At 43.6% G+C, this 139,312-nt stretch overlaps 4 protein-coding genes and 1 long non-coding RNA gene across 15 annotated transcripts in view; 3 read left to right on the forward strand and 2 right to left on the reverse strand.

Annotated features, from left to right (window-relative positions):
• The window catches only part of DLG2 (discs large MAGUK scaffold protein 2), an 818,767-nt gene extending 811,300 nt beyond the window's left edge, over positions 1-7,467 (forward strand). For 3 of the 11 annotated variants that reach the window (XM_069969707.1, XM_069969709.1, XM_069969711.1), the window contains 6 exons: positions 2,570-2,620; positions 3,398-3,499; positions 4,409-4,581; positions 5,101-5,210; positions 5,522-5,613; positions 6,880-7,435. In XM_069969707.1, the coding sequence (XP_069825808.1) occupies positions 2,570-2,620; positions 3,398-3,499; positions 4,409-4,581; positions 5,101-5,210; positions 5,522-5,613; positions 6,880-6,986 (635 nt within the window). In that variant the 3' untranslated portion in view covers positions 6,987-7,435. Of the gene's footprint in view, positions 1-2,569; positions 2,621-3,397; positions 3,500-4,408; positions 4,582-5,100; positions 5,211-5,521; positions 5,614-6,879 lie in introns of all 11 variants that reach the window. The other 8 variants (XM_069969702.1, XM_069969703.1, XM_069969713.1 and 5 more) reach the window with 6 other exon arrangements.
• Positions 7,468-52,581: 45,114 nt separating this feature from the next.
• CCDC90B (coiled-coil domain containing 90B) lies at positions 52,582-68,288 on the forward strand. The gene is made up of 9 exons (XM_069972009.1): positions 52,582-52,699; positions 53,380-53,502; positions 58,504-58,607; positions 62,569-62,670; positions 63,713-63,754; positions 64,021-64,092; positions 64,381-64,434; positions 66,829-66,943; positions 67,918-68,288. Exons 1-9 carry the CDS (start codon positions 52,633-52,635, stop codon positions 67,971-67,973), a joined length of 735 nt encoding a protein of 244 aa, XP_069828110.1. The 5' UTR covers positions 52,582-52,632; the 3' UTR covers positions 67,974-68,288.
• A 1,077-nt stretch (positions 68,289-69,365) lies between these two features.
• Positions 69,366-80,955, reverse strand: ANKRD42 (ankyrin repeat domain 42). The gene is made up of 12 exons (XM_069972902.1): positions 80,934-80,955; positions 79,191-79,375; positions 78,225-78,332; positions 77,817-77,936; positions 77,584-77,719; positions 77,106-77,306; positions 75,606-75,731; positions 75,327-75,432; positions 73,364-73,533; positions 73,123-73,249; positions 71,852-71,993; positions 69,366-69,570 (listed from the first exon to the last, which is right to left on the reverse strand). The coding sequence occupies exons 1-12, from the start codon at positions 80,953-80,955 to the stop codon at positions 69,463-69,465; spliced, it is 1,551 nt and encodes a 516-aa protein (XP_069829003.1). The 3' UTR covers positions 69,366-69,462.
• A 7,181-nt stretch (positions 80,956-88,136) lies between these two features.
• PCF11 (PCF11 cleavage and polyadenylation factor subunit) lies at positions 88,137-107,284 on the reverse strand. The gene is made up of 16 exons (XM_069969714.1): positions 106,819-107,284; positions 100,651-100,776; positions 98,608-98,793; positions 98,229-98,480; positions 96,397-97,460; positions 96,128-96,311; positions 95,268-95,670; positions 93,581-95,157; positions 92,554-92,656; positions 92,080-92,196; positions 90,954-91,062; positions 90,684-90,867; positions 90,364-90,519; positions 90,172-90,264; positions 89,326-89,361; positions 88,137-89,046 (listed from the first exon to the last, which is right to left on the reverse strand). The coding sequence occupies exons 1-16, from the start codon at positions 106,984-106,986 to the stop codon at positions 88,831-88,833; spliced, it is 4,974 nt and encodes a 1,657-aa protein (XP_069825815.1). The 5' UTR covers positions 106,987-107,284; the 3' UTR covers positions 88,137-88,830.
• An 86-nt stretch (positions 107,285-107,370) lies between these two features.
• Positions 107,371-121,013, forward strand: LOC138792365 (uncharacterized). Its single transcript, XR_011363134.1, has 3 exons — positions 107,371-107,450; positions 118,581-118,704; positions 120,726-121,013. It is a non-coding gene; the product is annotated as an uncharacterized lncRNA (long non-coding RNA).
• The last annotated feature ends 18,299 nt before the right edge of the window (positions 121,014-139,312 follow it).

Consider the following 139,312-nt stretch of genomic DNA (forward strand, 5'->3'; position numbering starts at 1 on the left):
GATTAGAAAAACATGGCCGTTCTCTTCCACACCTGTCCTTAGATTGTATGATGTATTCCATCCTAGACCCTTTAACTTCAATGGAGTTGAGCACAAATAACCTGTGCACATGTATGCCGCTATTTTCGTAATCCTGGACAACCCCATTAAGAGTTGACCCCACCGGTGAAATATTAAGTGGCGCTGTTTTTAGGTCCACATCTGGACATGGAGCCTTGTATACAATCTGGTATATGAAACGCTGACAATTCATAGATGGATGACATGCTGACACCTACACGTGTCCCCAATTGTTTATGGCCACATAAATGCTACGGAACATTGTTCTTTTCTTGGATTGTCCTTGTAAATAGACGTAAGGTCAAAACAAGATGGAATGATCTGGAGTAAAAGGTTGATGGGCTGGAGGAAATATTTCACATACTGTTATAAAACGTCAGGACAAGGACATTTGATTGTTCCAGAAATATCTGCCTCCCGCAGCTACGGCTTCAGCTGAACTCATAGGAGAGATGGTTATAGACTTGAGGCAATTGTAATGGAGGGTCAGATTTGAATGGTGTAGACTTAGAAGTGAAAAATCATAGAGGAGATGGGAGGGGGCTGAGCACTCAGCTGCTTCTCTTTTATACCGATGCCGTTGAGTTTAGTACTAGCTGCAGACATCCCTATGCAAAGAGGCCCCCTAGTGGTGGCTGCAGGCAGCCTAATTTATATCATTTATCAAGTCAGAAAAAAAGAGCCCCATATCCCTTGATCTCACAACCATAGCTGGGGTTGTGTAATAATTGGAATAGAGACACATAGTGATTTTTTTTAAAGGAGCAGTCCTGCAAAATTTCAAAAAAGGAGGCAGAAAGGCAGGTGGGTGCAGGAAAATAATAAACCTACCCGCACTCATGTCCTGTGCTCCTGGGTCCTTCTGACAACCACCGATGTCCTGCAGCTCTTCCAGCTGCAACGCCACATACCCAGGTGAGTGATTAACCTCTCAGCTTATCATTGACTGGGGCTGGACACCTCCCCATTCACTGACTGGCTGAGCGGGTAATCAGAGCTGGAAGAATCAGGTATGTGTTTTCCAGCCAAGAATTCAATCTGCAAGCTGTCAGCGGGACCCGGGAAAGGCGCTGCGGCGGCACAGGGACGGGTAAGTTAATGGAGTAGTCCAAGATAAAACTAACTTCCCCACAGGATAGGGGACGCGTAAGCGATCTGTAGAAAATCCTAAACACAACTGATGAGTATCTCTGCAGCTCCCCCACAGGAGAAATGAGGTATTACAAGGTGCAGACACCCCAGATGGAGAGACTTAGAGACATGCTTTTTGCAGCTGCTCTCCCCTTTGAGTAATAGAAATCAAGGTCCTTAATGGGGGAATTCAGGGTTCCCCAATATAAAGCAAACAGCCCTATTTGTTTGAAGATTAAAAGTCATCCCCTATCTACAGGGTTAACCAGCTGGTGTTGGCAATAACGGAGGTAAGTTTTTCCTAGCCCACATGCTTGACTACCATTCAATCAATCTTCTAGGGAGCTTCCAAACATTGAACTTGATGTTAGAAAGCCCTATAGACAGCAGTGAGTAGTGTCATAGAGTCAACATATCCAACCAGGAGACCGGGCTAGTTATCTCTTACCCTGTGGATACAGAGGAGAACTTTTAATTTTGGGATAGTCCCTTTAACAGACAGTCCCTTTAACAGACCCAAAATATTTGAGTAGCTGCTTAATAAAAACTTTTTACAAATATTTTATGCGGCTTAAAGGGAATCTGTCCCTAGGTTTCTGCTGCCTTGAATGAGGGCAGTATAAACTAGTGACAGAAATCGGTGTAGGAATAGGATTCTTGCCACACCCCTCTCCCCGCCCTCCAGCTGCTGATTGACAGTTGACTGCCTATACACAGCATGGATAGATAACTGCCAATCATCAGCTGGTGGGCGGGGTTTTCTGCTTCTCATAAATATCCAGGATTACTGAGCACATGCACATAATGTTATTCAGGAGGATATCTCTGGATCAGCTGCACAAAACAATGTAAGTGATACATCAATCTGTTCAGCTTCTCTGTCACTTGATTAAGCTACCCTTAGATAGGACACCATAAACCTACTGACAGAGTCTCTATAAAGAACTTCAGATTTTTATTTTTTTTTTTGTTATCTTTATATTTATGAATCTGAAGTTTATATTTATGAATATGAAGTTTTCCCGCCCCTTACCATATGAAGAATGGCTTTAAATTTTCATCAGCTTCTTCCTTTTTTTGGTCTTATGTTTCTTATCTCACAATACTAAGAACAAAAAGAGGATGTTTCCCGGGAAGGCTTCACGCTGTTCCGTTATTGATTCATCGGTCAGAGAGATATCTCGCACACAAACCTTCTTATTATATATTAACAAAGATTCCGGCTCCATTGTGTAACAGGATCAATAATTCATCCCTTCATTAATCCGCCCCGCAGGACCCGTCACGTCTCCCCCTCTGTGTTCATGTTTTTGTTTCTTATCCTCTGTGTTTTATGGTTAATGACATTTGCTGTTTTTTTTTTATCTGTCTCTTACAGGAGGACAGGAGGACTGTATTCTGTCATATGAGCCAGTTACCAGGCAGGAGAGTAAGTTTCTTATAGACTTTCTAGATTCATCTACAGAAAGATATGTCTAGTAAACTTCTTAAAGGGGTAAATCTTTTTTTTTTTCTTCAAATCAACTAGTTTCAGAAAGGATTTGTAATTTACTTTATTTAAAGATCGCAAGTCTTCCCATACTTATCAGCTGCTGTATGTCCTGCAGGAAATGTTGTTTTTTCAGTCTGCCACAGTGCTCTCTGCTGGAACTGTCCAGAGCAGGAGAGGTTTGTCACTGTGTCAGACTGGAAAGAATACACCACTTCTTGCAGGATATACAGCAGCTGATAAGTACTGGAAGACTTTAGATTTTAAAACCGAAGTAAATTACAAATCCATATTACTTTCACAAACCAGTTGATTTGAAAGAAAAAGATTTTCGCTTGATATCCCCTATTAACATACATGCGTTCTATTGGCTGTCCAGAATGGAGGCATCAGATCGGCATTGAGGATCATTATATATATATATTTATTATTATTATTATTATTATTATTATTCATAAGACAGAATCAACACTTGGAGCAGGACAGAAGGTATTTATTGTTATTTTTGATATAATAATGTGCCCAGAGTCCATCAGAGACCTACAATCTCATGTGAAGTAGCCCCAGAGATGGCAGCTGCTTCCCTTCCAAGCATTGACCTTGCCTTCTAAATTAGGGACTTTGGTAGACAAACCTCCAGAGATATCGTATAACGTGATATACAGAACAGGGTGGAATTAAAGGAGTCTAATAAAGTGATGTCATATCTCTCTGCAGTTAATTACACCAGGCCGGTCATTATTCTTGGTCCCATGAAAGACAGGATCAATGACGACTTGATATCAGAGTTCCCCGATAAGTTTGGTTCCTGCGTCCCTCGTAAGTATACTGTGTTATTAAAATACACAGTGATGTAATGTTATAATATATGAATGAATTGGGTTCAGTGTTGTGAAACTACAACTCCCAGGATGCTCATACAGCTGTTACCCTAAAGCAGTGCTCTCCAACCTGTGGCTGTCTGGGTATGCTGGGAGTTGTAGCAGCCGCAGAGAACCTGTCAGTGCACACAATGGGGCGTGTGGCTCCAGCCGCACGCTCCATTGCGGGCAGTGACGAATTCAGCAGCAGTGAAGATCATCCGGAAGGTACTTAAGTACTGGCCGGGATGATCTTCTTTGACACCGGCCGTTCTGTGACCCATGTCTTATGCCATGTGAACATGGCCTTAGATTCTTAAAGGGGTACTCCGGAGACTAAGCAATGTGTTTTGTGAATACATTGCTTTAATAAAGTTATATTACTTTGTAATATAACTTTATTTTTTTAATATATTTTTTTATGTGTATACTCAATTCCATTGGCAGCAGTAAGGGGTGACACAGTGCCTTCTGCCTTCTCTACCGCCTGGCTGAACTGGTGACTCATTGTAAGATGTCAGAAATCACTACCCCTAAATCCTTCTCTTTTGAAGTCTTTACTAACACAGAACTGCCGATATTAAACTGAGATAGACTTCAAAGCCCGCAGCCCGATAAGCAGAATGCGGATAGGAACGAAGCCTTGTAGAAATGTGGCAGAGAAATGAGCCACAGTGTTCTTCATATTGGCTAAAGATTGAGGGGTGGGACGTGGCTTAAAGGGTGGTCTCTGATTGCAGATGGGAAAGATGAAAGAAATCCAGAGAAGTAAGGAGACTTCCAAGGACACATGTCAAATAATTTTCTTTAAGATTTCTTTATGTTTTTTTTTTTTTTTAACCATTCCTTGATTCCCTCCCCCACATAGATACAACAAGACCAAAGAGAGACTACGAGGTGGACGGGAGAGATTACCACTTTGTCATATCTCGGGAGCAGATGGAAAAGGATATTCAAGAGCACAAATTCATAGAGGCCGGGCAATACAATGACAATTTATATGGAACTAGTGTACAGTCTGTCAAGTTTGTGGCAGAAAGAGTGAGTTATAGAATTTTTTCTTTCCTTTTTTTTGCCCTATGTATGTATTTTAATGTACATAGTGATATTATAAAATTACAGTCTGAAGATTATAACATAAGGTCTATACTGGTTCAAATTTTTTTTGTAATATACACAGATATATCTTAAAGGGGTTATCCAGCACTACAAAAACATGGCCACTTTCCCCCTCTCTTGTCTCCAGATTGGGTGGGGTTTGGAACTCAGTTCCATTGAAGTAAATGGAGCTTAATTGCAAACCACACCTGAACTGGAGAGGGGGAAAATTAGCCATGTTTTTGTAGCGCTGGATAACCCCTTTAACATTTCCCAGCCCGCCCTCATCTCCACCATGTTGTCACATCCACATTGATGTCATATTTCTACCATTTTTACACTCCAAAAATTGGCAAAAGGAACTGTATGAACCTAGCCTAGAATCCCATTAGTTGTTTTATATTTTTAGGATTTGTGCTGTTTTTTATTTTTGGTCCTATAGTTTTATCTTTTCCCCTACAGGGAAAGCACTGTATTTTAGACGTATCGGGAAACGCTATCAAGCGACTACAAGTAGCACAACTTTATCCTATAGCGATCTTCATAAAACCCAGATCTGCGGAGTCTTTAATGTAAGTACATTGTTGTAGTCGGAGAAAACATCTCAGACACAGTTTTCTTAAGGCAGTAGACAAAAGGAGACTGACAAGATAATAAGTACGGAACGGATTGTTAGTCAGGAGGGGGGGGATTATTGAACATGTATCTTACCTATTTGGATGAGCCCTTTAATTGAAAACTAATTTACTTCGGCATTATTTTTTAAAAACAGTTGCCTGCAATGTGATATTGGGGGGGGCAAAAACTTTCATTTACACAATTGGCAATTTCCCCTTTAATTCACATGTGTACCAAATTAATTCTTTATCTTTATTTTAAACAGGGAAATCAGTAAGCGCCTGACAGAAGAACAAGCGAGGAAAACCTATGATCGAGCACTGAAATTAGAACAGGAATTTGGAGAATTTTTTACAGGTGCCTCTTATTTTATTATTATTTTTTTTTTGTTCCTTTGTTTGTTTGTGGCTAACTATTGCCAGCCCCAAGTTAAAAAAGGCCCCTAGTGAGGAAAACAGGCAGCTGAGATTTTACTTATTTTATTTATTTGCACAGGTGGGAGGATTTGAAGGATTATATTTGTACAAAGAAATGAGCACTGTAGTGTAATCACATGTAATATAGACTTTGGGGGAAATCTACCAAGGGCTTTGCGCCTATTTTTAGGTGAATAATTGGATTTTTCCCCCATTTTTGGTCTAAGTTCTATTTCTGAACCAGTATTCGATGGGTGAATATTTTTCAGATGCAACTTTTTTTTTATCTGCCTGTTTTAAGTATTCACCCAAAAATTCCCATAATCCGGGATTAGCGACCAATTTATCATTTGCGACTTTTAAAAAAGTCGCACAAACAGGTGCAGGCCTACGTCTGGTCAGTACCAAGTGAAAATTTTTGCGACTTTTTCTGAGACTTTCTTTGCGACTTTAGATACATTCACTATGGCAGTGCTGCATTTTAATAAATCAGTCACAAGATATAGGAACAAAATATACTCCAATCCTCATTAGAAGAGTCACACGAATTAGACTTCTTAGTAAATGTCCCCCAATGTGTTATTTTGTTGAATTTAGGTAATATATGAGGTGAATGAAAGTGCAACTCTGCCCACGTTCAAATCCTCAATCCATCATGTTCCTCTTTTCTTCACAGTTGGGAGGGGGAGGCTGAGCTGTGAGCTTCATCTCTTGTTTATTTATCTATTGGTGTCACCTTTCACTGTAATGATATACATCATTACATCCCTTTGTAGCAGACTCTTCCTTATCGTCACAGACAGAAGAGGAAGTATCAAACTATATATTGCCGTTTCTCTCTTATTTTTACTGAAAAATATAGCCAACTGGGTGCCTCTAATTTTGGGCGTGTCCCTACACTGTTTGTGAGTATCCAATCAAAGCTGACAGTGCAGGGACACGCCCACAACTGGCAACAGCCAGCTATTTTATACATACCTCTAGTAACTCCGTTGATGGTCGATGTACTAAAGACCGGAATTCGGAACTTTCGGCTTTAAGCTCTAAAACTGGTAAAATCTTTGCTGTGCCAGGAAAGGAACGTGAACATTTAAAGAGTTTCGGAGTTTCTGGCGTTATCATGAATGATGAAGTCAGGACTTTTGAAATTATAGTCTTGAAATAACTTTGTCCCCAAATTTTTTGTAATTTTTTCTTTTTTTCGCAGCAATCGTTCAAGGCGACACTTTGGATGATATATATAACTCCTGCAAACTGGTAATTGAGGAACAATCTGGGCCCTTCATCTGGGTTCCTTCAAAGGAGAAGTTATAACTTAGTAACTAATATAAAACCTTGACAAAAAAAAACTTGAGGAATTCCCTTCTTTTTGTCGATCTTATTTTTTTTTTCTTAAGATGTTTTGATGTAAATGAGGTCTGTGACTTTTCGATGAATGTAGAACAAAAGGAGTTGGACAGAATTTTAGAACTTCAAAAATTAGGACTGTTACATTGTTGATGGGACCACCGATGCATGGACAGTAAGTAGATGTCGATCCATCGATCACTTATGGAATTACTTATACAGAAGAAGCTTAATGCCCAAGATCATTCACATCTCCTCCTCCAGACCTCCATCGTATGCTCCTGGCATGGAACACAAGCGGACAATACATTTGACCCTCTAGGCTTGAAGTGTTGATCGCTCTAGTAAAACAAAAAAAAAAAAAAAATCTCCATTCAGCTTCTTATCAATCATAAATATTATTTCTAGGCAAAAAAAAAATGGGGGGATTTTTCCGCTTCATTTTAATCAAATGCACCCAAAAACATTTATACAAAGAAAGGATAGCATGTTTGATATAACATATATCAAAAAAATTGTTGTCATTGTTGTGTTCTATGTTAAACCTTGTTTACTGATTTTTTTTTAATTCTATGTTTATGTTAAATGTTTCTGTCTTTTTTTTACCCTAGTTAATCATGAGATCACTTTCTATAGTGATCTAAGGAAAAATGTGAAACATTTTAAAAAGTTTGGTTTTGTTTATTTTATTTTTTTTGCCGATTTTTTTTTATTATTATTTTGACAAAAACTTGTTTACAGATGACTCTTCGATGTGTGTCATAGGTGAATGCTGAATAAAATAGTGTAGAACAGATAAAGTTTTATGAAACAACATAAAATCTGAATGATTGTGACGGTAGATTTGCTTGCTATACATTTTCATAAGACAATAAAATATTTACTATATGTTTTATAGTCAAGGGGGCTAACGGGGACATAGCTATAGGGGGTGCAGGGGTAGCAGATATGCACCACCCCTCTTCCACATAATACCCCATAAGTGACACATAGTAGATTGGTGTACTGTGACAAATTTGGGCTCATTAGCCCCACCTCTTTTAAATAGTAGCAAAAACTAGATGCGATCAAGAGTGGCATTAATTTATTATGTTTGTTTTTTTTTTACAAAATTATAAAAATTGTAAATTTTTTGCAAAGAAAACCATACAATATATTTTCTGGGAGTCTCCTAAAGTAATTTACGGGCCCTTCACTGCAATGACATATTTTGAATTTCTTTTTTTTATTGCTGTGTAATATCAAAGGGATTGAAGAGAATTAGAAAACATGGCTCTTTCTTCCAAAACGCTGCCATGTCTGTTCACAGGTCACGCATGGTATTGCAGCATTGAGACCCATTGATTTAAAGAGGATGTACCATCAGGTACATCCTCTTTAATATCACCCACGGATAGAATGGCGCCGTCAAGGGGAAGTCGGTGCCGCGGTCCTTTTTTCGAACTGCGGTTCGGTTACCGTGTACGGCGCCGTTCTATCCAAGGATACCGGGCCGGGGCTGAAGCACTGGAGCAGGCCGGCTTACCCCCCAGTGGGAGGGAATTCCCTCCCCTCTATGACGTGGCTTCATTAGAATCAATGGAGCCGCATCATAGAGGGGCGGGGGTTTCCTCCACAGGAGGCGGGCCCGGCCCACCTCCTGTGCTTCAGACCTGGCCCGGTACCGGTTGCTAGAACGGTGCCATACACGGGAACCGGACTGCAGTTCGAAGAACGGGCTGCGGCACCGGCTTCCCCGTGACGGTGCCGTTCTATACGTGGGTCATATTAAAGAGGATCCTCTTTAAAGATTAGCTGTATAGGAGCTGTACACAGAGATTTTTATTGCAATGGACTACTTGCAAAGAGTAATAAGTCATGTGTATAAAACCTTTAAGATGTATGGGATTTTTATGACCAAACCAGTTTTTATAAGATTAATTTTTGAACTCCTCCCATAATATTTTTTTTTAGAATTTATGAGTTCAGAATACATTTGACAGTGAATTTTTCCCTGAGCTATCTCCTGTTCATTTTCTGTTTTGCAGTGAAGGTTTTAAATCTAACAGCTTATTTTCAAATGACAACATTTATGTCTTATTGAAAACATAATATGTAATTCTAGCTATTTATTTATTTATTGATATATTTAATTATATTTATAATGTTTTATATTGTTTTTAGGACATTGGAAGTAAAAAAAAAAACCTCTTCCCCAAAGAAAAATCCTCATCCTTGAAGGGGAGATTTTAGAATCTAAAGTTAAATTTGCTTAAATAAACCCAATTACAAAGTTTCTTAAAATTGCCTGTAACACTTTAAACGACAGTGACACTTTAAAAAGTTTAGGGCTTTAAGCCTTTATTTATCTTGAAATAGTAAATTGTCAACTATTTTTGTTACATGCAGTACCAATTTGATGAAGGAAATAATGTAAAGAGAACCTGTTATTTGTTTCATGCTGCCTGAAAAGTTTGCATGGTTCCAACTGACTTCAAGTGATTTATAGGCAGCCAGTCCCACAATGAGGTGGAATAATGGCCGTTGTTTTAAAATGGCTGCCGTAAATAATGATCATTATTAACGGTTGTCATTAACTAAAAACAGCCCTTTTTCCTATTAAAAAAAAAAGGGTGTGGGCTCTTCGTTAAGGCGGCGTAAAACCGATGAAAAATTCCCTTAAAAAAAATTCAAACCCTCGCCCCAAAAATCCTGATTTTCTTGAAATAATATTGAAATTTACAGTTATTTTTCTTGCCTATAATGCTGTCTCTCACCACATATCCAATTAAAAATATATATTTTTAAAAAGATGATAAATTTTAATTCAAATTTAAATCAATAAATCAAAAGGAAATAACAGTCTAAAGTAAACATTTTATTTGTTAAAAAAAAAATTCTGAACGGTAAGTGGATTCTTAAAAATGAACAATAATTTATTTATCCAGGCAACAAAATAAGTGTTATTCCAATAAGACATATTAAGAAAACACATCATTATAATTTGGAAGTGTGAAAAACAAGAATTAAAGAAGTCCCACAAAAGTTGTAGACAGGCTGGGGGGTGTGGGAAAATAATAAATAAAGTAAACTTACTTATCCTTGTGCTCCATAGCGGCGATTCAGGATCCTGTTGACAGCTGATGGTGTCCTGCAGCTCTCCTAGCTACAACCGGCTGAGTAAATGCCCGATCAGCCAATCAGTGACAGGAGCGGGACACTACCTCAGTCAATGACTGGCTGAACGGGCAATCGCTTAGCTGGGCCATGACGTTGCAGTTGGAAGAGCCAGGTATGTGATGTATCCAGTTTCCAGCTAAAGATGACAGACGGTCATCAGCGGGACTCAGAGGCGGCACACCAGAGGCACAAGGAGGAGTGAGTTTACTTGTTTATTTTTTTCTCGCACCCTCCTTGCCAGTCTGATGTTTTTCACTTCCTTGGAACTTCCGGTTTAAACTTTTTTGTGTTTATTTTTGATCATAGTTTTATATCAAGGATGGGGAACCTTCGGCCCTCCAGCTTCGGAGGACTGAAGGTGCCACATCCCTGTTTTATATCAATGACCTGTCCAATGCAATTTATTTGAATTCACAGTAGAGTTGATCGGTACGCTCCTTTTATTATGTTATTGTTTCGGTTTCTCATGTCTTTGTGTTTCGCTGTTTTGTGACTGACTGACTGCACTTTTTCTGTATATATGTAGATAATACATATATAAATATATATAATGTGGAGAAAAACAAAGAAAAAAAACAAGCGGGACAAATGTAAAGTTGTCTTTGACCCACCCTCTTTATGTTCAGCCCTATTTGTTAATATGTCTCCATGTTTTGGATTTGTTTATTGCTCCATTAAAAACTGGTGATTGCAGCACTGATGTATTTTTATTTATAGTCAATATGAAAAAATAATAAAATATAAATACAATAAAAAAAAAAAAATTTATTGTAAGCATTTTAAGGCCACGTTGGTGCTAAAATGCGATGGCATTGGGTGCAGTATGTTTAATAAAAAGGGCAATTCCATCTGGATCATATTCATGTATTTATTTTTTCTATTGTATTTGTGGATGTTTTTGATGTCACATTCAAACATGTAGCTTTATTAACTTCCCCTGAGCCCTTTTTACCCCTGTGATGGATGGAAGCAACAACTGGGCACCATCTGGGTGTCCTAAAATTGTGTACATAGTGGTTTTTTTGTTTTTTTTTTGGGGTAAATCATCCTGGACATTACATTTACCCTCGATTATTAAGGTGGAATTGCTCTTTAAGGTAGTAGGTTGCATATATAGAACCGGTAACTATTATTACAGAGAGTATTTGCGTGCACACCGCAATGGTGCTACACATTTTGATGCACAGAGATATTGATCTGAGGGCGACCAAAAATATCACAAATGGCTTCTCACGGTAATATCTATGTAATATTATGTTTAATACTATTTTATTATTTTTGTTCTCTGTTTTAAGAGGATCTGTCATTAGAGATTTGGAAATGGAGGCAATGGCAGGGTAACATGCTGGAGATACACCCTCTTGGCACCGTATGTAAAAAAAAAAAACATGTAAAAGGTGCTATATCTGTAGAGAAATTGAGCCACACTCCAAATGGTACAACAAATATACAAAGCTATCACAATCAGCATATTACCATTATCATGCTTCAGCATACTCTGGCAGTTGTCTCCTGTACCCTAACCAATATGTTAACCCTAATGGAGAAGAACGGGCTAATGTAAAAAAACAAAAAAACAAACACATATTAATTTAGTTATACTTACCTGTCCAGGTGCCCCCAGCTCACTGTCACCTTCCAGTCTCCTGATTCTCCCGGGTTCCTGTTACCCGCTCAGGTCACGCTTCAGTTAACGATTGTCCCTCCTCATACACCGATTGGCTGATTAAGCTTTTCTGAGCCGGCGTCCGTCTTTTGTAGGAGCGGGAGATCCAGGAAACTGGCAGGTGATGCTGCTCTGCGGGGGCACCAGGACAGGTAACTATAACTTAATTTTTAGGTTTCCACCATCCCCTGCCCTCCCTGTTTTTTTTACATTTGCCCAGAATTCTCCTTTATGGCTAGATTCGGTGAAATAAAAGCAAAAAGACTACTGTAGTCTACAAAAAACAGAAGACGGACGTTTTTCCAACTTCTTTTACGGCTGTTTTTGGCTTTTATTTTACTGTGTGTGAATCTAGCCTAAAGGGGTTATAGGAGATATTTATCCTGAACCAACACCACTTTCCTTTACAGGTTGTTGTAGGTATTGCAGCTAAATATGAGAAAACCTCAAGCACACTCAGGTTCGTCCGAACCCGAATGCTCTTCTTTTGATGGCTGAAGAAGTTAGATGCAGCCCTAGGAAACATAGATACAGCTATAGGACATAGACTGTATCCATGTTTTCCACAAGTCTAAGTACTGCGTCCAACATCTTCATCCTCCGCCAATCAAATGCCAAGCGTTTGGGTTGGGAGACTGTGGGAGACCTGCAATTCCAGAAACAGTATTCTCCAACCTTATACTACCCATTTTTATGCACTGATGTACAGAATTTTATGAGGTGCTCTTAGTTATTTTATGAATACATTGAAAAGTGGTTGAAAAATTGCTTAGTTTTTTTTTGTTCTATGGAGATATTTGTGGGGGGGGGGGAATTTAAGGGCACTGTAAAATCTCACATTGTCTGTGGTTCTGTCCTAATGTGAAGCCTTGTGTAAACAAATTTAACTCAAAAAATTTTGGGTGAATCTCAAAAAACTGCAGTTTTCATTTAAAATATGTACATTGTCTGCATCACGTAATACAAGCACAAACATATGTTGGATATAAAGGATATCGTACCTACTGGAATTATTGGAATTCTGTTGCTCTATAGACTCTCAATGCTACACTATCAAAGAGAATCCTTTCGGATTCCCCCAATTGGCAATCTAATCGATTCTCAGTCTCACCTACAAATAGTAACCATAGCTTATAAATATGAAAAAAAATGATTCTATTTTTATTTCAATACTTAAAAAGTAAGGAATTGTACAGCTCATCTACTCTAACTGTAAAGAATACCTTCCCCAGTGCTAAAAATGAAACACAATTCATAATTTTACTGTAAAGTATTACTGTTGTTTGTAAAAACTTTTTACATGTCAAAAGTTTTAATCGGTCAGACGCATACCGATCCGGAGAACGAGCTGGAGAGGACGTGCTGCTGTGTGGTCCACTCCCTCTTTATATTAGAAAAAAGACTGGAGCACAACTCTTTTCTTACACAGAGCAGGAGAGGATGCGCTGCTGTGCATCTTCTCCCTTCTCCCGCTCTGTACGAGTATGAACATTTAGACCCGGACAAATCAAAACTTTTGACATGTCAAAAGTTTTTACAAGCGACAGTGACACTTTGAGGCTGGGTTCACACTACGTATATTTCAGTCAGTATTGTGGTCCTCATATTGCAACCAAAACCAGGAGTGGATTAAAAACAGAAAGGATCTGTTCACACAATGTTGAAATGGATGGGAGCCATATAATGGCAAATACTTGCTGTTATTTTAAAACAACGGCTGTTATATCGAAATAATGGCCGTTATTTACCGGTATATGGCGGCCATCCACTCAATTTCACCATTGTGTGAACAGAGCCTTTCTGTGTTTTCAATCCACTCCTGGTTGAGGTTGCAATATGAGGACCACAATACTGACTGAAATATACTGTGTGTGGACCTCCAATTCACAGAACATCAAATAACATTGATCAGATGCTATTGCAAAGAAATAGTAAACATAGAAATGCATTATCAATATAAAAACATTAAAAAAAAAAATATTTATCATTTTTTAATTTTAATTTAATTTGTCAGTCTGCAAATATTTCTAGAGCTCCTGAAACAACACATCCTTTGGGGGGGAAAAAACATATGGGGGGATCAGATTTACATCAGACATGATGTAAAGTGAAACTGGCTCAGTTGCCCCTAGCAACCAATCAGATTCCACCTTTCATTCCTCACAGACTCTTTGGAAAATGAAAGGTGGAATCTGATTGGTTGCTAGGGGCAACTGAGCCAGTTTTACTTTACACCATGTTTGTAAAATCTCCCCCATGGTGGTTAAATTTATCCTGATTCATTCCATTTTTAGTTGACAAACATCTAGAAAGGGGGTGGAACATAGTATTCCCTGTCTCTTTTTGGAGAGGGTGGGACTTAGTGGTCCTTGTCCTCTTTTTGTCACATTATTGAGGGCGGGATTCTTCAGTAGACAGTTTTTAGAGATGGCGGTTTCTGGTGTCTTTTTTTAGTTTAGTCCTCTCCTAAGCTATAACCATGTGTTACAGACCCAAGGGCCACGTTTCTGCATTTCTGCTATGCAAGTGGATACTAGATTTTTTTGGTTGTTGGTATTTTCATATATTTATTTATATGTTATTGTTGGGCAGCCGTAGCACTGCTTGGGCCATGTTTATCCATGTGACCTATGGGTCTTCTGGGAGTTTTGGTACTTTTACATGGAGCGATAATTCGCCCGATCGCGCGATTAACGTTTTTGAATGAACAATGTTTTTGTTATAACGATCAGCGTTTAGACGGAACGATACATCGTACAGAAAAATCGTTTTGCGATCCTTAAGCCTATCTCACACAGGTAAAATCGTTGAAAGACTGTTTACACGGAGCGATCTGCGAATTTTTTGCGAACAATCAACGGCGATTTGAGAACATGTTGAAAGATCAGAATGAACAAATTCTCGCTTGTCGCTTGATCGTTCGCAGCGTTTACACGGAACGATTATCGCTCAAATGCGATCGTTATCGTGCAAAAACGAACGATAATCGTTTGATACTAATGTCTTCTTCCTTGGATAGACCATCAATATCGCATTAGTGGGGGGATGATTCTGCTCCTCTCTATCTAGGGGGGGATCAGTAGCGGATTATAATAGGTCCTTTTCGGGCGGTAGCCGGGGCTCATGGCCACCCAAAAAGACTTATACTTTCAGTGGTCTATTGTCTCCTGGCTACAGTTCTGTCATGATTTGCAAAAAAATCACTGCTTTTTTACCGCAATTTTGCACAAATCAGATCATCATGACATCTATGCTGTGCTATGAGCACCACGCTAGTGCTGCCATAGTTAGAGTAGGGGGGCCCAAGCTTGGTCAACCGCCCGGGTCCTATGGTAAAGTTAATCGGCCCCTGTACGGGATGATTATCGGACGAATTATCGTTATATTCAAATATGAACAATGATAAACAACAACGACCAATGAGAAACCGTCTATCGTTCGTTTGGTGCTAACACCAAAAATCTTTATTAATCGTTTGCTGAAATTTCAGATTGTTCCTTCCTTTGCTGGGATCAGATGGAGTAACGATGAAACGATCGTAACTATCATTCTGTGTAATATGGTGAATGATTTCAGGTTAAGGATTAATGATCTATTTTGTGATCGTTTACCGTTAAAAATTGATTTGTCTACTAGGACCTTAAAACGACTCTGTACCCACAATCTGTCCCCCCCAAACCACTTGTACCTTCAGATAGCTGCTTTTAATCCAAGATCTGTCCTGGGGTCCGTTCGGCAGGGGATGCAGTTATTGTCATAAAAACAACTTTTAATCCTGCAGCGCTGTGTCTAACGGCCGGGGCTTACATTTGTATATGCATTAGGCTGGCACCACCTCTCTGTCCCTCCTCCCCGCCCTCCTCATCATTAGGAATGCTCCAGGCAGATTGCTTCCTGTTCCCCACCTGTGTGTATAATGAACATGGGCTGGATCGTCAATACACCTGTGCAAAGCAGAAACAGCAGTAAATGTTCCTGGATCATTCCTAATGATGAGGAGGGTGGGGAGGAAGGACGGAGAGGGTGTGCCAGCCTAATGCATATACAAATGTAAGCCCCGGCCGTTAAGACACAGCGCTGTAGGATTAAAAGAGGTTTTTATGACAATAACTGCATCACCCGCTGAACGGACCCCAGGACAGATCTTGGATTAAAAGCAGCTATCCGAAGGTACAAGTCGTTTGGGGGGGACAGATTGTGGGTACAAAGTCACTTTAAGCCATTGGCTTATGCTATGGATAGGGGATTACAAGCTGTGATAGGAAGACCCCTTTAACAATTAGTAGTTTAAAGTGGAAAACCTGAAAGACTCCATGATCTGTATGGTATATTTACGCCCCATGATGATACCTCTAGTAATAATAATAATATAACTTTGGATATCAGAACAATTTTAACAAAATGTAGACAAGCATGGTGTCTTCCATACAATCATTAGAAACATATGTTTACAATGATAAAAAAAAAATCTATAACTTAACCCCTAGACGACCCTGGACGTAGGGTTACGTCATGGAAGTCTGTCCCCAGACGACCCATGACGTAACCTTACGTCCTGGGTGTTTCTCCCGCTATGAAGCGTGCTCCGGAGCGGAGCGCGCTTCATAGCAGGTGGGGGCCGGCTGCAAACAGCAGCCGGGACCTCACCGGTAATGACACGCTGCAGCGATCGCGCTGCCGTGTGTCATTAACCCCTTAAACGCCGCACGTCCGCGGCGCGACCGCGGCGTTTAAGTGTAAGTGACAGGGGGAGTCCCCTGTCACTTACCGATCGGGACCCCCGCAGTGTGACTGCGGGGGTCCCGATCGTTGAAACGGACTGCCGGAGGTCTCTCACCTACCTCCGTGCGGTCCGATCGGCGATCTGCTACACTGAGCCTGCACAGGCAGGCTCAATGAGCAGATCGCCGATAACACTGATCAATGCTATGCCTATGGCATAGCAATGATCAGTGTATAAATCAAAGTAGTGAATGTAGAAGTCCCCCAAAGGGACTTCAAAAGTGTAAAAAAAAAAAAGTTCAAATCACTATTACACTACCCCAAAGCCCCTCCCCCAATAAAAGTCTAAATCACCCCCCTTTCCCATTATATAAATAAAACATATAAAAATAAATAAATAGATAAACATATAATATACCGTAGCGTGCGTAATTGTCCGATCTATTAAAATATAACAAGCGTCATTGTGATCGGTTAGCGGCGTACACGAAAAGAGGGGAAAAAGTGCGCAGATTACCGGTTTTATGTTACATTATATATTAAAAAAATCAATAAAAAGTGATCAAAACGTCCGATCTTCACAAATATGGCATTAATAAAAACTAGAGATCATGGCGGAAAAAATGCCACCCCATACAGCCCCATAGGTGAAAAAATAAAACTGTTATAAGCGTCACAATAGGCCCATTTTATTAATATTTAATTGCCAAAAAAAAAGGATTTCATTAAAAAATACATATATAACATTAGAGAATCTGTGTAACCTGCATATGGTTGTGTTCGGACTGACCTGTAGAATAATAGTGTCATGTCGCTGTTACCATATAGTGCATTACGTAGACACAGGAACCCCCCAAACGTTACCATATTGCATTCTTTTTTACGATTTAACCTATTTATATCTTCATAAATAATATATTTGGGATTCCATCATACATGTAATGGTAAAATGAATGACGCCATTACACAGTACAACTATTCCTGTAAAAAACAAGCACTTACATGGCCTTGTAGATAGAAAACTGAGAGTGCTAGAGCTCTTAGAAGGGGAGGAGGGGAAAACGAAAACACTAAGATCAAAATTTGCGCGGTCCACTGGGTCATTTTGGGCCTGGTCCTCAAAGGGTTAAAGGATTAAAGGGGTTATCCAGCGAAAATCTCAAGTCTTCCCATACTTATAAGCTGCTGTATGTCCTATAGGAAGTGGTGTATTCTCTCCAGTCTGACACAGTGCTCTCTGCTTCCACCTCTGTCCGTGTCAGGAACTGTCCAGAGCAGGGGAGGTTTTCTATGGGAATTTGCTGCTGCTCTGGGCAGTTTCTGGCATGGACAGAGGTGGCAGCAGAGAACATTGTGTCAGACTGAAGATAAAACATTTTCAGCAGAACATACAGCAACTGAGGTATGGGAGGACTTTTAAATAGAAATAAATTACAAATCTTTCTGAAGATTGATTTGAAAGAAAAAGATTTCCGCTGGACAACCCCTTTAAGGAACCCCTTTATTCACTACCTCTAAATATGGGGTATTATATTTTATAACTATGTACAGGATGAATCTAAGCACCTATGTCAGAAATAATAAATCTATAGATAGATATAGACTGCTGTACATACCATAACTCTGTTGTCAAACTTGTGCTGAAAATACAAAAAAAAAAATCTATCATCATTTATTATTTAGCATTATTTAATTTAATTTTCTTTTTCTCTTTTTTAAATCACATAAATAATATCACAGTTATATAACTTGATATTGGAAAATAACTTTACAAGGTTAACATGAAGACAAAAATAGGACGGTTCCTATGAGATTCATCTACAAAGAAATAATAAAAAGTTTTCAAACTGCATAATTTATTATTCCAGTATTTAAATTCCACCATGAAATCTAATAATTGGGGAGAAGAATAATTTAATTTATTTATTTTAAGTATTTATTTATATTTTTTATTTTCCAGTTAGAAACATTCTTTATTCTTATAAATTCCTAATACACCTATACATAAGGAAATGATAGGTTCCTTTTTCTTTTTATATTGTGTTTAATTCCATTAATCATATTCACTTAAACAGCTGTAAAAGATGTAAATAGGAATTCCAGTGTTTCCAGTACACATATAGTAACTCACATCCAGTCACATGATGCATGACGCCCCCTATGTTGATCGAATGGTTATCTTCCTGGTCCACCTCCATAGAGTTCAGGACATTACAAATTTTATGCCTAATATTCTTGCTCATTGGTATTCCCACTTTCCTCGGTTAATTGATGGATTGTGTTTCACATGCTGGGCAGCGAAACTGTGTTGTGTGTTAAGACAGGGAGTAATTACAGCATTACCTTATACCTTGTACTAGAGGGGCATGCAGGCTGCTGCAAACACAGATAATGTCTCTGAGAGCGGGGAGGAAAAATGGGAATTGCAGTCCTTTACATTATGATCTAATCCACAGCAAACCCTGGCAGCATCAAAACAAAGGTACTGTACAGAGTTGCAGAAGCACAGTAACTATTTCTGTCATCACCTTGTAAGCATTCAGACATGTTACATATTTTTCATATGCCAAGAAAACCCCTTCAGGCTATGTTCACACATACCCTTGAAATGACGGCCAGCATGTAACCTCAAATAACGTCCGTTGGCCGCTCTTTCTATAATAATGGCTGTTGGTCTAAAATAACAGCAGTTATTTGTTATTAAATGACGGCTGTCCAATAAGAACAGCGGTCATTTTCATGATGTGTGAACATAGCCTTAAAGGCGTATTCCATTCAAACATAACTTTGCATATGTTGCTGCACAAGGTGAAACTAACAATTCCTTCCATACTTGTTATTATGTATTCAGTCTTCTTCCCCCAGTTCTGAGCTGCTGATTTCTACTAAAGACACAGAAGAAAATCTGTGCGGGAGCTTTCCTCCCACTTATAAGATGGCTGACGTAAACAAGTCCCTGTCAGGCTTTATCTGCAACTTTTTAGCTTTGAAATGCTGGGAGTCTTAATCTGAGGTCGAGTTGCTGAATAATTCACTGTCCTAACAGGGAGGGGGAGACGGAGAGAAAACCTTACATGCATTCTTTTATGTCTTCAGAAGAAAGCAGCAGCTCAGAACTGGGGAAAGGAAACTGAATACATAATTACAAGTATAGAAGGAATTCTTAGTCTAACCATGGGCAGCAACATATGAAAGGTTGTTTGAGTGGAATACCGCTTTAAAGCGTACTTATAATTTTGCAACAGCGGCAGGATATACTGCAAAAAAAAAAAAAAAAAAAAGAATAGTTCCTATAAGATGCATTAGAAAGTTTTATATGGAATGTTGAAGAAATTGCTCAAATGATATATTTGTTGTTTTTTTTAAATAGGATTTTATTTTATTGTGGGTTAGAATTGAATTGTATCATTTATTTCTGCTTTGTTATTGGTTTTCTGTATGTTATCTCTCTGTTATCGCTGAATATTAGTTTTTAATGATTTATTCAGTCATTTCTTGATGATGTCACATTACTTTTTTAATCAGCATAAAATATGTACAGTATGTCTGGTTACAATTTATATTATTGTTGCAATGAATACTTAATTGTATGACCATGTTTTTTTTTCTTTTTTTAATATGACATCTGGCAGACATGTTTTTGAGGTGGGATCAATACCGGTATATCAAATATTCTAAAATATATATATATATTTATCCATTTTTTTAAGATTTTATCTTTACCATATTGACTACTCCTGTGCTGCTGATCATCACTGCTGCTTCTTCCTCAAGCTTATTAACTGTACACAATGATATTTATATTCATGGGAGGTCAGGTCATGTGATCGTAGCAAGAAATTGAGGTCCTTCTGTATCCATGTAAATTTTGAATCACTGTGTACAAGGGGAGAGACATGCTGAGGGTCAGTAGTGATTATCAGCATGGGAATAGGTCAATGACTTAATTTAACAATTCATCTGTGAAACAAACAGGTCTTAAAAGGGTTGTAACATAAAGGAAAATTTGTAAAATCAGATGTGTACCATATATGAACAAATGTGCTGTTTTTAGTACAGTAACTTAAATCACTGTACTCTTTTTCTCCCCCATGGATCGTATGATTAGATCCATGGGGGAGAAAAACTGTAGCTCAGAAAGTAAACCAGGAAGTGATTAGAATCATAGATCACTATACTGTTTTTCTCCCCCATGGATCTAATCATAAGATCCATGGGGGAGAAAAACAGTATAGTGATCTATGATTCTAATCACTTCCTGGTTTACTTTCTGAGCTGCAACCCTGCTCTTGCCATGCAACAGTGCACATACATTCCCGCAACCCCCCTTGCTTTCAGGCTAAGTGGGACCAACTGGGAGTAATTTTATGGAACTGCAGTTAAACTGAGCATGCCTGACCCACCTTAGTAGGTCCTAACCATGGACAACAGGTTATCAAAACAAAACAGGCACATGGGGGATTAAAGACTCTTTACATCTCGAACAGAAATTCTAATACTTTTGGAATATGTGTAGTTTTACATAATGCATCTGTTTAGCCATAGTTTTCCTATAGACACTGCCCCTTTAAGGGCTAAATACATTTTCCTGGGTGAGCTCTTCTTGGTGTGATGTAAGAGCTGCTGTGTGTGCTCTGAGCCAATCAGATGTCTCCATCCTGCAGCTACCTCCTCCAGTCACACCCAATGAGGGAAAGACACTGCAGCTGCATCTCCCCCTCTTCCCCTTCTTGTCTTACTGTAGGTTTTTAGATGTACAGAGGCTGCAGACAGGGAAAGGTGAATAGGATATATTATGAAGTTTTATATATTTATGCAAAAAATTACAGAACGATAGGTGCGCTTTAATAATTTATTTTACTCATTTAAAACATTACATTTGGGTGGACTTTGAGCCAATTAAAATAAATAAATAAATCTGCCTGTTCTGCCTCCATTGATTTCTTTATGTCCCCGGTTCCTTCTGTACAGATATATATGAAATGTTGCATTCTGGGAATATCCTGATGGTGTTAATCATTAATGCATTTAGTTTGTGCGTACACTGAAGTACAGGAAAAAAAAATAAAACCAATCTAAATATTTAATGCAAACCTGGTTCTTGTTAAGTTATCCCATGCATGTAAGTCATTAGAGTTACATTGTGTTTTTTTCATTAAATGATTTTTACAGTACGCCTTTCTGCCGTCTTTCTTTGTTGTAGACTCTGGCTCAGACTTGTCTATTGGGTACAGGGCCATAGTTATATTTGTTAGGACAGGACAAGCTCTTAAGGTGGCCATACATTTTAGACTTTAGTCGACCCAACCTGCTGCCTGTGGCAGATTTCTCCATCAATCTAAGGCAGGGATAGGGAACCTTGGCCCCTCACTGTTGCAAAACTACAATTATCATCATGCCTGGACAGCTGAAGCTTTAGGACAGCTGAAGGGCCCAAGGTTTCCCATTCCTGATCTAAAGGGTATGGGGCTCTCCTGACCGTCCACCAACAGATGATGTCAGTGGAGATAGGGGTCAGGCGTGATGGAAAATCACCACCCAGCCCCTTTGTCTTGTGAGAATTAAGAGACAGCAAGAGCTCCCTTTATGTTTAATATAGCTGTTGGATGGACAGTTATTAATTTCACTACCTCATTGTCAGGACAGGGAGTTAGGGATAAGACACGACAATGAGCCCTATTGCTGAGTCCACCCACTGTCCCTACCTACTTGCCTCAAACGGCCCTAGGCAGCCACGGACAACCACGAAGGCGATCCCTGCTCTGGTAAAGGTGAAACACAGAACGAGACAGACGAACAAACACAAAGGGATAGTCAACAAGCCAAGGTCCAAACCAAACGGGCAACGCGGTACAAAGTCAGGTAACAATCGGATAGTCAGAGGTCAAGTGGAGGGTCAGATAACAGGTAAATCGAGCAGAGGGATTAGGTACGGGGATCGCAGGAATAGACGGGGAGCTGGGATCAGGGTACTGGTGCTCTGATCCTCCAGGTTCCGGACAGGCAGAGGAAAAAGTCAATCAAAGGACTTGCTCAACTGCAGAAATCAAGTCTAGCAGAGCTCTGAGTAAGTCCTGCATTGCCAGATGCTGAGAAGCAAACACAGGCTCAGTTCACACCAGGCTACTGCACATTCCTGACACTAATGTTACCCCTCATCCATCTCCACCGATCCCTAGCGTTCCTCATTACAGCACCTACTACATTTCTATACGCCCCTATCTCTTGCATAAATTTAGTTTTCAATGTGGGTCTGACTGGAAACCCTATTTATTTGTAGTAGAGTCTCCTTCACAGGTGTTGTTGTCAGGACTCAGGAGTCCGGACCAATCACGTTATGGTCTGGGCTCCTGGTTCTGTATTTAAAGAGCCAGCGGTCATTCACTGATCGCTGGCTATTAGATTAATTTCTTGGTCCCAGCTCCCCTGTGTCTATTCCTGCGATCCCCCTCATAACTTCCTTTACTTGTTATCTGACCTCCCGCCTGACCTTTCACTATCCGATTGTTTGCTAACTTTGTACTGCGTTGCCCGTTTGGTTCTGACTTGGCTTGTTTACTATGCGATATTGTGTTTGTTTGTCTTTCTGTCTCGTTTTGTGTTTCACATACTCAGCATAGGGAACGTCTTTGTGGTTGTCCGCGGCCGCCTAGGGCCGACTGAAGCAAGTAGGTAGGGACAGTGGGTGGGTTCAGACCTAGGGTCCACTGTCTTGTCCTGCAGTACCTTCCTGACAGTAAGTGATACATCATTCTGTTCAGCTTCTCTGTCACTAGTTTATGCTACCCTTACATAGGGCTGCCTTAACCTGCTGAAAGAGTCTCTTTAAGTTGCCGATAATACCCCTTTTATGTAAGGGCCTTATTGCAGTCGGATGATTTGTGACGGGATTAGATATTCCATTGTAGTTTTCCATTGCAAAAACCTACCAACTCATAACAGCTTAGACCTCATGCACACAAGCATCTCTGCAACCTCCATGTTATATTAGACTTCCATCAGACTGTAGCTAAATATGCCAACAAAGGTTTGGTATACTCCATTGGATATAGTATGTTGTTTTATAACACACTGCCGTGCAGAGCCACCATACAGCAGCACACATAGGGGGAGATTTATCAAACATGGTGTAAAGTGAAACTGGCTCAGTTGCCCCTAGCAACCAATCTGATTCCACCTTTCATTTTCCAAAGAGTCTGTGAGGAATGAAAGGTGGAATCTGATTGGTTGCTAGGGGCAACTGAGCCAGTTTCACTTTACACCAGTTTGATAAATCTCCCCCTATATAGTGTGTTCCCCTCCACAGTACAGAGCCATGAGTGTCTGCACGGCCTTCCATATGAATAAAGCCTAACACTGATATATGGTATATACTGCAGCTCACAAAATAAATTCTGCTCTGCGTCTTTGCACGCCGCTTATAACCTCCCTCAGCATTTATATCCTTCAGAAAATAAGCCGTAGTCACCTGCTGCTGCTGCGGATAAGTGTTCTATTAAGACATCTCAATGCTGCTTTGTTTATCCAGAAAGTCAATTACCTTTATGGCTTCAGGCGTTCATTTACTAAAAGGATCGAATCAGCGATGTTATGACTTTCTACTTACATAGTAATGAATTACTGAAAATAAGAATTCGGCTAAATCTGTGAAATGCCGGATCTGAAGAGCAGAACGAAGAAATGTGGAGCAAGTCGAAGGTACTTTATATGAATCAAATTATAAATACAATTTAAGAAGTTGGCGAAATAGAAAGAACAATAATAGGATGTGATACTGTGCAAAGCTGCTGCAACAACACAACTGTTAGGTAGTGCAGAGCGGAGAGGCCGAACTATGTAGGGACTGTAAGTCCTGGGATCTGCCGAGTACTTCAGTCTTAATGTACCACCTACCTTAGTAAAAAAAAAAATAATAATTGTTTGCCATCGGCACATAGGTCCTGTGCCGATGCTGTGCTGGTCTCTCTATATGCAAACAAGGTTGCCTGGTGCACCCAGCACCCCCCGTGTACGGTACGATATCTTCTTCCCTGGGTGACGCGTGGCCTTCTGAACCTAGTCTGGCTATGCCTCAGTGCGTCAAACAGGGGAGGAGATATTGGTACATGGGTGTTGGGCACACCTCCAGTGCACTGGGAGATCCTGTTTGCTTATAGAGGAACCAATGCAGATTGCAGGAACCAGGCAAATGTTTGAAAAATGGATAACAGGTCATACAAAAATATTTTTTTTTTTACTAAAGGAAGTGGTACATTTCCTTTAACCAAAACTATCAGACAGAGGTGGAGCTATAGGTGAAATTGTACCTTTTGGTTGGTTCTTTCTCTGGCAATCTCAAACATAATGTATCCATTGAGTAATGAATGTAACTAGTCACATCAGCCAACAGACTATGCTTTCTAGCCATCACAGACAACAGATGCCCGACCTAACCCTGAGCATAATCCGTACCCACCATCACAATGGCCTTCATCACCTAAAATACTGTGCCATACCCAGCATCACCCAAACTAGTAGGCTGAACTCTTTGGGTTTGGTAAAATGCAGAGTGCTCGGATTTGGAGAATGTTGCCGAACAAACTAAGCCTATGACAATTTAAACACAAGGCATGAACCATAGTGATAAATTGGCACATCCTTAGGCTGTCGGGTTTGATTATTTCTAGCTGCAAAGTAGTCTAAAAGGTCTCCATACCATACTGTGAAAGCACCAACGGAAATGGTGTCTACAATGAACCTATAGAAGTGGCTTCTGTGTGTAGACAGGGGTAGACTAGATGGACTAGGTGGTCTTTTTCCAACGGCAATCTCCTACTCTTACTAGGCCACATCTTCCCAAATTCTAAAACATGTTAAAACATTAGAGATATTCGAACAGCCGAAAATCTTAGGTTCCATCGAACTCAAACCTTGCCCGATCTTCCGCCTTTGATTCCTGATGCCTTCCCGGTCCGTGGGGAAGGAGGAGACAGCCCGGGTACTGCCTGGAATTCCGGGATACAGCCTAGGCAATAAAAGGTCCTAAGATTTTCAGCTGTTAGATCATCTCTAAAAAAACACCACCCATACTAAAGGACCTAAGCCGAGATGTCTACATGAAATCTGTCTTTTATTCGGCTTACTATGGGCAATGTAGTAATCCCCTAGAAGGAGGGAAAACAGTATCTCGAGCATCAAATATAAGTAACTGCTCTATAAGTCAATGCCCCACTCGTGAAAGAGGTTTGAAAAATCCCAGGTTATCAGTCAAACCAGAGACATCTATCAGAGTTGGGGCTGATCATCAGTGTGGAGCTGGCTTCTGCTTGGCCTTTCCAGATACTGTAAACTGTTTGTATGTGTCTATTGGACTAAAGGCTGCAGTATTATCTTCAATCTAGCCAAGCCTGAAACAATCTAAGATGAATAGAGATTTTTTGGTATGGCTGAAGTTATTAAGATCAGAGGGGAGGTAAGGATCCCATCCATGATGACTCCGAGCTTATGGATGAACAAGTCTGTTGATGAGTCTACAATTGCATAAATTCTCAGAAATATTCCGTAGCATTGTTCATTCTTCTTTGGTTTGTAAATAGTGTGGTCTGTGGAATTGTTGACAACTATAATTGGCTCTGTCAGAAGTTGCCAACAGTATCGATTTTTTTTGCGGAACTTTCCCATGAACTAGGCAGTGAAAGATCTTCTGGGCGTCGTGGAAAAATGGCCATTTACCAGTCCCGTTCTGATGTCTTCTGGGTTTCACTAATCTTTGTACCTTCTTGTCCCTTTCACTTAAACATGTGACAACTTCAACCAATCAGTGGTCATAACTTTGACCAACTACTGCCAATGACTGGAACCAGAAAGAAGATACCAGCAAGATCTGGGCAGCTTTGGCACAGGAATGGTAGGAGATTGTTAAGATAAGATTTTATTTATTTTATACAATTCTGAAGTTTTTTTTAACTGGCTAGACAAACTGTTTGAAGGAGTTGTCTGGAGATTTTTTTTTTTACATTTACAAGTGCAAGAGTCCTCAAGACGTAAAACAGTGTATCAATTTTGTTCATTTTTGCCTGAAGCATTTCTTTAAGACTTCACACACAAAAAAAAGGACGACTCTTGGTCATTTTTTTTCCAGTAAAGATTTTTATTTTTATCGTTTACATCCTGAAGCTTCAAAAGTTTAATTATAACAAAAAAATAATAAATTGCCGGATTTATCCTGTGCGGCTCTTCACTTCCATTAGGTTATTTTTGATCTAAAGAGAACAGTGTGTTTCTACAGGAAACGCAAAATAAAAGTTCCCCGTAGTGCGCACTGTGTGTGATTGTATAAAGCTGCAGTATGTCAGAACATCAGTGTCGCAGATTAATGTTTCATCAAGACGGCGTCTAATGGATTTTAAAAAAGCAAATGTCCTCGGTATTTGTGTCCCTGGGAAGAAGTAGCAAAATAATGAGAACCAAACATATAGAACCGCAGGGAAAACTTCTATGAGAAGTTACGAACACATGAAAGCCCCACATAATGTGACACCTTTTGTTTTTTTTTTCTGTCCTGTTGTTAACTCTTTGGCACATTTGGCTATACCGAAAATGGCAATTGTGCTGGAGAGATAACAACCAGCATTGGAGAAAGCTAATCCTGGACACTAAACCCTATAAGTGTCTATATTACACACATATGAATTCTGACTAAGGCTGGGTTCGCACACTATAAAATCAATATACAAAATTATTATAGTGCACCACTGGGCACAATAATCATTTTTCTGTATTATTATCATTTTCTATTCAGCTTGTAAATGGTGCATAAAGGGTCTTTGGCCCACATATTCATGGGCCATAGGCTGTATCCATGTTTTCCAGGTAGGCCTAAGGCTGGCATCCAACTTCTACATCCATGGGGAATTGCCGAACCTGAAAAGGTACGCTCAACACTACCAACAAAACTTTTAGGACAAGTTGGAACGTTGACTGGGAACTAGACCAACCCATTCAGCATTAGTGTCTGAACTACCAAATGTTCTTCTGAATAAATAGGCAAAACCTCCAAAACATATGGAAACTCTTCCCAGAAGAAAGAAGGCTGCTGATATTGAAAGTCCATGTTAACATAAGACAATAATATTTAGATTCTGTTAGGATAGCTTGTATAACCAAGGGATCTCTTGTACCAATAGGGTCATAAAAGTTATATTTTTAATGGGGGGGGGGGGATTTTAATGCTTGTTAAATATTATTCACAGTGCAGGGTGAAGCTGTGGTTAATGTTTATGATGCCGCTGTGCAGCATTATGTGCGATATAATAAATTGTTAGTGTGTGGGACTCGTGAAATCCCAGCATTGATTTAACTACAGTCGCTCTGAGCAGCAGCCCATAAAGCTCCTTTGGAGACCATTCCCCTCCTTGCCTTGTCAGGGATATTGCTGGATGTGAACCTGGGTCATTAGAATGGTTCCCGTAGGATGAAGAAAAAAAAAAAAGCAAAGTGCAGATATAGAGGTAGAAGAGAGCAAGGAATCATAGAACTTCTATTGAGATTATATTGACTTTCCTAAACCAAAGTCCTTTTATTTTCTAAGGATAAGTACCTGCCACAAACTTAAGACAAATTGTTCTCTCTCTAACAAGGTGTCAATGACAGATAGTGAGATGAATTAAAGGAACACTATATGTTATGCCTAGAGAAGAGTCTGAGGGAGCAAAGTATGATCCCAGGATTCAAAGAACATCAAATACAGAAGTAATCATCCGCTCCCTCAAGGCTTATAAAGCTACTATTTGCTTCAATGCTCCTGCGGAGGCGCTAAAGGGGACTTCACTACTTGCTGTCAGATTCCCACAAATCGCCAGAGATCTTGCACTGTGATTCTATGACTTCAGATTTTTAAATTGTAACTGTCATGAAGTACGCTGACCCAATTGGCGTGAAATCTATTCTGCTGCCGGAAATAAGGGTATCCAAGGACATGACCACACCAAGTTGGCTCCGTGTACAAGCCCAATTGGATCATAATGGGGGGTCACGCACATTACCATGATCGCATGTGGTCATATCTACAGATAAACTCGAACCTTGTCGAACCTTCCGCGTTTGATTCCTGATGCCTCCCGGTCCGTGGGGAAGGAGGAGACATCCCGGGTACCGCTTGGAATTTTGGAATTCAGCCTAGGTAATAGGCTGTATCACAGAATTTCAGGCGGTACCAGGGCTGTCTCCTCCTTCCCCACAGACCGGGAGGCATCAGGAATCTAATGCGGAAGGTCCGACGAGGTTCGAGTTCTATAAAACCTAAGATTTTCCGCTGTTCGATCATCTCTAGTCATATCCATGGACACCCAAACTTCCGGTGGCAGAAAGGATTTTGTGTAGATCGGCTCAGCATACTTTATGACAGACACTCTTCAAGTTTTTTTTTTACCATAACTGCCATTTATCGCCAAGAATGATAAGTCTCTGATCGCTGGACCCCCACAATCATTAGAGTACCTAGATTATAGTAAGCGGTGGAGTTTCCAATAGATAGGTGAAAAGTGATAAATGTCATTGGTGAAAAAATTTCCATCTTTATATTAGAGGTTCCACAGCTTTTTGTTTGCCTCCTGTCCGGTTATATAACAGACAGTAAAGTCAGACGCGTCTGGCGGACTGTGTTATTTTTATAGCCACTGGGTACACAATGACAAGGTTCTAATTAGGGAACATGTACAAGGAAATGTTTTTCTTATTATTAGCACTGAACCCAATCAGACAAGTACACGGAGATACAAGGCTATTGTCTGCCTGATTACAGAGGACCATGGAGGACTGGAATAATTACCCGCAAAATCAGTATAAATATCTCTCAGAAGTTCTGAGAGAAGCAAATCAAGGAGGGGAGATCAGCCCGGATCCATAACAATTAGTTTGATTAAAAGTATTAAAATTTTCTTAAAGGGATAAGAAATAAAATAATTAAGTGCAACACGGTTTTCAGCCCAAAACATCAGTAAATCACTTACATGTCCTCTTAAAACTTCCTAGTTGAGAAGTTGCTCAGTACAATTCCCAGAAAGCTTCGCTTTACCTCAGCTCTCAGCACTACCCAGAACTGCTGCAGAACAATGCTCTATACAGCAGATTCATATGACAGAGAGATGATGATATAAGATGTATAAGCTGGTCAGAGATGGGACTAAAGCTCAGAGACATAATCCAGCCAAGCCTCCTGAGGCAGCAAAAGATGATAAGATGATGTCTTACTAAAATAACCCCCTGCCCATTTGTTTTTTAAAAAGATTCCTAGGGGCTTGGGCAACTTTATATTACATTACATTGATTGACTCCATATATAAGTTGTTGTCTGCAGTCATAAAACTTTAAAAAGTGTTCAATTTGTGGTAATACAAATTTAGCTAAGCTCTTAAAGGGGATGTCTTAATTTATTAGACGAGTCTCTTGACTAGAGCTGATCGAACATCGGAAAAACCTAGGTTCGAACTCGAACATACCCGAACCTTCCGCATTAGATTTCTGATGTTTTCACGGTCCGTGCGGAAGGAGGAGCGTGCCCAGGGACCCCCTGGAATTCTGGGATTCAGCCTAGGTAATAGGCTGAATCCCGGAGTTCCAGGCGGTCTCTGGACACTCTACTCCTTCCTCACGGACCGGGAAGAAATCAGCAATCTAATGCGGAAGGTTCGGGTATGTTCCAGTTCAATCGAACCTAGGATTTTCCAATGTTCAATGATCTCTAATCTTGACAATAAGCTGATTACAAAGAGCCCCCTCTGATTGAACACTTTCTGATAGGTTTTTCTATTTCCCTGCAGTGCCACCACAGGCGAAAACAAGTATTACACTGTAACCATTCAAATCAATGTGTAACACAGAACTGGGCAGGTCCTCTCCAAAATGGAGTCCAATCTCTACTCTGGTCATGAGATGAGGGACCTCAAAAGTGGACCCCACCATCCCCTTTAGAAACTCAAAATTTCCAAAGAGGGTTTACAAAAATGGTCTTTCTTAAATGGACACCCCCTTTAAGGGATTACGACAAGAACAAAAGGGACATCAAAGAGATTTAATGACTACAATGACAACTGAGGATCCTGTTTTTATTTCTTTCTCTGCAAACATGTGATTTTCAGTAATGTTCTGACTGTAGGATGCCATTAGACTGATCTAAACAGACGTGGGAGGACATCACACATTTGCTTAATTTTAGCGTATGGGAAAATATGCTGCATGTATGTGCTGCCTAGAGCTGCCAAAAACGTGCTCGTGCCAGGGTCGGGAGGCTGACGGCTGCAGCATAAGCAATTACGGCTGACATCTCTGTTCTTCTTATTAGTCACATCTAGTAAGAAACGCAAATCTCACAAAGATGACAATGGTATTATACTAAAGGAGAACAGCAGGTTTGTACATATAAACATGCCGACAGGTATCTGCAGCTAAGTAGTTGCTGATCCCGCCGCAGGTTTTCTTATGTTGCTGCTTGGCGCTGTTTTTCAGTAATTTATTTAAAAAGAAATGCTAATGTATCCGTTCCCCAGCCCATCAGTGCACCGTCCTGCCCACCCGCCAGCTCCTACGTCCTCCTTCTTATGCAAAAAGTATATATGCCAAAGTAGTGACGTCTCTATGCATCTCGCATACTGGGGCTGTTACTGCGCATGCGGGAATACATGCAGAGGGATCAGCGACTACTCAGCTACAGATATCTACCAGCAGGTTCATATGTACGAACCTGATGAAGAGTTTTCTCTAGCGTATAGACTTGTACCTTACTAGCCAATAACCACTTTTTCTAGATATATGTAACAGATTGAGATTTTAAACAATTGCTGCAGCTTTAGGTCTTGTTTGAAAATAAAACAATTTTAGGCAAAAAAAACTGGATGAAGGCGTCCTTCAATATGAAGTAGCAGTTAATTGTTGCAAAGATCTGGCAGCTAAATGGTAAATAAAAAATGGAAAGCAGTATTATAGTAGTTATATTCTTGTACATAGGAGCAGTATTATAGTAGTTATATTCTTGTATATAGGAGCAGTGTTATAGTAGTTATATTCTTGTATATAGGAGCAGTGTTATAGTAGTTATATTCTTGTATATAGGAGCAGTGTTATAGTAGTTGTATTCTTGTATATAGGAGTAGTATTATAGTAGTTATATTCCTGTATATAGGGGCAGTATTATAGTAGTTATATTCTTGTATATAGGAGCAGTGTTATAGTAGTTATATTCTTGTATATAGGAGCAGTATTATAGTAGTTATATTCTTGTACATAGGGGGCAGTATTATAGTTATATTCTTGTATATAGGGGACAGTATTATAGTAGTTATATTCTTGTATATAGGAGCAGTACTATAGTAGTTATATTCTTGTATATAGGAGCAGTATTATAGTAGTTATATTCTTGTATATAGAGGCAGTATTATAGTAGTTATATTCTTGTACATGGGGAGCAATAATATAGTAGTTATATTCTTTTTTATAGAAACAATATTATCCCCTTGCCTCTAAAGCCTGTTTTGGCCTTACTGACCAGGCTCATTTTTCAAAATCTGACCTGTCTCACTTTATGCTCTTATAGCTCAGTGATGCTTTAACGTATGCTAGCGATTCTGAGATTGTTTTTTCGTCACATATGACACATTATATTAGTAGCAAAATTTGGTCACTACTTTGTGTATTTTTTGTGAAAAACATCAAAATATCAAGAAAAATTTGAAAATTTTGCATTTTATGAACTTCTGAAATTCTCTGCTTCTAAAAAAGGAAGTCATAGCACATAAATTAGTTACTAAGTCACATTACCAATATGTCCTCTTTATTCTGGCATAATTTGGGAAACATATTTAACTTTTTTAGGGTGTTACGGGGCTTAGAAATTTATGAGCAAATTATCACATTTTGTGAAAATTTCCAAAACTGATTTTTTTTAGGGACCAGTTCTTTTTTTAAATGGATTTAGAAGGCTTGTATACTGGAAACCCCCATAAGTGACCCCATTTTGGAAACTAGACACCTTAAAGAATTAATCTAGGGGTATAATGAGCATTTTAACCCTACAGGGGCTGGAGGAAAGTATTCACAATTAGGCCGTAAAAAAATCGAAAATTTAAATTTTCAAATAATATATACGTTTAGATTAAAGTTTCTCATTTTCAAAAGGAACATGAGAAAAAAAGCATGCCAAAATTTGTAACGCAGGTTCTCCTGAATACAACGGTACCCCAGATGTGGGCGTAAACCACTGTATGGGCACACAGCCGGGCTCAGAAGTAAAGGAGCGCCAATTAGCTTTTTTAATGCAGATTTTGCTGAAGAAGTTTCTGAGCGCCAGGTGCATTTGCAGAGCCCCTGTAGTGTCTGCAGAATAGAATCCCCCCAAAAGTCACCCCATTTTCGAAAGTACACCCCTCAAAGAAATCATCTTTGGGTAGGATGAGCATTTTGACCCCACATGCATTAGAGGAATGTATTCAAAATTAGACAGTAAAAATGAAAAACACGAATTTTTCCAATAATATGTTTGTTTAGTTTGAAATTTCTCAATTTCACGAGGAACAAGAGAAAAAAAAGTACCCCAAAATTTGTAAAGAAGGTTCTCCTGAATATAACGGTACCCCATATGTGGGCATAAACCACTGTATGGGCACACAGCAGGGCTCAGAAGAAAAGGAGCGCCAATTAGCTTTTTCAATGCAGATTTTGCTGAAGAAGTTTCTGAGCGCCAGGTGCATTTGCAGCGCCCCTGTAGTGTCCGCAGAAGACAAACCCCCCAAAAGTCACCCCATTTTGGAAAGTACACCCCTCAAAGAATTCATCTTGGGGTGTGGTGACCATTTTGACCCCACAGGTATTAGAGGAAAGTATTTAAAATTAGACAGTAAAAATGAAAAACTTGAATTTTTCCTATAATGTTTGTTTAGTTTGAAATTTCTCAATTTCACGAGGAACAAGAGAAAAAAAGTACCCCGAAATTTGTAAAGAAGGTTCTCCTGAATACAACGGTACCCCATATTTGGGCATAAACCACTGTATGGCCACATAGGAGGGCTCAGAAAGAAGGGAGCGCCAATTAGCATTTTCAGTTCAGATTTTGCTGAAGAAGTTTCTGAGCGCCAGGTGCGTTTGCAGTGCCGCAAAACCGCAGCTAGTAATAGTTATTAGAATAGCGCAGTTACTAAAATACAATAAAAAATTAGATTACAGGTAATGTGGGGTGGTCACGGGCAACCTGGGGTGGTCACAGGCAACCTGGGGTGGTTACAGAGAATCTGGGGTGGTTACAGGCAATGTGGGGTGGTTACGGGCAACGCGGGGTGGTTACGGGCAACGTGGGGTGGTAACGGGCAATGTGGGGTGGTTACGGATAAACTGAAGTGCTTATAGGTAATCTGGGATGGATACCTGTAATTTGGGGTCGTTACAGGCAATCTGGCGTGGTTACGGGCAATCTGGAGAGGGTCACTGGCAATTTGGGGTGGTTAGAGGCAACGTGCGGTGGTGATAGGCAACGTGCGGTGGTCAGAGGCAACGTGCGGTGGTCAGGGGCAACGTGCGGTGGTCAGGGGCAACGTGCGGTGGTCAGGGGCAACGTGCGGTGGTTAGGGGCAACGTGCGGTGGTTAGGGGCAACGTGCGGTGGTTAGAGGCAACGTGCGGTGGTTAGAGGCAACGTGCGGTGGTCAGGGGCAACCTGCGGTGGTCAGGGGCAACGTGCGGTGATTAGAGGCAACGTGCGGTGGTTAGAGGCAACGTGCGGTGGTTAGAGGCAACGTGCGGTTCTCAATGGCAACGTGCGGTGGTCAGAGGCAGCGTGCGGTGGTCAATGGCAACGTGCAGTGGTCAGAGGCAGCGTGCGGTGGTCAGGGGCAACGTGCCATGGTCAGAGACAACATGCGGTGGTCAGAGGCAGCGTGCGGTAGTTACGGCAATCTGGAGGGGGTCACTGGCAATTTGGGGTGGTTACGGTCAAGATGTGGTGGTTATGGGCAACGTGCGGTGGTTACATGTAATCTGGCGTGTTTACGGGCAACCTGCGGCGGTTACGGGCAAACTGGGGCGGATACGGGCAACCTGCAGTGGTTACGGGTAATCTGGGAGTAAACCGCAATTATTACTATAATAAAAAGTGTGTTTTATTTTGTTTGTATGTTTTTCACTTTTTCACATTTACACTTTTTCACTTGTACTTTTTTCACTTTCATTTTCACTGTATTACTATGATTACTGTGATATTTTCTATCACAGTAATCATAGTTTAGTGACAGAGACCAAATTGGTCTCTGTCACTTTAAATTTTCAGAGCTAACTGCTTCTGACGCGCATGCGCACATCAGAAGCAGTCAGGACGTCGAGGAGGACGGAGCTCCAGGATCAGGTAACGTATGTGGGGAAGGGGGGGCGACTTGGGGGGGCACGGTGACACTTTTTATCCCCTGTCACCAATGATTTATGGTGACAGGGGATAAAAAGTGCCGGGCAGCACTGGGAACAGGAGATCGGCGGTATATAGTATATACCGCCGATCGCCTGTTCCGGGACCCCACAGGGGGGTCCCCGATCACTGCCCCATGCTCTCCGCTACCTCCGGTGGCGGAGAGCATGGGGTTTTCATTCATTTTTTATTTCCATCGCTGCGAACAAACATCGCCCGGGGAGGGGGGGGGGGTAGAGATCGGCCACAAGGGGGCTGATCTGAGGTCTGATTAATACTTATTTCATCTCCCCCCACCGTGGATTCACAGTGGGGGGAGATGAAATGCAGCGGCGGCGCCGGTACTGGCGGATCGCCGCTATAACGGTAATAGCGGCGATCCACCAGTACCGGGGGGGGGACAGGGAACTGCCGGGGGAGGATCTGTAGTGGCGGCGGGAGGAGGCAACATGCCACAGCCCCCTCCCGCCGCCTGATCGCCTCCCAATGCACAAATATCCCCATAGACGCTGCGGTCGCATTGACCGCGGCGTCTATGGGGTTAACTGGCCGGGGGGAGCGCGGCTCCCCTCCGAGCAGAGGCAGCGGGAGGAGGCTATGTGACATAGCCTCCTCCCGCTGCCCGATCTCACCTCGGGACAGCGGGGGGAGGCAGGGAAGACATGACATTTGGGAAACGTCATGTTGCGGGAACTACCTGCTTTACATGACGTTTCCCAAACGTCATTTTGCGGCAAGGGGTTATAGTAGCTACATTTTTGTACATAGGGAGCAGTATTATAATAGTTATATTCTTGTATATAGGAGCAGTATTATAGTAGTTATATTCTTTTTTATAGAAGCAGTATTATAGTAGCTACATTTTTGTACATAGGGAGCAGTATTATAATAGTTATATTCTTGTATATAGGAGCAGTATTATAGTAGTTATATTCTTTTTTATAGAAGCAGTATTATAGTAGCTACATTTTTGTACATAGGGAGCAGTATTATAATAGTTCTACTTGTACATGGGGGAATATTATAGTGTTTTTTTTTATATTCTTCTACATTATTCTATGATTTGTGACTGGCATTGTTCTGTAAAGGAAGACTTCTGTAGTGAGACTGTGCAGTACAATAGAATTACGGCTGTGTCTCTTCAGTGCTTCCAGCTCTCATTTACATTCTCTGCTGTAGATCAGGCTTCCATGCAGCATTCTGTTACTTCTTCCTTGAAAAGAATCTATTTTCCCATTTTCTCCATAGACCATTGCGCTGAGCTTCATATTCTTGCATCTTATGAAGTGTGTTTTCCCTTGAGCATTGAAGAAACTATTTTTATAATAATGAAAAAAAGGATGAAAAAAAACAGAATCTGTTTCCAAGTCAGAAAATCAATTTATAGGTCTGTTGGCTGGTGTAAGCATTCCTTACCATCTGCCCTTGGTGTTTTCGGCTGGCAAATTGGATATTAGTTAATAAAAATGGGACAAGGGAAGATTTCTCTACAAAATGAAGAATTATGATAGAATATTTGTTTTTAAGCTTAAATCTTCCTTTTTTTTCTTCTTGTTTTGTTGTTTTACTTGGGATGTAAATGTAGATATTATCTCCGAATCCAATGTCTAGGGTCTTAAAATATCTGGGGCACTTCCCTATAGTACTGAAATATACCAACATATTTGATACAATGTCCAAATAATAGAGTGTTCAAATAAATCAGTGTACATTATACTGTAAAGACCAAATTATACCGCCATAGAGTGCTCAAATAATACACTGTACATTGTAGTACAATGGTCGAATAATACTGCCATACAGTGCACATACCGCCATAGAGTGTTGAAATAATACAATATACATTGTAGTGCAATGGCTAAATAATACCACCATACAGCTGACAAATGTCTATATAGCTAAACGACATATATTACTCCTATACACTTGAGCATGTGTAAAGACTTATGTGTTCTCTAAGGGGACAGGAGGGTTAAGCTGCAGACAGACTGCTCTGGTGGCAGCTTATCGCTCCTAGAAAATGGGGTAAAGCACTGAAAATCCTTCACACCAGAATCTTCTCTACTCTCTAAATTGTTAGTGAAGACTCAGGAGGCCCCCCGATGTGCCTTATACCAATTGCCTAAAACAAGTGGTAGTGGAAGGTTTGAACAACTTTAGTAAAAGGGGTACGAGAAACTTAAAACAGAGCTGACAGCAGCTTTTCTCTGACTTACATAAATCCAGTGTACAACAGAGATTTTTTACCCTAAATTAGGAGATTTAACTCTTATGTCAATCTTTCACTCCAGCGCTAAGATAAAAGCTTTAAAAGCTGCATGTAAATTAGGAGATAAAATCCATGGGATATTCCTCTGGGCTGCAAAAGCCCAGCAATGCTTGGTCCCTTCTCTCCTAACACTCCTATGCCAGCATGTATGTATTTATCTCCTAATCTGAATAAAACTTCTAAAGCTTGTGTCTCAGCGCTGGAGCGATGGACTGAAATAAGAGTTATATCTCCTGATTCAGGGTAAGAAGCCTTATTGTGCACTTCCTTTACTTTAGTTGGAAAAAAGCTGTTGATAGGTCTGCTTTAAAGTTTCACTGTCGTTATAACTGTCAAAATCTAAATTAACAGTATAGGTGAAATAAAGCAAGTTTGCAATATACATTCATTATTTTTGTTGTGTTATCATGTTGTAAAAGAAAGCTGAACTTACCAGAAATCCAGGTCCCATCTCCTGAAGGCAGCTATATAACAACTATACTTACTGTATCCAGGTCCAGTCTCCTGAAGGCAGTTATATAACAGCTATACTTACTGTATCCAGGTCTAGTCTCCTGAAGACTGCTATATAACAGCTATACTTACTGTATCCAGGTCCAGTCTCCTGAAGGCTGCTATATAACAGCTATACTTACTGTATCCAGGTCCAGTCTCCTGAAGGCAGCTATATAACAGCTATACTTACTGTATCCAGGTCCAGTCTCCTGAAGGCAGATTTTCTGACTTGTGCTGGTAGAAAAAATCAGACTAAAGACAGGAATTGCGGCCAGTACAGAGAGTCGCGGCTCAATGCCTACGTCAATCACAAGACTGCCTGCTCTCCTGTGAGACACAGGAATTCCTGGTTTCTGACTGTTTCCTGTTTTTTGAGGAAAAAAAAGAGTCAGAAAAACAGGAAATGCTGTGTTTTCCATGATAACTAAAAAAATAATTATGTAAATTGCAAACCTGCTTTATATCACATCTACTGTTTAGATTTTGAAAGTTATAACGACAGTGGCACTTTAAAGCTTTGTTTGAAGCATATTGTAAACGGATGTATTAACCCTCAAAATATTCCGATTTTATGTCCACAAGTTCTTTTACACTGAATAACAAGTACCTACTTTTTAAAAGTGTACTACTGTCTGCTTCCAGGAGCAGAATAATGGATGAAACTTAGAGCCCACTCCCCAATTTAGAATGGATCCAAAGATGGGTTACAAAATTGGTGAGGGTGTCGAGCATAAAACATATCAGGAAAGACTTAAGAATTTGAATTTATACAGTCTGGAGGAAAGAAGAGAAAGGGGGGACATAATCGAAACCTTTAAATATGTTTAGGAGGAAAGAAACTGAAACTGAACTCAACAACAAGAGGACACAGTGAGTAGTAGATGCTTGGAACAAACTTCCAGCAGATGTGGTTGGTAAATCTACCAGAATAGAATGTAAACATTCCTGGGATAAACATATATCTATCCTAAGATAATAAAGAAGGGAAATACTAAAAGGGCAGACTAGATGGACCCAGTGGTCTTTTTCTGCCGACAATCTTCTATGTTTCCATGTTTCAAAGCCAATCTGGTTGGATCCACATCTTTTGGAGTGTTAAAAAAGTTAGCCCTATTTTAATGTAATTAGCATCCTATATTTCTAATGGAGCTTGCCAAGCAATACCCACAGATCGGTTCACTTGAACTGCTTGCACAAAAAAAAAAATGCACATGTATTTTGGCTATAATACATATCCCAAAAAAAGTCTGAACATAGTCCTTATGTATGCAAGTCAACTACCCAAGCAATATTCCGATATGTCAAGACGGTATACTGTGCAGGAAGATAGCTTAAAGCTCTATGGAAAATTTCACATGACTGTAATGTTCGGGGTATGGCACCTATTTTCAGGCTTAATATAAAATAAGCCGCTGTTCGATATCTTCCATGTGTGACTGAAGGCGGCAAAATCTTCTGTCAATACTTTCCAGTCTTCCACTCTTTTATCTGTCAGATCCGCGGCAATGTCTCCTCCTTACACATTTCTATTGATCTTCTTAAATTTGCTGCGCTGAATAAATTGGATCCTCTGAGAATGTGCAGACCTTCAGGAAGAAGACACCAGACTCGATTGTGTCAACCTACAAAAAGAACTTATCTCTCCTATTAGACCAGAATCCGAGCTGCGGAAGGGGGGGTGGGGGTCACCCAACATATTAGGTGTCAGGACATCTCCTGCAAGTCATACGACCTCTCTTATATTGTGGGCACTGGAGATAATAAGACATTGTGTTGGAGCTGCTGCTCGCCAGTTACCGGATACAATGTCACCTTGGGGAAAAGTGAAGAACTCCGAGGGAAGAAAAAATTGTCCTACAAGTTAGATTGACTATTTCGATACCGGGAAATATTTCCCTGTTAATGACTGGATCCAGTTGAAAAAATTTTTTTAACCCTAAAAAGTTTATAATTATACTGGTGTTTTGTTTTCTCACATGGCAAAATAGCCCCTACACACCCTGTATACAACACATTTATCGGAAGACAATTCCTCATATTTCTGCCCAGAAAGAGCCGCACTATATGGACTCAAGTCTCCGGTCTTAACTCTTAGGGTCCTATTATACGGAGCGATTTTTAACGATTAACGATAAAATATCGCAAACGAGATTGTTTATCAACCTGAAATCGTTCACCATATTACACAGATTGATGGTCGTTAGTTACGATCGTTACTACGATCGTTATTGCGATTGTTACTATGATCGTTTATTTCTTCTGATCCCAGCAAAACAATGAACAATGTGCAATTACACTGAACGATCAGTGAACAAATGCGGAACTTGAGCGAACGAATGTGGAATTACAGCGAACGATTAACGATAATTTTAGATTCATATCTAAATCAATGATCAACGACATACAAACGATTTTTCGAGCGTTGCCTGCAATTACACAGAACGATGATCGTTTAAATCCGAACGCTATAACGATTTTTCACACGATAATCGTCTTGTGTAATAAGGCCCTTACATTCGGCCAGTTCATTTAATCCATTGCCACAGGTGTATAAACTCCGGTCTCTACCAATGCAGTTTGCCTTTACAAACTTTTGTGACACAATGGGTCGTTCTAAAGAGTTCACTGAATTCCAGCTCGGTATTGTAATAGGATGCCACCATTTCAAATTTCAAATTTCTTCCCTCCTTTATCTTCCACTTTTTACTATGATCATATTATTAAAAGCAGAAGCATAAAAGGGGTTTCTCATGCTGTCCTGTATCCTGTGGAATGAATAGCGTGTTGGTGCATACCACCACTCAATTCCTGAGGGAAGTCGGACTCGCCAGGATAAAACTCTCTTAGTATTTGGGTACAGTTTAGGTTCATCACCATTTCTTTTCCAGTGCACAAAGCAAAGTCCATAAAGGAATGGAGGAATAGGTGGAAAGACTGATTGACTTAAAAAGTTTGATGGCAAAGAATTCAGCAATCGAGTCAACACCTAAATCCTGCTGAACACCATTAGAGGAAATAGGAACCTTAGCGATGAGTGGACCTTATCCCCCAACATCCGCCTGACACAACCACAATAATATTCCAATGGGGAAGGCCTTATAGAAGTATAGGACAGAGCACCTCCATATTTATGTTCCCAGTATCAGAGTGGGATGTTTATATGCTGTGGCCACATCACAAGCAAGATGGGGATGGTAATTGTTCAGCCAAGGTGACTTGAATGTGTAACCTAGAGGTGTCAAAGGATTCAGTTTGTTTGTTGCTTTTACCAAGGACTCCTGCAAGGAAGTTTGGACTTAACTGGATGGCTCTTCGTGTCATGGTCCTCAAGGTAGTCACCAGCTGACAGCAGGATACAGCTGCGACTATAAAACTGGAGAATATTAAGAGGGAGCCATAGGTCAGAATCAGCAACTAAAACCGAAAGAAAGACTTTGGAGGATTTAAAGGGGTTGTTCACCATTTTTTTTCTTTTAAATCAACTAGTGCTAGAAATTTGTAATTTATTTACTTCAAAATCTCAAGTCTTCCAGTACTTATCAGTTGCTACATGTCCTGCAGGAAGTGGTGTATTCTCTCCAGTCTAACACAGTGCTCTCTGCTGCCGCCTCTGTCCATGTCAGGAACTGTCCAAAGCAGCAGCAAATCCCCATAGAAAACCTCTCCTGCTCTCCAGACTGGAAAGAATACTGCTTCCTGAGGGACATACAGTAGCTGATAAGTACTGGATGACTTGAGATTTTTTAATAGAAGTAAATTACAAATCACTGGCACCAGTTAAATTTAAAAAAAAAAAAAAAAATTGGGCAAACAACCCCTTTAAATAGTTTCTTGCAGCAATATTGAGCAGCAAAGAGATGGTGATGTAAGATCCTAGAACGTCATCATTGGGAACAATAGACTAGATTTGCCCTGTATTTCTTTGTATTCCTTGGCAGACTTTGGGTTGTGTATAGCCAGAAGATACAGACTAAACGTTACGGACAGCTTTGCTTTTGTGCTGGAATAAGTTATTATATTTCTACAAGCAGGTGCATGGCGGCGGCCGATAGCTGGTTACTAAGATGAAGAGGTCCCTGAGCCACTTAAAGTAGATGAAAAGATGCAGGACAAGAGAAAATTGCTTTCAGGAATAGGTGCGAATGAAATGGAGACGTGATAGTCCCCCGAGTGTCATGCGTTAAATGAAACGCGCTTTACAGTGTCCATTAAAGCGTCCCGGGGGGGGGGGGGGTCTAGCTGTAACCCACAGCAACCACTCAGACATGATCTCATGTTATATCTATACAGAGTCTCACATCCACTTTCATCGCAAGGCACAGATCTGGATGTATTCATGACCACTTAAAGGGGTTGTCCAGGGAAAATCTTTTTCTTTCAGATCAACTGGTGTCAGAGAGTTATATAGATTTCTAATTTACTTCCATTAAAAAATCTCAAGTCTTCCCATACTTATTAGCTGCTGTATGTCATGCAGGAAATGTTTTATTTTCAGTCTGACACAGTGCTCTCTGCTGACATCTCTGGCCGAGACAGGAACTGTCCAGAGCAGGAGAGGTTTTCAATGGGGATTTATAGAAAACCGAGACAAGAGTTCCTCTCTCGGCCAGATATGTCAGCAGAGAGCACTGTGTCAGACTGAAAATAACAAAAAACATTTCCTGCATGACATACAGCAGCTAATAAGTATGGGAAGACTGCATATTTTTTAGTAGAAGTAAATTACAAATCTATATAACTTTTTGACACCAGTTGATCTGAAAGAAAAAGATTTTCGCTAGACAACCCCTTTAATTCCGTCAGTATTCACATGAATAGCTAGAGCTGCCGGATTTAAAGGGCAAATCCACTCAAAAGTGATCTTCTGTCATACTTCTGTCATGATGGTGATGTCCAAAAGGTCAGACCTCAACTTTTTCCCCCCCTAAACTCAGCAGCTCTCACAGATTTCTATTAATGGTGCATGATAACTGAAGGTCTCTTAAAGGGGATATGCATTAGGTAAAATACATGTTGATTTATCCCCCCTCCTGAGGACTAATAATTCCTTCCATACTTGTTATTATCTTATCTGTCTCCTTCCCCAGTTCTGAGCTGCTGCTTTCTGCTAAAAAAAACCCACAGTAAACTGTGTTTGAGCTGTTCTCCCCATCTCTTCTCTGAACTCCCTCCTCCCCCTCCCTTCTAAGACGGCTCATATAAACAGTGTCCCTGGCAGGCTGTATCTGGATTTTGTAATGTGGGGAGGGATAATCACAGTGAGGTCACCAACAATTTGACTTCAAATAAACCCTCTTAGTTCTATAGAGTGCATAGAGGGGGCTCAGAGCGGAAATGGAGTAAAGAGCTCACACACAGAGTCTTCGGCAGATAGCAGCAGCTCAGAACTGGGGGAAGGAGACTAAAAAGATAATAACAAGTATTGAGTGAATTGTTAGTACAAACTTCACTTTATAATCAGAAGGATCTGAAATCTTGACCCCTTTGTGATCGAGAGAACAAAGGAGGCCTGGAGCGACACAGTGCAAAACCAGAACTCCACTGACCACAAGAGATGACATATCTTGGCACTATCCTATTACTGTTTTTCCCCGAAAATAAAAGTGTCATATACATTTTTGCTCCAAAACATGCGATAGGTCTTATTTTCAAGGGATAACTTATTTTTCGATGATAAGGAATTCTCATGTCACATGCACAGCATGGACAGAGCTTGCGGTATGGTGGCTTCCGGCCACCAGAGGGAGCTCCTCACAGCACACTTGTACAGCACAGCAGGGACAGCGTACGGTACAGTGGCAGGCAACAGGATAATGGCACACTGTGTGCAGCTCTACATCTGGCAGTAGGGGTCAACGGCGATGGCGGCAGGCTATGGGCCTCTTGATGTCTTGCCTGCACATTTACAGTCGCGAAAGGTAAAGGTCGCAGCAGGTGACGGTCTTCTTGTTCTGCATGCAGGTGCTCTGCAATGAACTGTGATGGTAGGAGACAATGGCGGTGGGATAAAAAGATTCCCAGTAGCGTGCCCTTGTATTCTGTTTTACAAGCATGCTTCCAAACAAAAATTTTGCTAGGTCTTCCTTTCGGGGGAGGCCTTATATTTAGCAATTCAGCAAAACCTCTACTAGGTCTTATTTTCCGGGAAACAGGGTACCTAACCTGAAAATGATTGATGATCTTGGAGCTATATCATCTTCTGATCAACACTAGTGCTGGAGAGACGATCATTTTCAGCTTTACATCTTCCATCTTTGAGACAATTTTTTTTCAGGGCACCCCACCATTCCATGCATAATTTATTTTTCCCCTATACATACAGTACTATTTTAGAACTTATGGTGACCCGACACAGATCAAGAATGGTCTTCGCTGAGGGATGGTCAAATCATATGGAATCTTTCCATGTGCATGTACTAGGGGAAGAGGGACCTACTGCCAAATAAAATGCTTCCTTCTCCCTCATCTGTTGCATGGCCATTTTTTGAGGCTTTAAAGGGATATCAGAAATGTATACATTTATAATTTAATTCTATTTAAAAATCTTAAAACTTCCAGTACTTATCAGCTGCCGTACGCCCTGCAGGAAGTGGTGTATTCTTTCCAGTCTAACACAGCGCTCTCTGCTGCCACCTCTGTCGATGTCGGGAACTTTTCAAATTGGCAGCTTTCTGATACCAGTTGATTTGAAGACAATTTATTCCCCTGGAGTATCCCTTTAACATGTCCGCAACGGCGTGATCTTTTTCAGTTTCTTCACAGGTAAAGGAGGCTGAAAATCTCATTTTAGCCCCCCCCCCCCCCCCCCCAGTGATTATAAAATTAAATAAAAACATATAAATATCAGATTGTAGCGGAAACACATATATAATAGGCCACTATGGGCAATGCACTCGTTTTGCAGAAATGTTAATACCACGGCCTCTAATAAGCTGCACAGATACTTATACGCCGCTTCCAGGATTTGTGCACTAACAATATGGGGCTCTTATCCTCTGTTCCGTTTCACTGAAAATGTTGGACATATTAGCTGCAACTCCAGCAAACACGATGATCTGGAGCCGCTTCACCACGTGCACCGGGGGTCCCAGGGGGGTGTAGGGTTAAAGTAATTAGTCTTTCTTTCTTCCAGTTTGGTCGGAGCCATCTATTAAATCTTGGCTTGTCAAGGCGAACAGATTGTTTGCTGCGCAGAGAGCCACAAAACAAGCAGAGGAAACGCTTAAAAAACACACAGCAAAGGGACACACATGAAATGACTCCGACAACAAAGCTAAATTAGTATACAGTGAAGTATAAAGAGCCACTGGTTATACATACTGGAGGCCAAGACAGCGTATATGTTATACTGCAATCCGGAGTATAAAGATAGAAAGACAGGAAACACAGTGGTAAAAATAGCTATTAATTTATTATAATAAAGTATTAGGTACTGGAGGCATATTCTTGTATATAGGGGGCAGTATTGTAGTAGTTATATTCTTGTACATAGGAGCAGTATTATAGTAGTTATATTCTTGTATATAGGGGGCAGTATTGTAGTAGTTATATTCTTGTACATAGGAGCAGTATTATAGTAGTTATATTCTTGTATATAGGAGCAGTATTGTAGTAGTTATATTCTTGTATATAGGGGCAGTATTATAGTAGTTATATTCTTGTATATAGGGGGCAGTATTGTAGTAGTTATATTCTTGTATATAGGGGCAGTATTATAGTAGTTATAGCAAATGGAAAAAACAGATCCGGGCACTCACCGGCAAGGTAGGATTTCTTTATTCAGGCACTATGTTCAGCGGGGAAGGGAGGACAGGTGGAGGTGCGGGCGCACGCTACCCCAGGACAGCTGTTTCACGGCTGATTGCCGCTTCCTCAAGCTTAGGGTATTATAGTAGTTATATTCTTGTATATAGGGGTCAGTATTGTAGTAGTTATATTCTTGTATATAGGGGCAGTATTATAGTAGTTATATTCTTGTATATAGGGGGCAGTATTATAGTAGTTATATTCCTGTATATAGGAGCAGTATTATAGTAGTTATATTCCTGTATATAGGAGGCAGTATTATAGTAGTTATATTCTTGTATATAGGAGCAGTATTATAGTAGTTATATTCTTGTATATAGGAGCAGTATTATAGTAGTTATAGTCTTGTACATTGGGGGCAGTATTATAGTAGTTATATTCTTGTATATAGGAGCAGTATTATAGTAGTTATATTCTTGTATATAGGAGCAGTATTATAGTAGTTATATTCTTGTATATAGGAAACAGTATTATAGTAGTTATATTCTTGTATATAGGAGCAGTATTATAGTAGTTATGGAAACTGGAGAGAAAGGAACGGCTGAACATCCCATCTATGGCTGATACTAATGCCGCTAGGCCTACATTAAAAATCAATACCAGAGTGTCTGTATATGATTTGATCAAGCCATAATAGCCCCATGTACCACCGTGCAGGTCCTCTGGTCCACACGGGTCCCTACGCTAACTCCACACCGTGTCGGTCAGCGACCGCCACCCCCGCAAAGCGTGCACGTGCAGGGAAGGGGGGCCATGGAGTGGCCCTGCAACACCCATGTCACAGGACCAAACCCAAACAGCCCCACCAGAACCCGGCCAGCACCACCGGCGGGGGAGGCTGCCCCCAAACGACACAAGTATGGGTATGGTATTAATGTGATCAATTCACATACAGAATTCTGATGTTTTTTATGCAGCCGAGAGGCACTAGTGTCAGCCATAGGTGTGAGGTGCAGCGCTCTTTTTCTTCCCTGAACCGTATTTTGTTTTTTTCTTTTCTCTGTGTTTTGCACTCCTCCTGTAAGACCCACATGACCGCAATTAGCAGGAGACATCTGAGTGCTCATGGTTTTAATCCCTCCTGCCTGTCCCATTCTATCTGCGATAGCTATGGTAAGTGCAATACCTTATCCAGACTTGTGCTGTTTGGGGGCAGCTTCCTCCGCCGGTGGTGCTGGCTGGGTTTTGGTGTGGCATTTTTGGGTCTGGTCCTGTGACATGGGGGTTGCAGGGCCGTTCCATGGCCTCCCTTCCCTGACTGTGCACACCTGCGGGGGTGGTGGTCACTGACCAGCACGGTGTGGACTTAGTGTAGGGACCCATGTGTATCAGATACCTGCACGAGGTACATGGGGCAGTGTGGCTTGATCAATTCACATACAGAATTCTGATGTTTTTTATGCAGCCGAGAGGTACTAGTATCAGCCATAGGTGTGAGGTGCAGCGCTCTTTTTCTTCCCTGAACCGTATTATAGTAGTTATATTCTTGTATATAGGAGGCAGTATTATAGTAGTTATCAAACGTCAAGGTAGAGGATAGCGCCCGCACTACAGGTGAGCGTGGCTCACGTTTGGATATCCGGGTAGTGGAAAGACATATGTAAATCAACTGAGGTGACAGTCGGGGTGCAGCAGAGGAGCGGAGGACAAAATTGGCATAAGCAGGAAGAAAATAATCCAATGCACTCACCGGTCAGATGCACTCTTCAGTAGTTTATTGATATCGTATCATACCAAGGAGGGGGAAGGGTGGAATAGGTGCGGGAACGTCTCTGCAGTAACAACAGTTTCACGCCGCAGCGCTTTGTCAAGTTCAGAGTACGTCACTACCGGAATAGGAGTGTCTTATATACAATTAGTACACACTAGACGATTTCCTAGACGTACAAGTCGATATTAAAGATGGCCACCTCTTGACATCTGTCTTTAGGAAAAAAACAGCCTGCAACTCAGTCCTTCACTACGCTAGTTCCCACCCTGCAAGGGTAAAAAACTCTATTCCCTTCAGCCAATTAGTTCGCCTAAAAAGAATAAACAACACAGAACAATTGTTCTCCAACCAAGCCAAGAATTTAGAATCTAGATTACTAGCTAGACAGTATCCCCCCAAGATCATAGCCCAGGCCAGAAAGAAGGTAGACACAATACCCCGAGATAGTCTATTAAACACTAAAAAATCTCTCACTGAGACACAACAAAAAAGATTCACCTTTGCTTTCCAAAATTCTCCACTCAACAACATCATAGCACAAAGTATACACAGGCACTGGCATATACTTGAACAGGACGAAGATATTGGCCACATTGCCACACATGGCCCCCTTATTACTTACAGAAAAAATCGCACCATTGGCGATGTTCTGAATATGAACACAGCCTCTAAAAAAACGGGTAGTGAATGGTTGACCCATACTCATCTGAAAGGCAATAAGTGGTGTGGGACCTGTAATTACTGCTCCCAACTTATCACCACCGACTACATAAAACTTAATGGCGTAGATTGTTACATCCGCAATTTAATCACATGTAGATCAGCATTCATAGTATATGGCATCATATGTCCGTGCAACCGTTTCTATATAGGGAAGACTAAACGACCCATATGGACCCGATTCAAAGAACACATGTACTCTATCAGAACGGGGAAAGGCGTCCCCCGCCTGATAGACCATGTGAACACAGTCCATGCAGGAGACGCAAAGTGCTTGCGCTTCCTAGGTCTGGAAAAGATCGATCCGAAAGACAAAGGAGGGGATAAACATCAGAGACTTCTCAGAAGAGAAGCGATCTGGATAGCGGAATTAGACGCTTTCGGCCCAAACGGGCTAAATGAAAGAAATGATTGGAGTGTTTTCCTGTAAGATTTTTTCCTTCATTAGATGTATCTTTTATTTGTTTATTACTTGCACTTTTGTTTTTTCTGTTTTTGACACATGTGTGCACTAATTGTATATAAGACACTCCTATTCCGGTAGTGACGTACTCTGAACTTGACAAAGCGCTGCGGCGTGAAACTGTTGTTACTGCAGAGACGTTCCCGCACCTATTCCACCCTTCCCCCTCCTTGGTATGATACGATATCAATAAACTACTGAAGAGTGCATCTGACCGGTGAGTGCATTGGATTATTTTCTTCCTGCTTATGCCAATTATAGTAGTTATATTCTTGTACATAGGAGCAGTATTATAGTAGTTATATTCCTGTATATAGGGAGCAGTATTATAGTAGTTATATTCCTGTATATAGGGAGCAGTATTATATTCCTGTATATAGGGAGCAGTATTATAGTAGTTATATTCTTGTATATAGAAGCAGTATTATAGTAGTTATATTCTTGTATATAGGGGACAGTATTATAGTAGTTATATTCTTGTATATAGGAGCAGTATTATAGTAGTTATATTCTTGTATATAGGAGCAGTATTATAGTAGTTATATTCTTGTACATAGGAGCAGTATTATAGTAGTTATATTCCTGTATATAGGGAGCAGTATTATAGTAGTTATATTCCTGTATATAGGGAGCAGTATTATATTCTTGTACATAGAAGCAGTATTATAGTAGTTATATTCTTGTATATAGAAGCAGTATTATAGTAGTTATATTCTTGTATATAGGGGACAGTATTATAGTAGTTATATTCTTGTATATATGAGCAGTATTATAGTAGTTATATTCTTGTATATAGGAGGCAGTATTATAGTAGTTATATTCTTGTATATAGGAGCAGTATTATAGTAGTTATGTGTGTAGAAGAAACACGTAGTAGCACTCACCAGTAGTTTTCAGCTTGCTGTCTTTATTTATTCCATGGAAGCGGGGAGAGGAGATGGGTGCAGACGCGTCCTGGCTTAACTCCACGGAAGGATCAGAACTGAGTTTATCAAAAGACTTTCTCCACTACAGTGCTGTATTCCTTTGGCGTGGTGCGGGTAACTACATCTCATCATTGCATATAGGAGCAGTATTATAGTAGTTATATTCTTGTATACAGGAGCAGTATTATAGTAGTTATATTCTTGTACATAGGGGGCAGTATTATAGTAGTTATAGTCTTGTATATGGGGCAGTATTATAGTAGTTATATTCTTTTATATAGGAGCAGTATTATAGTAGTTATATTCCTGTATATAGGGAGCAGTATTATAGTAGTTATATTCTTTTATATAGGAGGCAGTATTATAGTAGTTATATTCGTGTGTATAGGAGCAGTATTATAGTAGTTATATTCTTGTATATAGGAGCAGTATTATAGTAGTTATATTCTTGTACATAGGAGCAGTATTATAGTAGTTATATTCTTGTACATATGGGGCAGTATTATAGTAGTTATATTCCTGTATATAGGGGGCAGTATTATAGTCACTGGTATGGTGGTCCATCCATGTTGTAGTCATTCTCATGGTGGTTTCTGTTATAGTCACTGTTAAAAGTGGTTGTGTTGTAGTCAATAATGGTGGTCTCTGCTGTAGTCACTTATAGTGGTCTCTGCTGTCACTGTTATAGGGTTGTGTAGTAATATAGGGGTCTTTCTCTAGTCATAGTTATGGGTGGTTATGGGTAGTCAGGGCCGTATTTGCCACTAGGCACCTGTGGTAGTTTTTTTATTATTATTTTTTTTTAACCGTACAGGTGCCACGGGTGCCTAGTCCGCGCCGGGGGGGGGGGGGGGGGGGGTTGCGGGGGGGAGACGGAGCGGCCGGGAGCAGGATGGGCAGGCAGGCTGGTTCCATCCCCCCATGCAGCGCCGAGGTCCGGGTGCGGGGCCGGGGGTGAGCTTCCGGCACACACAGCCTGACAGAGGCTGGAAGCTCACAGCTGCAGCCCCGCGGTCCCGGATCTTCTCTCCTCGGCGGCGCTCATGTGATGTGACGTCAATGCCGAGCAGGAGAGAAGATCCGGGGACCGCGGGGCTGCAGCTGTGAGCTTTCGGCCTCTGTCAGGCTGTGTGTGTCGGAAGCTCCCCCCCTGCCCCGGACCCCGGAGCTGCATGGGGGGAGGGAACCAGCCTGCCTGCCCATCCTGCTCCTGCTTCCGGCCGCTCCGTCTTCCCCCCAGCCTCTCCCCCCTGCCCCCTAGCGTCTGCCCGCCCCGCGGCCTCTCCCCTGCCCCCCAGACTCTCCCCCCTGCCCCCCAGCCTCCCCCCCCCCCAGCCCCCAGCATCTGCCCGCCCCCCGGCCTCTCCCCTGCCCCCCAGCGTCTCCCCTGCCCCCCCAGCGTCTCCCCTGACCCCCAGCCTCTCCCCTGACCCCCCAGCCTCTCCCCTGCCCCCCCAGCCCGCCTGAACCCCAGCTTCTCCCGTGCTACCCTAGCTGCCCTCCCTGCTGCTCCCCTGACCCCCAGCTGCTCTCCCTGGCTCCCCGTCACCCCCAGCTGCCCACACTGCAGACGAGTTGTGTTCGGAGAAGTCTTCATGATGCTGCGCCAGATGGAGAAGAAAGCAAAAAGTTAACAACGGCAATCGGAGAAGACGTCACCTGTGAGTCATTAGTAACTGCACTGTAATTACTTCTATAGTGTGCAGAGCCTGTGTACCATTGGGGTCTCAATGGGTCAGTGTATTGTTTGCGGTAGTGTACTGACACAGCCCTGCGGTCACTACAGTACACTAGCGCAAACTTTTAAACTAGGACCCAACTACAACAGCCGCAGGCACTACAACTCCCAGCATGTCCTGAGGGCTGCAGACTGTCAGTACATGCTGGGAGTTGTAGTGCCTGCAGCTCTTGTAGTTGGGTCCTAGGTGCATCATACACTGGATGCTTTGTGGCATATAAGAATACATAGATCTGTGGGGGCTCAGTGTAGGGAAGTGACCCCAGAACATCACTAATAGGGATAAGGGGAGATCTTTTTGTTCTATCCCCTATTAGTGATGTTCTGGGGTCACTTCCCTGCACTGAGCCCCCACAGATCTATGTATTCTGATCTCCCACAACGCCTCCAGGACCCAACTACAACAGCTGCGGGCACTACAACTCCCAGAACAGTCTGCAGCTCTCAGGATATGCTGGGAGTTGTAGTGCCTGCAGCTGTTGTAGATGGATCCTAGGTGCATTATACACTGGATGCTTTGTGGCATATCAGAATACATAGATCTGTGGGGGCTCAGTGCAGGGAAGTGACCCCAGAACATCACTAATAGGGGATACAACAAAAACATCTCCCCCTATATCTTATTAGAGATGTTCTGGGGTCACTTCCCTGCACTGAGCCCCCACAGATCTATGTATTCTTATGTGCCACAAAGCATCCAGTGTATAGGACCAAACTACAACAGCTGCAGGCACTACAACTCCCAGCATTTACTTCAGTCTGCAGCCCTCAGGATATGCTGGGAGTTGTAGTACAGTAGTACAATCCTGATAGCTGCCGCTGTAGACAGATGTATTGCTGGACCTTCAGGGCTGATGGTTGTCGCCCACAGATTGCAGCCACCTTGAGACTCTGCACACAGTGGTTTATTACAGGGTTGTCCTCTCAGAGACTACAACTCCCAGCATACCCTGAGAGCTGTATAAATGGAGGATGTTCTGAGATTTGTCACAGATACAGATGAATCCAGGAAAGGAGCGGGTCAGCATGTCGTGTCTCACTGGTTGTATATTGATGGCCCCAGGTACCCCAGTCCAACACTGGACAGAACCAGTCCCCAAACTAAGACGTCCCCTCTAAATACAGGCCTGGGTGTAGTCTCTGTAATGATTGCACTCTGCCGTCAGTGCTATGTGGCATGTGTGGTAGTCACTGTTAGGTGCTGGAGGACTCCTTCTCAGTAATAAACATGAATATTGAGCCTGGACTATACAGCCAACTATCTGCCATTCATCGGAATATACCAGTCCCCACATTATTATTACCCCTACTATTAGCGCCCTCAAGCTGCTGCCTACCACGGCGCCTCCTTCACTTTCCCGCCTGTGCAGCATCCGCCACAGAAGTCATTACTCCTGTCACACAGAAAACTACAACACCCACAATGCTTAGCGCCGGAGCGGAAGTGACGTTACGGGAAGCAACCCGCGTGACCAGATTGGAGGACAGGGATACCCTGAAGCTGTCAGTGAGCAGAGGATGAGAGGGGCTGCTTATAGGTGGACGGCGCAGCTGCTCACAGCAGCACAGAGGAGCTGCGGGCGGGGTGAGGACGGGACGCGGTCGCTCTAACAAAAAAAAAAGTTTCAATTGTCGTTTTCAAAAAACTTTATTAGCATATTGTCTGCTTAGTCCTGTCAGTAGTGGACGGGATTAGAGGCGCCGCAGTGTATGTCTCTTTGACAGAAGGTGTGGCCTTCTTAATGGGTTAACCCACTATTAGGGTTGATCATGCGGGAGGAGGAGTGTGATGTGGCCCCCAGCTGATGTCTAGTACAGGGGCCCGGAGCCTGGTACTGCGCTGCCCCCTCTGCTTCTTGTAATGTTTAATAAAACAGCGCCACCTAGTGGTGTCAGGAGTGCAGTGCAGTCTAATCACTGCTGCCTCCAACCTGTGGCAGAACTACAAATCCCAGCATGACTGGCCAGCTGCAGCTTGTCCGAGCATGCTGGGAGTTGTAGTTTTACAACACTTGGAGACCCACAGGTTGGGGTGCAGCTTCAGAAATCTCCATTCTCCTCTTTCATTATTTCCTTATGGTGCGTTTACACAGACAGATTTATCTGACAGATTTTTGAAGCCAAAGCCAGGAATGGATTTTAAAAAAGGGGGAAATATCAATTTGTTCTCTCCGTGTAAACACACCATTATGACGACCAATCACACGGATTGTTATAACGTTGTACAGGGATTTTATTATAATGTTCATTCTGTTTCCTCTCAAGGATTTGGATCCTCGGTGCCCGGTCTCTCTAGTTATGATGTCAGACAGGTGGAGATCACCCCGTCCGAGCAGAGGAAGCTGACGTTTGATACGCATGCCCTGGTGCGAGACCTGGAGAGTCATGGTGAGCCGGCATTATCAGGGTGTCTAGTCACAGGGGCGGAGCTAGTGTCACTTCATTATTGTATGTCCTGAGAGCAGGATTCTGCTGGTGAGGTCACTGTGTACACACATTACATTACTTATCCTGTACTGATCCTGAGTTACATCCTGTATTATACTCCAGAGCTGCACTCACTATTCTGCTGGTGAGGTCACTGTGTACACACATTACATTACTTATCCTGTACTGATCCTGAGTTACATCCTGTATTATACTCCAGATCTGCCCTCACTATTCTGCTGGTGGGGTCACTGTGTACATACATTACATTACTTATCCTGTAGTGATCCTGAGTTACATCCTGTATTATACTCCAGAGCTGCACTCACTATTCTGCTGGTGGGGTCACTGTACATACATTACATTACTTATCCTGTACTGATCCTGAGTTACATCCTGTATTATACTCCAGAGCTGCCCTCACTATTCTGCTGGTGGGGTCACTGTGTACATACATTACATTACTTATCCTGAGTTATATCCTGTATTATACTGCAGAGCTGCACTCACTATTCTGCTGGTGGGGTAACTGTGTACATACATTACATTACTTATCCTGTACTGATCCTGAGTTACATGCTGTATTATACTCCAAAGCTGCAATCACTATTCTGCTGAGTGCGTTTTCACTATGAGCCCCCAATAGTCCGGAATACGTGATCCCAGTGATTTTAGATACAAGGAATCTTACTCTATATTTGGTTTCTTAGAGATGAACATTTCCCTCATATATTTTTAATGTTTTATAACTTTACTGGCGCCGGGCGGTGTTGATGTCACTGCCGCTGTATATTATGGTGACAGCTCTGCCTCCATATAATTCCTCCTCACCTCCCAGCAGGACGTCTGGCTCCAGCCATTGATGTCATCTCTTTGGCTGATGATGTCATCTGTTTAGCTGGTGATGTCAGACACTATATTTCTGTACAAGAGGCCGTTGTCTCCTGAATGATTTTTGGAAAGTAAAGCAGACGCCCATTCAGACCTATGAGATCAGACCAGATCCGTGCGCAGATCCGCTGGCAGGTTTATCGATCTGTCATTGTGTCTTGTGAGGTACAAGGAGAAGGTCACCAGAAGGACGCTCTGATCTCCCCCCTCCCCCCTGGCTCTGACAGCGGCGCCGTGTGCTGCCTCTATGGGATTACATGAGTTATTGGTGGGGAGGTGACACAGGACGCCAGCTCTTATCTGCCGCTACATTTGCAGCATTGTTTTCTCTCACTGAGAAGGTGAAGAAGTCAGAGAGATGGGAGACGTCCTGATGGGTGACACCGAACTGACAACTTCTCCCGTCCTCGGGGTACATGTCACCCCCCCTCCCCTCATCCAGCTTACATGGTCTCCATAAACCTGTGTCCCTGGAATAAATACACAACCCTACACTTTTATGATTACACCCTACTAGGGCTGGGCGATATGGCCAAAAAATAAAATCTCGATTTTAAAAAATTTTTGGTTGATTCTCGATTTAAATCTCGATTTTTTTTTTTTTTTTTTTTTTTTTTTTTTTTTCTTTTTGCTAAATAAATAGAACATTTTTCTCCCTGCAGCGTCAGATGGTATTTTAATGACGTTTGAGACAACAACTCTATTGCTTCGCACTGTAACAGTGCTCCCCCGGTGCCCCCATGTAGTTGACAAGCCCCCTCTGTGCCCCATTTAAGAAGCTTGCCAAATATGTGCTACTCTGTGCCCCCATATAGAATAGGAGATCTTCTTTGTGCCTCCATCTAGGTAGGGTGTAGTAGTGGAGCTATAGTGGATAAGGGGTGTGGTAGTACAGGTATAGATGAGGGGCGTGGTAGTACAGGTATAGATGAGGGGTGTATTAGTACAGATGAGGGGGATTAGTAGTCGTAGTAGTACAGGTAAAGATGGGGGTGTAGTAGTAGTAGTACAGGTATAGATGAGGGGTGTAGTAGTTGTACAGGTATAGATGAGGGGTGTAGTAGTAGTACAGGTACAGATGAGGGTTGTAGTAGTAATACAGGTATAGATGACTGGTGTAGTAGTAGTAGTACAGGTATAGATGAGGGTGTAGTAGTAGTACAGGTATAGATAAGGGGTGTAGTAGTAGTACAATTATAAATGAGGGGTGACTAAGGCAGACTGGGGGGCCTGGGGGTGACTAAGGGGGGACTGGGGCAGCTGGGGGGGACTGGGGACTCTGTGGATGACTGGGGCAGCTGGGGGTGACTGAGGGGACTGGGGACGCTGGGGGGGACTGGGGCAGCTGGGGGTGACTGAGGGGGACTGGGGCAGGTGGGGGGGACTGGGGACGCTGGAGGTGACTGAGGGGGACTGGGGACGCTGGAGGTGACTGAGGGGGACTGGGGGTAACTGAGGGGGACTGGGGACGCTGGGGGTGACTGAGGGGGACTGGGGGTGACTAAGGGGGACTGAGGCAGCTGGGAAGGACTTAGGCAGCTGAGAGTGACTGAGGCAGACTGGGGGTTGACTAAGGGGGACTGGGGCAGACTGGGGGGGACTGGGCATATGGGGGTAACTAATTCAGGAGTGCACATAGCCCTCCTCTTTCTCCCCTCACCCCAGCACACATGCTGGTCCCTGGTCTCTGGAGAAGGCTGCAGGGACTAGGGTGATCGCATCACTGCGGGTCCTGGAGCTGTACAGCGGGATCGGGGGTCTGCACTGCACCCCCCAATCCCGATGTACAGCTCCAGGACCCGTAATGGCGCGATCACCCTATTCTAGTCCCTGCAGCCATCTCCAGAGACCAGGGACCAGCATGTGGGGCCGAGAGGGGAGCGGGACGCAGGGGCAGGTCAGCCTTGGTGCTGTTAAGCAGACGCCCACTCGCCCTGCACCTTACTGCCCGCCCAACACTCCACGCCACCCTGCACCTCCAGCCCGCTCGACACTCCGCGCCCAGCCCTACTCCCTACACTATTACACCCTATTACAACACCCTACACTATTACACCCTATTACTACACCCTATTAGGGTGCATGCACACTACGGAATACCTGCAGAAAACCCACTGAGGATTTCGTTGCTCGTTACCGCTCACAGCCACGTGTATCTCCGCCCACACGCATCTCTATTCTTCATGTCAATTCTTCTGGCGGACTGCAGAATCCGCCTGTGCCTAGAATAAAGTCTATGGCACTGGCGGCAATGCACGCAGCCGCGAGCAGAGGGCCAGTGACGGAATCCGCAGCAGGTTCTTTGTGCGTATTCCATAGTGTGCATGCGGCCTTACATCCTGTTACTACACCCTACACTTTTCTGATTAAGCTGCCATCATATACATCATACCCTTACATATTTTATGGTATAAACTTGTAATACATTTTCCAGCTTCCACTTGTCACTGTTTTTATTGCTTCTTATACTGTAGAAAAGAGCTGCACAGGGAGAAGGTACATAGTTACATAGTTTATAAGGATAAAAGAAGAGAAGAGTCCATCAAGTTCAACCTACAGAAACCCTAACAGCGTTTCTTCCTCACAAGACGGACTACAAGGACTTTTTGCTTTTATACAAAAACTCTTATTCTCAATGTTTACATTACTTGTTTAAATATTGTAAATCTTTAAGGAGAAGTCCATTGAAAATTTATATTAAAGTATTGTATTGCCCCCCAAAAGTTATACAAATTACCAATATACACTTATTATGGGAAATGCTTATAAAGTGCTTTTTTCCTGCACTTACTACTGCATCAAGGCTTCACTTCCTGGATAACATGGTGATGTCACTTCCTGGATAACATGGTGATGTCACTTCCTGGATAACATGGTGATGTCACGACCCGACTCCCAGAGCTGTGCCGGCTGTGGCTGCTGGAGAGGATGATGACGGGGGACACTGAGGGACACAGGGCACTGGAGGGACAATGAGCATCCCCCTGCCATCATCCTGTCCAGCAGCCACAGCCCGCACAGCTCTGGGAGTCGGGGTGTGACATCACCATGCTATCCAGGAAGTGACATCACCATGTTATCCAGGAAGTGACATCACCATGTTATCCAGGAAGTGAAGCCTTGATGCAGTAGTAAGTGCAGGGAAAAAAGCACTTTATATGCATTTCCTGTAATAAGTGTATATTGGGGATTTGTATAACTTTTGGGGGGCAATACAATACGTTAATAAACATTTTCACCGGACTTCTCCTTTAATAAAAATCTTTGGAAAAAAAAAAAGATCACAATTGCCCCATCACAAATGTAGCAAGTAGTCAGCTCACCAGTCCTAATCTCCTTTGTTAGTACACGGTAAAGCCCGGAAGCAGGCAGCATGGAATTCAGAGAAAAGGTCCAGCACTCCTAGCAGATACAATATGAATACTTCTTTATTGCCAAACCAACATAAAAACAGCCGCTCCAGTTCAGCTGTGTCCTTCTTATATACCGGTGCCCAAAACTGTACGCAGTATATACCATGTGTGGTCTGACCAGTGATTTATAAAGAGGTAAAACTATGGGGGAGATTTATCAAACATGGTGTAAAGTGAAACTGGCTCAGTTGTCCCTAGCAACCAATCAGATTCCACCTTTCATTTTCCAAAGAGTCTGTGAGGAATGAAAGGTGGAATCTGATTGGTTGCTAGGGGCAACTGAGGCAGTTTCACTCTACACCATGTTTGATAAATCTCCCCCCATGTTCTCATCTTCAGCATCTTGGCCTCTTTTGATGCATCCCATGATTGTAAATGGGTTATCCAGCGCTACAAAATCATTGCCACTTTGCTCCAGAGACAGCACCGCTCTTGTCTTTAGTTTAGGTGTTGGTTTTGTAATTTAGTTCCATTGAAGGGAATGGAGCTTAATTGCAAACCGCATCTGAACTGAAGACAACAGTCGTGCTGTCTCTGGAAGAAAGTGGCCATGTTTTCGGCGCTGGATAACCCCTTTAAGGTCTGTATTTATCATATACTCTATGTACGTCCTTTTCTTTACTACATTTTTATTGTGTTCATTTTTCTTAACTATTAGGATTCAATAAAGAGCAGTCAGAGGTGGTGGTAACAACGCTGGCATCACTGACCAATGCAAGCCTGGACTCTGTATACAAGGATATGGTGACCCGGGCCCAACAGGTAACAGTATAATAGTAGTTATATTCTTGTATATAGGAGCAGTATTATAGTAGTTATATTCTTGTATATAGGAGCAGTAGTATAGAAGTTATATTGTTGTATATAGGAGGCAGTATTATAGTAGTTATATTCTTGTATATAGGAGCAGTATTATAGTAGCTATATTCTTGTATATAGTAGCAGTATTATAGTAGTTATATTCTTGTATATAGGAGCAGTATTATAGTAGTTATATTCTTGTATATAGGGGACAGTGTTATAGTAGTTATATTCTTGTATATAGGAGCAGTATTATAGTAGTTATATTCTTGTATATAGTAGCAGTATTATAGTAGTTATGGTTCAGGGAAGAAAAAGAGTGCTGCACCTCACACCTATGGCTGATACTAGTGCCTCTCGGCTGCATAAACATCAGAATTCTGTATGTGAATTGATCAAGCCACACTGCCCCATGTACCGCGTGCAGGTATCTGATACACATGGGTCCCTACACTAGTCCACACTGTGCCGGTCAGTGACCACCACCCCCACAGGCGTGCACAGTCAGGGAAGGGAGGCCATGGAACGGCCCCTCAACCCCCATGCCACAGGACCAGTACCAAAAATGCCACACGAGAACGCAGCCAGCACCACCGGCGGAGGAAGCTGCCCCCAAACAGCACAAGTCTGGATAAGGTATTGCACTCACCATAGCTATCACATATAGAATGGGACAATTCACATACAGAATTCTGATGTTTATGCAGCCGAGAGGTACTAGTATCAGCCATAGGTGTGAGGTGCAGTGCTCTTTTTTTTCCCTGAACCGTATTATAGTAGTTATATTCTTGTACATAGGAGCAGTATTATAGTAATTGTGAAATCTGTGTTTCAGACCTCCAGTCCTCCCACGAGGCCATGACTTGAATACATACAGAGAACATATAGTGATACCTCCATGCACAGTGATGCACTGACTATAATTATATCACCTATTATCTACTAAGAAAATACATATAACACAACCTGTTGGGGGTCACTTGAGGTCTGCAGTTGTCACATACTGTTCTATACCAATCCATGATGGGAATGATATTCAGAAATGTAATTATATTTAGCAGAGTTAAAGATTTAGAGGGATTGTCCGGGATTAGAAGAACATGAAGCAGCAGCACATCTCTCCCCGGGTTGTGTATTGCAGCTGCGGTTAATCTTAATTCCTGAAGAATCTTCTGTATTATAAACATTGGTGCCGTTCTCTGTCTCAGTCCGTTGTCAGTATCAGCCCATGTTGTCCAGCAGTTACTCGGCTGTATCGGATGATGCCGTATAATGGCAGACACTGAACGTTGCATTAAATTTAGGTGACAAATTTCCCTTTTTTTTTTTTTTTTATTTGTCGGCGCAGCATGATTAATCCTCACACATTCATATATTTTACCTTCACGCCATAATGGAATCTGTCATTTTATTTGTGCGCCTGTCAGACATCCATCAGAAAATGAAAGTATTACTGGAAGAAAAGGAGCGACTACACAAGGCCGAATACATTATGGAGGTGACCGGCGTTAGAGGCCTCCGCCACATTTAAGGGGGAACTGACATGGAGACAGACTGTTAATGTAGATGTGCGAGATAAGCCGCCATCTTTGAGGTTCACTCATCATGAGACCTGTAGTAATCTGGTTAGGTTTGGAGAGGATTAGGTAAGAGGGGTGATAACTAGAGATGAGCTAATCTCGAGCATGCTTAGGTTCATTCAAATCCAGACGCTTTCTGGCTAAAGAAGTTGGATGCAGCCCTAGTTAGTCCTGAAAAATAGGGATACAACTTATGGCCTATGGTAATCAGATGCAGAGCTTTCTGGTTCAGATGAACCCGAGCGTGCTCCAGATTCGCTCATCTCTAGTGATAACATGAAGACGTTCCTGTGACCCCCTTCCTCAGGTTGAGGCTGTGAAGGGGATGAGGTGACAGTAATAGGTGTGATAGATGGGCGATTAGGGGAAGAAAAGTAGTAGTAGTAACACAGACCACTGTACAGGGGAAGGGATGACAATAATAGGTTAGTATCAGAAAGGGTCAGACTGACCATCTGGCAAGTCCGGCAAATGCCAGATGGGCTGGAGAGCAGTGGGCCAGCTGTGATCTAGTGTCCAGTGTTGGTTGTTTATGCAGCATGTGAGTGGTGTGTGTGATGTATACAGTGTGTGAGTGTTTTTTGGGCTATGTGTACAGTAGGTGATGTATATAAGGATTTTTATCTGTATAGTCTGGAGGTAATATGGTTACAGGTGGGAAGAATGGGAAGGGGGGACATGGTGGAAACCTTTATATATGTTACAGGTGGGAAGAACGGGAAGGGGGGACATGATGGAAACCTTTATATATGTTACAGGTGGGAAGAACGGGAAGGGGGGACATGGTGGAAACCTTTATATATGTTACAGGTGGGAAGAACGGGAAGGGGGGACATGGTGGAAACCTTTATATATGTTACAGGACTAAATAAGGTTCAGGAGGGAAGAAACAAGAAGAACAAGGAGACATAATCTGAGGTTATTTGGGGGAAAGATCAGTAGCTAGCAACATGAGAAAAAAATTACTTTACTGAAAGAGTAGTAGATGCTTGGAACAAACTTCCAGCAGATGTGGTTGGTAAATCTACAATAACAGAAGAGACATACTAAAAGGGGAGACTAGATATATATATACATACATACAGTGGTGCCTTGGATTACGAGCATAATTCATTCCAGGACGGCGCTTGTAATCCAAATCCACTCTTATACCAAAGCAAGCTTTCAAATAATAAATCATAGAAATGCAGACAATTGGTTCCACACCCCAAAAATAATGATTTATTATTCTGAACAACATGTAAATCAGATGAAACAAACATTCAGAAACAGCACGATATGTGATATTATAAGTTACTGTACAGTAATGGAGAGGATGGGAAACACAAGGATGGACAGAGACTGCAGGGAGCATGAAGGAATGAGCAGGACAGATGTGGGCACATACATGCAGCGCTCTCTGTCCGGGGAGAGAGGGGTTACCGCTATGCAGAGATTACCTCCTGTCCTGTCCTCTGATGTAAGCCCCAGCCTGAAGTGGATCTGCTATGATTTGGAAGGTGAAGGAGACTTCCTGGGTCAGAGTATAGCGCTGTAGACCCCGCTATGCAGACCATGCATATATATATTTATATTAATGCTGGTTAGTATCTATGGCTTGCAGTGAGCCTGTTTGTATACTAATGTCTGGGTTTTTTCATGTCCCAGGTTGTCCCTGGTAATGGGGGTGATACCTTAGCTAGGTTCACCCCTTGGCATCACTGAAGGCTGTACAGAGGGTGGTATCAGGTTGTGATTGGTAAGAGCGGTAATGGAGAAAAGTTCCAGTAAACCCTTTCAACTCCTCTTTGAGTTTTCAAGGAACTTGAAAAGTTGTGGCTTGATTTTACTTATTTTACGTAGTTGTAGACTTCCAGAAGGATAGGTCTGGCCGTATTCACCTATTGCAGTCCGGAGTCTCCAGCGGTGAAGGGGTTAAACAGCGCCAAGGATACGTTACGCTGATCCTGACTCTCAATCTATATCCTCAGCCACTGACCCTGTGCATACTGATCCTGTGTGGTGTATGGATCCTCAGGGTTCAGTGACATTAGTCAGGGATACCCATGGTCTGTATGTGACACTGAGTGGAGAGTGCACAACCTCTAGTGGTTCCTGTCATATCATAGAGCAGAACTGAGGGGTCTGGGATCCTGGCGGTAGTGATAGCTAAAGATGTCATGGCGATTTTTTTTACACTACCTTCTATGGAGAAAACGGAATAGACACTTGAATAGGCGCCGCTGCTGACTTTACTCACTAACACAGTAAAAGCGCAGTGTGCACCATGGACCGTGATGTGTGAATGGACCCATACATACAGATGTCGGCTCCTTTCAGCCCATGTGCTTGTTCTCCTCCAGGAAATCACCCTCCAGCAGATCATGGCACATCTGGACTCTATTCGGAAAGACATGGTGATACTGGAGAAAAGCGAATTTGCAACGCTGAGGGCGGAGAATGAGGTATGGAAAGTGCGCTCCTTATTTACCAAGCCACCGCATGAGAATAGACCCTACTCCAGCTAGTAAATACCACCATTCATGGAGGATAGTCAGTGATCATAGGATAGTATCAGGGACACAGCTTCACATTTCCGTCACTTTCCACCCAAAGTCCTGGATGTTATGATGTATATTTTAACTTTTTAAAAAGGCGCCATGTCTCATTCTTTGACATTTCACTGAAGTGCAGGATCGTGCCCGGCGTCAGGGGCGCATAAGTAGGAGACGTCGCCTTTGCCGGATGCTAATGTAGTACAAAGCTAAGATCAAAGAAGCTTTTGGGGTCTAGAACGTGTATGGAATGCTATGAGTGATGGAGCCGGATATAATATACCTGCCATCAGACCTAATCAGACTACAAAGGGGTGGACTCTATGGAAACGCTACCCAAAAGCGTGTATGGGCTTAAAGGGGAACTCTTTCAAATACCTGGTATCGAAAAGTTATGTAGATTTGTAAAATGCTTCTATTTAAAAATCTCAACTTATCCAGTACTTATCAGCTGCTGTATGTTCTGCAGGAAGTGGTGTATTCTTTCCAGTCTGACACAATGCTCTCTGCTGCCACCTCTGAGCAGAGCAGTATCAGATCCACATAGAAAACCTCTCCTGCTCTGGACAGTTCCTGACATGGACAGAGGTGGCAGCAGAGACCACTGTGTCAGACTGGAAAGAATACATCACTTCCTGCAGGACAAGGTTTTTAAATAGAAGTAAATTACACACCTGTAGAACTTTCTGATACCAGAGCTCTCTATCAGAGCAGGGGGTGATCACGCTTACCATGCACTTCCCTCTACTGGTTCTCGGCATCCAGACCCCAACTGATCAGAACTGTAACATGCCCCTAGGACACGTCAGAAAGTTTTTCAAATGACACTGCACTTTTAGGCCCCACCCCAGTAATAGAGAAGCAGCCACTCAGGGCCTTTAGGGGCTAGATGTAGGGGACATGCACATGTTCATGTATCTGACGGATATTTTTTATTTTGCTTGTGTCGTAGAAAATGAAGATTGAAATCAATCACGTCAAACAGCACCTACAGGTAAGTGATGACATGTGAGGATACTAAGGGCCTGTGCACATACAAGCATAATCCACACCTGTGTGCTGCGCTGCCCCCATGTTCTATAGTGTTGTACACACTATACACAGGCGCCTCCGCTGTATAGACACTGATATTATAATCTCACTGACATTACCTGGTGATCACTGTGGAAGTTGTACCAATTCACAATGAGGGGGTGAATGCTTGTGGATCATAAGGGAGATGCCTGTAGTGCTGACCAAATGTTCCTTCATCTCTTCAAGAACGAAACTAATCAGATCCGCGCAGACACCAAGCTGGACATCAACCTGGAGAGAAGCCGTCTCACTGATATGGTAAGAAGGTCTCTGCTGCCACCTGCTGGAAGTGACTGAAAGAAGTCAGTGTATCTGCATGACTTCTCAAACTGACACAGAACAGTGATATGCTGAACCTTGGGGTACAGGACAATAACAGTCAAATTGTATACCAACTTTGTAACTAGTGTTGCCTGCTGATGTATCCAGGCTTTAGATTCCGATATACCCATATAACAGTACCCTAGATCTTCTAGGTGGGACCTCCGATCCTAGATCTGTAGCTCATGACATCTCCTCCTCCTCCATGTTAATTCTATTTTCCAGTTCACAGAGCAGGAGAAGAAGTTGATGGAGGCCAGCACCGAATTCCACAAGAAGGTGAGATATATAGAAGTAGACGGCACCATGATGAGGAGCTGCCAGTATACCAATGACATTGGGACCCCCACCAGTCACAGTCCCGCATCAAAACTCTGTGGTGCTAGAGATCATACCGGCTGGGATGATCTTTTCTGAGACTGTTATAGGACTTGTATGACTGCCCTAGAGCCCCCCTTTCATCAGTCATTTTTATATTATTTGTTGTTGTAGAGTCAATGGGGGTGGGGGGTTATAACTGTCCGGGCAAAATAATTTTCAGATAGGTTATTGCCCAACAAAAGTTATGAAAATTACTAATAGACACTTATTATGGGAAATGCACCTATAGTGCATTTTCCCTGCACTTACTACAGCATGGCGTGTTCAGGTCTCTGTAAAGTTGGTGATGTCACATCACATAAACTGCCGACACCTGCTGCAGCGGTGGGACAGACTGGAGCAGCAGCAGTTTATATGACGTGACATCACCAACTTTACAGAGACCTGAACACGCCATGCTGTAGTAAGTGCAGGGAAAATGCACTATAGGTGCATTTCCCATAATAAGTGTCTATTAGTAATTTTCATAACTTTTGTTGGGCAATAACATATGTTAAAATTATTTTGCCCGGACTTCCCCTTTAATACCAATAACAGACAGCAATGACTATGGAACACCTGCAGATTTATTGTGGTCTCCATTGAAGTCAATTTTTTTAATAATAAAATAAAGTATTTCTTTAATTTTTTTCTCCATCAAATGAAATGAAGGTTGAGCTTTTTTATACTGCTGCGGATGATGTTGTGTGTGGGTTGGATGCTTAGCTGGGGATGATCTCCGTGCAGTGCGCCCCCCCCCCCCTTCTCCCAGCTGTAATCGCTACTCTCTGATGCCGGGAAGATTAATTCTTTCCCGTTTACGCTGCGGCTCTTATATCAGTTACAGATGAGCAAAGAGTAGCCCACCCTACCGTCACCTCTCATTTCATAGCAGTTTGTCCTTTTGTAAGGAAAGGTTTTTCTAACTCATGACGATCAATCGTTTTCTATGACTTCCTGTCCACACACTTCCCAAGAGGGGCAGACAATCATTGCTTTGGACTGTCTGTCTTATAACACAAGTGAATCCCCTGCTACCGCCATGACACAAATAATACAAATATGATTATTATTATGACACAAACACATTAATGCAGTGCTTCTCAATTCCAGTCCTCAGGCCTCACCAACAGGTCATGTTTTGAGGATTTCCTTAGTATTTCACAGGTGATATAATTATACTCGGTGCATCAGGTATTATCACAGGTGTTCTTTGTATGGGGCATCCTACAAACATGACCTGTTGGTGAGGCCTGAGGACTGGAATTGAGAAGCACTGCATTAAAGGGACATGCTGGTTTCTGCAAATAGAGTTTAAAGTGGTTTTCCTGACCCCCCAAAGAGTTAAAGAGAATCTGTCACTAGGTTTATGCTACTTTAAATGAAGACCGCATAAACTATAAGATAAATGTTACGGACATTATTCTGTTCAGCTGTTCTCCTAATATGCAGGAGAATAGGATTCTTGCCACACCCCTCCCCCCGCCCTCCAGCTGCTGATTGACAGTTGACTGCCTATACACAGCATAGATAGGTAACTGCCAATCAGCATCTGATGGGCAGAGTTTTCTGCTCATGAATATTGGGGACTACAGAGCTCATGCGCATAATGGAGAGGACTACTTATTGTCCATGTTATTCAGGAGGAGATCTCTGGATCAGCTGCACATAACAGTGTAAGTGATACATCATTCTGTTCAGCTTCTCTGTTACTAATTTATGCTACTGTTAGATAGGAAAGTATAAACCTACTCACAGGTTGTTTTATTTAAAAAAAAAAATAATAATAAAAAAAAAAAAAAATATATATATATATATATATATATATATATATATACTCACTCACCTGCCCCAGTCCTGCTGCTTATTATGGCTCCCATGTCGCCTTGTAATGGAAATCTTTTAATATGGTCTCAGAATACAATGTGGTTCCGGCTTATAGTTGTATTACTATACTACTGGGCTCAATATGAGTATCCACTACAGAGGGTTCTGGAGACCTGACCTGCCTCCCTGCACCATTTACCATTGCCGAAGCCTCCACCAGATGGTAGAAACAGAATCTGGCTGTACAGGAATATACTATCTATCCCTAAACATAAAGTGGCGCTCCCATTGATATGATATGCACAAATCTAGATGTATGTGTCCAAACATATTCACTTCTGTTTGTTTCCTCTAGCCCAGCATCTCCATTTACTAGAAGTGAGGATATGCTGAGACGTGTAGTTCAACATGGGGCACAGTATTCAGACTTATAATAAGAATGTAACCACTACTCATATTCTTCTAACCTTGTCTGAATCCTTATAGAATGTAAGTACTGATGGCGCCATCACAGAAATCAATAAGAAAATTGATATCGATATTGCATCCCTGAAGACGCTTATGGAGTCACATAAACTGGACACCATTCGATTTCTGGCCGGTGAGTATCAAACTTACAAGAAGGTTTTATATTACTTATCTAAGCTATATCTAAAGTGCGGGGATTAGACTGATGGTGCTCACCATTACTGCTATATTACGGCCAAGTCTGACGCGAAAATGAAACGTTTTTGGTTTTTTTTTTTAATACTGCGCCTTGACTGCAGAAGTTGGATGCAGCCTTAGGGTGTCCTAAAAAACATGGATACAGCCATAGGGTGTATCCATGTTTTCCAGGCAGCCCTAGGGACAGGTCCGCTCAACACTAGTCAGAAGTATTTGAAGTATCACTGTAGTTTTATTTATTTTATTTTTTTGCAGAAATCAATAGTCCAGGCGATTTTAAGAAACTTTGTAATTGAGTTTATTAGGCAAATATGTAATTATCTGCATTCAAAAAGACTTCCCCCCCCCCCCCACTTCAGCCTTCAGCCTGTCATTGCAAAGTACAATTAGTGACGCAAAAAATAAGGGCTCATGTGGGTCTGTAGGTGTAAAAATGCAAGTGCTATGGCCTTTTAAGCACAAGGAGGAAAAAGCGCAAAAATGAAAATTAGCCTGGTCCTGAAGGGGTTAAAATCGCCTGTACTATTGATTTCTGCAAAAAAAAAAAAAATAACGACAGTGACTTTTTAAGGGAGAATCAGAGACACTACAACAATTTGAAAGGTCTTTTCAACACGACTGACGAATGGCACTGTAAAGCCAGGCAATGGCATCTATGGTCCAGGTATGGTCTCAGATATACCAGCCTAAAGTAGGCAGGTGCATGGAAGTCAATTGGAAGTAACATACTGAAAACGTGTGTGAAAGTAGCCAAACACATTCGGCTGAGACCTCTGCCCCCATGACAAGCCTTCTAGTGCCATGAACTGTTCAGTCCAGCCTTAGTTATTACCTATTAAAGCCACTTGTAGATATTGATGTATGTGAAGTGTTAAATGTTATTCTTACCAAGTTCCTATTTCTCGGCAGCTTCTGTATTCACTTGCCTGGCGATTGCTCTGGGGTTTTACCGACTCTGGAAGTAGTAAGAAGACTCCCGCTTGCACTTGAATGGCAGCTTCTCCTGTGGCAGTCCCTTTTCCCGCTGCCGCCAAGCACAGTCCCCACACATCATTACCTCTCGGCGGGCAGGACTGCGGACCCCTGGGTAATGGTTCAGGACCATTTACGTCTCTCCATATGCTCCCACACAGCTTATCATTATTGACGGCTTGTGTTATTCGGGGCCTTGGCTGGCCTTGTCTCGCCTTGTCTCGTATTTGCGTTGGAAGTGCCTTTATGTGTGTTTTATAAGTGACATTTATTAACGGTTTATATTATATTAAAGTTATTGAATGATGCTTCAGTGTCTATGCTCTGTATTGAGTCCATTGGTAGAGAGTAGGCTTGATCAAACAGCGGAAAAAGCTAGGCTCTATAGCACTCGAACCTGGCCAGACCTTCCACATTTGATTCTTGATGCCTTCACAGTCTGTGCAGAAGGAGGAGACATCCCGGGAACCACCTGGAATTCCGGGATTCAACCTAGGTAATAGGCTGTATCCCGATATTCCAGGCGGTACTCGGGATGTCTCCTCCTTCCGCACGGACCGTAAAGGCATCAGGAATCAAATGCGGAAGGTCTGGCCAGGTTCGAGTTCTATAGAGCCTAGCTTTTTCCGCTGTTCGATCCAGCCTAGTAGAGAGCAGGTCAGACTGTAGGCACACGACCTACTGACCTCTAAGGAAGAAGCTATGGGGTCTGCAAGGTGCAACTCAACACATCACTGCCTGGGGAGTTATTCAGAGGGCAGGGAAAACACATTTTTAATGCTTATTTATTCAATCATAATGCTGACATATTCTATAGCCATGTATACATCACTCACATCTTTGAGTTAGGAAAACCCCTTTAAAAGGCAGCCTGTCATCGCTTTCATGTTGACTAAAACCATGGGTCCCTGGCAGCTATTCCTTGTCCCATCTGCCTTGCTTGATAGATCACTTCCTATACCCAAACAGAAAAAGATCTTATCATTCAAGGCTGATGGAATGGGCAGAAGCCACCAGGGATCAACCTCATAACTCATCGTTCGGGCAGCTTGAAAATAATGGCAGGTTCCCTTTTTAAAGGAGTTATCCAGGCTTACAAAAAATATTGCTGCTTTCTTCCAGATACAGCACCACTCTAGTCTATAGTTTTAGTGCTACTCTACATTGCAGCTCCACTGAAGTTAATGGAGCTGCATTGTAATACTACACACAGCCTGAGGACAGGGGTGGTGCTTGTCTTGGAAGGAAGGAGCTGTGTTTTATTTTCTGATCCTGGATAACCGCTTTAATATGTTGTGCTCTGAGCGACTGATTTTTGCTTAAATTTTCAACTTTAAATATCAGAATTTTCATTTAAAAAAAAAAAAAAAAAAAAAAAAATCATGTCCATAAAGAGTCTTTCATTTCATATAAAACCAGTCCAGGGTGAGGTGACTTGTGATAGTCTACTTCCCAGCATGCTTTGCCAGTTTCATTGCCCCGTTACTTTTCTGTTCCCCTCCTTACAAAGACACCTCCAGGGTTTGGGTGCAGAACTGCTTTTTTCTTGGCACTTTTCTTCTCCTTATAGGCCTCAGACAGCTTCTCTTTCTGGAGAAAGAAGAATTCAGAGGTAAAGAGTCAGAAATAAGGAAATAAAAACATGACATGTTAATAAGTAGCATTTTATAATAAACATAGAAGATTGACGGCAGAAAAAGCCCCCCCCCAGTCCATCTAGTCTGCCCTTTTTGTATTTCCCGTCTTATTATCTCACAATAGATATATGTATATCCCAGGCAGGGTTACATTCATTTATTGTAGATTTACCAACCACATCTGCTGGAAGTTTGTTCCAAGCATCTACTACTTTTTCAGTAAAGTAATATTTTCTCATGTTGCTTCTGATCTTTCCCCCTCACTGTGTCCTCTTGTTCTTGAGCTCAGTTTTTGTCTAAAAACACTCCCCTCTTGAACCTTATTTAGTCCTTTAACATATTTAAAGGTTTCGATCATGTCCCCCCTTTCTTTTCATAGCTGTTTTCTTCAAAAAACAGCACAGGGTGTGTGTTATTACAACCCGTCTCCATTCACTTCAATGGAACTGAGCTGCAGTTTCGCACACAAACTGAGAAGAAGGGTGGCGCTGTTTCTGGAAGAAAGACATTGGGGGATATTTACTAACAAATCTAAAAACACGATTTTGTCAAAGATGTTTTGGCATAATTTCCAATCTATTGTGTTTAGTCAAATTTATGTAAATTGTCTAATAGCATAGTAAATGTGTCCTAAAAATAATGGTCTTTTAATTAGTCTAATAAATTCACCTGGTTCGGAGCAGACGTAGCGATGCGCCAATATATGCGACTTTTTAAAAAAATTGCGCAGTTAATAAATTTAGCCAAAAAAGAATTCTTGCGCACTCTCGATCTAATTAACAACAAAAAATCTAATTCAAAAAGTCACATCTAATTTGGATAGTCTTCATAAATTCATATTAGATTTATTTTGAGCGCAAACTAGATATATTAGACTAAAAACAGGCGCAATTAGTTTGATAAATGTCCCCCTTTATGTTTATTTTAATCCTTGGTAAACCCTTTAAGACAGTGCTTTCAAGAGAAAGGCGTAGTAGAGAGTAGCTCTGATCCAGAAAGGAAAAACTGTCTATACGTGACTCCCCTGTAAGTTAATGTCCAGACCCTTAAAGAGCCTTGAAATATGGCTGGATGTTTGCCTAGCTGTGTGTCATATCATTGCTGTTACATTGCATTTAGAGAGGTGAAACTTGGGAGTATGGGGTCCAGCTACCAATGACTACACAACACTAAGGGGGAGATTTATCAAAGGGTGTAAAATTTAGACTGGTGCAAACTTCCCACAGCAACCAATCACAGCTCAGCTTCCAGCTCTGGTGAAAGGAAATCTGAGCTGTGATTGGTTGTTGTGGGCAGTTTACACCAGTCTAAATTTTACACCCTTTTTGATAAATCTCCCCCATGTGTCATAAAACACAATGGCCCAATATTGTTTTCTGTCAAAAATGTGTCTTGATTTTTGCCTTAGAAAGATAGCAACCAATCACAGCTAAACCTGAGCTGTCTTGTGTGAGACAAGAATTAGATATATTGTATAATATATTCATGTAAATTACCAAGTAAGGGACAAGCGTGTGACTACAGAATCAGACTACAGAACAAAGGATTGTAGTCTGTTGCCATGGAAACCAACCGATTCCCATAGGAGTTGTAGACACAAAATTATAGCTTTTTAGTCAAGACTATTTGCAAAGTAGTTTCACATTAAATTTATTGCAGCAATAAAAATGCACACATAGGTGGAGATTTATCATCCCTGCTCCGTTTGCCTAAAGGGTGGACAGGGGTGTGTGGCAAAGTGGGTAGGAAGTGTGGCCTCCTCTTATGCCTAAACTATCATGATTTACGCCTGCTAGCAGACATAAATCATAGTAAATCCAGGCAGCCTGGGACAGATTTTCAGTAAGAGCCTTAGTAAATCTGATGTTGCAAAGCTTTAGCTCTGGCTGTCCAGGCATGATGGGAGTCGTAGTTTTGCAACAGCTGGAGGGCCAAGATTCCTTACCCCTAATCTATAGGTAAGCCACTGACTAGTCTGAGTATGAACTTCTCACTCTAGGTCTCTGCACAACATTACTGAGCGCTCACACCCAGAGCTGCGGACTATATGCTCAAGTCCTCCAAAATTAAAGGGCAACTCTGCCTTCTCATGCCAGTGCTGATCACAAAGTAAAAGTTCCCTAAATACTTTGTGCTGCTGTTACAGCAGGTCATTTAAAGGCCACCTCATATAAGACGGATGACTCAAGACCAAAGATTATAATAATGAGACATTTTCAGTATAAGCCACTTACACTGGATCTTGGAGGAGGCTTCATTTGCTCCAGGCAGCTGTTGAGCTGAGAGATCTGCACTCTGTATTCATCCAGCTGGATCTCCATCTTCTCCCTGCGCAGACGCTCATACTCCAGCTGCTCTTCCAGGTCTCTGATCATCCTGGATAGAGGAGAAAACAAGAGGGGACAAAGCTGTATAGATGGACAGAGGAAGCTTGTGAGAACAGTAACAGGGCTGCCATGTGTACGCATTTAGTAATATCTTAATTATAATAGGAATAAAGAATCCAGGCTAATCAGGGAGTGGAGGAAGCAAATTCTGGTGATCAGTGGGTGTCTGAAGACCCAGGTAGCCATCAATCAAAACTTTTGACATGTCTCTTATGATGTGTCAAATTTTTTTTGCTAAATTACAGTAACTTAAAGTGACACTGTCACCCCCTTTTTGCATTCTGACTTCTGTAGACAGGTGTAAAGGGTAAATTTAGCATTTTCCATACCTTATTTTATATCATACGTCATGGTGCTTGTTCAAGTAAAAAGTCATCTTTTATCACCTGCAGATTGTGCTACGTGGCAACAGCGCCACGTAGCCCCACCCCGCCCACAGTGCTACTTAGCCCCGATCCATTAGTAGCCTTGATGCAGTAGTAAGTGCAGGGAAGAAAAGCACTTTATAAGCATTTCCCGTAATAAGTGTATATGTATAACTTTTGGGGGGCAATACAATACTTTAATAAAAATTTTCGCCAGACTTCTCCTTTAAAACTTGTCTCCAGTATATTCCAAGTTAGTCTCCTCCCCACTCTGGCAGCTAAAAATATAGGTCCAGATTTATCAATCTAAGGAGAAAAACTGCCTAATTTGCCTAGTAACCAATAAGAACTCAGGTTTTATTTTACCAGAGCAATTTGAAAAATTAAAGCTGAGCTGTGATTGGTTGCTATTGGCAAATTAAATAGATTAACAAATCTGGACCATAGTGTAAGGTTCCCGGCTAGTCTCCGTTCATAGCTGTAAATTTATTCTCTAAGTTCCCAGTTGTCTCCTCCCCACTCTGGCAGCTGTACATATAGGGGGAGATTTATCAAACATGGTGTAAAGTGAAACTGGCTCAGTTGCCCCTAGCAACCAATCAGAGTCCACCTTTCATTCCTCACAGACTCTTTGGAAAATGAAAGGTGGAATCTGATTGGTTGCTAGGGGCAACTGAGCCAGTTTCACTTTACACCATGCTGGATAAATCTCCCCCATAGTTCTCAGTAAGTTTCCTTGCAGCTATAATTTACTTTTCTGATTCCTTCTGCTCCTTCTTTCTCTGGTTTTCTTCCTCCAGGACGCCTCCAAGATGCTTAAAATTGCTTTGTGCGATCTCTAGTACCTTCTCGAGTTCCTTCATTTTATTGTAGGCTCGCACTGGAAAACAGACAATGTGACACTATATCATATGTTATACTCCTCCAAACAAAAGTCTAGACACCTTGCAGGTAAGGAAAGCGACATCTTCTCTAGAGATGGACTATCACGTACTACGGGCCGCCTTCTTTTGGGCGGGGCTCAGATTTACGTCATCTTGCTGGTCGGTGCTTCCTTCCACACCATGTCTCTCGAAAAACAAAGGATCGTCCTCACGTAACTCCTCCTCTGCATCTTCATCTGTTCTTCCCCCCAGGAGTTTTACAGCAGCTAGCTGTGCAAACCTGTCACATGGGAACACAATGACATATAGAACTTGTATGGATCTTATGTCATTCTGCAAATGAGGCAGCTTAGGGTATATGCATCCTAGGGAATTCTTGCGGATAGTGTCCTGGGATTCCACTGCTCACCCCCGCGTGCTCCCACTTGACTCTCCGCCCGTCCAATAGATTCCATTCCATGCTCAGGCGGATTCCACTGTCCACCCAAAGAACTGACATGTCAATTTTATGAGTGGACGGTGGAATCCATCTGAGCATAGAATGGAGTCTATGGGACAGGCGGAGAGTCAAGCAGGAGCGCGGGGGGGGGCAAGCAGCGGAATCTGCGGCAAGTTATCCACAAGAATTCCGCACTGTGCATATACCCTTAAAGGGGTAGTGCGGCGCTAAACAATTATTCACTAAATAACACACATTACAAAGTTATACAACTTGGTAATGTATATTATGTTAGTGAATGGCCCCCTTCCACCTGTTTCCCCCCACCCACGCTAGACCCGGAAGTGTAGTGCTCCATACTCACCTGATCCGTGTCAACCCCCGTCCGCCATCTTGTGACAATGATGGCAGACGGGGGTCGACACGGATCAGGTGAGTATAGAGCACTACACTTCCGGGTCTAGCGTGGGTGGGGAGAAACACGGAGAAGGGGGCCATTCACTAACATAACATACATTACACAGTTGTATAACTTTGTAATGTGTGTTATTTAGTGAATAATTGTTTAGCGCCCACTACCCCTTTAAGGTTGTAGAGCAGTAGGGGACATATACACACAAAGCCCCCTCATCTCTATGGAGGTCTAGGGCGCCCCCTAGGCTCTCACCATATCTCCCATACACTGCAGAACATGTATACCGTCGCAGTCTTTGCTTTATACGTTCAAGTTTATGTTTTCTTGGGGTCCTAGTGCTCTGATCCCCATTAGTGTTCTATAAATCACATATGCTACAGATAGGCGATACAGGTTGAAGGCCGGACAATCCCTTTAAGGAGGGAGTTACTTTTTATGTTATGTTTACAGACTAGAAATGGATCAGTGTGATAAAAGGACAATTGGGCCCACTAGTTCAGTTTCATGTATAGGCCGTTATTATTTATTCTACAATTCATAGAGGGGCACACCCTGGTGTTGCAACTGCCAAGGGGGATGTGACACCGTGGTGCTGCAACTGCCAAGGGGGATGTGACACCGTGGTGCTGCAACTGCCAAGGGGGATGTGACACCGTGGTGCTGCAACTGCCAAGAGGGATGTGACACCGTGGTGCTGCAACTGCCAAGAGGGATAAGACACCCTGGTGCTGCAACTGCCAAGGGGGATGTGACACCGTGGTGCTGCAACTGCCAAGGGGGATGTGACACCGTGGTGCTGCAACTGCCAAGGGGGATGTGACACCGTGGTGCTGCAACTGCCAAGGGGGATGTGACACCGTGGTGCTGCAACTGCCAAGAGGGATAAGACACCCTGGTGCTGCAACTGCCAAGGGGGATGTGACACCCTGGTTCTGCAACTGCCAAGGGGGATGCAACACCAGCTGTAACTGTCAAGATAGGAACGTCCATCAATAGCTGCATCCATCAAAGGGGAGGGAGTCAGCTATAACTGTAAGGGGAGGGAGAAAGAGTGGTGGCAGTCATTGTGGTTGGGAGAAACCATCAAAGGACCACTAATATGATGGCCCCCACCGGTTCCAGGTTGTGTCTGTGTGTATGCTGGGTGGCATTGATGTCAGCAAACCTCCACCATGACAATACGCTTGCATCTGGAGAATACTGCAGTAATGACCATTACCTTTTAGCCACATCTTTTGGAGTCTCTCCGGCCTCGTTGGCGATGTTGTAGTCCGCTCCCATCTCCAGCAGCCACTGTATGCACTCCCCCCGGCCCTGGCCTGCAGCTGCGGAGCACACGGGGTTACACCAAATCACAAGAACACTGAAGTCATCAATCATCGCTCACCCCCACCTCTTGTGTACGACTTTGTCCGCTTTTACAATGTGAAATGTTTGGGGTACTGACCAGGTCTGGGCAAACCTCCACCTTGGGTTTCTCCTTCTTTACCGCACTTACCTTTATGTAAGGGGGTGGAGCCTTTGTCATCCCGCTCATTAACATTAATGATTCCGCTCTCTACCAGTTTTCGAAGGGTCACCAGGTCACCTTTGAAGGCAGCAACATGAGCTGGAAACACTAGATCTAACAGAGAAAAGTAAACTCCATCACATACAAGGCCATTCACAGCATATACCTTCTAAATAATACCGTACTTCAGTGCTGATCCATTGAGTTGTGGGGCAGCAATCTGTCTGCCTGAAACTGTAACTACAGGGAGCTTGATGAAGACAATTATTTTTATTAAAGGGAATGTACCAACAGGCCCGGGCTGAGGCCCTAGAGGCGGACCGACCCACCCCCAGTGGAAGGAAACCCCCGCCCCTCTATGACACTGCTGCATTAGAATCAATGGAACCCTATCATAGAGGGGCGGGGGTTTCCTCCCACTGGGGGAGGGTCGGCCCGCCTAAAGTGCTTCAGCCTGGGTCTGATGGTATATTCTCTTTAAACACTATGATAGCTATACACAATATACATACATCTTTGTGCAGTGACCCCTCCTTTCTAAGGTTGGGGTATGTGCACACTGAGCAATTCTCGAATTGTAGCTGAAAGATTTCTGCTTGAAATTCCTCGCCTATTCTGCTCTGGCAGAATTTGAGCGGAATTTGGGCAGAATTTGAGCGGAATCCGCGCGGAAATCAAGCGGAATTACCAGCAGAATTCAAACCCCATTGACTTCTATAGGATTCCTCTAGCGGAATCCGCCCAAAGAATTGACATGTACATTCTTTGGGCGGAATGCGGATTCTGCGCGGAATTCCGGACGGAAATTTACTCTGTGTGCACGGGCAGTCGGAAATCCCATTGTTTTCTATGGAAGGAGCAATATTGCATTTACACGGGCGGAATTCCACGCAGATTCCGCCCGCTTTTTTTGGCGGAATTCGGGCAGAATTCCGCTAGAATTGCTCAGTGTGCACATACCCTAAGAAGGGGAAAAAAAAAAACAAAAAAACAAAACACTATTAAAGGAGGTAGCTCAGCGAAGAAAAAAAAAATCTTTCAAATCAACTTGTGCTAGAAAGTGCCAGAGATTTGAACTTTATTTCTATAAAAAAAAAAAAAAAATCTCAAGGCAAATCTCCAGTACTTATCAGCTGCTGTATGTCATGTAGGAAGTGATATTCTTTTCCATATGGAGAGCAAGAATGATTTTCTATTCAGCTCTGGACAGTTCCTGACATGGACAGAGGTGGCAGCAGAGAGCACTGTGTCAGACTGGAAAGAATACATCACTTCCTGTAGGACATACAGCAGCTGATAAGTACTGGAAAACTTGAGATTTTTTTAACAGAAGTAAATTAAAAATATCTGGCACCAGTTGATTTGAAAGACTTATATATTTTTTGCTGAACTACCCCCTACCAAACTATCTAATAAAACTAAACATCTATAATTTCCACCCATCTTCCAGTTCTATGGTGGGAGATACAGGAGACTTCAGACACTCACTCTCACTATCTTCTGGATGGTCCCTTTCATATTCCACACCGTCTATATACTGAATGATCTTGTCCTTATAAAATCTTCTCGCCAGGTCCTTCGGGTTCTCCCCCTTATAGTTCCTCGCCTCCAGTGCACGAGTGAAGCTGGTGACTTTACTGAGGAGAAATTTTAAGCAGTGCAGGTGGCCCTCCATAGCCGCTAAATGCACTGACAGAGACAAAGAGGAATATCCCTTAACACACACATACATATATATATATATATATATATATATATATATATATATTGAAAGTACATGTCTATAACTTCAATCACTACCCATACAATATAATCTTTACATGAGAATTCCGATATCTTCCCTATTAGTTGTATGTGCGTTTGATACCTGATAGGATGCAATGTATTTGCTATTTATATATCATTATTTCCCCTGTAATTATAAACTGCTGTGTTATTAAATCTCAGTATTAAACCATATTAGTACCTGGAGAGTTTCCATTATGATCGATTTCTTCCACAGAAGCCCCCCACCTCACCAGAAGCTGTAAGCAGCCAAGTCGGCCATGAAATGCAGCACAGTGGATGGGTGTCCAGCCATTCATGTCAGGGCTGCTGGTATCCTGTAATGAATAATATAGAATAACCTCCATACTGAAGTATCATCAATATACCCAGACTAGCTGTTCTATAAGAATCAGTATATTAGACTGCGCTCACCGCTCCACTACGCAGAATGGTCTGTAGAGTGAATGAGTGTCCATGGGAAGCGGCCAGGTGTGCCGGAGTGCAATGTCGGTCATCTTTGGCGGATAAGTTTGCTCCACTGAGGATCAGGGCCTGTAATTGAGAATCAGGAGGTCAGCGTCTTCAGCTAAATCGGGATGGATAGATAGATAGATAGATACATAGATAGATAGATAGGAGATAGATAGATAGATAGATAGATAGATAGATAGGAGATAGATAGATAGATAGATAGATAGATAGATAGATAGATAGATAGATAGATAGTAACCTGTATCAAAGGTTCTTGTCAGCCACCCCGGAGGTTAATGGCACCCCAACTATTAGGGTTCTTATAGACCTGACACCTAGAGACCCCACTGAATCACACTTGCTATGTACCTGCATGCAGGCGTCTTGGCCTTTGATAGCTGCCAAATGAGCTGCCGTCCATCCTCTGGTGGTCACGTCACTTATGTTGGCTCCATGCCATAGCAACCAGTGTAAACACTGAAAAACAATGGACACAGGAAGGGATTCTTTAAGGGGCATTGTTCTGTTTTTTAAAAGAGGTAATCAAACATTTATTTTTTTTTCTAGATTTGTTTAAAAATAGTAAAAAAACAATGAAGATCTGCTTACCTTCCCTCACTCCCCAGCAGACACTGCTAAGCTCCTTCTGTTCCCCTATGCTCCTGTCATATTTGAGATGACAGCCTGAAGCGGGACCTGACCACTCAGCCAATCACAGTCCACAGCATGTCACTTCTTGGCCCATGATTGGCTGAGGGGCGGGTCCTGCTCCAAGCTCTCATCTCAGAAGCAGGAAGAAGACAAGAGAATAAGGGACAGGAAGGAGCCACATGGGGAAAAGCCAAAGACCAGGGATAGGTAAGTATAGTTTTTTTTCTATTTTTATATGGTCCAGTTAAAGGGGTTGTCCAGCGAAAATCTTTTTCTTTCAAATCAACTGATATCAGAAAGTTATATACATTTCTAATTTACTTCTATTAAAAAAAAATCTCAAGTCTTCCATACTGATCAGCTGCTGTATGTCCTGCAGGAAATGTTTACTTTCAGTCTCACACACTGCTCTCTGCTGACACCTCTGGCCGAGATAGGAACTTGTTTCCTATGAATCCCCATAGAAAACCTCTCCTGCTCTGGACAGTTCCTGTCTCGGCCAGAGATGTCAGCAGAGAGCACTGTGTCAGACTGAAAATAAAACAACATTTCCTGCAGGACATTCAGCAGCTGATAAGCATGGGAAGACTTGAGATTTTCGCTGGACAACCCCTTTAATAGAAGAATAAAAAAAAAACTGCCCAGAACACCCCTTTAATTTACAATATAGAAGTTGTTAAATACCTCCAGACTCCCGCAGTGTGCAGCCCAGTGCAACGGAGTAAACCTATGGACTGGATCCACCTCATTCACACTGGTCTCATTTTTCACAATTGCAGCCAGCTCCTCCACATGTCCGCATCTTACTGCCTCATGGATGCTGCTGTAGTCTCTTCTGTTCTGCAGCCCCGCTACAGTCACAGGATACACACAGGTGATTTACATCATTTTCATTATACAAACCCCTAGCCTATTCCTTAATAGAGATGAGTGCAACTGGAGCATGCTCGAGTCCGATCATTCTGTATTTGATTACCGGTGGCTGAAGAAGTTGGATGCAGCCCTATGGCCTATTACTATATCCATGTTTTCCAGGACTCCCTAGGGATGCATCCAACTTTTTCAGCCACCAGTAATAAGGTGCTGAAGATCAGTCTTAAGTATACCAGAGTATGCGCTCATGAATCCTCTGGTCTCCTCAGGTCTAGCTGCTGATCTGCCATGTCTGGCTGTTGCGACTGGTAATTTATGGCTCATTGGTGGCACCCCAAAAGAAAAATCTGACCTGGCCATTTGACCCTTTTTGATCGTCTATAGTTATGGTGTGTTTACACAGACAGATTTATCTGACAGATTTGTGAAGCCAAAGGAATGGCTTTGAGAAGAAAAGAAATCTCAGTCTTTCTTTTATGACCTGTTCTCTGTTTATAGTCTGTTCCTGGCTTTGGCTTCAAAGATCTGTCAGATTAAGGGTCCATTTACACAGAAAGATTATCTGCCAAAGATTCGAAGCCAAAGACAAAACAGACTATAAACAGGGAACAGGTCATAAAGGAAAGCCTGACATTTCCCCTCTTTTCAAATCCATTCCTGGCTTTGGCTTCAAATCGTTGGCAGATAATCTGTCAGATAATCTTTCTGTGTAAATGGACCCTAATGCTGGGTTTACACGGAGCGATAATTCGCCCAATCGTACGATTAAAGATTTCGAAGTAACGATTTTTCTTTAATAACGGTCAGGATTTAGATGGAACGATATATTGTACAGAAAATTCGTTTTCCAATCATTTTGCGATCGCTTAAGCCTATCTCGCACATAGGTAAAATCAGTGAACGACTGTTTACACGGAACGATCGGCGAATTTTTTGCGAACGACAATTTAAGAACAAGTCAAAAGATCAAAATGAACGATTTCTCGCTCGTCGTTCGATCGTTCGCTGCGTTTACACGTACGATTATCGTTCGAATTTGATCGTTATCGTGCAAATGCGCACGATAATCGTTCCGTGTAAACCCAGCATTAGACAAAGCAATGGAGATCCTCTCTCCTCTCGGAGGCCAGTAATTGGGGGGGAAAAAACAAACTATCACTGCGTCCTGAAGGCCAAATGAGATAACTGCTTTCTTTTAGAAACAGCGCCACTCTTGTCCTCAGGTTGTGTGGTATAACAACACAGCCTCTTCTTTTATGTTACTGGAGCTGAACTGGAATACCACATTTTTTTCCTTTTCCTGGATAATCCCTTAAAGAGGTTTTAAAAAAGTAACAGAAAAGTAAACTAAAAGAGTAAAAAAAAAAAAAAGTGAAAAAATGACCACTAAAAGATTCAGAAAAACATTAAAAACATTATATATCATTAAGAGTCAAAATGACCTGAAAGGTTAGGTGTTAACTGCTGCCCATGGTCTCATGGCACGCTGGGACTTGTAGTCCTACAAAAGTATACGTATATGCACAGCCCACTGTTCCTGCCCAGGACTCTCACCTTCTGTAGACGCGGCCGGCATGGTTCTACTTCTGGAAACGAATAAATAGGCGATTTTCAGGGCAACTTCCGGGACGCAGCCTGGGTTCCTATGGAAACTGTGCACGGTCTGCGTCACTTCCGCTAAGTAGCATCAGCGGCCAGGAGGACGCCATTTTTGAAGCTGGCAATCAGAAACGTTCATCGCTTCCAGTCTTTCGACCTTGAGGGCAGTAGGACGATGTTACATCCCTATGCGGGAGGTAGACCCCCATGGTAGATGTGCAGCTGGCTGTGCACCGAGATAACCCAAAGTTTAGTGGCTTTCCTCAGCTGGAGCACGGAATGCTGGGAGTTGTAGTTTAGGAGTCACAGACATGACATTTTGTAATTCCTGGATTCAGTCGTGATAAATCATACATACGAGTATCAGTATACCATGTATACTGTAAGCACTTGGGGGGAGGGGGATTTATCAAACTGGTGTAAATTAGAATTGTCTTAAGTTGCCCCTAGCAACCAATCAGATTCCACTTTTAATTTTTCAAAGAATCTGTGAGGAATGAAAGGGGGAATCTGATTGGTTGCTAGGGGCAACTGAGACAATTCTACTTAACACTAGTTTGATAAATCTCCCCTATGTGAGAAATATACAACGCTGAGGCTATAGGGGGCGCAGTTTCTACAAGGTTTAGTTAACGTTATGTCATCTAGGTCAGTGTTCTTCAACATGTGTGGTTCCAGCTGCTGCAACACTACAACTCCCAGCATGCTCTGCCTGCAGCTGTAAGGACCTGCTGGACACCAGTTGGGGAACACTGGTCTAGGCATACAGAACATACAGCCACCCTTCACAAATGCCAAGTCCACCATTGTGGTACCCAACCCACCTGTATGCTGGGACTATACGCCTAATGGGTGGCCACTCTTGGCATCAGTTGGGTGAATGGAACCTTACAGAGCTTACCTGGCGTATATGGCAAACATAGGGATGTAATATGAGACACTAGGGGGTTGCACATTCTGAGGATGCTGTGGCTGATACTGTTATGGGGGCACTGTGGTTGTATGGATGGGGTGATGGTGCTATTATGGGGGTACTGGTCTGTAAACCCAACAGCTGATACCATTACGAGGACATGTTATGGGAGCCCTGTGGTCAGAGCTGTTGTGTGTACCCAGTGTCTGCCACTATTAGGGTTGGCACTGTTCTGTAAACCCCATGTCTGGATGTATGTCTCTGTCCAACACGGATATGGGACCCTATGGTCATCGCTGTTCTGTGAACCCTTTGTCTAGTGCTATTATGGAGACACTATGTTCTGGCACTATTATAGGGATTGTCTGTCACCATTATGGAGATACTATGGTCCGCACTGTTCTGGCACTATTATAGGGATTGCCTGTCATCATTATGGAGACACTATGGTCCGCACTGTTCTGGCACTATTATAGGGATTGCCTGTCATCATTATGGAGACACTATGGTCAGCACTGTTCTGGCACTATTATAGGGATTGTCTGTCACCATTATGGAGATACTATGGTCCGCACTGTTCTGGCACTATTATAGGGATTGCCTGTCACCATTATGGAGATACTATGGTCCGCACTGTTCTGGCACTATTATAGGGATTGCCTGTCACCATTATGGAGACACTATGGTCAGCACTGTTCTGGCACTATTATAGGGATTGCCTGTTACCATTATGGAGACACTATGGTCGGCACAGTTATAGGGATTGCCTGTCACCATTATAGAGACACTATGGTCAGCACTGTCCTGGCACTGTTATAGGGATTGCCTGTCACCATTATGGAGACACTATGGTCCGAACTGTTCTGGCACTATTATAGGGATTGCCTGTCATCATTATAGAGACACTATGGTCAGCACTGTTCTGGCACTGTTATAGGGATTGCCTGTCACCATTATAGAGACACTATGGTCAGCACTGTTCTGGCACTATTATAGGGATTGCCTGTCACCATTATGGAGACACTATGGTCAGCACTGTTCTGACACTATTATAGGGATTGCCTGTCACCATTATAGAGACACTATGGTCAGCACTGTTCTGGCACTATTATAGGGATTGCCTGTCACCATTATGGAGACACTATGGTCAGCACTGTTCTGGCACTGTTATAGGGATTGCCTGTCACCATTATAGAGACACTATGGTCAGCACTGTTCTGGCACTATTATAGGGATTGTCTGTCACCATTATGGAGACACTATGATCAGCACTGTTCTGACACTATTATAGGGATTGCCTGTCACCATTATGGAGACACTATGGTCAGCACTGTTCTGACACTATTATAGGGATTGCCTGTCACCATTATAGAGACACTATGGTCAGCACTGTTCTGGCACTATTATAGGGATTGCCTGTCACCATTATGGAGACACTATGGTCAGCACTGTTCTGGCACTGTTATAGGGATTCTCACCATTATGGAGACACTATGATCAGCACTGTCCTGGCACTGTTATAGGGATTGTCTGTCACCATTATGGAGACACTATGATCAGCACTGTTCTGGCACTATTATAGGGATTGTCTGTCACCATTATGGAGACACTATGGTCAGCACTGTTCTGGCACTGTTATAGGGATTCTCACCATTATGGAGACACTATGGTCCGCACTGTCCTGGCACTGTTATAGGGATTGCCTGTCACCATTATGGAGACACTATGGTCCGCACTGTCCTGGCACTGTTATAGGGATTGCCTGTCACCATTATGGAGACACTATGGTCCGCACTGTCCTGGCACTGTTATAGGGATTCTCACCATTATGGAGACACTATGGTCAGCACTGTTCTGGCACTGTTATAGGGATTCTCACCATTATGGAGACACTATGGTCAGCACTGTTCTGGCACTGTTATAGGGATTGCCTGTCACCATTATGGAGACACTATACTGGATACTGTTCAGTGAACCCTTTGGCACTTTTATGAGGACACTATGCTTAGTGCTGTTCTGGCACTATTATAGGGATACTATAGTTGTAATTTTTTTTTTTTAAACAAAGATTTCTATTAAAGTTTTCCATGCTTTGTGCTATTAGGGAAATACTACGGTCTGCCAGCGTTATGGTTGGCACTATTCTGTGAACCCTTTGTGCGGCACGGTCTCTGAAAATAAGACCTCACTTCAGTTTGCAGGCTTTTTTGGCGTAGGCTGGAAATATAACCCCTAGTTACAGTCAGCTGACCAGTTTCGGCTGTCTAGGCATGATGGGAATTGTAGTTTTGCAACAGCTGGAGGGCCGAAGGTTCCCCAACCCTGGTATATAGCATAGGGGAACAACTACAGGGGGGTGGGTCGAAAGGTATACTGTATGGGAGAACTACAGAGGAGGCAGGAAGGTATATGGTATGCGGGGGCCTTACTGCAGAGGGGGATGTATACAGTATGGGGGGGAAGAAGTACAGAGGGGGAGGGATATATACAGTATGTAAACTACCTGCCGAGCGATGTATACAGTACGGGGGGGAGGCATACAGTATGGGGACAACCTGCAGAGGGAAGGTGTGTACAGTATAAGGGAATAACTATATCCGTCAATATGTGGAAACTATGGTTGGCACTGTATATTGACCCCTGTGGCACTGTTACGGGGATACTATGCTCAGCACACGCAGTCTGTCACTGTTTGGACCCCTTTGCCTGGCACTTTTAGGGGAATCTTAGTCTGCCACTATTATGGCTGGTATCCCATAATAGTGGTGAGCCAGGTGGTCAGCAGTATTTGTGTGGAGGTGTATGTAGTTTGTCTGGGTGCTAGTCATGTGCACAGCACGATTTAAGGACATTATAGGGGTTATCCAGCATAAGGGTGTGTGCACTCTACGGAATTGTGGCGCATGACCTGCGGCGGATTCCGTTGCTTGTACCCGCACGCGGCGGCGCGTATGTCCGCCCGTGCCATAGACACTATTCTATGCTCGGGAGGATTCCGCATTCCGCCGAAAGAATTGACATGTCACTTCTTTTGGCGGCATGCGGAATCCGCCCGTGCATAGAAGTGTCTATGGCATGGGCAGACATGCGCGCCGCCGCGTGCAGGTATAAGCGACGGAATCCGCCGTAGGTCATGCACGGCAATTCACCCTTAGAAAAACATGGCCACTTTCTTCCAGAGACAGCACCACTCTTGTCTCTAGTTCAGGTGTGGTTTGCAGTTAAACTTCATTTACTTCAATGGAACCGAGATTAAAAAACAAACTGGAGACAAGAGTGGTGCTGTCTCTGGAAGAAAGTGGCCAAGTTTTCCTAATGCTGGTTACCCCTGGATAACTTTTCATATGTTGCTGCCCATGGCGAGACTAACAATTACTTCAATACTTATCTATTCAGTCTCCTTCCCACAGTTCTGACAAAAAAAAAGTAGGAGCTTTTCTCTCCATCTCCCCCTTCCTTCCAGAGTCCCTATCTGCAACTTTGTAATGCTGGGAGGATTAATCACAGTTAGTTCATTAGCAACCTGACCTCAGAATATCCCTCCCAGCATTACAAAGCTACAAAGTGGCAGATAAAGCCTGCCAGGGACTTGTTTACATCAGCTCACACACAATTTTCAGTTTTTTTAGGCCGAAAGCAGCAGCTCAAAACTGGGGGAAGGAGAATGAATAGATAACAAGTATGGAAGGAATTGTTATTGTCACCATGGGCAGCAACATATGTTTGAGCAGAATACTCCTTTAAGCATTGAGCATAAGTTTCAAAATTTTATTCTTACATTATCTGGTTTGTATCAGAGTCAACAACTATCCCAAGAAGGTATGTTACCAGGGATGCAGAACAATGCAGACAAATCCTCGGAGAAGAACTGGTCATGGGGAAAATTGAAGGGCTCTAGTCTAGGGCCTAAAGGCCCAAACTAATAAATGCAGTACCCCTCCAGACACATGAGCTGTATGCACAACTGGAGGTTGACCAATAGTGATCTCTGAGCCAGGTGTGTGAATCTCTGGTCAGGTTCAGACTACAGGACTTGTACAGGCACAGCTCTTACAGCATTCGTGTCTGCGCTCTGCTTTTCACATACATGTTGTCACCCTGCACAGCCTATGGTTACTCCATCAGCCACACATGGACTTCTTTTCAAGGTATCACCCTTTAACTATCAAAGTCCTTTTTTTTTTATTTATAGTTCCTTATTTATGTAGAGCATATATATTGAATATTGTCCCAAAATCCTTGGCAGTGAAAGGGTTATATAATAATGCAGTTCTCCAAGCTGTAGCAATATTGCCCATACTGTTACAGCAGAGGAAAGGTGTACGTGTAACCCAGGGGTAGGGAACATTGGCCCTCCAGCTGTTGTAAAACTACAACTCCCATCATGAATGGACAGCCAAAGCTTTAGTCAAAGGTAGTTTAACAACAACTTGAGAGCCAAGGTTCCCTAGCCCTGGTGTAACCCATTGTTCCCACAACACGTGGCATTCCAGCAGTGAGGCAGGGCCTAGCCCATCCATGCCCGAGGCCTGCAGCACCTCTCTTTTTTCATCACCACACCCTGGGCTGGATGAATGCGGGGAGAGAGGCGCTGCAGACACAGGGGGAGATTCATGAAAGGCTGTAAATATACACCTGGTGTAAACTGCCCACAGCAACCAATCACAGCTCCTCTTATATTCTACCAGAGCTGAAAGCTGAGCTGTGATTGGTTTACACCAGGTGTATATTTACAGCCTTTCATAAATCTCCCCCACAGTGTTCACAACAGGATTCTACTATACACACACCTGTTTGTCAGATTACTAGCAAATAGGTGTTCTGATTTATACAGCAGCGTGGTCATAGACTATATTCAGTCTGTGTGACAGACTAGGCTGTTTTTCCCCACAAAACATCCTAAATGTAGTCAGGCTATGCTTGCATGCAGATTTATACACAGGGCATGTAGCAGTTTCCTGATGTGAAGTTATCCCCCCCCCCCAAAAAAAAAAAAAAAAAAAAAAAAAAAACAGCAGCAGATATGTCCCACAGGTTGTGTTTGATAATGTGGCTCAACCCAAGGCTCGGGCCTCCTTAAAAATAAACAGGCCAGGAGACTTAAAGAGACATTCTTAGGGACCGTTCACACTACCAAAAACAGGTGGAAATTCAGAGCGGAACCCCCACCTATCTGTTTCAATGGGATGCCTTGGGTGCCTCTGCTCAAATAATTCTTCAAGTGGGAAGCGCTTGTTTTCCGTAGTGTGAATGGGCCCTTATCTGGGGTTATCCACAGGACAGGGCGTGAGGTCTCTTGCAAGCAAGTATGGAGACCCTGAAATCTCTGCTGAATGAAGCTCCAAGCCACGCATATGTGCTGCCACTCTATTCATTTTCTAGTCGGCCACCGGAGTTAAATGAATGCAGCTTTCAGCAGCTCCATAGAGAATGAATGGATCGGCCCAAAGCTCATGGTCAGACCCCCAATGAATATTTACGAGTTTACCACATCCATGTGTGACACTCACTACCTATGGGGCTAACAAACCTTTAAGAGTTAAAGGAGAAGTCTGGCGAAAATTTTCATGAAAAGTATTGTATTGCCCCCCAAAAGTTATACATGCACTTACTACTGCATCAAGGCTTCACTTCCTGGATAACATGGTGATGTCACTTCCTGGATAACATGGTGATGTCACAAACCAATTCCCAGAGCTGTGTGGGCTGTGGCTGCTCGAAAGGATGATGGCAGGAGGACACGGAGGGACACAGGGCACTGGAGGGACACTGAGCATCCCTCTGCCATCATCCTCTCCAGCAGCCACAGCCGCACAGCTCTGGGAGTCGGGTCGTGACATCACCATGTTGTCCAGGAAGTGACATCACCATGTTGTCCAGGAAGTGACATCACCATGTTGTCCAGGAAGTGACATCACCATGTTGTCCAGGAAGTGACATCACCATGTTGTCCAGGAAGTGACATCACCATGTTGTCCAGGAAGTGAAGCCTTGATGCAGTAGTAAGTGCAGGGAAAAAAAAAGCACTTTATAAGCATTTCCCGTAATAAGTGTATATTGGGGATTTGTATAACAACTCTTGGGGGGCAATAGAATACTTAGAAAAAAATTTCGCCGGACTTCTCCTTTAACCTTCCAGCCCCCCCATACACACGCGCCCAAGCTGTTCCAGCCCCACATAGATTGCCTTGTAGTTCAGCTCCCATTTCACCAGTCATTCCGAATAAAACCAGTAAGACCACAGATCTCATTCTAGAACTTTATTAGTAATTAAATGTTACATTGACTCTGTACTGAAAGCATTCCAAAAGGTGAACACTGAAAATAAAGCAGCTGTCCGGTCGCCTTGGGACTATCTACATGCTTCCTGCTTTGTGACTCTTTGCAGACTCCTCTTCTCTATTTAAATTAAAGTTCCAATATTCTTGTTACCTGTGCAGGTTATTAATCATCCTGTTCCTCATTCATAAATAAAAACTACACCTAACCAAACACAAAATGTACTCTTCCTATTAAGAAAAAAAAAAAAAAAAGTTGTTGCATTTACACCCATTGGAGATAAATCCTTCAAAAATTACATTTCCAACCAAAAGTAAAGCAGGTTTTTTTATTATTATTATTTTTAACCTTTTTTATGGTGTGCATAAACATCACACTCCATGTATAGCAAAAATAATTTTATTTATAATTTACAGTCAGGTGAAAATCATACAATACCTCTTTTATAAGATTTTCTCTTCTTTTTTTTTACAATCTGCACACATTTACAGAATAGTCATTACACATGAAACTGTGCAGGCAGCATAAGAAAAAGCAAATACGAAAATGTATTCAGTAACCAAATAGTTAACCGGGGCCCCGCCCCAATTAGCAGTTCTTTGCTTTCATAGATGGCAGAATTTTTTTTTTTTTTCCTCCTCACTGTAAAAAGGTGCGGATTTATACCCGATCGCCGGGTTCTGGTTTTATCTCGGATAATAGAGGTATAGATTCAGCGCAATGAGTGACTGCGTCGGCACTGGGCTCCTCCTTTATTCTGACTGTGGCCTCGGAAGTGTCTGCCACTTCCTCCTTAACCAGTCTTAGCATTGCATTCAGTGGGTTTTCTAGAAGTGTTTTACTAGGGGATGGTGTACAGTCTAAAAAGGAGGATGTCTGAAAGAAGAGAGGGGAAAAGGGTAAGTACACAGGAGTATAAACTTGCTATACATCATACATTTGTTTGCCATCACAAGTGTCCCGTGACCAAGGGTTTTTTTTCCCTACTTTTCCAAAGATTTGTTACCAGATGACAAAGTTAAAAACCAGGACTACTACCAGTTACCTTTATGGAGATTTCCTGTTTAATGGAAAGTTACTGTGAAAAAGCAAATGTTACTTACACTGCTTAATATAACATTTTCCAGCATAGAGAGGTCTCTATAGGGTACTTACATTTTTATAATCTTCATAACAGGATGGATGGAAAATCTAAGAAAGGGAAACAACACATTAGTATCAATGAACGAGTGGAACTATGTATGTAAAGCAACCCAACCACCATAGCCCCACCAATACTATCCATGCCAATAGCATTTAGTTATGGTGGGTCACCACCAGATCGGAAGGGGCATCATTCACATGGGCAAGACTTAAATTTGGAAGCTTCTGTGTATTTTACAAGCGTTCGGACAAGACTGTATCATGTCCATAATATGGCACCAATATGTCTATTACTATAGCACTATTTTCTTACAGCAGTTTGTACAATGGCATGCAAGAAACTGAGGACTTCACATTTATGAGACCTTTCCAAAAGTAGCTGTGCAGCGATCAACTGATAACCCCAGGTTCTACTTAGAAGTCAACCAGAACAGTAGTTTCCCATACGGAAAAGTTCTGATTCATAAAAGGGAAGTGTCAAGCAAAGTTATCCAGGATTAGAAAAACATGTCCGCTTTCTTCCAGTAACAGCAGCACTCGTCTTCATTTTCTTAGTTTGGTGTGAGGTATGGTAGCTCAATTTCACTATAGAAGTGCCAAGTTGTAATAACACACTCAACCTAAGGAGTGGTGTGGCGCTGTTTTTGGAAGAAAGCAACTGTGTTTTTCTAATCCTAGATAATCCTCTTTCCATGGGGTATATGAACTGGGGTTGTCTTCATATGTCGGCATCTTTGTTAGTAGTACGCCAGATGTTTAATCCACAAAAAAAATACACATTTTAATTTCTATAAGCTGAAATGATGTACAGACAACAAGGGCAGTAAGGACCTCTCCCCATATATGAGCTTCTCTTACCTTTTCATTGACCCGCATTGCATTCTTTAGATGCCACTCCTCCTCCTCCTCATCCCAATACTGTTCAAATTGCTCTTTGCAAATGTCACAAATCTACAGGAAAATAAAAAACAAAAATTGGAGCTTATGTTACCCTCGGTCTGGTTTTCATATTATTAAAAAAAATTAAAAATGATTGTTGCCATCCAATACCTCATCTGCCCCAGCAGGTCCGGCGGGCACACTCTGAAACTCCTTCTCTTTCGCAGCCTCCTGAGTTTTTAGTATAACCTCCTCATGGACTTTTTCAAAGAACTGACTTTTAGCTCTTTCCTCCAAGTCAGCAATTTCCTCAAATTCTATCCAATCCTAAAATTAAAAAGAAAGATGTTCAGCTTCTTAGTTGCAATAGATTATAATATATATAGTTTACTTTTACAGCCCATCACCATAGAGACCAGTATCCTTTTTATATAGCTATGTATGTGTTACATCTAGACAAGCCCTTTATAGAATATGTACTCATAACTTACTTTTAAGCTGTAGTACCATCTGCGGTAGGTTATTTTCCGGCTGAAATCTTTCTCCGTTCTGTTTTGTCGGTAATGCCAATCCAAGTGATCTGCATAGACGTCGGTCTGAGATTTGGTAAAGCGCATCCCACAGGAGTAGCACTGGATGCCAGTGTACAGACGGATTATAACACTCTCATGGCGACTACAGGGAAGAAGTGAGGAATAATTAAAAACCACAACTTCACATAACCTCAGCTTTTAGTTGACAACTGAGAAACTTTTACTCACTGCTTCAGATCTTCCATAGCAAAGCCAGTGAGGTCTGGAACATCCTGATCCTCTAAGGGGTCGTCTTCTTCCTCTTCCTGTGTAGACTGAGAGGGTGTTTCTGTTGCTTCTATAAAATAAGTGATATTGGTATATTAAAATCAACATTTTTCAAAATATACTGTTTTAGAGGCAATAAGTGGCACAATTTTCAGTCCCCATGTCGCAGATTTTTTCCCTACCTCAAATTTCCCAGATCTGGCTGGGGAGGGGGTGGTTATGGCCTGCAGAGGTCACTAACCTCCCCGGTTCCAGCGCCGGGTCCCAGATCGTGGCGCCCTGTACCACCATCCGCTTCCGGGTCTGAGCTGCCACACGAGACGTGACGTCTCAAGGCAGCTCAGCCATTCAGCGGCCAAGGCGGGACTTCACTACAGCCGCCAAATGGCTGAGCTGCCTTGAGACGTCACGTCTGGTGCGGCAACTCAGACCCGGAATCGGCCGTGGGACGGGGGTACGGGGCGCCGCGATCAGGGACTCAGCGCTGGAACTGGGGAGGTAAGTGACCGCCGCCCATAACCACACCCTCCCCAGCCAGATCTGAAAAATACGGCCGCCCAGAGTACCCCTTTAAAACAAGTAAAATCAAAAAGGTAGAAAACCACAACAGGAACTGGCATGCTACAGATTTTTACCACCACCACCTCAGGTCAATTTCTCCAGCTTCTGTATTCTGCAGTGGACTGTATTACAAAACCTACAGCATTTCCTTCCTCTATAAATGTAGGTTGGATTCATAGCTGCACTGTAGGCTCCATTGGGAGTCATAGTTGCAGATTCCATCAACAATGTCAGACAAAATGGATCAGCATTATGCAGATTTTGTCTGGTAAAATGCTGGGCACTCGATGGACCCCATTAAAGCCAAATAGGACCATTGGGCACTGTTTGGGTTTAGCATGTATCTGCAGCAATTTTTTTCTTTGTTCCAAAGAGTGAGCAGAAAAAACAATGCAGGTATGAACCTAGCTCTACCCCAATAGAATACGCCAACACCCCTCATCCAGTGTAACACTCCTCCTTCAGAGCTATGCGGCATTAGAGTGGAAAACCGTACAAAAGTGGTTCACAGTCACCAACAACTTACGAGAAGAAGAACTTTCAGTCTGAGATAGTTTCAGGATTCCTGTAGAGAGCAGCTTGGAAAACAATTCATTAACATCCAATTGACCCAAGTGGTTTTCTGGATTTGAAAACACAGGTCCTGAAAAAGAAAAGAAAAGAAAAAAAAAAAGTCATTACTTGGTTAAGGTCAAATTATGAGACAAGACGGCAGTCTGCAAATGTGCTGAATGTTGTCACTATATGGCGGCAGTAAGGAAGAGTTCACATATCTAATGTGCAGGATCATCCACCAGAACATTGGTAAGGGAGTCGGGCTGTTTACATCTGTTTCGCCATGCACTATTAACAGGCCAAGCGATGGGCACAGACAAACCATTTTAAAGGTCCATTTTGTCATATATGATGTGGGCTAAGGATGTCTCCTGACTCCATCCCCCCTCTCCCTGCAAAGAAACATGGTCACTATCTTCAATGTAATGTAAACCTTGTAACATACCTGGCTGGTTGGGTGCAAATACTCCAGTGTTAGCCATTTGTGCTGAAGGTAGAGGTTCCTGGGTGAACGGTGCTGGTTGGGCCATACCATCCATAGGCTGAAACTAGAAGAAAGAATGTAAAATAGGAAAGGTTACTTAACAATGCACTCCACTCGCACCGTGTCATTGACTAGTTGCTAATTCTTGTGCGTGTAGCCTATAATTTATCCCCTCGGTGAGGAAGCTGGAGATGCTGCAGCTGATCTCAACCTGACAATTAGACGCTGCTCTATATGACAGCCCAAGAAGCCTCTCTGCCTACAATAGTAATGTTTCTGACAAATGCAAAAGTTAAGAGTCACTGTCGTTTACATTTTTTTTGCCGAAATCAATAGTCCAGGCGATTTTAAGAAACTTTGTAATTGGGTTTATTAGCAGAAAAATGCATTTTTATCATGAAAAAGCAGTTTGAAGCTCTCCCCCCGTGATTGTTCTCTATGGAGAGGGGAGGAGGGAGATGAGGCACCAAAACAGGACAAAGAGTTAATTTACAGCTACATCACCGGGCTATCTCCTCTGAGGTCAGCATTGACCTCTCTGACCCCTGAATAGCGGCTTTCACAAAGGTCCCGCTGTGTAATCCTTTGTTCTCTGCTGACGACTAATCTCTCTCCTCCCCCCTCCCCTCCCCTCTCCATAGGTTACACAGGGCCTGACTGATGTAAAAGAGTCGAGATTTCCTGATAATGAGCAGTAAATGAGGGGGGGCCTGGGGAAAGTCTTTTTGAATGCAGATAATGGCATATTTGCCTAATAAACCCAATTACAAAGTTTCCTAAAATCGCCTGGACTATTGATTTCTGCAAAAAATAAAAATGAAATGAAAGTGACACTAATTTTCCCTTGTAAGAACACGTGTAGAGTTCTAGGGCTGTACCGTGGACAGATATAAAAGATGAGCAGCCAAAGATAATGGATCTGTTGATTTCCCATATTAAATTATTAAACACACTACATGAAGTCAGTTCTAACATAACTTTCACTTACTTGTGGATTTGGCTGCATGTTCCCAACAGGCATATTGAAGTGTCCGAATCCAGGTCCTTGAGGATTTTTATCATCAAAGAATGGTCCACCTGGTCTGGGAAGTTGGTTAGGGAATCCTTGTACGCCAGGGCCAGCTGGAGTAGAGAATCCTGGGCCTTGTGGCATATCAAATCTTTGTTCAGGCCTTTGAAACTGCCCAGGAAACATATTTTGATGCTCAAATGGCACAGACTGTCCAAAGGGTGGCACATTTTGTCCGATAGGTGCAGGATTTAAATTGTCAAACCGTGGCCCTTGGTGCGCAACCGGCACATCAAAGCGCGGCTGCTGGTTTGGACCATCAAATCGCTGAGGCATCATTCCATCAAACCGTGGTTGCATTTGCATTGGTCCATCAAATCTGGGTGGTGTCTGGTGTCCAGGTGGACCATCAAATCTTTGACATGGCTGCCCAGGTATAACATCATATCTTTGCATGTGAGGTTGCTGGTTTTCAAATCTATGTACTTGTGGGTTTTCAAACCTTGGTACATTCTGCCCCATCGGTCCATCAAAGCGCATTATGGGTTGTGGACCAAGCCCATGATCAAACCGTGCACCTGGAGGTCCGTCAAATCTTGGACCTGGCGGCCCGTCAAATCTGGGACCAGGAGGTCCATCGAATCTGGGACCAGGTGGTCCATCGAATCTGGGACCTACAGCGTTGTCAAACCTTGGACCAAGCGGCCCATCAAAGTGCATAGGTTGTCCGGCCACGGTGTCAAATCGCATTGGTTGTTCAAACCTCATAGGTGATAACTGCTGACCTTCAAACCTCTGTTGTAGCAAAGGTCTCGGAGGCCCATCAAACCTTGGTGGCCCTAATCCTCCATCAAACCTCTGAGGCCCATCAAACCTTTGTGGACCATCAAATCTTTGATGGCCATCAAAATTCTGTGGCCCAGATCCATTTCCAAACCTCTGTGGACCTAAGCCGCCTTCGAACCGTGAAGCCCCCACTGGCTGCACACCATCGAACAATGATGGTGCCCCTGGTTGACCAGGGCCACCATCAAATCTTTGAGGTCCCATATGTCTACCCTGGGGCCCGTCAAATCTCTGTGGACCTAAAGATGGACCTTGTAGGACCTCCATCCTTTGGCTGTTGATTGGTGTACTGGATAAAACTGGACTCTGTCCCTCAAATCTTTGCATGGATTGGTTCATTGGTTGCCCAGGCAGATTTTCAAACCTTGGGCCGTCCACTAATTCGCTTTCATCAAAAAGAGGCTCTGTCCTCTGGCTTGGTGCACCTTCAAACATTGGGCAAGGTTTAACAGGAGAATCCTCTCTTATGTTCAACAAGCTGGTAGGATCTTCAAACCCTTTGCCACCAGGGCCATCTCCTCTACTGAGGGGTAACAGAGGTGGAGTTTCAAGTAATGTTCTTCTCTCTTCACGCAAGCCAATATGTGGTATATTATCCTTTCCAATAAGTGCTTTATCGTCTACAAATGGCTGCTCGGATTCACTATATCGGGATCTCTTGTGGGGGGCATATGGTTCATTGTATGGTGTCCTCTGCTCTTCTCTTAAGCCTTCAGAAAAGACGAGAAACGTTGTATAAGATTAAAATGGAAATTACAAGTGAAAAACAAACAAACAGTAAAAAAACATCAAAGGGAAATTTTAATAGCTATAAACATACCTATAGGCAGCTCTCTTTGCTCATCGTGTCTCCCGAGACCCTCAGGGATTAGGTCATCATTGAGAGGTCTTGCTTCCGGTGACATGCTGCTTTGGATTAAATCATCAAGCTCATTTTCTCTCTCATCAAGATCCATTTCATCCATATCCATGAAGCCTTGTTCCATGAAATGCTGGACCTGTGTTCTCCTCAGTTTAGCTTTATGCTGGTAATAATTTAACTCGGCATTTGAAAGAAGGGGTTTCTTTCGTCCGCCACCTTTAACATCATCTGTGGGACTGGTCCAAGAACTAGTACTGGATCGGCGCTTCTCTTCTTGGTATAGGAAGAGTTGCCGGATTTGATGAGCCACAATAAGGAATTCATCCTGGGTAATTTCTCCTGATGCCAGACGATCATTGGCCTGCAATAGGGAATTGTTAAGAACATTGTACTGACAAACGTTAAAATTAAACAGACCCCAAGCTCCCATTAATGTGAGCATCTAAATGTAGCCACACTGAAAAGGGACAGAAACAGTACAGCACTATACTGTACAGGACATTAAACATAAGAAATGTTCATCAGAACCAGCAATTATCGTACAGTAGTCACCAACTCCTCACCCATCCTTTACTGTATAGCGTCCCCCCCATCCAAGCACTGTAATGTATGGGAGATGGTGGTGCACTGCCTGTACTACTACTGCACTGTATATGCACTCCAGCAGTCTTATACAGCACTGTACTGTATGTGAAGCCTCACCATCCATTTGACTAGGAAGGACTTGGTGGATACAGTATTGCTTTAACAACGTCACACTGTTTAATACACACAATTGTTCTCTATAATACTGTAATACACTGACTGAAAATGCTTACCTTTTTAAGCAGCTCTCCCTTGCTTGCACTTGTCAGTTCCTTGGGGATCTGAAGATTGGCATCCGCACTTAGCCAGGCCTGTTGCTTTGGCGTTCGAGGAGACAGAATGCCCTTGTTAGTCCAGCTGTCTCTGTGTCTAGCATGTGGGGTTCTGTTCCCTTGATGGTGATCGCCGCTTTGTGACCTGCAGTAAAGATATGGATTATTCAGAGCACAGCAAAGGATTTTAAGCTACATGTTCCATTAAAGAAAGCCATATAATAACTTACGTTTTATTTTCCTCCCAGCCAAGCCTCCACCTTTTGCTGGTCTTTGAGTCTTGCCAGTTCTCCACATTTTCTTTTGGCTCAGAGTTGGACCTCAATGAGGTCTGAGTTGCAGGAATCTGTTGCCTTTCTTCTGAGCTTTTCTTTTGCCTCCTGCTGTCTCTGGCATCTATCTTGGGGATCCTTTTACTTCGTTCATCTCGGCTATTTGGTGGAAACTCTTCTGAATGAGATGGTTTCCCTGGAAGCTGGCGCACCTTGGGCATTTTTAGGAGTGAAGGAATTGGGGATAGGCTTCTTTGCCTTCTTTTGACTGGTGATCTCCTCTCTCTCCTTTTGGGTGACAGCACTGGTGATCGAGTCTTTGGGGAGCGTGATCGAGATCTCTTCCGCCCTGGGGCTCTGCTTGGTTTTGTTGTTTGCTTATCAGTGTCATTATGGCTAGGTTCGCTTTTTGGCACACCATTAGCAATCTTGCTCCTGTTTCCAGACTGCCGATGCTCTGAAGATTTGTGATCCTCTTTTTTCTCTGTGCTTCTTCGTTTTTCCTTTATTTCTTCGGGTTTGTCATCAGCCTTATCGCGAAGGTGCTTGCGTAGTCTTGGATCCCGCTTACTTGTGTCAGACTCTCTAGTAGCGTCAGAGACTGTAGACTTAGAGTCCTTTACATGAGGTAATTTTGCTTTCATAGGAGAAGGAGACTTTGCTTTACCTTTATGGTCTGTTTGCACAGGTTCCCTTTTAGGCAATTTTTCACTGTTTTTGGTCTTTTCCTGCCTTGAAGAGGAACTTACTTTGTCAATACCTACAGGTTTTGCAGGTTTAGTCTCAGGTGGATTTGCTTTGACTTCTTTTTTAGATCCTTGATCCTTAGAGTGTGTTGAATGTTGACTACCTCTGTTAAGTCGAGGGTCTCTGGTTGACGCTGCAGATTTTTCAGCAGCTGGAGGAGGAGCCAGCACTTTTTCCTTTTCTATATGAGTCGAGGTAGGCAGTGGAGCCTTTGGAGGTGGGTGAGGAACCTCTTGAATCTTTGTAGGCAATGTAACCGAACTTGTACTGCTTGCCTAGATGCAAGAAGAACAACCTTAGTATGTGTATCTCAAATGTATCAGCAGATTACATTCTACACTGCTATGCCTGTTGTAAAACTACAACTCCTAACATGCCTGATCGCTTCGTATTATAGCAAGAGTGCCCTGATTTACAGGTCTACACTGCAGATATCAGGAATGAAAATTATATATATTTTACATTTGCAATTATTCATTTAAAATGTATAGCTTAACCAAATAGGAACCAAGCATAAAATGAATGCTTACCCTTATGGTGCGTTCACACCTACAGGATTTGCAGCTGATTTTCTGCAGCAGATTTCATTTAAATAACTGAACACAGCATCAAATCTGCTGCAGATCCTGTAGGTGTGAACTTAAATGGCCTGAATGTAGTCAACTACTGACTGTCGGGGCATTTCCCAAACGTATGTGTGTACTGACTCGCATACAAAAGCATGGTGTCCAAAAGCCAAATGGAGCCTTTACAGATGTCAAACTTTGACTGTAATGCATTTAGAGTACATAGCTATGTATTCGTTTTCTTTGCCCCCAGCTGCACTCACTGTCCCTTTCTACGTTAAGAGTAAAAGGCTAGGAGCAAAGGGTGACATTCGAGCAGATTGGTGTACTGTGAATAGCACTATGGGATGGATGGAAGTGTATAGTATAAAGCTGCAGTAATAGATAATAGTATCCACACATGAAGAGATGTGGTGTTAACAGTTTAATGGACAGTCTGAACAACAATGTCTACACTAGAGGCGACCTCCCACTTACCAGTTGTGCCTTTGTTTGTTCTAATTCCAGTTCTAACTTCTTTTGTTGAAGTTCTAACAACTGTTTCTGCTTCAGCAGCAATTGCTGCCGTATGACCTGCTCCTGGGAGAGCACAGGCTTTTGTATCTCCGTGTTGCTGACACGTGGTGCTGACTTCGGAGCAGATTTTGGGGCTGGTTTTGGCGTTTGCTTTGGAGCTGGTTTTGGAGCTGGTTTTGGAGCTGGAGTGGCATTCGCAGAGGCTTCTTCTGGCTATTGAAACAAAATGTTTTTAAAATATTTTGCTATAAAAATCATCCTTTTTTTTTAATACACATTCTTGCCCCTCAAAAAGATAAACAAAAAACCCCACACAAACAAATACATCTCCTGTACTTACTTTGTTCAGAAATTTTGGATTTACATGGATACTGGGCGAATTCACATTCGGAGGTAAAGGTTTGACTGGCCATGCCGGGTCCAGCTGATTGACCCGTACATCAAGTGCATACAGTCTTTTTGATGGAAAAATGTCGTCCCATGTGGACCGTAATTTATACAAACTTTTTCTAGTGTTTTCATCCACCTGGAAACAAGAGAAACATTCGGTGTATTGACCGTGCATTGGATACTCTACTTCTTATATATAAGGCGACAATACTATACTTACTGGTAGTATGAAAAATTATTGATACCAAAATGGATATATTTGGTGCGATGCTAATTCTAAATTTTATGCTACAATATATTTGTATAGTTATAATTTACCTTAAAGGGGTATTCCAGAAAAAAAATCACCATTCATTCCTATGGAGCAATGGAAAGAGCAGAGTATGGGGAAAAGCGATATACTCGGCAACAATTTTTCCCGAAATACCCCTTTAAATTCATATGGGACTAAATTAGGAAATTTACATTGCAATCGCCTAATATTGGCTGCTCCCCTAAAAATGCTAAAAGTGGAAAATACAGATGAGTGACCAGAAATTTCCAGATTTTCTCAAGTTTCTAAAAAATCAGCTGTCACTTGGCGTCTACTCAAACGGAGGAAGGCTGGAAAACTTTATTTTGAGATCATTCGTGAATGGTCATTTCTTATTCACTTCCCCTCCCTTTGTGTCTACAGTTCCTGCGAGCCTCCATAGCAACCACAAAAAACACTTTTGTAGTCCGCTCCTGCAGCCTGCCCCCCACTTCTGACTCACTATGAGAAAGTTAGCACAAAGATGGACATCTGAGAGCAACCTATGACAAAGGGAGAGAAGATGAGCTCCATGATATACATAGGTTTATAGGATTTGAAAGAGGAGTAACAAGCAGAGTAAATCTTGACAGGACTCCTAGGGGAACCAGAGTCCTGTATACAAAACCCACAGACGATGATTGACAGTTTACTTTGTCTACAGGAGAAGCTGTGGGCAGGGTAATCGGGACTCCTGTCTCACCTAAGAGTCCTGACAACTTTCTCTGCTTTGAAATTCTGCTCCAAACTATATATACATTATGGAGCTCAGCACCTCGGCCTCCATCATAAGCAGAAAAGACCCAAACGGTTCCCTTTTAGGCCCAATTTACAATCTTTTGGTGTACATTACCAATTAAACTTCAGGATAATGGCAAAAATGTATTCCAAACTATAGGAAACCAAACTCTGTGACCATTTTCAGACCACCTGTTTACTATGCAGAGCCTGCAGATAGATGAGCCCTTTAATATGCAGAGTATCTGCTTGCTGTCATGTCTGTCAGCAAACACCTATTTCCCCTGAAAATGTTACAGCAACTTCCCTTTTACGCTGCACTCAGTTACTCCTCCTGGAATCTTACCACTTCCATGCCCAACAGGAATAGTAACACCCACCTATTTACTCCTACCTTATCTTTCATATGGAATGTAAGCATTTACTAAACCAAGTCCAGCGGGCAGACAGGTACTCTAAAAAAAGTTTTTACAAAAAAAATAAAAAAATATGTTTCCCTCTTCTCTCAGAAACGGCGCCACAGTTGTCTACAGGCAATTTGTTGTTCTGTAGATTGGCCTACTTACCTAAACCCTGCAATACAGCCCACGGGCAAGAGTGGTGCTTCTTCCAGGTTGGAAAGGAGAGCTGCAGACTTTTACTATCTATACCTTAAGGGCCAGTTCACACGGAATAAAACTAGCAGAATTCCGCAGAAGAACTCTCCGCACATTTGCTCAGTGTTGACAGAGCCTAATGTAGCAAATACCTTTATTTTTCTTTTAAAGGGGTCATTCAGGCTTAGAAAAACATGGCTGCTTTCTAATCCTGGATAACCCCTTCAAATGTGCCAATATAAAGCAACAATACTTTTTTTTTCCGGAAACCCTAGATATAAATCCACTGATATTACCCTCGCCCCACCTGCGTTAGGAATAAAAGATTTAGGTTGAGTGAACACGAGAAAGAATAATGAATCTATACCTTTTCAAACACATTTACAAAGGTGGAAACTATGTTTTTAGCAAACGCTGCAAGATAGTCTCTTCCGACATTTTTAACAATGGAATCCATGAGATACATGACTGGAAGCTTCTCTGTGCTAGGCGCCTAAATAAAAGAAAACTGGTAAGTTTAGTAGGACACAGACCATACACCCACATCAGTTCCCATCCGTATACAAACCAAGGATTAGATTTACTTTACGTCCCATACATTAGGCAGATTTTGCTATAGTTTCTACTTCCTCAATAACATTAAAGGATACCAGTAAAGTGTTACCATCACGTCATTGCAGCCAATGGTCACTAAGACATCCATTTTTTTATTTTTTTTATTTTACAGTTCAACCACCAAGTAGGGTTTCTTTCAGGGAGTCCACAGCCGGATGGCATTGCTCTCCATGTCTGCTGGTATTAAACACACGTGCATCCATCTGGCAACTGCTGAAGATACATTTAGTGACAGCAAAGTAATGCTGCATCCTCCAGAGCAAAGTCCAGATGTTTACTCATCCATGCGACTTGTGTAATGCGTCACCTCAGAACAGCTCGGTAACGCTCCTCACAGCCATGTGTCACCTGTTACATTCAGTCACATTAGTCACCGTTATGTGCTTAGCTGGTTCCTCCAGTTGTCCTGCTCCCACCAGGGGAACGGCAGCACAGTCCAGTCCTCGTATAGGTTTATATGTGTGTCCATAGTTGTGTAATGTGCGTTGTGACAAGCCACCAATCCAAGAGGAAAGCAAGCATTCAGAATGGGAATGTGAAGAGACTGGTCATGGTTAGAAAAGCATGGCTGCTTTATTTCAAGGACATTACCACCCCTATGCACAGGCTGTGTCTGGTATTGCAGCCCCACTCACTTCAATAGAGATGAGCTGCAACACGTACAACCTGCAGACAGGTGTGGCACTGCTCAGCCATGTTTTTCTGACCTTGAACATCACCTCTAAAGAGGTATTTCAGATAGAAGCAACCACCATCTATCCACAGGATAAGTGATAAATGCTGGACAGGAGCCTGTGTATCTGGCTGAACAAAGAGGGGACAAGGGCTGGACACCCCTCGGCATTTATCACCAATTTGTGTCTAGTGATAATTCCTTCTAACCAGAGCCGCTTTCCACCCTCAGCCACTTCCACCGCTGCGGCTGAACAGCCTGGTCTCTCCCACCATATCCCTTGGTGGATACATCTGAAGCTCAGACCATGGGAGACCAGGAATATTCATGCAGGTGGGAGCGGTCAAGGACGGAGCAGCAGTAAAAATTAGTATTAATATCAATGAAGGTTAATCATTAACTCGTCCTTCTGTAGCAGGAAAAAAAAATAAAAATCAATGAAAGCAAATGTCATGGCCGGGCCCTGAACGTGACACTACATGGCAGAAGCTTATTGTCTAACATCCAGTAACCTGACTACCTCCGCTATATCAGCATATGGGCCACACCACAGAGGGAGCGCCCAAAGCTTACACATGGCATCTGGTAGAGAACCCACAGAAATGACCCTCCGTATAGATAAGGAGAAACACGGCCCCCACCCACCATCATCACCCCCATCTGGTAGTAGAGATCTTGTGAATGGAACACAAACCATACAAGAAAAAGCAATGGTAAATAAAAAAGACAAATACATAGTTGATACATTTTATTTACAGTTTTCAGCATACCAGTCACACACGTTAAAGCCATTTATTTAATATATTGGTGAACTAATACTCAACATGTGGTTATAGCATGTGGGATGGGGGTAGGGACACACCGGCAGCGAGGGCTGCAGAGAAGGTCGACTCCTTAACTACACCACTGACATAACCATAACATTACCATGGATGAGATGGGGAGGGATACTTTATCATAATACATACTATAGTACATTCTACACAATAAGCACCAGAAAAGAGTAATAGTTACACTATCTAACTATTCACAGTGATAATATATGCATTGAGCAGATAAATATAATACAGCCGAGCCCCGGGTGTTGTGGCACCAGTAAAAGTCACTATAACAGTGGGAGCCCAGTCTGTATAAAAGGCCTTTGCCCTTGAAGGGCTCAGCGCTGTACTATAGCATGTCTGTCAATCTCATACAGCTGAATAGAGTGGCAGTGAACCAGTATGACCACTGCTCCTTTCAACCAAAGGGATAGGGGTCCCCATGACTGGCGTGGGTGCCAGCCGTCACGCACCCATCAGATACTTAGAACTATCTCGTAATAATATGTTTAAAAGGAGTTATCCAGTGAAAATCTTTTTCATTCAAATCAACTGATATCAGAAAGTTTTATAGATTTGTACATCTATTAAAAAATCTCAAGTCTTCCCATACTTATTAGCTGCTGTATGTCCTGGAGGAATTGTTGTTTTATTTTCAGTCTGACACAGTGCTCTCTGCTGACATCTCTGGCGGAGACAGGAACTCTATCGGTTTTCTATGAATCCCCATAGAAAACCTCTCCTGCTCTGTACAGTTCCTGTCTCGGCCAGAGATGTCAGCAGAGAGCACTGTGTCAGACTGAAAATAAAGCAACATTTCCTGCAGGACATACAGCAGCTAATAAGTATGGGAAGACTTGAGATTTTTTAATAGAAGTAAATTACAAATCTATATTTGAAAGAAAAAGATTTTAGCTAGACAACCCCTTTAAGAGGCAATTTTAAAGTAACATTCCCATATCATTGCTAGGATACACCATCACTTTGACTGCTGGGGGGTTTGAGCTTTGTAACCCCCATGGAGCCTGAGAATACAATTCTTACAGTACTGCACGGCAGGTTCTAAACTCTGCAATTCAGAATGCGGTCATATCCCTTAGGGATAAAATGATGGCATATGCTAGGGATAAGATGGAAATACTTCAGTGATGGGTTTTCCAGTTGTCTGTAAATAAATTGTTAATCAGTGCAAAGTTCTTTTATACTGAAATCTCTGCTTGCAGTCACTGAATACTGACAATTACATCCTGAGGCCAAAAAAACAAAAGCAAACTATATCTACATAGATCCAGGCCCAAATTATGCCAGTAATGTATTTTATACCCCATTCACATGGTCTAGAAAAGAGCTGGGATTGAAATAAGCAGCAGGTATATTACCGACACACAGATACCACATGGAAAGGAGCCGGTGAACTACAACCAGGCCAGTTTGCATGTGGCCCTAAAGCAGAATTGCAGCAGAAGTTTTTAATCCAGAACACAATAGTTCTTGTATCAAGCCTATACGCCACTCTGTGAGGGTATGTTTCCTTACAATGTTACATCGCAACCGTGTTGTTAAGATGTATCGGCCCATGGACGGCCTGTACACAATAGCTACAAAATCTAGAAGCCATAAGGTCAGGATGTGTTGTGACCTTCTATACAAGTGCTCCCTCCAATATGTGGCTATCCAGCTGTTTCACAACTACTATGCTGTCCCGGCACAATGAGAGTTTTAGTTTCGTGAAAGCTGTAGAACAGAGGTGTCAAACTTGTGGCTCTCCAGCTGTTCCAAAAGTAAAACTCCCAAAATGGACAGCTGTAGCTTTGGCTGTTCAGGTATGATGGGAATTGTAGTTTTGTAACAGCTGGAGGGCCGCGAGTTTGACACCTGCGCTAAAGAGTCACAGGTTGGGTAATGCTCATCTGGGTGTAAACAGAACTGTTCCATTCAATGACTGCAAGCAGAGATGTTGAAATGGTAGAGAACAGCAGGTATTTTTTTAAATTCACATAACTTTTTTTTTTTTAACTAAAGGGGTAATCTGGAATTTAAAAAAAAAATCCCTACAGGCAGAGACTGGGGTGCTCTGATCCAGAAATGGTGCGATGACAGCACTGTTCACATGACACTGCAGCTGACCACTAGCCGTAAAGCAGAAGTCCGGCGAAAATTTTTTATTAAAGTATTGTATTGCCCCCCAAAAGTTATACAAATCACCAATATATACTTATTACCGGAAATGCTTTTTCCCCTGCACTTACTACTGCATCAAGGCTTCACTTCCTGTATAACATGGTGATGCCACTTCCTGTATAACATGGTGATGCCACTTCCTGTATAACATGGTGATGCCACTTCCTGTATAACATGGTGATGCCACTTCCTGTATAACATGGTGATGCCACTTCCTGTATAACATGGTGATGCCACTTCCTGTATAACATGGTGATGCCACTTCCTGTATAACATGGTGATGCCACTTCCTGTATAACATGGTGATGCCACTTCCTGTATAACATGGTGATGCAACGACCCGACTCCCAGAGCTGTGTGGGCTGTGGCTGCTGAAAAGGATGATGGCAGGGGGACACTGAGGATCCCTCTGCCATCACCCTCTCCAGCAGCCACAGCCCGCACAGCTCTGGGAGCCGAGTCGTGACATCACCATGTTATCCAGGAAGTGACATCACCATGTTATCCAGGAAGTGACATCACCATGTTATACAGGAAGTGGCATCACCATGTTATACAGGAAGTGGCATCACCATGTTATACAGGAAGTGGCATCACCATGTTATACAGGAAGTGGCATCACCATGTTATCCAGGAAGTGACATCACCATGTTATCCAGGAAGTGAAGCCCTGATGCAGTAGTAAGTGCAGGGAAAAAGCACTTTATAATCATTTTCCGTAATAAGTGTATATTGGTGATTTGTATAACTTTTGGGGGGGCAATACAATACTTTAATATAAAACAGTTAATAGTTAAAAGGCTAGCAAGACTAGTGACCAACCGCAGCATCTTTTCAGTATGGGAGGTCATGGCAGCAGGAACAGAAAGTTAGGGGCAGAGTACAGCCTGTAGAGATTTTGCTTTCTGAACACCAGAAAATCCCCATTACACGTTAGGACAGAAGCCTGGCATACAAGTTCCCAAAATTCCCTCAGGAGGAAACCATAACTTCTCTTAACTCTCCATGAGGCCCCTGTAATACCAAATTACTGGAATAACCCGGGGTACGTTACATCTCAGGGGTCACTATGGGGCAGAAGAGTATTCTAACTCCTAGGATTATAAATAAATAAATAAACTAGCTAAAGCATATGGGGGGTGGGGGGGGGGGGGGGGGGGGGGGAGATCCCCACTGATCTCATAAATAGAGATTAATATGAATAAGGAGGCAGAGCACATGCTCCACTATCTATGCTGAGCTCAGCCGGTTCCAAAGTTTGTCACTCCCCATAGAGCAGAGGTGTGTTGCAAAACTACAGTTCCCATCATGCCCTGACAGCTCTGGCTGTCCTGGCTTGATGGGAATTGTAGTTTTACAACAGCAGGAGGGGCCACATGTTTAACACCCGCGCCATTAGCTCTCTACCCACTTAGGGTTTACACACCTCTCCACTTCATCATACAACACAAATTAGCTAGATCGAGGGATAACCCCTTTAAGATTTTGGGAACTGGATGCCAGACAACCCCTTTAAGCATTATTTACGTAAAACTGGACAAACCCTTTAAACTTGCGTTCACATATACAGGATCTGCAGCAGATTAGATTCAAAGCAAATCGGCTGCGGATCCTGTACGTGTGAACGCAACCTCAAAAAAGCCTAAAAGTTATCATCTCTTTTAAGACCTATAGTCACTAGTATACACCATCAACATCCCATCGGTGGTGGTATGACAACCCATATACAGTACCATGAAAGCATCACATCTAGCATTGACATTATATATATATATATATATATATATATATATATATATATATATATATATATAAGCAAATCAACCCAGCACTGTTGCTATCCTAAACAATCAGGGGGTCAGACCACCACCAAAGGGTACTGATGAGAATATATATATATATATATATATATATATATATATATATATATATATATATATAAGACTATACAGGGTGGGTTATCATGTGGAAGGTGGGGTCATCAGGGGACCCCCTTGAAGCCGCCATATTGGGGGCCCACATGCCCCTGAGGCATGGGAATGTCACTTAGAGGGGCCTATACGGGGTCCTAGCTCTAGCAGAGGGGGTGAGAGTGAGGCAGGCAAGATGGCGGACACACCTCAGAGAACGAGGCCGGGCGCCATATTGGATTATGAAATAAGGGCTGGTCGGGGGAGATAGAGGGGGGAGAGAATGGGGTCGGGTCGGGGAAACACAGAATTAGAGAAAATGCTTTAGTAATAAAAACCTTAGCGATTTGCGCTTCGATAAGAGTGACGATGTCCCGGGCGAACTGGACGTTCTCCTCGGCGAGGATGGTCAGCATGTTGATGTGCGGCTTGCTGTTGAAAGTCAGGTCCTCCAGGGAGGACTGGTAATCCCGGCACGCGTCCTCTCGGGCTTCGTCGGCCGCCATTGTTGTGTGTGAGGCGGCTCGGAGTCCCTGTGTGAACGGGCAGCTTCAGGCGGTGAGGTGTGGTGAGAGCACAGCGGGCCGCACACACAGCATCATGCGACGACGGCCCTGACAGGACGGAACGGGGGCGGCAGCAGCTCCGCTCCCAGCCTCTTCTCCCCTCCGCAACTAGCGACGTCTTCTACCAAGATGGCGTCGGTCACCGCCAGAAAAACTACACCAGGACGTCGAAGCTGCCGTGACGCAATCCTAAACAGCGAGCGCTCATTGGTTGGGGGAAAAAATTGCACAACGAATAGGCGGGCGATATCAGGTTCGGCGCCCGCCCACTTTCGTTACGTCACGCGTTTAAACGGAGTCGTGTGGTGATTGGTTGCTAGGAGAGTTTATTTTGCATAGCAACCAGGGAGGAGGAGGAGGAGGAGGGGGGATGCGTTGTAGGGAAGCTTGTGGTAAACAATGCGGTGTGTAAAGACTCCTGTATACATCACACAGGGACACAATGGTGGGCTGTCTGTCTGCTACACAGGTGTAATACGGTCATATCTACATAGCACGGACATGGCGAGCTCTCAGGAGGGACACCCAGGAGATACAGACAAGGGAGTAGAAGGGGTTTGCAAAAAGGATATGTAGAGCCCTCAGCAGACCTCCTAAATAAATAAAGACCCCTCTGTAGACCCCCTGAATAAATACATGGCCCTCAGCAGCCCCCTACATACATAAAGACCCCCTGAATAAATACACAGCCCTCAGCAGCCCCCTACATACATAAAGACCCCCTGAATAAATACATGGCCCTCAGCAGCCCCCTACATACATAAAGACCCCCCAAATAAATACACAGCCCTCAGCAGCCCCCTACATACATAAAGACCCCCTGAATAAATACATGGCCCTCAGCAGCCCCCTACATACATAAAGACCCCCTGAATAAATACATGGCCCTCAGCAGCCCCCTACATACATAAAGACCCCCTGAATAAATACATGGCCCTCAGCAGCCCCCTACATACATAAAGGCCCCCTACATAAATACATGGCCCTCAGCAGCCCCCTACATACATAAAGGCCCCCTACATAAATACATGGCCCTCAGCAGCCCCCTACATACATAAAGGCCCCCTACATAAATACATGGCCCTCAGCAGCCCCCTACATACATAAAGGCCCCCTACATAAATACATGGCCCTCAGCAGCCCCCTACATACATAAAGGCCCCCTACATAAATACATGGCCCTCAGCAGCCCCCTACATACATAAAGACCCCCTGAATAAATACACAGCCCTCAGCAGCCCCCTACATACATAAAGACCCCCTACATAAATACACAGCCCTCAGCAGCCCCCTACATACATAAAGACCCCCTACATAAATACACAGCCCTCAGCAGCCCCCTACATACATAAAGACCCCCTGAATAAATACATGGCCCTCAGCAGCCCCCTACATACATAAAGACCCCCTACATAAATACACAGCCCTCAGCAGCCCCCTACATACATAAAGGCCCCCTACATAAATACATGGCCCTCAGCAGCCCCCTACATACATAAAGACCCCCTAAATAAATACATGGCCCTCAGCAGCCCTCTTAATAACTACAGACCCAAGACTAGACCCTCTAAATCAGTGCTTCTCAAACTGTGAGGCGGGCCTCACCAGTGAGGCGCCCCCTAGTTGGTGAGGCCCAGCTGAGGAGCCAGTTTTCACGAAGTAACTGTGATCTGTACAGTCCTTTTGCTGTTTGCTGAAATCTCCATTTTAACAACGTAATGAATGTATTTTGTACTTAATTTATTAGTATATAGAGCTTCGGAGACAGGTGAAAGGTAGCCCTAGCATTATCTCAGTTTTTAAATAGACTTCCACCACAGATAGTGAGGCCCAGGTGCCCTCTTGGTCAGTCTGGTGAGGCCCAGGCATTGCCTTGGTCTGTTGGGTGAGGCTTCAGTAGAAAAAGTTTGAGAAGCACTGCTCTAAATAAATACAGACCCCTCACCACACCACCTACATAAATACACAGCCCTCAGCAGCCCCCTACATAAATAAAGACCCCCTACATAAATACAGACCCCCTAAATAAACACAGCCCCCTACATAAATAAAGACCACTCAGTAGACCCCCTACATAAATACAAAGCCCTCAGCAGCCCCCTACATAAATAAAGACCCCCTACATAAATACACAGCCCTCAAAAGCGCCCTACATAAATAAAGACCCCCTACATAAATACACAGCCCTCAAAAGCGCCCTACATAAATAAAGACCCCCTACATAAATACACAGCCCTCAAAAACGCCCTACATAAATAAAGACCCCCTACATAAATACACAGCCTTCAGCAGCCCCCTACATAAATACAGACCCTCTAAATAAACAGACCCCAAACCAGACCCCCTAAATAAACACACAGCCCCCTACATAAATAAAGACCACTCAGTAGACCCCCTACATAAATACACAGCCCTCAGAAGCCCCCTTAATAAACACACAGCCCTCAGCAGCCCCATACATAAATAATGACCCCCTACATAAATCCACAGCCCTCAGCAGCCCCCCTACATACAGCCCCCCTAAATAAATACATAGCCCTAAGCAACCCCCTTAATAAACAAAGACCCAAGACTAGACCCTCTAAATAAATACAGACCCCAGACCAGACCCCCTAAATAAATACAGACCCTCTAAATAAATACAGACCCCAGACCAGACCCCCTAAATAAATGCACACCCCTCAGTAGACCCAAATAAATACAGACCCCCTGACCAGACCCCCTAAATAAATACACACCCTGACCAGACCCCCTAAATAAATACAATCCAAGACCCTCAGCAGCCCCCCTAATTACAGACTGCTTAAATAAATACAGACCCCCTAAATAAATACACAGATCAGACCCCCACCTAAATATGCACCCTTCAGAAGAACCCATAAATAAGTACAGAGCTAAGACCAGGCACCCTAAATACTGACCACCTAAATAGATACAGACCCCTCACCAGGCCCCTTAAATACATACACACCCCTTAGCAGACTGCATACATAAATACAAAAATAAATACAGCCCCCTTAGCAGTTCCCCCTAGAAACCAACCCCTTAACAGACCACCTAAATAAATACACAACCCTCAGCAGACCCCCATAAAAAGCATACAAAGACCCTCACCAGAAACCCCTAAATACATACACACTAGACCTCCTAGAAAAATACAGACACCCCAAATAAATACAAATCCCATCAAGAAATATATGCCAGACCCTCTAGATAAATACAAACCCCACACCTTAAAGCCCTATTACACGAAACGGTTATCGTCCGTTACGGCCAATAATCGTCTGGTATAATAAATGACAACAATCAGACGACATGAACAATGTCGGCTGATCGTTGCAGTGGTTTGTCTTTCAACACGTTGAAAGACAAACGACTAGTGCTGGGTTTACACGGAACGATAATTCGCCCAATCGAACGATTAACGATTTTGAAGCAACGATTTTATTTTTATAACGATCAGCATTTAGACTGAGAAAAATCGGTAGAAGATTCGTAAGAAAAATCGTTATTGCGATCGTTTTTAAGATCGTTTAGGCCCATCTTTCACATAGGGTGAATCTTTGAAAGACTGTTTACACGAAGCGATCTGCGAATATTTAGCGAACGACGGACGACGATTTGAGAACGTGTTTAATGATCAAAATGAACTATTTTTCGCTCATCGTCTGATCGTTTGCTGTGTTTACACTGAACGATTATTGCTCAAATGCGATCGTTATAGCGAAAATTCGAACGATAATCGTTCCGTGTAAACCCAGCATTAGGGTCCATTTACACAGAAAGATTATCTGACAGATTATCTGCCAATGGATTTGAAAAGAGGAAAAATCTCAGGCTTTCCTTTATGACCTCGTTTTATAGTCTGTTCCTGGCTTTGGCTTCAAATCTTTGGCAGATAATGTGTCAGATAATCTAACTGTGTAAATGGACCCTAAAATAGCAGCGATCTGCTGCTGCTGCCACATGGAATAGGAGCGGCGGCAGCAGACCACTGCTATAACCTATGGGCTGCCCAGACGATCTAGCGATCCCCCGGGTAGTCCCCCCCCCCACCACCCACCTTCTTTTACCTGCTCGCTGCTGACACGTGTAATAGCGCCAGCAGCGAGCGGGGAACAAGGAGCAAGCGAGTGCTGACAGCACTCATTTGGTCCTCTCCATCCCCCCCTGTAATAGGGGCTTTACACCATTTATAAATAGATCCCAGACAAGTCCCCCCAGACTGTCCAGCCAAATAGAGACCCCACACCAGACCGCCTAGATGAATACAGACCCCAAATCAAAAGCTCTTTAGTAAGCGTCTAATTGATTATATGACTCTGCAGTGGTGTCTGAATTGACTGTCTGGACCCTGTGCAATAAAGCCCAGTAATACTGATCAGAAGCCCAATATAATTGCAGAGATCACATAATCAATTAGATTCTAATTATAGATACAAAGAAATGCAACTGAACTGCAAATTTGGGAGGCCAGCCCTGGTGCTGGCCCAGTTACATATGTATGTGCAGCATTAGTGATACTGAGCCTCCCCTAATGTCTGTATAGTGAATATTAACATTAGAATAGATGTGACAACAGGGGAAGCTGTCTGTGTGAAGAGTGCTGCTGCCAATGCACTCAGTGAAGCTGAGGGAGTGGTGACTGACAGCTTCCCCAAGTGTAATGTCTATTATAATGCTAATATGCATTATATAGACATTCGGGAAGGATCGGTATCTGCATCCAGCAGCGTCATCAACGTCTTAGGGCTCATTCACACGATCCGTGCAGTGAAGTGTCACCCCTTACTGCTGCAAGCCCATGAAAACATTAAAGGGGTACTCCAGCGAAACTCTTTTTCTTTCAAATCAACTGGATTTAAAAAGTAATATCGATTTTTAATTTACTTCTATTGAAAATCTCAAGTCTTCCAGTACTTATGAGCTGTTTTCTTTCCAGTCTGACACAGTGCTCTCTGCTGCCACCTCTGTCTATGTCAGGAACTGTCAAGAGCAGCAGCAAATCCCCATAGAAAACCTCTCCTGCCCTGGACAGTTCCTGACATGAACAGAGGTGGCAGCAGAGAGCACTGTCAGACTGGAAGGAATACACCACTTTCTGCAGGGCATACAGCAGCTGATAAGTATGGGAAGGCTTGAAATTTCTAAATAGAAGTGAATTACAAATCTATATAACTTTCTGAAACCAGTTTATTTGAAAGAAAAATATTTTCGCAGGAGGACCCCTTTAAGAAAAAATTTACCTTTTCTTGATGTTATGTAAATTTATTTAAAAAAAAGGTATTTCTGTTTAATATAAATACCCCTTTAAAGCATGTATCTGCAAATGTAATATGAATGTGTGTGTGTGTTTGTGTGTGTGTGTGTGTGTGTGTGTGTGGTGGTGGTGGTGGTGGTGGTGGTGGTTGTCTTCTAAATTGCTAATGAGGATACCAGACAAATGTTTAACATTTCAAAGGTTCCAGAGGACAGGGGGGTCTTCCCCATTCAGGTGCAAGTGCCATGTGTGTGTACATCGGACGGCACGTCTCCAGTTTATGTCATTTCTCTGCTATGATATATGATGTAATGTTATTCTACTATGAGAAGATCTAACATTCTCACTTCTTTACTTATTGAGTTCCTTATTAAAGGGGAACTTCAGATAAGGAGAACATGTTTTCTATTAAAAGTACATTAAAAGTTAAATATATGTGTCTATACAATGTATTACCATATCTGTACGGTTCTGCCACACTGGTAGCTGTTTGAAATCCAGGAAGTAAAGAAAAATGGCCTCTGTGCAAATCCACATTGTCTCCTGCTCCTTCTGCTATCCCCCCTTAGGAGACAAATATTCCATGCCTCTGTCTCACATTGTGTGTGTTTGCTGAGATCAGGCTGATGATGCAGACGGGGCAGGGCGTGATGTCACAGAAGGCTTTACTGGATCCCCCAATCCCGTGAGTGATTTACCATCTCTGACCAGCTAGAAGCAGGTGTTACACTGATATAAGTGTGCAGTGAAATTAGGGCTGTATTCACACATGTTGGAGTGTCATTGCAGTACTGCAGCGTATTCACAAAAATGATGCAGTAACACAAGTAAATGATGCTAAATGGCAGAGAGGACCAGAGCCTTATTGTGCAGCTCAACTTTAAAGATAACAGATGCTTGATCATAATATGTGCGTGGAAATGAAAAGAAAAAAAATTCAAAAAGTTCTTTACTTTATTTCAATATCAGCGTTACAGGTAGAGAATACAGCGTGCTGTGTGATGTTACAGGTAGAGAATACAGCGTGCTGTGTGGAGTTACAGGTAGAGAATACAGCGTGCTGTGTGATGTTACAGGTAGAGAATACAGCGTGCTGTGTGGTGTTACAGGTAGAGAATACAGAGTGCTGTGTGGTGTTATAGTTAGAGAATATAGTGTGATGTGGTGTTACAGGTAGAGAATACAGTGTGCTGTGTGGTGTTACAGGTAGAGAATACAGTGTGCTGTGTGGTGTTACAGGTAGAGAATACAGCGTGCTGTGTGGTGTCACAGGTAGAGAATACAGTGCTGTGTGGTGTTACAGGTAGAGAATACAGCGTGCTGTGTGGTGTTACAGGTAGAGAATACAGCGTGCTGTGTCGTGTTACAGGTAGAGAATACAGTGTGCTGTGTGGTGTTACAGGTAGAGAATACAGCACTGTGGGGTGTTACAGGTAGAGAATACAGCGTGCCGTGTGGTGTTACAGGTAGAGAATACAGCGTGCTGTGTGGTGTTACAGGTAGAGAATACAGCGTGCCGTGTGGTGTTACAGGTAAAGAATACAGTGTGCTGTGTGGTGTTACAGGTAGAGAATACAGTGTGCTGTGTGGTGTTACAGGTAGAGAATACAGCGTGCTGTGTGGTGTTACAGGTAGAGAATAAAGTGTAGTGTTACAGGTAGAGAATACAGTGTGCTGTGTGGTGTTACAGGTAGAGAATACAGTGTGCTGTGTGGTGTTACAGGTGGAGAATACAGTGCTGTGTGGTGTTAAAGGTAGAGAATACAGTGTGCCGTATGGTGTTACAGGTAGAGAATACAGTATGCTGTGTGGTGTTACAGGTAGAGAATACAGTGCTGTGTGGTGTTACAGGTAGAAAATACAGTGTGCCGTATGGTGTTACAGGTAGAGAATACAGTGTGCTGTGTGGTGTTACAGGTGGAGAATACAGTGTGCTGTGTGGTTTTTACAGGTAGAAAATACAGTGTGCTGTGTGGTGTTACAGGTAGAGAATTCAGCGCTGTGTCGTGTTACAGGTAGAGAATACAGCGTGCTGTGTGGTGTTACAGGTAGAGAATACAGTGTGCTGTGTGGTGTTACAGGTAGAGAATACAGCGTGCTGTGTGATGTTACAGGTAGAGAATACAGCGTGCTGTGTGGTGTTACAGGTAGAGAATACAGCGTGCTGTGTGATGTTACAGGTAGAGAATACAGCGTGCTGTGTGGTGTTACAGGTAGAGAATACAGCGTGCTGTGTCGTGTTACAGGTAGAGAATACAGTGTGCTGTGTGGTGTTACAGGTAGAGAATACAGTGTGCTGTGTGGTGTTACAGGTAGAGAATACAGCACTGTGGGGTGTTACAGGTAGAGAATACAGCGTGCCGTGTGGTGTTACAGGTAAAGAATACAGTGTGCTGTGTGATGTTACAGGTAGAGAATACAGTGTGCTGTGTGGTGTTACAGGTAGAGAATACAGCGTGCTGTGTGGTGTTACAGGTAGAGAATAAAGTGTAGTGTTACAGGTAGAGAATACAGAGTGCTGTGTGGTGTTACAGGTAGAGAATACAGTGTGCTGTGTGGTGTTACAGGTAGAGAATACAGCGTGCTGTGTGGTGTTACAGGTGGAGAATACAGTGCTGTGTGGTGTTACAGGTAGAGAATACAGTGTGCGGTATGGTGTTACAGGTAGAGAATACAGTGTGCTGTGTGGTGTTACAGGTAGAGAATACAGTGCTGTGTGGTGTTACAGGTAGAAAATACAGTGTGCCGTATGGTGTTACAGGTAGAGAATACAGTGTGCTGTGTGGTGTTACAGGTGGAGAATACAGTGTGCTGTGTGGTTTTTACAGGTAGAAAATACAGTGTGCTGTGTGGTGTTACAGGTAGAGAATATAGTAGGCTGTGTGGTGTTACAGGTAGAGAATTCAGCGCTGTGTCGTGTTACAGGTAGAGAATACAGCGTGCTGTGTGGTGTTACAGGTAGAGAATACAGCGTGCTGTGTGGTGTTACAGGTAGAGAATACAGTGTGCCGTATGGTGTTACAGGTAGAGAATACAGTGTGCTGTGTGGTGTTACAGGTAGAGAATACAGTGCTGTGTGGTGTTACAGGTAGAAAATACAGTGTGCCGTATGGTGTTACAGGTAAAGAATACAGTGTGCTGTGTGGTGTTACAGGTGGAGAATACAGTGTGCTGTGTGGTGTTACAGGTAGAGAATACAGTGTGCTGTGTGGTGTTACAGGTAGAGAATACAGCGTGCTGTGTGGTGTTACAGGTAGAGAATACAGCGTGCTGTGTGGTTTTTACAGGTAGAAAATACAGTGTGCTGTGTGGTGTTACAGGTAGAGAATATAGTAGGCTGTGTGGTGTTACAGGTAGAGAATTCAGCGCTGTGTCATGTTACAGGTAGAGAATACAGCGTGCTGTGTGGTGTTACAGGTAGAGAATACAGTGCTGTGTGGTGTTACAGGTACAGAATACAGCGTGCTGTGTGGTGTTACAGGTAGAGAATACAGCGTGCTGTGTGGTGTTACAGGTAGAGAATACAGTGTGCTGTGTGGTGTTACAGGTAGAGAATACAGTGTGCTGTGTGGTGTTACAGGTAGAGAATACAGCGTGCTGTGTCGTGTTACAGGTAGAGAATACAGCGTGCTGTGTGGTGTTACAGGTGGAGAATACAGTGTGCTGTGTGGTGTTACAGGTAGAGAATACAGTGTGCTGTGTGGTGTTATAGGTAGAGAATACAGCGTGCTGTGTGGTGTCACAGGTAGAGAATACAGCGTGCTGTGTGGTGTTACAGGTAGAGAATACAGCGTGCTGTGTGGTGTTATAGGTAGAGAATACAGCGCTGTGTGGTGTTACAGGTAGAGAATACAGTGTGCTGTGTGGTGTTACAGGTAGAGAATACAGCGTGCTGTGTGGTGATGCAGGTAGAGAATACAGCGTGCTGTGTGGTGTTACAGGTAGAGAATACAGCGTGCTGTGTGGTTTTACAGGTAGAGAATACAGCGTGCTGTGTGGTGTTACAGGTAGAGAATAGAGTGTGGTGTTACAGGTAGAGAATACAGTGTGCTGTGTGGTGTTACAGGTAGAGAATACAGTGTGCTGTGTGGTGTTACAGGTGGAGAATACAGTGTGCTGTGTGGTGTTACAGGTAGAGAATACAGCGTGCTGTGTGGTGTTACAGGTAGAGAATACAGCGTGCTGTGTGGTGTTACAGGTAGAGAATACAGCGTGCTGTGTGGTGTTACAGGTAGAAAATACAGTGTGCTGTGTGATGTTACAGGTAGAGAATTCAGCGCTGTGTGGTGTTACAGGTAGAGAATACAGTGCTGTGTGGTGTTACAGGTAGAAAATATAGTAGGCTGTGTGGTGTTACAGGTAGAGAATTCAGCGCTGTGTGGTGTTACAGGTAGAGAATACAGCATGCTTTGTGGTGTTACAGGTAGAGAATACAGCGTGCTGTGTGGTGTTACAGGTAGAGAATACAGTGTGCTGTGTGGTGTTACAGGTAGAGAATACAGCGTGCTGTGTGGTGTTACAGGTAGAGAATACAGCGCTGTGTGGTGTTACAGGTAGAGAGTACAGCGTGCTGTGTGGTGTTACAGGTAGAGAATAGAGCGTGCTGTGTGGTGTTACAGGTAGAGAATACAGCGTGCTGTGTGGTGTTACAGGTAGAGAATACAGTGTGCTGTGTGATGTTACAGGTAGAGAATACAGCGTGCTGTGTGGTGTTACAGGTAGAGAATACAGTGTGCTGTGTGGTGTTACAGGTAGAGAATACAGCGTGATGTGGTGTTACAGGTAGAGAATACAGCGTGCTGTGTGGTGTTACAGGTAGAGAATACAGTGTGCTGTGTGGTGTTACAGGTAGAGAATACAGTGTGCTGTGTGGTGTTACAGGTAGAGAATACATCGTGCTGTGTGGTGTTACAGGCAGAGAATACAGTGTGCTGTGTGGTGTTACAGGTAGAGAATACAGTGTGCTGTGGTGTTACAGGTAGAGAATACAGCGTGCTGTGTGGTGTTACAGGTAGAGAATACAGCATGCTGTGTGGTGTTACAGGTAGAGAATACAGTGTGCTGTGTGGTGTTACAGGTAGAGAATACAGTGTGCTGTGTGGTGTTACAGGTAGAGAATACAGCGTGCTGTGTGGTGTTACAGGTAGAGAATACAGCGTGCTGTGTGGTGTTACAGGTAGTAACTGTGTGCTGTGTGGTGTTACAGGTAGAGAATACAGCGCTGTGTGGTGTTACAGGTAAAGAATACAGCGTGCTGTGTGGTGTTACAGGTAGAGAATACAGCGTGCTGTGTGGTGTTACAGGTAGAGAATACAGTGTGCTGTGTGATGTTACAGGTAGAGAATACAGTGCTGTGTGGTGTTACAGGTAGAGAATACAGTGTGCTGTGTGGGTGGAACAACAAAGAAATGATAAAATACTTCAAATAATTCAGTAGCACAATGAAACTGCAATGTGTGAACACAGCCTAGATGTTCTGCAACAGATTTTGGCGGGGAATGGGCAGGGTGGGGGACTGTGATGAACAGCTGAGGGAAAGCATTGCATTCTGGAACCTGTAGTACTGTGTACAACTGCTGAACCTGGAAATACAGAAACACAAAACAGAACCCCCCCCCCCCCAAAAAAAACCAAAAAAAACCCCAAACAAATACATATTTGTTAGTTTCAAAACTGGAATAGATAGGTAAGTAATGCTTTATGCTTTTGCAGAACTTTCATTTTTTAACCTCTTCCTGCAGTTCCCCTTTAAGTGTTAAAAAATTATTCGATTAAAGGGTAAAGGTTTTTTTTTTATTTTATTTTAAATTAACGTGTCAGAAAGTTATATAGATTTGTAATTCACTTCTATTTAAAAATCTCAAGTCTTCCCATACTTATCAGCTGCTGGATTACCTGCAAGAAGCAGCGTATTCTCTCCAGTCTGACACAGTGCTCTCTGCTGCCACCTCTGTCCATGGCAGGAACTGTCCAGAGCAGTAGCAAATTCCCATAGAAAACCTCTTCTGCTCTGGACAGTTCCTGACATGGACAGAGGTGGAAGCAGAGAGCACTGTGTTAGACTGGAAAGAATAAGCTTCTTACAGGACATACAACAGCTGATAAGTACTTTCTGACACCAGTTGATCTGAAAGAAAGAAAATATTACCCCTGTACCTCATTAAAACACAGACACAAGAAGGAATGTATTATATGTACAAACGAAAAGGACTGTGATGAATATGACCTGAAGGCGGATCTGATGGCTTTAACTGACTCTCTCTCTCTGTTGTAGGTTCAGACAACATGGAGCTGTTGTAGACCATGCAAATGACGGGATCTGGTTTCATGGTAATGGGGAGTATTGTGTTGTCTCTAATTGCCCTGCTGTGTAAGTGATTAAGAAACAGGATTTCAAGGTAATACAACAATATGAATATGTGTTGGCTATACATAGGCATGACTGTGTTGAAATGGAAAATGAGGAAGTAATTTTGGGGAGAGCCTGTGTACTCCAAAAGCAGTACCTACTTTTAAAGGCATATGAAGCCATAAAGAGGTACTCAATTAGAATTTTTTCTTTTTTTGCCAGAGTACCATTTTAAAGCTTCATATCCCTTTAAAAGTAGGTACTGCTTTTGGAGTTCACAGGCTCTCCCCAAAACTACTTCCTCATCTCCCATTTCAACACAGTCATGTCTATCTAATATCAAAAAGTTATATAGATTTGTAATTTACTTTTATTTAAAAATCTCAAGTCTTCCAGTACTTATCAACTGCTGTATGCCCTGCAGGAAGTGGTGTATTCTTTGCAGTCTGACACAGTGCTCTCTGCTGCCACCTCTGTCCATGTGAAATGTTTGATTCGATTCAAATAGCTCCCGATATTCGACTATTCGAACGAATATCGAATCCCATTATAGAAAAATCCTTGGGACCTGGAAATCAAGATTCGACCAGTAGGAGGTCACCAAGTGCACAATTGAACCTCAGGAAATGATGCAAACACTTCTGGAATGCATATGGGACAGCAGGGGAAGCATGTCAGGGTACATGAACATAAAGTAGAAGTGTACTTTTTGGTCTAGCAGTACTTGCGTACGTATTAGGTGGTGTGTAATATTAGCGTATATATTACGCGCGGTACTTGCGTATGTATTATGTGGTGCGTATATATTACGCGCTCGCTCCTGCGTATGTATGACGCAATATGCACGACGAATGTTAGGCCCCCGCGTATTTGCAGAGCTGAAAAGAAAACATGGCCCAAAGATCCCCCCCCCATTCGGTTTTGCTGAAGCCAAATACCTGGTCCAAATCATTGACAGAATGGATTACGATCTCACAAAGGGATCAGTTTCAAATCCCAATCTGCATAAAAAAAATTATCAACAAAATAATAGTTGGCTTGTGGAGACAGATCCAAATAAAATGGTCGGACCTCAGGCCAGAGCGGCTGAGACAGATCCGTTTAGAGATACGCCACGGTGAGTAACATGCTGGGAGCCTAATACTGGGCTGTATACAGGGCCGGATTAAGGTTGGTGGAGGCCCCGGGCGGCAACCCCCCCCCCCCCAAAATAAAAAGATAAACTATGCCACGATCTATACAGATGGCAGCTTACTGTAGGCGACTTAGCACAGGCCCCTCCTCGCTCCTGGCTGTATTGCTTAGCATCCTCCTTTGTTGCGCACGGGACGGTCACTAGAGGCTGCAGTGCAGAGGAAGATGACAGACCCTAGAGACAGGAGCAGGGAGGGCTAAGTATCAGAGTGTATTCCCACATTGTATTTGTGTTAATAAGGCAATGTGAGAACACAGCACTTTCTGTGCGCTGTTGCCCACTGTTTTAGGGTCCTATTAGATAGCCTGATATCATGGGTAAGCAGCACCGATCTACAAGGGTTCCTGCTGGTGGGGGCCCCTAAGTGGTGGAGGCCCCAAGGCACGTGCCCCTGGTGCCCTCCCTTTAATCCGGCCCTGGCTGTATAATATACTGGGGAGTCCCATAGAGAAAAACATGCAGCAAGGTGGATGATAAAAAGGAATGCAAAAAATAAAGACAAACACTGCATACACAAATAACATTTTTATTAACAATAAAATAAGAATTTTTAAGAGAAGAAAAAAAATTAACTCTGCCTTTGGCGTCGCCTTGCCAGCATTGCTGCATTTCTGCAAGCTCAAGTTGCAGGCCTCTCATCAGGTGACTCGATGCATAAAGGCGAGAGGACATGCACCGGCATGCTGCCTCCAATTCAAAGTCCGTGGGTATTTCTGTTGAAGAAAAAAAAAGTTATATAATTAGTATGATAAACTATAATTTTTTTTAATTTGGTGGTGCAGCACTTTTTAAAGACCAATGCTGCACCTGGATATACTGGGTTTTCGCAATGCTGGAGCCCTGGTATAAAGATAACATCTCCTCTTTCATTCCAGTAGCTGAGAGGACCACCAGATTCCTTGAGTACCAGAGAGAACTGCTGCAGAATATGACAGAGATATTCCAACCTTCCATTGCTGGCGGCAGAAAAGAGAGTTCCTCCCAAAGCCGGACAACATCTATGAGGTCCACAGCAGCCAGGGGAACACTCTCCAAAGTATGGGACACCTTCGTGGGACCCCCTCGCCATCACTGCAGGGCCTAGCATGAACAGAAAGGACAAGTATCGGCGGATGTTGTGGGAGTACCTGGCCGACCACAACCCTGTCCTCCCCGATCCCTTGGCGCCCTCTCATTATACGCCTTGGAGATGCTGGCCTGTCCTGCCGGCAGCGTTATGTCTGAAAGAGTCTTTAGCTCAGCTGGGGGCATCATCACAAGTAGGCGCAGCCGCCTGTCAACTGACAGTGCTGACCGACTGACGCTCATCAAAATGTCATTTTAGAGGACAAATACGTGTCACTGAGAAGCCTGGCCTTGAAGTGAACCGGTAGCTTTAGACAGTAACTGTAGGTTATTGACACTTATTAAATGCATCAGCTGTTTCCACAGGTGATCCGGCTTTACTGGAGCAGGCAAAGAGATGGGTGGGATAGCTGCTCCCAGGTATTCCATGCTTTTCCATGGCCTCAAAAAATAAAAGGACTGCTGTTTGGCTAAACAGCATGGGGAGAGAGACTCTAATGCCGTTTAAAGTAATCCCCTCACCAACTTTGCTTTTTATGATTTAAAGTGACTGTACCACCAGGCCCAGGCAGAAGCACTGGAGGCGGGCCGACCCACCCTTAGTGGGAAGAAACCTCAGCCCCTCCATGACGTGACTCCATTAGAATCAATGGAACCCTGGGGGCGTGGCTTGAGCATGGCTGTGTGAGGACGCGTTTGCTCTTAGCTCCGGGCACCGCTCTGCATTATCGGGACTTTCACACGCAATACCCTTACCCCGTTATGCCCACCGGGTCTCGGAGGACCCCCTCCACGCCAGAGGTGACACCCCAAACCTTTCTGGCCCGTTTTGCCCGCTCTGACCGGCGAAACCCGCCAACAGCCCAGCACCGCACCAAGATGGCCGCCGCGCCGCTGACAAGGAGCACCGCTCAGAAGTCGACTCCCGCTTTCCCTGAGCTGAGCCAGACGATACCGGAGATTCTGCGGACCCCTGTGGATCTGGATCCGACCTCCCCAGCTACAGCTGATCGGGACCCCCGTTCATCCCTGACCCCGGCCATGCTGCTGACTGAGGTGCGGTCTCTCCTGCATGCCCTCCCCACACGTGAAGATCTCACAGCCCAGTTAGCTCGCGTGGAAGAACACCACGCTGGCGACATGGCTGACCTCAAATCCTCCATGACAGCGGTTGCAGCAGCCGTGAACGGCCTAGAGACACGTCAGGCGGCCTTGGACCAGGCCGTCACCACCCTGACTCCTCGCGTGGACGCACAGGAGGCCATCTTGTGGGATCTGATATTTCATGTAGACGACCTCGAGAACCGGGGCCGTCGCAACAACATAAAGGTCCGCGGCCTCCCGGAGGAGATTGGCCCAGAACGTCTCGCTGGGACTGTGAGGTACATTTTTAATAAATACTTGGGGGACCCCGGTGACACTTATATCGAGATGGACCGGACGCACAGAGTGGCAGGCCCGCGCCCGCAAGATAAGAACCGCCCCAGCGATGTCCTCTGCCGCGTACATTATTACCAGCAGAAAGAGGCACTGCTCCAATGTGCTTGGGAGCTAGGCTCCATGGATTTCGAGGGAGCTGAGATCACCCTTCTGCCCGACTTATCCAGGCGCACCCTAGCTATGCGTCGGATGCTGCGGCCTCTCCTGGACGCTATTCGAGACTTCGGGGCCTCCTACAGGTGGGGATACCCCTTCCACTTGATTATAAGGAAGGCGAACACCACCTACATACTCCGCACACCTGCTGACCTCCCGGGTGCACTTCAGCTGTTGGGCCTCGCATCGCTCCACCTACCTCACTGGACACTACCGGTGCTTCCGTCCTCGGCCTTTGGTCCGCCATCAGGAGGTCGCTCCCCACGAGCGGAGACACGCAGGTCGAGATCGCCGCTGAGAAGGGGCTCCCGCTCCCCACGCCCACGGGACCTTCCCTCTCCCTCTCACCCCCCGACTGGAAGCCGCTGAGTGACGGCCCTGCTGTGTTCTGTGCCTCCGCAGATACATCCGGCCCACAAGAGTGACTACTCCATCTTCTTCAGTATGCAAGTTAGCTAGCATGGGGTTTATGCACTGAGTATCCAACAACTGTGACTGGCCGCTCTGAGGTTGACGGAGGGAAGGGGTGGTTCTAGAATGGTTTATTGTTGGGCCTTGGGGGCTTTGTTATTTTTACATGTTACCCCCCCATTGGTTTGTTTGGCCGCCCTCCTCGTGACGACTCCCCTGCTCATAACCTGGGGAATGGATGTTGGACTAATCACGGTCCTAATCGTCGTCGGTGACTGCATACCAAAGCTGCGGCTGCCAGACCCTCCCCTCCCTCTTGTTCCCCCTCCACACCTGCCTCCCCTCTTACCTTCCTGCCCCTCCGTTAGGGGCCCACCTGCGACCCCCCCTCCTCTCCCACCCTTCCCCTCCTCCTTCACCCTTACTCTCTAATTGTGTGTCACTCCACAGCATACGCTGCTCGGGGTATGCAGTCACCCTGACTTACACCGTATGGTGGACTCAAGTATGGCCTCCAAGGACTCTGCACTTTGTTTATTAGAGGACAATAACAATAATAACAATACGATACACTGTGATAATGCTATCGCCTTTTTTATGTTTCTGGAGTTACCGCACTCTGATGTCTGATGTTCATTTGTGTGCTGCCACCCTCCCCCCTGCACCCTCCCCCCCCCAGGCCTCGCTCCCACTCCCCCCCCTCCCTCCCCATTACTCTTCCACCCCCCACCCCTTGTCCACTCCCTCCCCACCCCTTGTCCCCTCCCTCCGCATCCCCCTTCCCCCCCTAATGTTGTCCTCCCCCCTCCTTCCCCCCCCCCTCTCTGACCCATCCCTGCCATTTCCCCCCCCTTCCCCTCCCTTGTCCCTCTGCCCTACGTTACCCGTCAGTCCTCTCTCGGATCCATCTATGCTTCAGAGTCTTTCCCCCACCCCCAGTGGTTGGGTCGGTGTCCAGGTACGTGCAGACCCCGAGCTGGAGCCACCCATGGGTGAGCTCGCACTCTCTGGGGTGCATCTATTCCCCCCTTTCCTTTTTTGAACTCTCTGACGCTTTCCTTGGGCCTCCAGGCTTCCTCCTTTTTCTCTCCCCTTACTCTTGGCCCTTCCAGACTTATTGGCTTTCGCCCTGATCCCTCAGTTACCGTTTCTCTGCACAGGTTCCTGCCTGGTGTTCGTTGCAGCTCCTGCCACACCTAGTGTTTGGGTCTTTGACACCCATATTTGTCTCCTCTCTCCCCCTTTCTTGCCCCCTCTTCTTGCGGGTCCCTGCTACCCGCTACTGCTCTCCCTTCTCGTTCCTTTTCTCCCAACTCTCCTCCCCCCCTCCCTCCTTTTCCCCTCTTTTTTTTCTTCTTTTTTTTTTCTCTTTTTCCTCTTCCCCTTCCGCCTCCCTTTCTTACCTCTTTCTCCTCCCCGCTCCCCTTCCCCAGGCCGTTCCTCACTGAACCATGTCCTCGGTACTATGTGTTTCTCTCAATGCACAGGGCCTGAACATCCCGGAGAAACGCTCATCCTTGCTGCGCCTTCTTTGGGCTAAGCGTGCCTCGGTGGTCTTCATCCAAGAAACCCACTTCCGCGCAGACCAAGTGCAGAAACTGTCGGACCGCAACTTCCCTGATGTCTTTCATAGCTGCTCGCCTGACTCCAAAACGAAAGGGGTATCTATTCTGTTTTCCCGCTCTGCCCCGTGGGAACTCATTGATCAGGTGTCGGATCCGGAGGGGAGATTCCTCTTTGTGAAAGGCAAAATGGCAGATACTCTCTGTACTTTTGATACGGTCTACCTCCCCAATTCCGGCCAACCAGCCTTCCTAGAACGTTGTTTCGCTGAAGTTGATGATTTCCTGGAGGGGGTGGTTGTTCTCGGTGGCGATTTCAACTTGGCTCTCGACCCGCTCCTAGACTCCTCTTCTGGTCGCTCCTCGCTTTCCTTCTCGTCCCTTCGCCACACTAAACAAACCCTGCATTCTTATCAGTTGATGGATGTGTGGAGGCTTCACCATCCCCGAGATAGGGACTACACCTTTTTTTCTAACCCCCATAACCTCTACTCGCGTATTGATTATTTTTTTCTCTCTCACACCCACCTCGACTGCGTGACCGCTGCCTTCATTGATCCCATCTCTTTTTCTGATCACGCGCTGATCTCTCTCTCTCTCTGGCATTTCCCCCCCCCCTCAACCTCGGACGTGGCGCTGGCAACTTAACGATACTCTGATCAGGGATCCCGGGATCCTCGCTGAAGTTTGCGCAGATCTGACCAGCTATTTTGCCACTAACACCACTGCAGATTCCTCTCCCCTGATGGTCTGGGAGGCCCATAAGTGCTTCATCCGGGGCACGTTCATCAAGCTGGCCACGCGCCTTAAGAAGGACCGTTCTGCTAAGATTATGGCCCTAGTATCCCAAATTGCGGAACTAGATAAACAACATAAGGGGACGCTTGCCGCAGCCACTGGGGTGGAACTTGCGACCCTACGGGGCAAGCTACGGGATCTTACCTTCGCGAACGCAAAGGCCACACTAGCCCGCTGCCGTCGTCATTATTTTGAATTCGGCAATAAGCCAGGCAAGACTCTAGCCTGGGCCCTACAGTCACAAAGAGCTCGATCCTTTATTCCCCAGGTCTCCTTGGCCTCCGGCTCCAAATTATTTTTTATCCCCCCAAATAGCCGAGGCTTTCCGCTCATACTATGTGACTCTATACGGTCTCGCCCCCACTGGATCCCCCGCCAGCCGCGAGGTGCTTCACTCTTCTATATCCGCATACCTTCGGGACTCAGGCCTCCCCCCTTGCCAGAGGAGAGCATCTCCTCTATTGAAACCCCTATCACAGCAACGGAATGGGAACGGGCGATTAAAACTTCCCCTTCAGGTAAGGCCCCTGGTCCAGACGGTCTCACCCTACCCTACTATAAATCCTTTGGCCCCCTCTTAAAGGATCATTTCCTGTCCGCATATAACTCTATCTCCACCGGCTCCACCCTTTCCTCAGACTCTCTCCGTGCCCATATCTCTGTCATTCCCAAAGAAGGTAAAGATCCCTCCCACTGTCAAAACTACCGTCCTATCTCTCTCCTGAACTTGGATCTCAAATTCTTTTCCAAAATCCTCGTGGCCCGCCTGACCCCACTCCTTCAACCCATTATAAACTCAGACCAAGTTGGCTTCATGCCCATGAGAGAGGCCTGAGACAATACCACCAGGGCAATAAATATCATCCACCATGCCCGCTCCTCACCCCTGCCTTCCATGCTACTGTCTACGGACGCGGAGAAGGCCTTTGTTCGAGTCAGTTGGCCTTTCCTCTTTGCCACACTCCGACATATCGGCCTTGGCCCGCATATGTTAGAGTGGATCGGCTCTTTGTATTCCCACCCCTCCACCCAGGTCTTGGTCAACGGCCTTCTCTCTGCTTCGTTTCCTATATCGAACGGCACGCGGCAGGGTTGCCCCCTCTCATTTTTGTTCTGACATTGGAACCTTTTCTTAGGCACGTCAGAAACAATGCGGACATCTCTGGGGTTTGTGTGGGTTCGGGGGAACATAAAGTGGCGGCGTATGCGGACGATCTTCTCTTTTTTCTTACCCAACCCTCTGTGTCCCTCCCCAACATCCTCTCAGAGCTTTTGCGGTATCAGGCCCTATCCCACTACAAGATCAATCTGCAAAAATCCGAGGCGCTTAACCTCTCTCTTCCCTCTTCGGTGGTAACCGCTCTAGAGGCCTCTTTCCCCTTCCGCTGGGCGCGCTCCTGTCTGACATACCTGGGGGTCCAACTGACGCCTTCGGCCTCTGACATCTTCAAAGTAAATTTCCCACCTATGCTCAGGCGTATCGAGCTGGATCTGCTGAGGTGGCACAGGGGCACCTTCACATGGTTCGGGCGCTGCTTGATCTTCAAGATGAACGTCTTGCCTCGCTTGCTGTATCTCTTCCAGGCCCTGCCAGTGGCGGTGCCCCTGTCCTACTTTCGGCAGCTCTTGTCGATACTTACTAGGTTTATCTGGGCGCATAAGCAGCCTAGACTGGCAAAGACGGTCTTGTACAGGCCTAAATCAAGGGGGGACTCGGCTTCCCAACCTTTACCACTATTACTTTGCGGCCCACCTCTCCCGAGTGATAGATTGGTACCACCACGCTCCTACGAAAGCATGGGTAAACCTAGAAATGGCGTTGTCTCCTCTTTCTCTGTTGGCATCCCCGTGGTTACCAGGCGCCTTCCGTCTGGTGGGCTCACACCCTACCATCGCCCCCACTCTGAAAGTATGCCAGAAACACCTTTACTCGGGCTTCTTGGCCCACATCCCTCCCCTCTGTTCCCTGTCTTGGGTAACCCCTCTTTCCCGACTAGCGTTGAGGATCCGGTTTTCCGAACTTGGCTCCGAGTTTGCAACTTCCGCGCCTCATCCTTCCTCGCAGGTCAGGCTTGGTTATCTCTCTCCGCGCTCAATGGCCTCATTGACCCTTTACCCCTAGGGTTCTGGAGGTCTCTGCAGCTCCATCACTTCCTCTGTTCCCTCCCTGACCCTTCTTGTTTCGCACGGTCACTTACTCCGTTCGAGTCCCTCTGCTTGGGTTCTGACCCTCTACGCCACACCCTCTCTCTTTTATACGCCATGTTGGGCTCCCCGCCAGAACAGCCACCACCCCCCTACCTCACCGCATGGGAAGAGGACCTTAATATTACGCTCACAGCAGCACAGGTTGAGCGGGTTCTCACTTGTACGCACTCGTCGTCCATCTCCTCTCGTCTTCAAGAGGCGGGATACAAACTTCTCTCCCGATGGTATCGGGTTCCCACCCGACTTTACAGGATCTTTCCGGATGTATCTCGGCTTTGTTGGAGAAACTGCAGTGGAGAGGGCTCCCTTTTACATATTTTCTGGAGCTGTCCCAAAGTGGTACCTTTCTGGAGGGAAGTGTGGCGCATTTCCTCAACCTTCACCGACCACCAGCTCCCCTTTTCTCCATCGCTTTTTCTCTTGCACCTGTCGGAGATCTCCCTTAAGACCTACCGCCGCTCAGTACTCCGACACCTGATCAATGCTGCCTGCGCTTGGATCCCGGTTCTCTGGCGCCAATCAGACCCTCCTACCACTTCCATGTGGATACGCAAAGTGGAGGAGATCAAACGCATGGAAGATCTCACGGCACAGTTGTACGGTCGCGACTCTCATTTCTACAAGACCTGGTTTTACTGGGACCAATTCACTGAATCGGCTGAATTCCGGACCCTTTTGGCGCAGTGAGGAACTGCCTTTTCCTTCCCCTTCTCTTCTCCTTCACCCTCCCCATACCCCCCCACCCCACCTCAAATTCTGAGATCTGCTCTCCTTTCTTTTTTCTTTTCTTTTCCCCCTCTTCCCCCCTCTTCTTTCCTTAAGGTTTATTTTGACCGAGCGTTAGCTCACTCCCTAACCTTCTGTAGACGCCTGCACCACCACCTAACTGGGAGCTGTGGAACGCTCTGGGTTTTGTTGTAACATGGATTGTTCATTGGTTTCATTGGTTTTATTGTGCTTTCATGTTTGGTTAATGGGCCTACGTACCCCTGTAGATGCAATGCTTAGGCCTTTGTTTGTCTGTTTGGTTTATAAAAATGGAAAATGAATAAAATTGAGAATTTAAAAAAAAAAGAAGAATCAATGGAACCCTATCATAGAGGGGCTAGGGTTTACTCCGACTTAGGGTGGGTCGGCCCGCCTCCAGTGCTTCAGCCTGGGCCTGGTGGTACAGTCACTTTAACCTCTTAAGGACATATGACGTACCGGTACGTCATATGTCCTCATTAGCACTTCAAAGCGGGGGCCGCGTGTAGCCCGGGACCGCCCCTATTAGCGGGCACGATCTGATCGCCGTGCCCGCTAATTAGCTAATCGGAGGCAGCTGTCAAAGTTGACAGCTGCCTCTGATTACCGGAGGCAACCTTTCCCTGTGGTCTAGTGGGGGAGATCGCTCCTCCGGCTCCGTTACTGATGCCGGCCGGGGACTCGTCCAAGATGGCGCCGTCCCCGGCTCGGCACTCGTTTACTTCCGGCTGCAGCAGCCGGAAGTAAACGAGTGCCTATCTCATGGATCTCTGCAGCATATCTATGCTGCAGAGATCTCAATGAGAGATCAAAGTATATATACTAGAAGTCCCCCAGGGGGGCTTCTAGTATATGTGTAAAAAAAAAAAAAGTGTTGTTTATAGTAAAAAGCCCCCTCCCCCAATAAAAGTCTGAATCACCCCCCTTTTCCCAGGTTTTAAATAAAAGTAAACAAATAAATAAATAAACATGTTTGGTATCGCCGCGTGCGTAATCGCCCGAACTATTAATTAATCACATTCCTTATCTCGCACAGTAAACGGCGTCAGCGCAAAAAAATCCCAAAGTGCAAAATTGCGCATTTTGGTTGCATCAAATCCAGAAAAAATTTAATAAAAAGCGATCAAAAAGTCGTATATGCGCAATCAAGGTACCGATAGAAAGAACACATCATGGCGCAAAAAATGACACCTGACACAGCCCCATAGACCAAAGGATAAAAGCGTTATAAGCATGGGAATGGAGCGATTTTAACCTCTTAAGGACATAGGACGTACCGGTACGTCCTATGTCCTCACTTGCACTTCAAAGCGGGGCCGCGCGGCGGCCCCGCTTTGAAGTGCCGCGATCCCGGGTGCCGCGAGTAGCCCGGGACCGCCGCTATTAGCGGGCACGGTCTGATCGCCGTGCCCGCTAATTAGCTAATCGGAGGCAGCTGTCAAAGTTGACAGCTGCCTCCGATTACCGGAGGCAACGTTTCCCTGGTGTCTAGTGGGGGAGATCGCTCCTCCGGGACCTTGTCCCGGAGGAGCGATCTCCCTGTCTGATGCCGGCCGGGGACGCGTCCAAGATGGCGCCGTCCTCGGCTCGGCACTCGTTTGTATTCGGCTGCAGCAGCCGAAAGCAAACGAGTGCCGATCTCATGGATCTCTGCAGCATATCTATGCTGCAGAGATCTCAATGAGAGATCCAAGTGTATATACTAGAAGTCCCCCAGGGGGGCTTCTAGTATATGTGTAAAAAAAAAAAAAAAAGTGTTGTTAATAGTAAAAAGCCCCCTCCCCTAATAAAAGTCTGAATCACCCCCCTTTTCCCAGGTTTTAAATAAAAGTAAACAAATAAATAAATAAATAAACATGTTTGGTATCGCCGCGTGCGTAATCGCCCGAACTATTAATTAATCACATTCCTGATCTCGTACGGTAAACGGCGTCAGCGCAAAAAAATCCCAAAGTGCAAAATTGCGCATTTTTGGTCGCATCAAATCCAGAAAAAATGTAATAAAAAGCGATCAAAAAGACGTATATGGGCAATCAAGGTACCGATAGAAAGATCACATCATGGCGCAAAAAATGACACCTCGCACAGCCCCATAGACCAAAGGATAAAAGCGCTATAAGTCTGGGAATGGAGCGATTTTAAGGAACGTATATTGGTTAACAACGGTTTGAATTTTTTACAGGCCATCAGATACAATATAAGTTATACATGTTATATATCGTTTTAATCGTAACGACTTGAGGAACATGCATAACAAGTCAGTTTTACCCCAGGGCGAATGGCGTAAAAACAGAGTTCCCCCAAATAAAAGAAATGCGTTTTTTTTTTCAATTTCACCACACTTTGAATTTTTTTCTGGTTTCGCAGTGTACTTTATGCAAAAATTCAGCCTGTAATTGCAAAGTACAATTAGTGACACAAAAAATAAGGGGTCATGTGGGTTTCTAGGTGGAAAAATGCAAGTGCTATGACCTTTTAAACACAAGGAGGAAAAACCGAAAACGTAAAAACGAAAATGGGCCATGTCCTTAAAGGGTTAAGGAACGTATATTTGTTAACAATGGTTTGATTTTTTTACAGGCCATCAGATACAATATAAGTTATACATGTTTTATATCGTTTTAATCGTAACGACTTGAGGAACATGCATAACAAGTCAGTTTTACCCCAGGGCGAATGGTGTAAAAACACAGTTCCCCCAAATAAAAGAAATGCTGTTTTTTTTTCAATTTCACCACACTTTGAATTTTTTTCTGGTTTCGTAGTGTACTTAATGCAAAAATTAGCCTGCCATTGCAAAGTACAATTAGTGACGCAAAAAATAAGTGCTCATATGGGTTTCTAGGTGGAAAAATGCAAGTGCTATGGCCTTTTAAACACAAGGAGGAAAAACTGAAAACGCAAAAACGAAAATGGGCCCCGTCCTTAAGGGGTTAAATGGCTGCATGCTAAATTTTCTTTTGCTCAATATTTGGCTTTCTGTAACTATGCAAACAATTGTATTTTGCAAGTGTACTAAATAAACAAACAACAAACGTGCAATATATATAAAATAACTTAAGTGCAATATTTGAAAGTGATTATACAAAATAGTTCTGTGTGACGGCAACACCGTAATAGTTTCGGTCTCACTGAAGTCAGCATCCTATAAATCCGTCACTATTATACAATTATTGGAAACCCATCAAAACATTATCCACCAGAACAAAACACATGGGCAATATCTTCCTTTTAAAAAATATTAATATCTTTATTTAATACCATTAAAAACGTAACAGAATAAGAATATAAATCGTGCTCAAAGACAAAAGACTCAATAAATAACAACCACCTGCACAGTATACATGGGAATGCGACACAGCATGTAATAATTGCACTATGTCCGACTATGTGCTAAAGATAATATGTATGGTAAGTAAAGTGTGACAGAAGTAAACCTGAACACTATCCGGTCCTTCACACCCCAAACATTATATTATATAACCTATACTAGAACTCCTCTCCCATCATCGTAATGACTACATCCAAATATCAACATATGTGCAAATAGTAGAGTTGTAGCATGGTCTTACCCATGTTAGACTGTGAAGATGGCGATCACCCCGATGCGCGTTTCGTGTATGATGCTTCCTCCAGGGGGCATACCCTCACCACTGCTCTAATTCCTTTTATGCTGTTCCCCAAATGAGGAAATCTAACCCCGGTGGATCTACCGTGCGTGCAACCGGAAGTATGGCGCTCGCGTCACTTCCGCCACGACATCTCCGTCATCATACGCACCACCGGAAACAGGACGCCAGCATCACATCAGCCGCGACCACTCAGCCACCCAGCGCATGCGCGGGACCCGGAATTCCCGGACATGCGCAGGAGACATCTTGAGGCCACAACCGACGCTACTCCAGCGCCCATATCTCGGGTGCCCAGTGGATACCAACTACATTATATCTAAAGGGAGAAGGGCCATACTCGAAATTACCAATATATTAATAATATAATATATATAATAATATAATAATATTTGAAAGTGGGATTTGTGGTTAGCATAGTTGGAAGTCGTGAAAAAACGCACTGTGGGTGTTAACACACGCGCATTTTACTGTATACTAACAGTATACAGCTGAATACTGGATATAGAATTGTTTTTACAACAATAGAAATAAAGGGCTGGTCAACGCCTTTATAGGACGCAGACTGCGCAAATCTGTAGTAGCAAGATAAGAGGTATTATCCCACACTTACAGTATACAGCCATATACCAGATATAGAATTGTTTTTACAACAATAGAAATAAAGGGCAGGTCAACGCCTTAAGTGGACGCAGACTGTGAAAATCAGTAGTAGCAAGATAACAGCTATTATCCCACACACACAGTATACAGCCGTAAACCGGATATAGAATTGTTTATACAACACTAGAAATAAAGGGCAGGTCAACGCCTTCACTGGACGCAGACTGCGCAAAAAAATCGTATTTAGCAATGCTGCCGAAGCTGCATTGAACATGTCAGTAAGGACTACTTACCTATCCCACTTCCGGTTCCCGGGCCACCTGCTCTGTATGCTGTCAGTGTTTTCATAACATGAAGTCCCGTTCCCATAGGAAATGGCAATTTCCAGTGGGATTGGCATGTCAGCAGATGTTAACTGTGACAGAGCATTGTGACAGAGCCAAAGGCAGAGTACCTGGTTTACCCAAAGGTTAAAACGTAACTTTTATTTGGTAATAAATAATAAAGGCGATACCCAGTTGTGTAATGTGTATATACAGTGCTCTTGTTAAAATAGGGACATCATATTGCTCATTTATATGTAGTAGTATTATTGTCTGCTGTGTTCACACAGTATACACTGATCACTTAGGGATACAGTGTTACAATGGTAATCTCTCCGTTGCTGCTCACTAATACCTGGAGGTTAACTTCACCACCGCAGTGTATTTAATTACGGAGCCCGTATACTGTCGCTATTTAGCGTACGTTTGGAGAGAGAAATTGATTTTGTGTTTGCATCGCAAGATGTGTATCACAAAATACGTATCGACGGCTATTGTGGTTCCCTGTGTCTATGCACGGACCCGGGACACCAGAACGATGTACGGTATTTTTTCAAGGGAGTGAACACAACGGGTGACTCCCGTATCGTAACAGAGGTGAGTGAGTGTATGCGTGTCTTGGGCGATGCACGAGTTAAGCCCTGACTGCGGGCTGGCGGCACCGGCCTCACTCGAGACTATGATCTCTAACACCTCTGATCGCTAACTCCGATGCTATCACATATCATATGCAACTGACTTGTTCCCTCAATTGTTAAAGCATTCATATACAATGTCCCTAATTAAAATTAGGGGGGCTGCCAGGGTGATCTCTAGATCGTCCGGGCAGCCCATAGAGGATAGCGGTGGTCTGCTGCCGCTGCTCCTATTCCACGGAGCGACTGCAGCAGATCATAGTCGATCATAGTCGCTATCATAGTCGTTTGTCTATCAACATGTTTAAAGACAAACGAGAGCAACGATCAGCCGACATCGTTCATGTTGTCTGATTGTTGCCTTCTATTACACGGGACGATTATCAGCCAAATACGGCCGATAATCGTTCCGTGTCATAGGGCCTTTATGGTCACATACTGCACATCTGAATATAATACTGTCATACACTGACACACTAACCACTGTGAATACTGCCAAACACTTTACCTCCTAAATGTAATACTGCTAGGCATTACACCCTCTGAATATAATAGTGATACTGTAAATGAATTATAATACACACTATACCCCTCAGTTTATTTTAATATACACAAGTCCCGTTAATTAGATGTAATGTACAGTGCTTCAGTTCTCCATAATGAGGTATAATGCACTGTGCCTCCCCCAAAGGATATAATGCACTGTGTCCCCCTTAATTAAATATGTTGCTCGGTGTCCCCATAATGACATATAATGCACTGTGCCCCCCTTATTGAGGTATAATGCACTATGTCCCCCCCAAAAAAAAGATTTAATGCACACTGCTCCCTTAATGAGGTATAATGCACTGCTCCCCCGTAAAGAGATATATTTCATTAAGGGGACACAGTGTATTATACCTCATTAAGGGCACACAGTGTATTATACCTCATTAAGGGCACACAGTGTATTATACCTCATTAAGGGGGTGCACAGTGCATTATACCTCATTGAGGGGGGGATATATTAAAGGGGTACAGTGCATTATATCTAATTAAGGGGGAACAGTGCATTATATCTAATTAAGGGGGAACAGTGCATTATATCTCTTAAAAAGAGAAGGGAGTTGGGTTGGGTTGGCAAGTTTGAAAAAAATGTCCCTGTCAGGTATAATGCAATGTGCCCCACTTAATTAGATAAATTGCATTGTGCGGGATTACGCTGTGTTTAACTACTTTGCACTTTTGTACAAAATAGTTTTTCTATAGACCATAGTCTTGGTATGTAAATTCTTCTTAGTTATTTGGCATATAATTGCTTATATTTATTAATCATATAGCCAGGGAGGTGCAACTGATACTACTGTGTCTCTGAGAAAATAAGACCTGGCTTAAAGGGGTAGTGCGTCGCTAAACAATTATTCACAAAATAACACCCACCCACGCTAGATCCGGAAGTGTGGTGCATTAAACTCACCGCATCTCGTGTCGACCCCCATCCACCATCTTGGGGCAATGAGGTAGTCTTCGGGAGGCCGGCCGAAGCGCTCCATCGGTCCCTCATGCCGGCCCCCCTCTGCCGCGTCATCAGCAGCTCAGCTGCGACTGGCTGAGCATAACTGTGCTCAGCCAATCGCAGCTGAGCACAGTTGTGATGCGGCAGAGGGGGGCCTGATGGAGTGGTTCGGCCAGCCTCCCGAAGACTACGTCATTGTCCCAAGATGGCGGACGGGGGTCGACACGAGATGCGGTGAGTATAATTCACCACACTTCCGGGTCTAGCGTGGGTGGGGGGAAACACGGGGAAGGGGGCCATTCACATACATAACAAAGTTGTATAACTTTGTAATGTGTGTTATTTTGTGAATAATTGTTCAGCGCCGCACTATTCCTTTAATTTTGCAGACTCGAAATATAAGCCCTAGTTACAGTCAGCTGACCAGATCCCTGACACCGGGTGCAGAGCATCAGCCAATCAGGGCCAGACTTGTTATGCTCCCCCCCACCTGCTCAACACAAACTGCAGGGGAGGCAGGAGGGGTAAGAAGAAGCACAGTAGGAGACACTAAATATGGGGGACAGAGGGTACATGGGCCCACTACAGAGGGGGAGGGAGGTATACAGCATGGGGACTACCTGATGAGGGGGGGGGGGGGAGTATACAGTCAGGGCTGCTTCCGCCATGAGGCGAAATTAGTTTATTGCGGCATGTTCCATGGAGTGGCCATAAATGATAATTATCTGCTACACATCACTGACTTCATAACCTGCAGATGATAGCTGGACACAGACGTAGAATGTAAGGAAGTCAGGACTGCAAACACTGTGCAGGTATTGTTATATGTGTCACACATCACTACACTACAAGTGATCACTGCCCCTTTATATGGAGCACAAGGTGTAATGGTAGTGTGACCATGAATAAGATCACCAGGAGTAGTCACAATGCATTGCCTCCTATATATGTCAGGGGCTTTTATTCTTGGAGAAGCGATAAAGATTAAAGAATTGTATACACACTGGTGGAATTGGAAACTTGGAAACATTTTCTGTCTTGTCCTCACCAAGAATGGAAGATAGTGCCTGACTAGGGCGATTTATGGTGTAGCTGGGTTGTGTATGCACTTTTGCATTATTATAAGCTGCAGGTTTTCTGCACACATGCCTTACTTACTTATGATTTTCAATAAGCTGGGGGGGAGATGTATATAGTATGGGGGACGAACTACAGAGGGGGCGGAGAAAAGTATACAGTATGGAGACCTTACTAAAGGGAAACTTACAGTATAGTTGCCTAACAACAGTGAGACATACCGTACAGTATAATTACCTTATAGAGTGATAAGACCTACCCAGAAAAGAATCAAATAATATAAGACCGTCTTTTATTCAGGGAGACGCAGTAGTTACTAATAATAGCTACTAATAATACAACCTTATGTAATTGTATATTTTCATCACTAGGTGGCAGCAGGGTGCCTTTATTTAGTGTTTAGGTGATTTCAATATTACTACAGCATTAGCTGTGAAGGAGAATAAGGAGCAAATGACTATTGTGGTGGACCCAAATGATGCAAAAAACAACTTTAATATAGTTATCATAAAGTACAAAGCAATAGTATAGTTAATCCAAATCTGTACAGTGAGAGTATAGAAGATTAAGGTGGGCTATGGTACTGTCGGGGAGGTAGCCCTGTTGTGCCCTACCTAACATATCACCAGGACCGCTGGGTCAGGCGTCCCTTAGCCAGCCGGTGTCTGGCCTACACTGGACAGTCACCAAGTCAGGGTACAGACTGTCTAGAAATATATCGTGTGGGTGTGATCAAGAGATTAAAGATGATTCCGTCTGGTAAGTATACGGCAACAGTCACTTAAAATGTGATATAGCTTAAATGTGTGCACTTTCTTCACATTGTGAGATGACAAAAGATCCTTCAACGGTTTCCACTTCCAACGCGTTTCCCCTATGTGGTGTGCATAGGTTCATCAGGGAATAATGTGGAGATCGGTTTGTGTTGTCATCAAGAAGGAAATCTCACAATAGATGCCACGTTCTTTAGAGAGAAGAATAGCGATATAGACAGGTCCTGAACTAGGCTAGTGATGGGGTTGTACAAAGCCCATCAGTCGGGTCCAGAGTCAGTCCAACAGATGTGTTGGTTAGTAGTTTATGTTAAAGGTTAGTGGTTCTGCAGTTAGTAATGTAACACACATATGGTCCGGGTTTAAATCATATTATCAGTGCACAAGATGCGTACATTGAATGCCGAGGGTCCCAGATTATATAAGTACGTGTCTCTGGTGGATGTTATTAGTAGAAGTGCCTCCAGAGAGCCCAGGGGGAGATGTCTCCTGGTCAGGAAGAGGGTAAAATCGGCAGAATTAGATGTACTGCGATCCTTTCATGTCCTGAGGCGTGTGGTCAGCGTCTCATACAGCATTAGATGTGGTATCATTCTCCACCCTGTATGCAATTCTGTACACGTTACTAGGTGGCAGTAAGACTTTTCAGTGTATAGACTAATATAATAGTGTTACAGTATTGGCTCTGGTACAATTCTACACCATACGTTTAATACTTTTAATCGTTCAACCCCCTGAAACGAATGTAGAATTCTGTAGACCAGTTCTGGCTATCCTAGTCACAATGATCGTGGTCCAACCTCATCTACAGTGGCTGTGTGCCTGCAGAACACACCGACGCTGGATGTGGACTTTTATTTAGATCACTCTCTCTCTTCCAAATCTTTACATTGATCTCACTCACAGTTTTTTCCTACGCCAGCAAGGAAAATTATTCAAATCCCAAGAACACAACTCAGGATCAACCAGGAAGTGAAAAAAATAGCATAGTAACAAATGTATCAGGAAGTGTAAAAATTAATTCTTCCCCAGCAGCCGTAAAGAAATATTACAGTGCAGCACAACATACCACCCCACCAGAGGAAACATATACCACAGTGCAGCACAACATACCACCCCACCAGAGGAAACATATACCACAGTGCAGCACAACATACCACCCCACCAGCGGAAACATATACCACAGTGCAGCACAGCATACCACCCCACCAGAGGAAACATATACCACAGTGCAGCACAGCATACCACCCCACCAGAGGAAACATATACCACAGTGCAGCACAACATACCACCCCACCAGCGGAAACATATACCACAGTGCAGCACAGCATACCACCCCACCAGAGGAAACTTATACCACAGTGCAGCACAGCATACCACCCCACCAGAGGAAACATATACCACAGTGCAGCACAACATACCACCCCACCAGAGGAAACATATACCACAGTGCAGCACAACATACCACCCCACCAGAGGAAACATATACCACAGTGCAGCACAACATACCACCCCACCAGAGGATACATATACAACAGTGCAGCCAGTGGCGGTCTTTGGCACCAAGCACCCCAAGCGATCGCTTGGGGCCCCCAACATCCAGGGGGGCCCCCACGCCCAGCTCTTGTGCTTAAGACCGCTGGACAGGACCGCTGCCCCGCTCGCTGCTGCGATTTGAAATGTAACTATGAGCACTCACAAGGAGCGCTCATAGTTACATACAGCAGCAGCACTGACAGGGTGGGAGCCATTGGCTCCCTTCCTGTCAGTCACTCTTGTGGACGCAGAAAGTGTTTTCCCTGCGGTCACAAGTGGCAGCTTTGTCCTTGTGGTGCCGGCGCTCCATTGACATCACTGGAGAATCGGTGCCAGGACAAGGGGAGTGCGGCCTCTTGTGATTGCAGGGAAAACCCTTCCTGCGGCCACAAGAGTGAAGAGAAGGGGATACGCCCGGACCCAGGTGAGTGTTTTATTGTGCTATATACTATATGGTAGGGGGAGCACACAGGGGTCTGTTTAACTGGGGGAGCGCACAGCGGGGTCTATATATAAATGGGGGGATCACACGGGGGGGGTCTATATAAATTGGGTGAGCACACGGGGGGCTATATACTACTGGGGGAAGCACACAAGGGGTATAAACTACTGGGGGCAGCACACAAGGTTTATATACTATTGGGGGCAGCACACAAGGGGTATATACTACTGGGGCAGCACACAGCGTTCTATTGTTGTGGAGGGCATGTCGAGGGGGGGGGGCCCAGACATAACTTCGCTTGGGGCCCCAGAAATGCCAAGACCGCCCCTGAGTGCAGCACAACATACCACCCCACCAGAGGATACATATACCACAGTGCAGCACAACATACCACACCACCAGAGGAAACATATACCACAGTGCAGCACAATGTACCTCCCCACCAGAGGAAACATATACCACAGTGCAGCACAACATACCACCCCACCATAGGAACCATATATCCTAGTGCAGCACAACATACCACCCCACCAGTGGAAACATATACCACAGTGCAGCACAA

Source organism: Dendropsophus ebraccatus, chromosome 5 (assembly GCF_027789765.1).
Source record: "Dendropsophus ebraccatus isolate aDenEbr1 chromosome 5, aDenEbr1.pat, whole genome shotgun sequence".
NCBI classification, from domain to species: Eukaryota; Metazoa; Chordata; class Amphibia; order Anura; family Hylidae; genus Dendropsophus; species Dendropsophus ebraccatus.

Coding starts and splice junctions, on each gene's coding strand:
- CCDC90B (XM_069972009.1), top strand. CDS start 52,633: ATGAGAGGGGCTGCTTATAGGTGGACGGCGCAGCTGCTCACAGCAGCA. Junction 62,671..63,712: donor CGCTGAGGGCGGAGAATGAG/GTATGGAAAGTG, acceptor CTTGTGTCGTAG/AAAATGAAGATTGAAATCAA. Junction 64,435..66,828: donor GCACCGAATTCCACAAGAAG/GTGAGATATATA, acceptor GAATCCTTATAG/AATGTAAGTACTGATGGCGC.
- ANKRD42 (XM_069972902.1), bottom strand. CDS start 80,955: ATGCCGGCCGCGTCTACAGAAG. Junction 77,937..78,224: donor GCCAAGACGCCTGCATGCAG/GTACATAGCAAG, acceptor TCTCAATTACAG/GCCCTGATCCTCAGTGGAGC. Junction 73,250..73,363: donor CCAAAAGAAGGCGGCCCGTA/GTACGTGATAGT, acceptor TCTGTTTTCCAG/TGCGAGCCTACAATAAAATG.
- PCF11 (XM_069969714.1), bottom strand. CDS start 106,986: ATGGCGGCCGACGAAGCCCGAGAGGACGCGTGCCGGGATTACCAGTCC. Junction 100,777..106,818: donor TCGAAGCGCAAATCGCTAAG/GTTTTTATTACT, acceptor TCTTTTATTTAG/GCGCCTAGCACAGAGAAGCT. Junction 90,520..90,683: donor GATGGTACTACAGCTTAAAA/GTAAGTTATGAG, acceptor TTTTAATTTTAG/GATTGGATAGAATTTGAGGA.